Source organism: Andrographis paniculata, unplaced genomic scaffold (assembly GCF_009805555.1).
Source record: "Andrographis paniculata isolate CXL003 unplaced genomic scaffold, ASM980555v1 Contig33END, whole genome shotgun sequence".
Taxonomy (NCBI): domain Eukaryota; kingdom Viridiplantae; phylum Streptophyta; class Magnoliopsida; order Lamiales; family Acanthaceae; genus Andrographis; species Andrographis paniculata.
The window spans coordinates 951477-1094885 of NW_026137566.1; the positions used below are offsets into that span (position 1 = coordinate 951477).

At 28.6% G+C, this 143409-nt stretch overlaps 18 protein-coding genes and 1 pseudogene across 41 annotated transcripts; 10 read left to right on the plus strand and 9 right to left on the minus strand.

Annotated features, from left to right (window-relative positions):
• The first annotated feature begins 328 nt into the window (after positions 1 to 328).
• LOC127248227 (probable trehalose-phosphate phosphatase 4) lies at positions 329 to 4564 on the plus strand. 2 transcript variants are annotated; one of them, XM_051270463.1, is made up of 10 exons: positions 329 to 770; positions 1157 to 1297; positions 2102 to 2173; positions 2740 to 2829; positions 2929 to 2985; positions 3109 to 3210; positions 3321 to 3468; positions 3816 to 3886; positions 4044 to 4136; positions 4273 to 4564. In XM_051270463.1, exons 1-10 carry the CDS (start codon positions 525 to 527, stop codon positions 4321 to 4323), a joined length of 1071 nt encoding a protein of 356 aa, XP_051126420.1. In that variant the 5' UTR covers positions 329 to 524; the 3' UTR covers positions 4324 to 4564. The 2 variants fall into 2 exon arrangements, with proteins under 2 accessions (XP_051126420.1, XP_051126419.1); XM_051270462.1 differs by having other exon boundaries at positions 2740 to 2985.
• Positions 4565 to 9168: 4604 nt separating this feature from the next.
• On the plus strand, positions 9169 to 12860 carry LOC127248224 (RNA pseudouridine synthase 3, mitochondrial). Of its 6 annotated transcripts, none has more exons than XM_051270452.1 (8): positions 9169 to 9720; positions 9827 to 9898; positions 10902 to 11060; positions 11590 to 11637; positions 11716 to 11796; positions 11878 to 11994; positions 12071 to 12331; positions 12396 to 12860. In XM_051270452.1, exons 1-8 carry the CDS (start codon positions 9424 to 9426, stop codon positions 12786 to 12788), a joined length of 1428 nt encoding a protein of 475 aa, XP_051126409.1. In that variant the 5' UTR covers positions 9169 to 9423; the 3' UTR covers positions 12789 to 12860. The 6 variants fall into 6 exon arrangements, with proteins under 6 accessions (XP_051126409.1, XP_051126410.1, XP_051126411.1 ...); XM_051270453.1 differs by having other exon boundaries at positions 9833 to 9898; XM_051270454.1 differs by having other exon boundaries at positions 9582 to 9720; positions 10882 to 11060.
• LOC127248226 (transcription termination factor MTERF15, mitochondrial-like) lies at positions 11654 to 14814 on the minus strand. 3 transcript variants are annotated; one of them, XM_051270461.1, is made up of 3 exons: positions 13366 to 14814; positions 13009 to 13176; positions 11654 to 12792 (listed from the first exon to the last, which is right to left on the minus strand). In XM_051270461.1, the coding sequence occupies exon 1, from the start codon at positions 14687 to 14689 to the stop codon at positions 13508 to 13510; it is 1182 nt and encodes a 393-aa protein (XP_051126418.1). In that variant the 5' UTR covers positions 14690 to 14814; the 3' UTR covers positions 11654 to 12792; positions 13009 to 13176; positions 13366 to 13507. The 3 variants fall into 3 exon arrangements, with proteins under 3 accessions (XP_051126418.1, XP_051126417.1, XP_051126416.1); XM_051270460.1 differs by having other exon boundaries at positions 13009 to 13198; XM_051270459.1 differs by having other exon boundaries at positions 13009 to 14814.
• Positions 14815 to 17790: 2976 nt separating this feature from the next.
• LOC127248228 (uncharacterized) lies at positions 17791 to 19406 on the plus strand. Its single transcript, XM_051270464.1, has one exon. It carries the CDS (start codon positions 18465 to 18467, stop codon positions 19404 to 19406), a length of 942 nt encoding a protein of 313 aa, XP_051126421.1. The 5' UTR covers positions 17791 to 18464.
• Positions 19407 to 19576: 170 nt separating this feature from the next.
• LOC127248223 (TPR repeat-containing thioredoxin TTL4-like) lies at positions 19577 to 22217 on the minus strand. Its single transcript, XM_051270451.1, has 4 exons — positions 21432 to 22217; positions 20469 to 20664; positions 19869 to 20375; positions 19577 to 19771 (listed from the first exon to the last, which is right to left on the minus strand). Exons 1-4 carry the CDS (start codon positions 22139 to 22141, stop codon positions 19628 to 19630), a joined length of 1557 nt encoding a protein of 518 aa, XP_051126408.1. The 5' UTR covers positions 22142 to 22217; the 3' UTR covers positions 19577 to 19627.
• A 7795-nt stretch (positions 22218 to 30012) lies between these two features.
• LOC127248377 (uncharacterized) lies at positions 30013 to 31769 on the plus strand. Its single transcript, XM_051270689.1, has 2 exons — positions 30013 to 30377; positions 30524 to 31769. The coding sequence occupies exon 2, from the start codon at positions 30534 to 30536 to the stop codon at positions 31641 to 31643; it is 1110 nt and encodes a 369-aa protein (XP_051126646.1). The 5' UTR covers positions 30013 to 30377; positions 30524 to 30533; the 3' UTR covers positions 31644 to 31769.
• A 3617-nt stretch (positions 31770 to 35386) lies between these two features.
• Positions 35387 to 42643, minus strand: LOC127248235 (uncharacterized methyltransferase At1g78140, chloroplastic-like). 12 transcript variants are annotated; one of them, XM_051270480.1, is made up of 13 exons: positions 42471 to 42643; positions 42266 to 42392; positions 42011 to 42156; positions 41863 to 41897; positions 41617 to 41654; positions 39032 to 39239; positions 38407 to 38513; positions 38163 to 38303; positions 37379 to 37463; positions 36920 to 37113; positions 36693 to 36804; positions 35947 to 36054; positions 35387 to 35692 (listed from the first exon to the last, which is right to left on the minus strand). In XM_051270480.1, exons 6-13 carry the CDS (start codon positions 39203 to 39205, stop codon positions 35546 to 35548), a joined length of 1068 nt encoding a protein of 355 aa, XP_051126437.1. In that variant the 5' UTR covers positions 39206 to 39239; positions 41617 to 41654; positions 41863 to 41897; positions 42011 to 42156; positions 42266 to 42392; positions 42471 to 42643; the 3' UTR covers positions 35387 to 35545. The 12 variants fall into 12 exon arrangements, with proteins under 12 accessions (XP_051126437.1, XP_051126432.1, XP_051126438.1 ...); XM_051270475.1 differs by having other exon boundaries at positions 41617 to 41784; XM_051270481.1 differs by lacking the exon at positions 41617 to 41654.
• A 57-nt stretch (positions 42644 to 42700) lies between these two features.
• LOC127248237 (serine/arginine-rich splicing factor SC35-like) lies at positions 42701 to 45374 on the minus strand. The gene is made up of 8 exons (XM_051270484.1): positions 45208 to 45374; positions 45025 to 45103; positions 44569 to 44648; positions 44415 to 44481; positions 44029 to 44100; positions 43330 to 43539; positions 43048 to 43228; positions 42701 to 42946 (listed from the first exon to the last, which is right to left on the minus strand). The coding sequence occupies exons 1-8, from the start codon at positions 45281 to 45283 to the stop codon at positions 42941 to 42943; spliced, it is 771 nt and encodes a 256-aa protein (XP_051126441.1). The 5' UTR covers positions 45284 to 45374; the 3' UTR covers positions 42701 to 42940.
• A 1028-nt stretch (positions 45375 to 46402) lies between these two features.
• LOC127248281 (uncharacterized) lies at positions 46403 to 49117 on the plus strand. Of its 3 annotated transcripts, none has more exons than XM_051270558.1 (6): positions 46403 to 46675; positions 47219 to 47364; positions 47456 to 47604; positions 47693 to 47741; positions 48139 to 48281; positions 48789 to 49117. In XM_051270558.1, the coding sequence occupies exons 2-6, from the start codon at positions 47316 to 47318 to the stop codon at positions 48867 to 48869; spliced, it is 471 nt and encodes a 156-aa protein (XP_051126515.1). In that variant the 5' UTR covers positions 46403 to 46675; positions 47219 to 47315; the 3' UTR covers positions 48870 to 49117. The 3 variants fall into 3 exon arrangements, with proteins under 3 accessions (XP_051126515.1, XP_051126514.1, XP_051126516.1); XM_051270557.1 differs by having other exon boundaries at positions 46404 to 46675; positions 47260 to 47364; XM_051270559.1 differs by lacking the exon at positions 46403 to 46675 and having other exon boundaries at positions 47442 to 47604.
• Positions 49118 to 50820: 1703 nt separating this feature from the next.
• LOC127248283 (signal peptidase complex-like protein DTM1) lies at positions 50821 to 51469 on the plus strand. The gene is made up of 2 exons (XM_051270561.1): positions 50821 to 51035; positions 51114 to 51469. The coding sequence occupies exons 1-2, from the start codon at positions 50821 to 50823 to the stop codon at positions 51199 to 51201; spliced, it is 303 nt and encodes a 100-aa protein (XP_051126518.1). The 3' UTR covers positions 51202 to 51469.
• A 576-nt stretch (positions 51470 to 52045) lies between these two features.
• Positions 52046 to 52829, minus strand: LOC127248282 (uncharacterized). The gene is made up of 2 exons (XM_051270560.1): positions 52516 to 52829; positions 52046 to 52414 (listed from the first exon to the last, which is right to left on the minus strand). Exons 1-2 carry the CDS (start codon positions 52672 to 52674, stop codon positions 52121 to 52123), a joined length of 453 nt encoding a protein of 150 aa, XP_051126517.1. The 5' UTR covers positions 52675 to 52829; the 3' UTR covers positions 52046 to 52120.
• Positions 52830 to 57754: 4925 nt separating this feature from the next.
• LOC127248257 (probable pectin methyltransferase QUA2) lies at positions 57755 to 68598 on the minus strand (annotated as a pseudogene).
• Positions 68599 to 77820: 9222 nt separating this feature from the next.
• Positions 77821 to 82805, minus strand: LOC127248208 (uncharacterized). 2 transcript variants are annotated; one of them, XM_051270420.1, is made up of 6 exons: positions 82321 to 82805; positions 81826 to 81949; positions 81571 to 81700; positions 80282 to 80318; positions 79808 to 80135; positions 77821 to 78118 (listed from the first exon to the last, which is right to left on the minus strand). In XM_051270420.1, the coding sequence occupies exons 1-6, from the start codon at positions 82501 to 82503 to the stop codon at positions 78021 to 78023; spliced, it is 900 nt and encodes a 299-aa protein (XP_051126377.1). In that variant the 5' UTR covers positions 82504 to 82805; the 3' UTR covers positions 77821 to 78020. The 2 variants fall into 2 exon arrangements, with proteins under 2 accessions (XP_051126377.1, XP_051126378.1); XM_051270421.1 differs by having other exon boundaries at positions 77823 to 78103.
• Positions 82806 to 95201: 12396 nt separating this feature from the next.
• On the plus strand, positions 95202 to 97479 carry LOC127248316 (14-3-3-like protein B). Its single transcript, XM_051270596.1, has 4 exons — positions 95202 to 95865; positions 96219 to 96341; positions 96994 to 97110; positions 97188 to 97479. Exons 1-4 carry the CDS (start codon positions 95386 to 95388, stop codon positions 97278 to 97280), a joined length of 813 nt encoding a protein of 270 aa, XP_051126553.1. The 5' UTR covers positions 95202 to 95385; the 3' UTR covers positions 97281 to 97479.
• A 12912-nt stretch (positions 97480 to 110391) lies between these two features.
• On the plus strand, positions 110392 to 114640 carry LOC127248314 (alcohol dehydrogenase-like 2). Of its 2 annotated transcripts, none has more exons than XM_051270593.1 (10): positions 110392 to 110503; positions 110605 to 110744; positions 110828 to 110874; positions 111137 to 111462; positions 112040 to 112122; positions 112298 to 112373; positions 112447 to 112511; positions 112874 to 112969; positions 113707 to 113868; positions 114357 to 114640. In XM_051270593.1, the coding sequence occupies exons 1-10, from the start codon at positions 110449 to 110451 to the stop codon at positions 114471 to 114473; spliced, it is 1167 nt and encodes a 388-aa protein (XP_051126550.1). In that variant the 5' UTR covers positions 110392 to 110448; the 3' UTR covers positions 114474 to 114640. The 2 variants fall into 2 exon arrangements, with proteins under 2 accessions (XP_051126550.1, XP_051126551.1); XM_051270594.1 differs by having other exon boundaries at positions 112052 to 112122.
• A 1787-nt stretch (positions 114641 to 116427) lies between these two features.
• LOC127248320 (cytochrome c oxidase subunit 6b-1-like) lies at positions 116428 to 120301 on the plus strand. The gene is made up of 5 exons (XM_051270599.1): positions 116428 to 116582; positions 118752 to 119039; positions 119130 to 119212; positions 119326 to 119407; positions 119910 to 120301. Exons 1-5 carry the CDS (start codon positions 116541 to 116543, stop codon positions 119961 to 119963), a joined length of 549 nt encoding a protein of 182 aa, XP_051126556.1. The 5' UTR covers positions 116428 to 116540; the 3' UTR covers positions 119964 to 120301.
• Positions 120302 to 123982: 3681 nt separating this feature from the next.
• On the plus strand, positions 123983 to 124687 carry LOC127248319 (vegetative cell wall protein gp1-like). Its single transcript, XM_051270598.1, has one exon. It carries the CDS (start codon positions 124025 to 124027, stop codon positions 124601 to 124603), a length of 579 nt encoding a protein of 192 aa, XP_051126555.1. The 5' UTR covers positions 123983 to 124024; the 3' UTR covers positions 124604 to 124687.
• A 1885-nt stretch (positions 124688 to 126572) lies between these two features.
• LOC127248317 (blue copper protein-like) lies at positions 126573 to 128670 on the minus strand. Its single transcript, XM_051270597.1, has 2 exons — positions 128399 to 128670; positions 126573 to 127184 (listed from the first exon to the last, which is right to left on the minus strand). Exons 1-2 carry the CDS (start codon positions 128574 to 128576, stop codon positions 126700 to 126702), a joined length of 663 nt encoding a protein of 220 aa, XP_051126554.1. The 5' UTR covers positions 128577 to 128670; the 3' UTR covers positions 126573 to 126699.
• A 9113-nt stretch (positions 128671 to 137783) lies between these two features.
• Positions 137784 to 138955, minus strand: LOC127248315 (AT-hook motif nuclear-localized protein 17-like). Its single transcript, XM_051270595.1, has one exon. The coding sequence runs from the start codon at positions 138825 to 138827 to the stop codon at positions 137970 to 137972; it is 858 nt and encodes a 285-aa protein (XP_051126552.1). The 5' UTR covers positions 138828 to 138955; the 3' UTR covers positions 137784 to 137969.
• Between the last annotated feature and the right edge of the window lie 4454 nt (positions 138956 to 143409).

Genomic DNA, 143409 nt, shown 5'->3' on the forward strand with positions numbered 1-143409 from the left:
AAATTAATATACAAATATAGAAAAGAAAAAATTATACCATTAATTAAAAGCACCCAGAAAATTGTACTTTCAAAATATGCATTTTCTACAGTTCAGAAAAAATAAATAAATAAAATAACAAAGGTTCTGCCCTTTTGTGATTCTACACTCGGGATCCGAACTCCCGGACAAGCTCCCACGATGCCGCCGCGTGGGTCCACGTGTTCAGGATCTAAAAGCCCAGGACCTCCCAAGAACCATCCGGGCTTTCCTGTCATCATGTGGTGAAATTACTTATAAATTGACTGCAAAGGCTTTCCTTATTGAATCATCATTTGTTTTCCAAATTTCCCCTTCATTACCACCAAATTTTCCGTGTAATTTTCCGACTATTATTTTAAAATTTTTAATTCCATAATATATATATATATTTATATATATATAGTTACAGTTCAATGCAATTTTAATTCAATCGAGTTGGATCTCCGGTGAGTTGCAGAAACATTTCAGTCTTTAATTCCGATTAATAATTAATTTCTCCGGCGATGATTTCCGACGGAAACTCCGGCCGGACCATGGCGGCGTTGGCCGTCGTCATTTCGGAGCCGGCCGCCCTGTTCTCGCCGAAACCACAAATCCCCCATTTTCCGGTCGCCGGAATGAAGCTGCTCCGGCGGCTGGAAAGACACGGCAATAAAGCACGAATCAATCCCTTGCTTGACTCAATGCGGTCCTCATCGCCGTCGCGCCGCCCGCCGGACGCCGCCGCCGGCGATCACACCTCGTGGATGGTAAGCAATTTATCGATCGTAAATATATATGTATGTGTGTATTTATTTATTTTTTATTTTTTAATGATGATTAATTTTGTTAAATATATTTAAAAATAATTACGTAAATTTTTTAATATTAATATTATATTGTTTTATAGTTGAAAAGATAAAAATACTCATGTTAGATTGTGCGATAAAAAAATAATAACAATTGCATAATATAATGAAAATAATAAAGATATTAATTATGCTAAGTAGTAGTACAAATAATATTCGGACAAAAAAAAAATGGTATCCTTCTTATAAAATGAAAGGAATATTATATTTATAGTAGTTGTTTTATTTAAAAAATTTGTAGGATTTTTACCTTATTTAAACTATTTGGGTTGGTGGAATCATGGCAGCTTAATCATCCGTCGGCGTTGAGCATGTTTGGCGAGATCGCTGCCGCGGCCGCCGGGAAGCAGATGGTGGTCTTCCTCGACTATGACGGCACTTTGTCGCCCATCGTCAAGGACCCTGATTGCGCATTCATGCCCGATGAGGTACCTCTCAACTTTATTATCATTTTTTATATATTGAGATGGATATAGATTATCTGCTGATCCGGTTAAATCAATATAATACTGATTTGATTGTATAATACATGCTATAGTGCTGACAGATATATATTACAATTTTATCAATATTAAAAAAATTTATAAATTTTAAAATTTTAAATATGATTAAAGTGCATAATTATATTTTCATAAAAAAAATTGACAAATTATGTATGACTGTCGAAAATAGAAAATAGAAACAAATTATGTGGGACGGAGAGAGTATAATATATCATATTATATTATATTATAATTAATACTCCTTCAGTTCAGTCCGTTTTTAAGCTGTCATGTTTACATTTTGCGTCATTGCATTTAATATTAAAAATATTCTTATATTTGTATGATTTTTTTATACGAATATTCTTCTATTAATATGAGATATCTATAAATATTTATGTTGGTCACTTTTATAACATATATTTATATATATATATACATTTTACTGTGTTTTTTATTAATTTTTTATATATATATAAATAATACAAAACAATATACATCCTATATAGCTTTATAATATATATATATATATATATATTTGTATTAAATTGAATACATTGTTTTTTTAATCTAATTTTTACTATTAACAAAACTCTTCAAATAGTATCTAAAGACACTCTTACCCTTCAGTTTAGTTCCTTTTTTTTGTTAAATAAATAATTAATTCAAATTACAAAATTAAAAAACATACCCCTCTATGTGGTCATTATACAATACTAATTATCTTACCGTCTCCGATGATCTTATCAGACCAGAAAAGCTGTCCGAGATGTTGCCAAGTATTTCCCGACTGCCATTGTCACCGGCCGATGCCGAGCTAAGGTATATATACATATATATATATTATACTCTCTCAGTCATTCAAAAATATAGTCAAACTTTGAAAATGAGTTTTTTAAATGTGAAAATATATTTTTTATGATTTAAAAAAAAAAACCGTGACAAACAAAAAAGAAAATAAATATATTTATGTGATAAAAAATACTTTTATTTTGTTCCAAATCAAATGGTTTATTTGAAATTTAGTAGTAGATTAAAAAATAATAGTATTTTATTACTAAGTAAAAGTATATAAGAATTTTTGATATTTTTATCTTTTCACTTTATATATAAAATATCTATGTAAATGATATACTTGTAATTTTTTTAAAATAAAAAATATTTTGAAATGAGAGAGACAAAAATAATAAAAATATTACTTTAAATTGTAATAAAAATATCAAATTGATGATATGTATATATTTGACACATCAAAATATAGACAACACATATTTTTATTTCAAACAACACATATCGTGTATACTTAAAAAATCAATTATTACATATATATTGTATGAGATTATATCAAATACTATTAATTCATTAATTGTATTTTTATTGCATCGTAGGTATATGAATTTGTGAGGCTGCCCGAACTATACTACGCGGGCAGCCACGGAATGGACATAAAGGGACCATCAAAAGGCCACCAAAGAAAGGTCACTACTCACACTTCACACACACACCCACATGTGTGTCTGTGTGTGTCTTTTTGGGCTCAATTTCCTCACATTTGTTGTTTGTTTATAACTATTCAGGCAAACCAAACTGTCCTCTGCCAGCCTGCCAAAGAATTTCTCCCAATAATTGACGAGGTTACCCTCACTTTTCAAATTTTCTCTTTTTTTTTTTAAAATAATATTTGACTTAATAGGAAAATATTATTATAATAATAATAATTATTATTATTATTATTATAATATTAATTAATTTTGCAGGTATACAAAATTCTGATGGAGAAGATGAAACGAATACCAGGGGCTAAAGTTGAGAACAACAAATTTTGCCTGTCCGTACACTACCGTTGCGTCGAGGAAAAGGTCTGGAAGCTTCTAGAAGATTCTAGAAGTTGTAGTAGTGTTTGGTTTTTAGAGTTTGAGAATATGGGTTAAATTATGGGGCAATTAATTAATTAATTAATTAATTGCAGAGATGGGGAGAAGTTGCGGAAGAAGTAAAAGATGTGATCAAAGAATATCAACGGCTGAGATTAAATCAGGGCAGGAAAGTGTTGGAGATTCGTCCCACCATTAAATGGGACAAAGGAAATGCAATCGAGTTCTTGCTCCACTCATTAGGTACTTAAATTTATTAATTAATCCCACATTTTATTTAATTATTATATATATATATATACTATCTCTGTTCGGCTATAAAGGTTTCCGTGTAATTCTTAAATATTAATTATTATATTAAAATATAGTACAAATTAAAATAAAAAAATAATTTTATTAGTATCTTGTAATACTAATAAAAGAATATTTGTACAAAAAATTTTACAAATAGAAAGATATTTTTAATGTTAAGTACAATAACGTAAAACGTAAATATAACCCTTAGAGGCGCGGACAGATGAAATATATTTTATTAAGAAAAATAAAATCGAAGATTTATTTTATTTTTTGATGTGTATATGAATGTTTAGGTTACGCGAATTCGAAAGAAGTGGTGCCGATCTACGTCGGGGACGATCGGACGGACGAGGATGCATTCAAAGTACGGCATATTTTTTTAGAAGATATATTTTGATTAAATTTAATTAATCAATTTTATGCTTTCTTTGTCATTTAAAATTATTTTTATTTTTATTATCATTTGAATTTATTGTTTTTTTTTTTAGTAACAAAATATTATATTAATTTTTATAATTCAGGTATTAAAAGAAAGAGGACAAGGATTGGGAATACTTGTGTCCAAATGTCCAAAAGAGACCAATGCATCCTACACTCTCAAGGACCCATCTGAGGCAAGTCTGACTCATCAATATATATATATATATATATATATATATTTTTTTTTTTTATAAAATTTATTTAATTTTGTCTTAATATGTTTGATTGAGTTATAATTAATTATATTTTTTTGTATTTTTATGCAAACAGGTTATGCAATTTCTGAATCATTTGGTGGATTGGAAGAGAAGAAAGAATTAATTTATGGTAATTACTTGGGATTAAGAGCTTAATAATTACGATTATATATATTGAATTAATCGAATATATATAGTTATATGTGCGCAAAAATAAATTTATTCGACGAAATTTGTAATTAAATCCCCTAAATGGGAAAGGGATAAACATTTTTTGATGTATTTATTTACAAATGATCTTCGAATGGATTAAGCAATATTTGAGATTATTGAAAAAAAAAATGATGTAATTGCTGAAAGAATATTCCCTCATTGTATTTATTTTTATTATAATGAGGAGTTATTATTATTATTATTATTAATATGCATAATTTTTTACTATTTATTTTTATTTGAAATGTCAATAAACTTCTGTATTTTTTTTTTTCCACACAATTTTTGACGATTTTTACTAGTTGTATAAATATATATTTTTAATTTATACACATTCTAAATATAAGTCCATGAAAGGAAACAGATTAAAATAAATTCAAATGTACAAAATACCTATAATAACCAAAATGAGTACAATGTTTTCAGTTGGTCATTTTTGTTATTTGAACAAAAAAAAAAAAAAAAATTGATTTAATATTTTATAAGAAAAAAAATAAATAAATTTTCACATGACTAAAAATAATTATTTATGATCTAATTATTAACTTTTACAGTAATTACTGTTGACGCTTAAAAATTATTCAATATTAACAATTCGGTCAATCTTATATATGAAAAAGCTAAGAGATCAGTAAATTTCACAAGACTAATTTAATATATTCACATATATTTACGGTGTGTTTGTTTAACGAAATTATTTGAAAAAATATTTTTTTTTTACGTGAAAGTATAGAAAATTATGTAAGTAATATAAAAATAATAAATATGTGCAATATATTTATTATTATTTTTTTAAAAAAATAAAAATGTAGTTACGTGGATTGTGAAAAAACAAACCCTTGGTATTTCTAATTACCGACTCAATAATTAAATCAATAAAAGAATTCCGGAGTCGAGGGATTACAATAAGATGATTAATTAGCACATGCATGCATTTACTAATTAAGTTGCCATCTGTATTTAATTAATTATTTTTATGAATATTCTTTTTTTTTTCGCTCTTTATTTTTTTACAGAAAATAAATTTATCAATTATTAATTAGGACAAAAAAATGGTTATTATTATTATTATTATTATTATTATTATTATTATTATTACAAGGCATCTCAACAGTTGTAAAGAGACTTCATGTTTATATATTATTATTTGTTTGTTTGGGGTTTGTATTTCGAATTGAGATTTGAATGATAAAAATTTTGAATTTGAATAGTTGTACGATGTAATATAAATAGGTGCTGATGTGATGTTTTAAATATAAAATTAATTTTTAGTATAATATAAAAAATAAAAAATAGGTGTTTGATTTGATGTTTTTGGGGGAAAAAAATGGGATGAATAGTAATCCCCCAACCAAACACACCTCTTAATTACATTTCAATAATATAATTAGTCACTTAATTTTTCTATATATTAATAAGTCACTTGTTTAAATATGAAATATTATGTACTGAATCCAAGTTTACTTGATTTTTTGTATATATAATTTAATTGTAAATTTTGTTCATCCAATATATATAATATTTATATTATTTCTTTTTAAAAAATTAACAATTCAACACAAAGTATTAATATTTTTTTATATTATTGACATGATTTTTCACATCTCACAAAAAAATAATATCAAACTAAAACACTAAACAAATAAATGTGTAACTTGTGAAACTTTTTATATATAGAGTATTTTGTTCTTATACTTTATTCTGATATAAATAAGTAAAAATTGAAGATATTTATTTCTGTGTTTGTTTGGGGGTTTGGATTTTGAATTGGGATTTGAATAGTAAAAATTTTGAATTTGAATAGTTGTATGATGTGATATAAATAGGGTTTGATGTGATGTTTTGAATGTAAAATTGATTTTTAGTATAATATAAAAAATGAAAAATAGGTGTTTGATTTGATGTTTTTTGGGGGAAAAAATTGGATGAATAGTGGAAATCCTCTAAAATCCTTCAAACAATCACACCCATAATGTATATCTCCATAGATATTCATACTTAATAAAAGATAAAATGAATACTATTTGAGAGATGAGAATAACAAAATAAATACTTCATTCGTCCACTTACAATGTTTATATTTACTTTTGGCGCGATGTTTAAGAAATAATATTATTTTAATTATAGTGAATAGTTAAAAGTAATGCAATGACATTTTTGCCTTTATTTTTTGTGTAAAAGTAATGATGTGATGTAAAGTAAGGGTATTTGTGGAAAAAAATAGTGTATTTAATAAAATATTAACTTTGTAATTGGACGTTCCAAAATAAAAATATATAAATATTGTAAGCGGATTGGGGAGTATTTTCTTAAAATAATCAAATATCCATGAATCTAGCAAAATTATTAGTATATTTTGGGCAATATTAAGAATTAATAATTAGGAAAAGCTTTGGTGTGGTCATAATTAGTGCCACATTAGTCTTAGTAAAAAATTAATAGTGCATTATTGCTCATTTCTTTAAATTTTTGCAGCTTTTATATTAATTGGATTGAATTAATATAGTGTTAATTTGATCTAAATAATATATATAATAAAAATATACCGTATATACTTATACATACTATAATACTTTCTACGTCCCAAAAATATAATTTTATTGTGTTGGACATGAAATTTAAGGAATATTGATTATTAATATTTTAAACACAATATTTTCATTAAAAAGTTATTAAATTGTGAGAAAACAAATGGTTTACCAATAATATAATAAGATATACTCCTTCCGTCCCAATACAATAGTCTCTGTTTATCATTTTTGTCAATCCCAAAACAATAGTCTCATTTTTGTTTACCTATACTTTTTTATTTTTATTACACAATTGTCATTACTTTTTACATTAATAGACTCACAAGGGCAAAAAAGTCTTTTATCCATATATTTTATCAACTACTGATATAATATCAATATTTTTTAAATTATGTGCCAAGCCCAATTAAAATTATATTTATAGGCGGAGGGAGTAGTATTTTTTATTTTTTTTTTATTTTTAAAAAATTCCAGCTGACATGTTTTAACACCTGGCTATTATATATGTATAATATATTAATGTAGTGGTTACAACCAAGACAAAAAGATTCTAGAATATTCACAATTAACATTGTTAATTAATAAACAATTATTACAAGTACAGTTGTTTAAATTCACATAATTATATATTAATTATTTCCATTTAATTTTTAATAATATACTAAAAGTATGTTTATTTTCATGAGAGATTACAATATTAATTGCGCATAATTAGCAATCAAACACATGTGAAACAGCCCGACAATATATATTTTTATTTAATATTTATCCGTTCCTTAACAATCTATTTATTTTTTTGTTTTGGTCCGTCTTATAACAAAATATTCATTTTCTTTTTTTAGTAATTGTACTATCTGCTTAACATTACAAACACCCTTCCAATTTACAATATATTACATAAATGTCATTACCTTTATATCATACAATACTAATAGTACTAATAGAGTTAATTTAGTCATTTTACATTTATTTCTACTTTATCTCAATATAATACTAATACTCCCTCCGTCCAATTGAAAGGTTACCATTTTCAATTTTCGTCCGTCCCAAAACAAGCTTATCATTTCCTAATTTAATAATTGTACTATCTACTTCACATAATAAATACCATTTCAACTTACAATATATTATACAAATGTCATTACTTTTATATTACTCCATATTAATAGGGGTATTTTTGTCTTTTTACTACAATCCAATATAATACTAATATTAAAAAATTTATATGCAAAAAGCAAAACGACACCCTTCCAACAAAACGGATGAAGTATTTCTAAAATTCCGTATAAAAAGCAAATAAATATATAGATATGAAACATATAGAGTATTATATTGAATGTTAAATTTTTTGTAAAATAATAATATATAAAAAATCATATATATATATATATATAAGGCAAACAAACCCTAAATCCAACCCATTATTTAACATAGAAAGAAATTAAATTCCAAAACACACTTAAATAATAATAAAAAAAAGCACTACAAAAGGCCAATCCTAACTCCTAAAACTAAGGGCCCAAATTGTAAGGCCCGTATGCTTGAGAAGTATTGTACGGAATGAATATAAATATATAAAAATATATCAAATTATCACATCAAAATACAAATAGACATTCAATATAAAATATTATTTTTATATTATCTGACAAAATTTCCTACTGAAAGACAAAAATTCAAATAAAGATACTAAACAAACAAACCCATTATTATTATTATAATATCTTTAATTTTTTTTTACTCTGTGTTTCTTTAGCCACTTAACCCAAGATGACTTTGAATTTTCTTGAAAAAACCTTTTTTTTTTTTTTTTCTTTATCGAATATTTTATCATAAATTATTTTAATATTAAATTCAAATCAAAATTAAATAAAAAGCCTTAGTTTGTGTCCAACCAAATTAGTTTTTTTTTTTTTTCTCTCTAATGGTGTGTTTGTGTGAGGGGATTAGATTTAATTTTACTATTCATCCCATTTTTTTTCCCCAAAAATATCAAATCAAATACTTATTTTTCATTTTTTTATATTATACTGAAAAATCAATTTTACATTCAAAACATCACATCGACACCTATTTATATCACATCATACAACTATTTAAATTCAAAATTTTTACTATTCAAATCCCAACTCAAAATTCAAATCTCCAAACAATCACACCCTAAAAAAATCGTAAGGCCCATAAAAGCCCATTACAAAAATTCCAAATCCATTTTTAAACTTCTCCTTCACAGTCGTCTTCTTCACTCCGCTTTCAACTTCCAAAGCGCACAATCGATTTTCAATTCGATAGCTTCCGGCGGCGGTCGAAAGCCGAATCTCTTGCAGCTATGGCTGCCGATCCTGCGAACTCAAACACCGCATTCTCCTCTGACATTCATACGCCAGTTTCTCTTCCGGCGAACAATTCGGCGCGCCTGTAAGGTGTTCGATTAAATTACCAGTAGAAAATTAGGGTTAGCGATTACGTGCAGAATTCCGATGAGGAAGAAGCTGCTAAATCCGGAATCGTTCTCGGCGGTCCGCCGTAATCAGAGGTCAAGGATCCGTCCTCCGCCGCCGGCGGTAATTCGCGTATCGAAACACATAGCTTATTTAGGGCGGCCGAAGGAGGGACCGAAACCACGGCAGCTGCTGTCTCTGCCGCCATTTCCCGGCCATCCTTTGCCGGGAAGGAAATCGAACACGGCGGAGCATGTAACCGCCATTAGCTGGCTGAAATATTACTTCGATGATATCTCACCGTCTGCCATTCAGAAGCACTTCAATAAAGGCCTTGTGAGTGCCCAAACTCTTCCCTGCTTAATTTTAATTCCCCTTTTTTTTTTGATGTTTTTGTTCCATTGAAGATGTTGATTGATTGTTCATATTTGATTAATTGAAGGTGCAGATGGAAGTTAATGATTCGAGAGGCTCGTTGGGATGTTGCAGAGGACGAACAGAGTTCATGAGGAAGGTAATGAAGCTTTTATGAGCAAAATTTGGTGTGTTTGTTTCGAAAAATTTTTGAATTAGAATAATTGTTTTATGTTATATAAATAAGTCAGACTTGGATCATTGAACTCTAGCCCGACTTGTTTATTGTCGTAATAACTCCTATACATATTCGGGTCAAAATTTTTGATCAAGTTATAATAATGTTAAGTTAAAATGTATAGTGAATTAGATTGAATTATTTAAGATTGAACCTACTTTAAAATTAATATATAGGCTATTTATCAAATTAGAAGTATTTTACATATATAATAAATATAATTGATATTAATATATTATAATTTGGTTGTCGTGTCTGGTTCGAGTTGAGGGCCATCTTTAATTCGACCCGTTTATTATTGTTTATTATTATATCAGGTTCGTGCTAGCCCGTATACATAATTGAGTAGAAATCCTTAATCCAAATTCATTTATTTTGTACATGTGTCGTGTCCATTTTTGTCAGCTCTATAAATAAGTATTTGATGCTTTGCAATATTGATATACTAATGTAGTGAATAGTAAAGTTGGGATTGAAAACATAAAACAAACAAAGATAGGTGTCTTATATTTCGAAGAATTTGAGAGTTGTATATATTATTAATAATGAAATTAATGGTATATAACTAGATGCGATACAATCGATATAGACTATCTATAAATACATTTGCGGTTCCATGCTGATTAAGGAGTAATACACAATAGATATTTTGTTATTTAGATTTTTTATTTAGTAAATGTGGACTCCACGGAATGTTGATTTTCACATATCAGCGCGGTAACTATTTCTATTGGATTGTTGGATTATAAGGACCATATGTAATACCCCGGAGTTGGGTCGGAATTTTCATAAATAGTGAGATACCAAAATCAGACGGTAAAGAAATACTCTTCCAATAACTATATATTTGGCTTATAATTTGAGTTTCGAAAGCTTCGATCATTCCAGCCATTTTTTTTTTATAGTTAGGACAGTTAACTTGCAGATTAAACATAGCGACGTTATGGAGGTTGGTGCCAGAGTTCATGTCCCTGTATCTGTTGCCGAAAGCAAGATTTCCAAGAGGTTCGATGTTATACCGAGTGGCACGCTGTATCCAAATGCAGATGAGATCGAGTACTTGCGCAGGCTCGTGAGGTATAAGGTGTGTTGGTTGATTTTGCTCGTCATCCCGTTTATAAATTCAGTTAATGAATTTTCTACTCTTGCTACAAAAAATTGGTTCTTGATTTTCATTTCCGTGATTATTAGACTATAGTTAGGCAATCCAATCTGCTAAAAAATGGGTGATCGATAGATTTAATTACTATGCCTATTTTTATGGTTGTTACTTTCGATGGTTATGTTAATTTTTGCACGATGGGTGGTAAAAGTATTCGTTGAATGTTCAGTCTGGATCGAGTTTGAAGGTTTAAATTTTTTATCTAAACAGTATTTTGATGTTATATTTTGTGAGAATAAGATAAAACGTTTTTGATTTCTATTAAAAGGTGTGCTAAATGTCGTAAATTGTTAAATCGAATGCCGATGCTCGAGCTCATCCTATTTAGCTTGTTACTTTTCGACCCAATCACATGGTATAATCTTTGAAGCCCTAATTGAAAACCTTGCGAGCATCGGTTTTAATGTTCTCTATGTGTTCACAATTGTAATTTTATACATTTCAATTTCAGGACTCGGCTATACTCGTGTTAAATAAGCCTCCCAAGTTGCCGGTTAAGGTTAGCATCGTTGCCATTTCAAAAAACACTATCCTTTTCGCCTATTCCCTTTAACTACCCGACAAAGTTGTGATCTAGGGCAACTTGTCGATCCACAACAGCATGGATGCCTTGGCAGCGGCAGCGTTATCATACAATTACAACGAGGGTCCAAAGTTGGTAAGAAATCTCAACACTTTACTCACCTAATTTATACAATTTCGACATCTATTAGAAATCTCGAGACACCTACTCTTGTAGGTGCACCGGATCGACAGAGAGAGTAGCGGTCTTCTTCTAATGGGAAGAACGAGTGAAAGCATTACTCATCTCCAGTGGCTGTTCAGTGACGGGAAGAAGTCGAAGATCCCATCTACGGTACTTCGAATCGAACTAACAGAATCGACTCTTGCCGTTTCTAATGTTTTCGAACCTTATTCTATAATCGATTAAGGATTGGCGCAACGCTTGCGACGCAATGTATCAGAAGTATTGGGCATTGGTCATCGGCTCACCGAAGCAGAAAGACGGCGTAATTCGCACCCGCCTCACAAAGGTCCTTCTTGATGATGGGAAGACTGAAAGAGTTACTCTAGCTTCTAACTCAGGCTTAGAAGCTTCCCAAGAAGCGGTTACGGAATATCGATTGCTCGGCCCGACGATCAACGGTTGTTCGTGGGTCGAGCTACAACCGCACACCGGTCGAAAACACCAGGTTGGTTCATAATCGATTTATCGATCAACAAATTACGTCTATCTCTGACTTATTCTCTACTCAGCTTCGCGTACATTGTGCCGAAGCTCTTGGAACTCCGATCGTCGGCGACTACAAATACGGGTGGTTCGTCCACCAGAAGTGGAAGCAAATGCCGAGAATCGACGTCGAGCCAACGTCCGGAGAGCCCTACAGGCTGCGGAGACCCGAGGGTTTGGATGTTCAGAAAGGCAGCGTGTTGTCGAAAGTTCCTCTCCTGCATTTGCATTGCCGGGAGATGGTGTTACCCAACGTTGCCAAGTTCATCGACCTCTACAAACGAGAAACGGTTAGCAGCAGCTATCGTTGTTCGGATCCCCATCCCGACTCGAAGAAAGCGGATATCCTCCGTTTTGTGGCGTCGATGCCTTCTCATATGAAAATTAGCTGGAATCTCATGTCCTCTTACTTGGTATGATGATCTAGATAGTCATGTCGAGACGAATTCGAGTAATGAATAGGCTAAAAAATACGTGGAAATTTCTTATAACCCATAAGCTATAAACCTGCTACATGACAAGCTAACTTGACTGGTTCAATCAATTTTGACGGCTCTATTAAAAACAAGCTATAAATATAAATTCAAAATTGGTCACAAAACTAACTTACTGAATTGATGGAAAAGGGGCAAAACATACCTCTCAAAGAACCCTACTCCGACATCTCATTGAGCGTCGATAACCCCGGTCAGAATCGACTCAAATTCTTAGCTTCCGGCTCAAGCAATTGCAAAAGCCGTTTTATCGAAGAACCTCTATTCGAATCCGAGTTATGCAGCAATACGATACGGCATTTCCTAAATGTCGCTGATCCGAAAGCCACACAACGCTTAAAATGAACGAACATCATCAATAGTTTAAAATATCGTCATTAGATTTTCGAAAAATATATACATTTTTTTCTCTCACAAAACATCGAACCAAACTTTATTCAAATCAAAAGCCCAAACCAAAACTAACTAAGCTCTGGAACATCATGAACTAAAAGCTACTTACAGATTTCTTCGTAGCTTCCTGCTTGAAGAAGAGCAAAACGATTCGATCCATGGGGCGTAATACCTTTCTAAAGTTATAGTCAGCTGTAAAACAAACTAAACGTTAAGAACTCTTTTCAAAAAAACAAAAGAAAGCAGAATTTTCAGCTTAATTCGTCGCAAATACTAAGCACAGCATTCATTTTACGGCTAATTTCACATCGATTCCCCCCATAAATTTCTCGAACTTCTTCCGGAAACGGCGCAACATACTTCTCATAGAACCTGAGATTCGACATCCTGTAGAATATCGAAAACGAAGGCCATCCTTGAATCAATTTCTTACCCTCCAACAACTCCAGCACCCGTAGCCGCGGCTTATGCCTCTTCTCTAGGCTATACACAAGCGACACCGGGTGCGCTACAATGCACGACCAATCATACTTCCCATTCCGCAACAGAACCTTCTTCGCCTCCTTTATCCTCTCCTCCGAATAACCGAACACCGACGGAGATTTCTGAAGAGCTCCGGCAATGTCTTCATTGGAAAATCCGATCTCCCGTAGAATCCTCAGCTTGAGCTTCCATGTCTTGTCCGATAATCCGCTGCGAACTCTAACGGCATAAATGAACATTTTCGAACGCCTACTGACCCCTAACTTATCAATCTCGTCCACGAATTTCTTCATATCCTTGTGAGGGCAAGTTAAAAATCTAGGAAATGCATTCATCATTTTAAAGATCTGATCCATAGATACGCCACAAGTTTTCAGGAGATTCACGTTTGGAAGCAATGTGCTGCTCAAATTCAATTTGAAATAACCACGGAATGCTTTGATGATTTTCGCGAGATCGTTAGATCCAAACATACTCTTGAGCGAAAATAAATTAGGTAGGATCCTGTTTTCGACGCTATGTTTGAAAATCAGAGGATCGTTCGAGATTATCTCGGCAATATCGGAAGCGGAAATTCCTAATTCCTGGAAAACTTTGATTTTAGGCTTAATGTACCTGTCGAGATTCGCGGAGAGCACCTGCGGGCGGCGTTTGATGGTTTTCTCTAACTGAGGAGTGGAAAATCCGCTCTCCTTGAGGAAGACCACCACTGAATCGGAATGTTCGACGCTTCTCAGGCGGGCCACGCCGGAGGCGATTTTGGAAGCCGATTCAGGAGAGAAATGGTGCTTGTTCACCAGGAAATCGTAGACTGTGGAGCGAATTGCGGATTGATTTCTCCTTGATGTCGAGAAATGGCGCGCGAGAGAGAGCAGATTGCATCTGCAGAGGGAGGAAAAATGTTTGAGAATTGGTGGAGATACAAAATGGCGGATTGCTGTGGCGATCATAGTTAGGTATAGAATTGAGAGATTTTGATTGAATCGGAAGAGAAGAATGGTGAAATTGAAATAGGGATTTAGGGTTTAGGGTTCTTATTATCATCATCACTGACATCAACTGACTTCAGTCGCCCCGCCCCAATTGCCAATATCGTTATGTGTGCTTTTATATGTGAATTTAAGGGTTTTTTTTTTTTTTTTTTTAGTTTTTTAATTGAGGGTATGTTTGCTTTACATTAAATTTTATTTTTAATGATATCTTTTTGTCAATAAACATTTATTATTAAAATTGAGGTTTCGGTATAAAGTAACACATCCGAAATAATCAAATTTATCTCAAAAATATTAATTAGTTAAATTACTATAGTTATATTTTTATATTGTAATAAGTATAATTACTCGAAAGAATTTATATATTAATTTTAAATGGACCAAAATAATAAAATAAATAGATTGATCCCAAACGTTAAGAATATATATAACTAAATATTTTTTTTTTTGTTGGGCTTTGTAATTAATTTAAAATTAAATATTTATTTAAATAATATTTTAATTTAATTTAATATTTTGTAACACTATTTTAAAAATAAATATTTTTTTTGTGCAAAATTTAAGAAATAATAATATTTTATATGAATAATAAAAGTAGTATAAAATAAATTTGCTATTATTTTTTAGTGTAAAAGTAACTTGTAAAAAAAAATAAAACTTATAATTACTTTAAAAAATGATTATTTTATATTTGAATAATCTAAAATAAAAATATATATACTTTATAAGTGAACATAAAAACGGCATAATTTAAAATTATGTTAAAATTATGTTACTACTTTGTATCCTTTAATCTTATATAATTTATCTATTTTTTCAAAAAAATAATTAAATACTTTAAGTGCATTTTTAATTTTATAATTTGTAATTTTTTAAATTGTAATATATAATTTTTTATATTATACAGTAATTATTTTACAAACTTATGTGTTTTTAAAAATGATTGCATTTACAGTAAATAGACAATCTATATAGAATACATAATAAAAACATAAATAAAATTTCAAAAGAAAGCATATACGGCCCGTCATTACACTTACCAATACTACTCGGCCTAATCCAGGAGCCACCCATTAGACTGGACCGACCCAACATAATTCAGGCCCATTAAATATTATACGAGCCCGGCCCGGCCCGGCCCAATATATACGGATCGGTCCAGTTCTTGCCCAATTAATTATCAAACCACTTTTCCGCTACCTGGCCCAACAGATGATCGGCCCGCCACTGTGGGGCCAATGTAGCTATGTGTTTCTTTGATTTAGTTTAGGAAAATTTAATTTAAATTTAGTATTAAAATAATGATTGCTGCGTTGATCCGACCGATCAGCATACACAAACATTTCTCAGCCTATGTTGTGTAATAGGATAGCAGAGAGTTATAATATAATATATTTTGAATTATAATATGTTAAAACACGGTATAAATATTTGATGGCACCCTATATCGTATGCTAATCTGGTCAAATTAGTATCATATTTACTGGATCAAATGCTAATTCACGCCCTAAAATAATAGTTGATGTGATGTTTTGTGAAACAAAAAAATATTCTCTATCACATATATATATATATATATCCTACAATATATATGCTACATTTGTCCGGCACTACAAGTCTTATTTATTTTTTTCATGCATTTTTGAATATTAATTATTATTATATAAACGTAGTATTAAGTTAAGGAAATATGGCAAAAAATTATCCTATCACATTGGATCTCCAACATACAATCAATATTTACAAAAGAGGTGTCCCGTAATGGATGGCCTGGTGGTTTGACGTGAGATCATGGGTTCAAACTTTCGAGCACTATAATATCAATATTTTTTAAAATAAGAGAGAGAGAGAGAGAGCGCCTTTTACCAGCCTACCCACAATCATTTTGGACCCAACAATCCATTCAAAGCTAATAATGAAGCTACTGTACAGATTGAGATTTCATTTCTTGATTTGGAGTAAAAAAGACTAATTAAAGATCTCAAACCATGAAAAATATACGGGGGAAAACTCAAAATTCATTGGAGATCGTACATTGAAAAACTCAATTTCAATTTCAAGAGAATTCAAATGATACTCACCTCTTCAGATTTGAATTCATGGTGTGGACCACAAACAAGCAAGAGGCTACACTAGGGTTAAAAAATTAATAATGGGAGAATGCTAAAGAGTTAGTACTATTTTGCAACAAGAACCAAGTTTAATGTGAGGGCCATTTAGAAAAGATCAAAAAAAGGGGTGAATTGTATTTGGCATAAGACTCCAAAACCAGTGGCCATTCACATAATTCCATCTTCTTTAGCTTCTTCCCACATTAGCAAATGATTGATATTTTTGTGTATCTAAAATAAGTGCTGCAATTAAGTGTGATACTGATGAGCAGCCTAATATATATATAATATATAATTCATTGTGTAACAAAATGAAGACAAATTATATTATATGGAGCAATTATACAGAATTCCACCATCCATACAAATACACACACATATATATATATATATAGTTTAGCTAAAGTAATACTTCATGCACTGCCGCCAGGGCCCCAATATTATATGTATATATATATGTAATGTTATTATAGAGATTATTTGTAATTTTAAAAGAAAAAGTACTAATATAAAACTTTTATATTAATTTTTTATTACAAATATATATATAAATATAATAACAAAGGCACTTATTTTCACTTTGCTCTGACCCATAGAAATCAAGAGCAACCAACTGCATGCCATAAAATAGTACATGAAAACCAAAACCTAACAACTATAATAAGTTAAAGGTTCAAAAAAATGAAGGAAAGTTCCTAAAATGTTTCCCGCTACATAATTGCAATACCAAGTGTCCAGAAACAATAAAGACATTGCATCTTAATCTTAAAGCAAGATCATACAAATATATATATATATATATATATATATGGAGGGGTCATTGTGGGCTTTGCTCTCAAGTGCCATTAACCCAACCCTCCTTCATCTTCATCATGTCATACACAAACTCCTAATTTCTTTTTCTTCTGCAACACTTTTCATGTGTTTCTTTTTCCTCAGTTAACTAAACACATGTACCCTAATTCAAGCCCTCAATTAAGCTTTCCCCAACCAACCAAACACATTTCATCATCTATCTATCTTTCATGGATCACTCAAAATATCAAATTTCAGAGATTAATGTTTTTATGAAAATGATCAAGAAACAAGCCTAGTGGACACCCACTTTTCCTTCTTCGGTCTACCCTGATCTATCAAGAAACACATTCCCTGATCTATCTATCTATCTGTCATGGATCAATCAATATATCAAATTTTACAGGTAATGTTTTCATGAATATGTGAAAGGATCAATAAACAGGCTAGTGGACACCCACTTTTCCTTCTCCTGTCTACCCTTTTTCCCTATCTCAGATTTGCTATTGCTGTAAGTAAATTAAAGCCACTAAAAGAAGGGAACATCCTTCCCACACCCACCCACAGGGGCCCCATTTGATCAAAAAGTTTCTGCCACAAAAACTAACCCCTACAGATGATAAAGTTGTTTCACAATTCACAATTGTCTATCATAAAAAAGCTAACCAGCAAGGCTGTCCCTCCTTTTTCTTTTAAATTCAACAATCCATGCTACTAAAGTAGATCAAATTTCATGTTGCTGTTCTTGTTATTGTTGTTGTTGTTGTTCAATTTTGAAGCTCAAGTAGGGGCAGATTGATTTTTGCAAGAACTGTAATTAGAGCACTATGAGTATGAGAGGTAGGGAAAGCAAAGTACCTCCTGCTGCTGATTTAATGGTTTGTTTTCCTCCTAGAGCACATTTAAGCTTGCTGCCAAAGCCAATCTGCAGTCCGGCTAGGACGTCGGATCAGCAATCCACGCGCCACCATCACCACCGCGGCCATTACCGGAGGAAATCCATCAATAGAAGCCACGCTAGTCCTCTACTTTGGGCGAAACCTAAGCCTCAAAATTCGGATGTGTCGGAGCCGACTTCCCCAAAGGTTACCTGCGCAGGGCAAATCAAAGTCCGGCCGAAGCCGAACGCGTGTAAAAACTGGCAATCGGTGATGGAGGAAATCGAGAGGATACACAATAATAGGAAAAAGAAGAAGAGATCTGCGTGGATCGAAACATTAGGGTTTAAAAAAGACGTCACGCAATTTCTGACGTGCTTGCGTAACATCCGCTTCGATTTCCGATGCTTCGGTGCTTTCCCCACAGCCGGTATCACCTCCGACGATGAAGACGACGAGGACGACGAAGAAGAAGACGAAAATTACAGAAAATCCGGATCGAAAGAGGCGAGCGTCGAAGAAACCGATCGCAATTCCGGAGACGTGTTCTCCAAGTGGTTCATGATTTTGCAGGAAAATCAGGGCAAGGAATATTTCATCAACGACCTAAAAAGGGAGAAAACAGTAATTCCGTGCATCGCCGCCGATGATGAAGACGACGACGGAGATGCTCCGACTAGACCGCCGCCGAACGCCCTGCTGCTAATGCGGTGCCGCTCCGCGCCGGCAAAAGGACTAACGGAGGGAAACGCTGCAGCAGGAAACCAGAGCATGGTATTGATGAACTACGGAGCCGAATTCTCTGAAATCTCCGGCGACATTGCCAAGGAAACATGGATCGAAGGAGGAATCAGAGATCTGCTGTCCCGAAGTCGCAGCTGGAGAAGATGATCACGTCAAGGTCCTCTGCTTTTTATATGCTTTTGAAATTTCTGTCGCTTTTTTGAAAATAAACGTAATGTTGGGACTGGTTTGCAAATTCGAATTACAATTTCTGTACAGCAAACAATCTTTCGGGTTTTCCCATTTCCTCCCCCTTAATTTGTGCAACAATTCATATACCGTATTACAAGTCTCTCTTCCTTTAGTGAAACATTCTGCTAGCATTAACCTCAAACACGGCCAACAACACGCCCGTGTTGGATGCTTTTCAAACGCGCCTTCGCTTCGGACATCGCCGCCGTTATCGTTTCGTCGGCCGGAATCTCTCGAATCAGCACCGCGTAATCTCCGACCGCCGCCTCCCATTTCTCCAACTACACATCGACATGCACGAAAGATTCAATTAGTTATAAACTAGATCGACATACATGCATGTAATAATTGTACGATATTCAGACAAATTTATCGCACCTTAGTGTAACAATTGGCTCTACGAAGCCTCGCCTTTGTGTACGACGGCCGGATGGCGAGAGCCGCCGTGCAATCTTCCACGGCATTCTCGAATTGTCCTAATTTTGCGCGGCAAGCGCTTCGATTATAGAGCAAAATCGAGTTGCGCGGATCTTTCTCTAGCCCCTTATTGTACGCCGTCAAGGCTTCTGAGAATCTCGACCCCTCGAACATCCGGTTGCCGTTTAACCGAGCGGACGCTACAGCTCTTACCCTCTCCGCAGTTAACTTCACACCGTCGTCGCTCGATTCAAACCGCAAAGCTCGTCGAACGTCGCTCACCGCATCCTCGAACCTTCCGTTTGCCGCGTATACGAGCGCGCGGACTTGCAGCACGTTGGCTGTAGCGGAGGAGCCGAACAGTTCGGCGTAGGCGTCGATGTTAAAGAACGGTGAATCTTGCATGACGGCGTAGGCCTCGTCGTGACGGCCGAGGTTCAATAGCGCCTCGGCCTTCATCGAGAATATCTGCGGATAAACATCGAAGATTTCATGGTTTAAAATAGTGAAGAAATTGAAGCGACGATGACTGTAAGATTTTATTGTTTCGATTGTTCGAACCTGCAGAGCGGAATCTGCGCCTAATGCCGAAGCGCTTTGTCCCTCGCTCATTACGGTTTCCCAATCTTCGCGGTCCTGAGCTTCCACACAACAGTCGATGCGATCCTTGACACCTTGCGCCCGAGCAATGTCGTCGTCCCGTGCTTTGTGTCCCGAGCACTTGTAGTGGTACATGGCTTTCTCGCCCGCTCCGAATCTAGACAATCAAAATATAACTGTATCAAATCTAGAGGTATTATTCGAGTCGAGTCAAGCCGAACTTAATTACTGAATGAGTTCAAGCTCGAGTTTTATCTATCTACTAAACTCGATAGATTTTCAAGTACTATTTTGAGTTCAAAGTCGATTGATTATTATGATTAACGAGTCAGTTGAGTCGAGTTTTAACCTTAAATGAGCTGAGCTGAGCTAAACTTAATTATTAAATCAGTTTCAAACTCGAGTTTTATCTATCTACTCAACTCGATAGGTTTAAAATAATATTTTCAATTCAAAGTCGATTAATTACTATGATTAACGAGTCAAGCTTAGTCGAGTTTTAACCTTAAATGAGCTGAGTTGAGCTAAACTAAACTTAATTACTAAACCAGTTTTAAACTCGAGTTTTATCTATCTACTCAACTCGATAGGTTTCAAGTACTATTTTAAGTTCAAAGTCGACTTATTACTATGATTAACGAGTCGAGTTGAGTCTTAACGAGTTTTAGCCTTAACGAGTAGAGCTGAGTTGAGTTTTAGTCTTAAAGAGCTGAGCTGAGCTAAACCTAATTACTAAATGAGTTTAAAGTCGGGCTTTATCTATCTATTGAACTCCATAGAGTTTCAAGTACTATATCAAGTTCAAATTCGACTTATTACTACGATTAACGAGTCAAATTGAGTTGAACTCTTCTAACTTTAACAAGCCAAGCTTTGAATAATTCAACTCTCTAAAACGAACATTGTTTTTCTCTTAGAACGTACCTTAAATACAACGTAGCGAGTCTGTAATGAGCATTATAATACAACGAATCAAGCCGGACCGCCTCTCTACACGGGACGGCCGCCTCGAGAAGGCGGCCTAATCCAATCAACGCCGCACTCTTGTTGGCGTAATAACAAGCGTTGCTTGGATCGACGGCGATCGCCTGGTCATACAATGCCAACGCCTCCTCGTACTTCCCTTGCCGGTACTTCTCATTCCCTAACCACTTGAACCCGTCGGCCGGACTTAACCCGTCCGTCGGCGGGCTATGGTACCGATACACGTTCCCCAATCGATACCCCGTCGACTTCTCAACTTTCTTCTTAACAACTTTTCCCTCGCCCGCCGCGCCGTTCCCGCGGCCTAAAACCATCGCATTCCCGGTCAAAGCACGGCGGAGGCTCCCGTCGTTCGATTTTTGCAGATCGGAAATCGATGCGGAGGTCGGTTCGCGGCGGCGTCGGCGGAGGATGTTCGACGGCGAATTCACCAGTTGGGAATCCAATTCGGTACCCCGATGACGACGATTGCTGTCGTTTGACGGCGACGATCTTTTCCGGCGAGGCGAGCCGGAGGCGGCGAGGTGACGTTTAGGACATCGGCTTTCGGGAAACAGGGCGGCGGGTCTTGGCCGGAATTGTCTCCGGCGAAAAATGGCGGCGAGGAAGCCGCAGCCGATGTGATCTTCCATGGCTGATGCTGCTGCCATTGAAGACAGTGATGAAGATCTTCCTTTAATGGAGTGTCAATTTCAGACAGTGGAAGAAGGACATCGTTGGAACACAGAAAGGATTCCTTGTATGTAATAGGCCTACTCCATTGGAGGTGAAATTTATACAGCATGATTGAAGGCCATGACTGCATCTTCTTGGGAGCTCCGGGATCAGTGCTCCCAACGCAAAATGAGTTTTTATGGGTTTGTTTGATACTATTAAAAAATTCAATATATATACATGTATTAATAATATAATTCATTCATTATATATATAATTAATTTATATATAAAATAAATTAAAAATTAAAAAGGGATAAAAATCAAAATTATTTTACACATTTTTATTGACCAATAAAATATTAATACTATCTCCATCCAATAAGAAGAGTATTATAAATTTTTTCGTTAGATATTTGAAATATAAATTAAAAGAAAATGGCAAAAATACCTCTATTAATCTCTTATAGTATAAATACAATAAGATTTGTGAAATAAATTATACAAATATAAAAATATTTTTAATATTTCTATGCGACGGGGGTAGTAGTACTTTTTAATATACTTTCTCATATTAACCTAAAAAATAAATTTATCCAAAAACATATATATATATATATGTATATGTATATATAAGTCTGTATATATACATAGATTATATATATATTATATATACATATAATGTATCCTATGTTTGTTTGGTTTTAGAAAAATTAAAATTTGTAAAAATATTCAATCAAAGTTCAATGAATTATTGCAATTAAACTATAGTCCGGATCTTTGTTTTTCTTTTTTTCCTGATTTAAATATTATAATGGGCCCTATGTCAATATTTTATTCAAGTCTTTTTATTTATTTATTTATTTTATGACAAATAAAAAAATAATAAAAATAAAATATTGTAAAGACATTTCATCGCTTATTGCTTTCTACACTTGTCCTTTAACTCTACAAAAAGCCTTCATCTATGCCACGCCCACTCCATAATCACTGCTGAGAATGAAATAAAAAATCTAAGGTAAATTGGATATTATTCATTTTGTGTTTTTATTAATAAATGTATAAAATATTATTTATTTTATTTATTATATAAAATTCTTTTCTATTATATTATATAAATAATATAATATAAATTTATATTAGATATATGAAATTATATAAATAATATAAAAATAATGAATATGCATAATATATTAATTTTTTGGAAAAATATATTGTGTTATTTTATTTAAGTTTTATATTATAGTACTAGATTCTATATAGTATTTAAATAAAAATTGCATTAAATACATAATTTTCAAAGTCGATCTTTTTCTTTTTTTGGCAATATATTATACCTCAAAAGATTATGTTTTTATTTAATCATTAGTTTCATTTTTTACAATCTACAAAAGTGTATTTCTTTTGAGTTTTTGTCCTATTTTTCTTATTCGTATTTCAAAGTACTATTTGAAATATATATATATATATTTACAAAAATCAAATTAAAATTATTTTGATAAAAACTTAAAATATTCAAATTTATCTTAAAAAAAAGAAAAAGAAAACGACCGACAATTTTATCTCATGGTCCAGAATCGAGGAAACGACGTCGTCCAGTTGATATGCATACAGCGCATGCATGCGTACATTTGTTTGTATTATAGTAGAAGGAAGCCAAGCCAAGCCAAGCCGGCGTTTCATTAAAAGGCGGTGCCGGCTTCCCCATGGCATGCAAATCGCGGGTCGCCAGCTGCCAGCCACCAAGCCAGCCAGCTAGCCAGCCGACCGACCAGCTAGCCAGCCATTAATTGGTCACATTTTGATTTGGTCCAGTGTTACTATTTAAATTTGTTCTTAAACTTCTTATAATAATATCTATATGTATGTAACATCAGTCTTAAACAAAAAATAAAAAAAAATTAAAAATTTTGTGTTTATTTTAATTTAACAAAAAAAAAATTATACAATAAATAAAACACCGAATAGTTTATACATTTTTAATAAAAATACAAAGAACATTATATAATCTATCATAATATAAAATACTATTTCCTTCGTCCGCTTCTAAAGGTCACATTTACCTTTTGCATCATTGTACTTAACATTAAAAATTTATTCATATTTATACGATTTTTTGTATAAATGTCCTTCTATTAGTATTATAAAACACCAATAGAAGTATTTTTGCAATTTTTTCTTAATTTGTACTACGTTTTGATATAATAATTAATATTCAAAGATCAATATACAAAAAATAAATAAAGCCCTTAAAACCGGGCAAAGATAATATTATTTTTTATATTACTAATATAATTCTTCATACTTTACATAAAAAAAAAAAAAAAACATCAAATTAAAATATTAAACAAACAAACCCTGCGATAATTATTCTTTCGATGTTATTATAATCTTTACATTCTTACATACTATTTATCATATTATAAGATATTAACATTTCTTAATTTACATATAAAAAGTAAAATAACATATATATATATATATATCTGGGTGTGTTTGTTTGAAAGATTTGAAAAAATTTATATTATTGACACAAATTTTTCTCTTCAAAAATATCAAATCAAATATTTATTTTTTATTTTCTGTATTATATTAAAAATTATTTTTATATTCAAAATATCATATCAATAATTATTTATATCACATCGTACTATTATTCAAATTCAAATTTTTTACTATTCAAATCCTGAATCCAAAATCTAAAGTCCCAAACAAACACACCGATAATCAATTTTGAAAATTTAAAAATTATTTCATTATTTTTTTTAAAAAAAATACATCAAATATATATATATTTTTTAAACTATTAAATCAAATATTTGAAATATACATGCCGACAAAAGTGCAATTGTAGCAACACTTTTTATTTTTTATTTTTTAAACACTTCAAATCACTTTAGAGTGAGAATGTGAGATGGACCAAAATGCACGAAGAGGGTGTTTGGTTGTTATTTTAAAAAATTATATAAATATTCCTCCCTCCGTCATTCAGATCTATGTTAATTTTCTTTTTTGGGTTATCATGAAAAAATATTTTTATTTCTTTTTTAAGTAAAAAATTATTATATTTTTGTATTTTTTTTATAGTAAAAAAAAGTAACTATTATTACTCATTTTTATTAAAATTCGTGACCGGTCAAATGAATACACATTTGCATGATGGAGGAAGTAATAGTTTTTATTATTTTAAAATAATATTAAATATATATTTTTATAATACATTGTTTTTTTATTTATTTTTGTATATTTTAAATATTATATTAATATTTAATTTTATCGAATTAAATAATTATTTAAATTTAAATCTTTACTATTAAAAACACAAAACACACCGGTAAAGTTGTTGGCTATATATATATATATATATGTATTTCAATAATAAAGCAGTCAATGATCTAAATCTTAAGTATCATTATTACTAATCTAAATATAATTATAATTACACCTTTTACTTTCTTGTCTTACCAATATCAAATTATAATATTGGTTGAAATTAGTGATACATATTGTACTCTTAATTTTCCCATTTCAAACATTTTCAAAAAAAATTAATAATAATTTATTTTTTGGCTTAATTAGGTTGTAGATTTAAATTAAATTATTACTCCATTTGTCACGTAACAAAATATCTATTTTTTTATTTTGGTCTGTTTTATAACAAGTATTCATTTTTTTTTAGTAAATTTACTATCTACCTAATATTACAAATACCCTTACAACTTCCAATATATTACACAAATGTCATTACCTTTATATCACACGTACTAATAAGGTTATTTTGGTCATTTCTACTTTATTCATACTATATCTCAATATAATACTAATATTTCTAAAACTACGTGAAAAAAGCAAATGGATACTTATTTCTGGGACGGAGGGAGTATTACCATGTCTACGTTGCCGTTTCTGTCCGTCCCACATTCTATGTCACTTTCTTTTTTTGAAAAATAATTATACACTTTAATCTCATTTTAAACTTTTTAATTTATTTATTTATTTTTTTAATTTTAATTAAACTAATTAGTTATCTTAATCTTAATCTTAATTTATAATTATTTATATTATAATATAATTATTTTCACTAATACATTATTAATTATCTACTAATTATATCCCTCCCAAAATACATCCCTCTCAAAATACTGTATCTACGGTGTAGCAGACACGGTATATGGGACGGAGGGAGTAATATACTGTCAATTTATATTTTAAAATTATGTTGTCTTTAAATATTTATACAATAAAATCAATTATAGTATGTATGGTATAGATTATTGTATACACATTTAATTTATTTATTGTATTTATATTATATTATATTATATTATATTAATATAAATACGATGTAATGTCTATTTATAATAATTATATCCATTTAAAATTATTTATTTTCAGTATAATTAATTTACTATTAACTTTAGAACTATGGATGTGTATTCTTTAAATAAAAAACAATTCAAATAAGTATTGTTCCTTAAGCCCATACAATTGGGTCCAATTGGCCCATAAATTTTAGCACACTTATTATTATTATTATTATTATAACTTGTTTAGAGTCTCTTTGGTTAGTGATTGTATTTGTAATTAGAAGATTGGTTTGAATGGATTTATTTAATTGATATTTATTTATAATATAATATATGATTAAAATAAATTTTAATGTGTACTTAAATGTTTTAAAAGTTATATTTTAATAGAATATATTCATTTTGTATATTAATTGTAGAAAATAAAATTGTATATGCATATTTATATATAATTAACAAAAAACAAATTTATAAAAAACTAAAAAATTTGAATATAAAAAAATATATTTATTTATTGAAAAAATAATTATAAATGAGTTACAATCGATGGATGAAGTATTTGTAAGAATAAAAAAAAATACTCCATTCGTCCACAAATTAATGTCCTACTTTCTTATTTGGAATGTCCAATAGCTATTGTCCTATTTCCTTTTTTAAACACAAATTTTACATTTTTACCCTTCATTCATTTATTACTTTTAATCTCTACCATACAATTAAGGACAAATTTGTCAATTTATAACAAAAAGACAATTACTAAAAAACCGTGCAAATATACTTTAAGACAATAAAAATTGGACGGAGAGAGTAATAAACAATAAGAGCATGATAGGAGAGTATTTGGAAAGTAAACTGAATACACCCTTAAATATTTATATATTTTATTTACCTATTTATAATAATTTGTGAAATTAATTATGTCCAAGCCCTACCAAATTTCGACCTCCCTAAGGAACTAACAAATTGTAATAAAAATAATTGCAACATAGTGCTAATTAATTTTTCGATTATTTATTTATTTATTTGTCGTTGCAGCTAACTGAGAAGTTGTTGAACCAATTAATCAACCTTCAATTAATTTAGTAATTAATTATTTAATCCCCATCAGGACCATATACCTCAATTTGACTTGGTCAACATTCGGATCTTTGATTTGATGTCCAAATATTTACAAATATTTTATTTTCCTGTCTTTTGATATAATTTTAATAAAAATATACTCCCTCCTTCCCACGTATCATGTCCATATTGCTGTTTCTATCCGTCTCATATTTCATGTCATTTTCATTTTTTAAAATGATTACACACTTTAATTTCATTTTAAAATTTATAATTTTTTTTTAATTTTAATTAAACTAATTAGTTATCTTAATTTTAATTTATAATTATTTATATTATATAATAATTATTTTTACTAATATATTTTTAATTATTTACTAATTACACCCCTCCACAGCAGACACAATAGATGAGACTGAAGAAATAATATTTTATTTAAATCACATTTCATTTTAAATAAATTTTTAAAGCACAGTTAAAATAAATTTATAAAACATCACATTTATCTTTTAAAAAAATAAACATTTTCTTTTTTGAAGTAAAGAGAGTTTATTTTAAATTATTTTCAAAATTTTTAAAGTATTTATCTAAAGGTAGTCTCTAGATTTGGACAAAGATATTCGGTTTATGTAATAATAATAATAATAATAAAAGTAATAATAAATAAATAAATCTAGTACGGTACGTGTAATTACGTGTCTCTATTTCTTGTCATATATACTTTATTTTAATTTTTAATTTCTGATGTTGAATGATCATTTTGACTTTATTTTAAAATTCTTCGATAAATAAATGCATAATATATATTGTAACGAATATATATATATATTTTTTTAAGATGAAATATAGAAAATTGTATAGATAATATATGTATAAAAATATTACTCTTAACTGTCACTTAAATTTGTAGTTAAGTTTTTTATATAAATTTTTGTTAAAAACCTTAAATTGAACAATAAAAATTTTAGTTTGGAGTTCAAAATAATAAAAAAAAAACTTTCATGTACATTTGTCATTTTGTTGTGAAATATACAAAATGGTAAAACTATTACTTCCTCCACCCTATAACAAAGTATCCATTTTTTCATTTTAGTTCGTCCCATGACAAAGTATCCGTTTCATTTTTTTAGTAACTGTACTTTCTACATAACGTTACAAATACCCTTACAACTTACAGTATATTACATAAATATCATTACCTTTATATCACACATACTAATAAAGTTATTTTAGTCATTTATATTTTATTCCTACTATATCTCAATATAATACTAATATACCTAAAACTACGCATAAAAAGTAATTGGATACTTATTAATGGGACGAAAGGAGTATAAAAAATAGAAGTATAATGTAGATTTTTGCTAACTTTAATCAAAATTATGTTATTATTTTTAATTGTTTATTAAACTTACATATAATTCATATATAATAAATAATTTTATTTATTTATAATTTTATTATTTTTATTTTAACAAATAATAATCAATTCACATTAATGCACTTTTTCTACTTATTGTATTATTTTTCTATTAATTTTTAATAAATTTTCTATTTTAATCTTACCTATTCTATTTCATTTTAACATTAAAATATTATTTCATTTGTATAAATTTTTTATTTGATTTTTGCATACGGATTAAAATATATTAGGATTTTATAGATATATATTGTAATAAAGTAATATAATATTCATTTTATTCTTATAAAATAATATAAAAATATAAAATATAAATACTTTAATATTTAGTTGAGACTTTTTTTTTATTAAAAAAATAAGAAATTTTAATTTAAAATAAAAGGAGTATTTTTTTTTTAATTTTCATAACCAACCAAACCTACATATCTTTATAAAAGTTGAATCAAATTAACACAATATAAACACAAAGTGAACAATCTTAGGGTTTGGTTATTTAGTATTTTGATTAAAAAGAACCTTTTTTTTAATATAAAATATGATACTATATCCGTTTGGCTTTAAGGATTTTATTTACTTTTTACGCGTTGATATTTGAATATTAATTATTATATCAAAATACAGTACAAATTTAAAAAATTATAAAAATATTTTCATTAACATTTGAACAAAAGATTATATAAATGTAAAAATATTTTTAATATTAAGTATAATAACCACAAAAATGTAAATGTGACCTGAACAAACAAATTACTATTTTATATTATTAATTTTTGTTTGTAAAATAAAACATATCATGTCACAAAAATTTTATAGGAGAAACAAATTCTTAAAACTTTCTACAAAATAATAATACTATAATAATAAGAAAAATATAATGCTAGTTGCGGCCGCACTGGCCGGCCACGTGGCAGCATGAAAATGACCGGAGAGACTTTCCGGCGAGTTATTGGTGACCGTCACCGTCACCGTCACCGTCACACTACAACAACACGGCCGTGTTTATTAATCTAACCACCCCCACTCCCCCTATGTTCTACATGTACAATCATTATTCTCCTCCACTTCTAACACACACATATATACATACATACGTATATATATACGGTACGGTGTTAGTTTCTTGCTTCCACACTCTAACTCAGAAAACTGGCCAACCATTTCCGTCGCAATCACTCCCTCTGTGTGTTCGAGTTTGACCCGTCGCCACCTACCGGCAGCTTCCCATGGCGGCCCAGCGGCCCCACCGCCACCTCCTCCGCCACCACACGTTCTTCCCCCCTTTTCCTTAATCATCAAATCTCACTTTCTCATCACCTATAGCTAATTCCACTTATTATTATACGTGCCTTTTTCCTCCCTACTTTTCCCCCTTTTTCGATTCGTGAAACCCTAATTTCGAGGACGGGTTGAAGATGTGAAAGGATTTGGTTCATCGATTCGATTCAAGGTGTGCTTCGTGTTTTTTATTGTGCTTTTTGGATTAATTTCTGCGGTTTTTGCTTCGATTCTGAGGTTTTTTCGATTTGTTGATTGAGATTGGGATTTGGATTGGGATTGGAATTGGAATTTGTTTAATTTTGGTTGCGTGAGCAGTAAGCAAAGTATGGATTCTGGAAATAGTGCGAGTGTTCAATCGTCGAGCGGCGGAGATGAAGATTTTGATTCGTCGAGAGGCGGCGAATCGGCGGCGATCTCGTCGTTTTTCAATCCGCCGCCGAGTTTCGGTTCGATTTCCGGTCAGAATCCGCAGTTTCTTCTTCGACAAAACCCCAATTTCTTCGACGATCCGATTTGGTCTTCTACAAGGCCGCCTCCGTACAGTTTCCCAAATTTTGGAACTGTAAATCCTCCGCCACCGCCGCCTCCGTCGTCGTCGCAGTTTCCTTTACAATCTCCGGCGGCGGCGGCGCCGCGCGCGGATGCGAAAGCTGCCGTACCGGAGCAGCACAGCCTCTCCGCCGCCGTGAAAAACCCCAAAAAACGCACCCGAGCGTCGCGGAGAGCTCCGACGACGGTTCTGACGACGGACACCACCAATTTCCGGCAAATGGTGCAGGAGTTCACCGGAATTCCGTCGTCGCCGTTCACCGGTACGTCTCCTTATTCTCGCCGCCTCGACCTTTTCTCCCCCGCCGCCGCCGCCCTCCGCTTAGGCGGCGGTGGCGGAGGAGGCGGAGGCGGTCCTTTAGACACTCTAGGTCCTCTATACTCTCTCCGACCAAACTTCTCCCCTCCCCGTCCGTCGCCGGCGATGCTAAATTCCGCCATGATCGACTCCATTATACCTTCGACAAACATTCTGAACCCTAATCTTTCCTCCTCCGCCGGCGCTTCCGCTTCCGACCATCTCCTAACCCTCCCCGACCTCCAGCTCGGCGGAAATCCGTTGATGAATTCTTCTACAGTCGCCATTAATGATGAGGATGAGATGAGGAGATGGAAAAGTGGAGTAACAGTAGGGAATCATGATCATGATGGTGGCGTTGAAGAAAACGTGGCGACAACTGATGCTTTTGATCATGGCGCCATTGACAGAAGCAGTCATCATCATCATCATCATCGAAATCAAATCAGTGGCCACAATCATCAACATCAAAATCAAAATCAGAATCTGAATCGAATTGTTGCAGGTGCAGGAGCAACAGCAGCTACAGGTTCTTCGTCCACTGGGACTCCTCAAGGTACTGTTCCGCCATGGACGTTTCCTCAATGATTTGATACTTTTTTTTTTTTTCTTATTATTATATGTGAATTTTATGTTAGTATAAATTTTTATTTATATATGTTTGTGTAAAATTGGAAATTATTTATTAATTCAGATTATATTTTTTCAGTTTAATGATGGGATCGATGTTAATCAATTAAAATGATAATTAATTACTACCTTCTCCACTTTGATTAATTCGTATTTATTTTTTACAGTCGAGATTAAAAAATAATACTAATATTTAAATAGTAGTTCGTGATATTTTTGTATGTGGTTTTTTATATGATACTATAACAATATTAATGTAAATAAATGTACATTCGAAAGTGAAAGTATTTATAATATATATGGTTGTTAAACTTATTTTTTACCTCATTGTATTTAACATTAAAAATATTATAATTTTTTTGTACAAATATTTTTTTATTAGTATTATAACACACTAATAGAAGTATATTTGCAATTTTTTTTATATTTATGTGTGTATATAAGTTTTAATACTAGATAATTTGTTTGTATATTTTTATACTCCATTCATCCCAATTATTTATATCACAATGATTAAACAAAAATTAAGAAATAATTATATTTTAATATAAAAATAAGATAGAAGATAAATGTGCGTTATTATAGAAAATTTATTAAAAAATAAGCAAAAAAAAATAGAAAAAATAGATTATTATCTGTCAAAATAAATATAATGAAATATTGATTGATAAAGTGTTTACTATGAATAAATTATTGACATAATTATATTATCCTATGTTTTATTGTGTTATTTTCTTAAAATGAAAATTCATTATTAGAATTGAGATGCAATGATAAAAGTTATGGTGGATTGTAGTACACTGTGTATTTATATAAGAAAATAAGTAAATAAAATATAAATAAGGTTGTTAATAATTGGCATATGAATATTATTGGCTAGTTATAATAATTTGAGACTTATAAAAATTGACAGTATGATTAAGATAATGTTGAATTCTTTGTGTAGTAGGTAACATAATGTTGATTTTTTTGTTATTATTATTATTATTAGGGAAAAAATCATTTTTGTCTCGATATAATCAAAATTCATCATTTTTTGTTCTAACATGACCAAAATTCATTATTTTTTATCATAATATAAAGTTTTTATCAATTTTAGTCTAAATATAATCAAAACTCGTTATTTTTTGTTCTAATATGACCAAAATTCATTATTTTTGGTCATAATATAAAGTTTTTATCAATTTTAATCCAAATATAATCAAAATTTATTATTTTTTGTCTCAATATAATCAAACTTTATCTTTCTTTTGTCCAACTGTCAACAAACCGACGAAAAATGCTGCAAGATTGTGCAATTTCTTCAAATATAAATATAAGGTTTGATTTATTTTCACGTCAGTATTTTCCGTCGGGTTGTTGACGGTGTAAGACAAAAAAAGATAAGGTTTGATTATATTTGGACCAAAAAAAGATAATATTTAATTATATTAGGACCAAAAAAAGATAAGACTTGTTTATATTGAGACCAAAAAAGATAAGATTTGATTATATTGAAACAAAAAATGACGAGTTTTGGTTATATTATAACTACAATTGATAAAAATTTTACATTGGAACAAAAAATAATAAGTTTGGGTTATATTAGGATAATAATAATTTTTTCCCTTATTATTATTATTATTATTATTCAAAAGCCGTGGCAGTGTGAAGGAAGGAGTTTGGAATATATTGATATTGAAGAATATGAAACTCGTGTTGATATAAATAAATCATCAATTTTGTTTTGAGTTCTTTGAATATCAAATTTAATGTTTCTAATTGTCAATTTGTCATTTTCAATCTCTAAATTGGTCTTCGCCCCTCTTTTCTCTCTCTAGAAATGCTTACTTCATGCTGTGTTTGTTTAAATTTTTTTTAACATGAATTATAGAAAAATATGTATGTTATTTTGTCAAAAAGAACATGCCTCAGAAATTTTCATTTTTTATTATTTCAATTTTATATATTTTGGATTTGTTCGATTTATGCTTTAAAACTAAGTTTTTTAATAAAATATTTTATTAATTTTATATTTAGGGTTTGTTTGTTTGTTTAGTCAAACTGTTTGAAAATATATTTCATGTAAAGTCTAGGGGATTAATTTGATAAATAATATGAAAATAATAAGTATATGTAATTTATTAATTTGTTTTTTGGAGAAATGTATTTTACGGAATTGCAAATTTCACTATAAGAACGTTCCAATATTTTTTATTTAAATTTTTTTTTTTTAAAAAAAAATGCAAAGTATTTGTCTGACGTATGCTAACCTCACCATTTAACATATTCATATATTACCATAAGCATAATACACAATATTCCCTCACGTATTTTTATTTAAACACAAACAAGGAGAGCAGAGAATAATAAAATTGTAATCTAAAAAATAAAATAAAATATTACGTAAAAAAAAAATTATTAGAAAAAATAATAAAGAGTAGTAAAATCCTGTTTGGGTAGGATATCATTTATATTAATATAATATAATATAATATTAATAATATTGTTTCACGCGTAACAATTGATTTTAATACATGATATACTTTTATACAATACACATTATAATTATAAATAAACAACAAATATTTTTATTATAAACAACACATATTTATGAACTCTTAGTTCATGTGTTTTAATTATATTATATTAATATAAATGATATACTGACAAGAGTGAATATTTACTACTCTTTATTATTTTACGTGTGCTGATTTGCACGGTATTGTTCCCAAGCTGCGGATTTACTTGCCAATCATCGACACATCTTCCGAACGCTGTTGTCGGGATAATTAGAGGTATGATCACGAGAGATGCACGTGATCTTCCGAGTTTTCGTTTTTCATGAGGTGCGTTCGGCCTACCTTGAGAGTTGGAATTTTAACTTTTGTCTCTACATATTGTATAAGTAGTTTTGTTGGTCTTTTTGTACATAGTTTTTTTTTTTTAACTTTTCTCTGATTATATACAGACTGGGTTAGATTTTAATTTTGTTTCTTAAAAAAAAAGTAGTAGAATAATAATAAAAAAAAAACATAATAATAAAGTAATTATTACTTGCTAAAATAAAAATAATAAAATTATTTATTATAAATGACTTATGTATTGTGGATAATAAAAAAATATTTATATAAATTTAACAACGGGAGAGTATTAAGGATTTTTCTTTTGTATCAAATTTTATATTTTTATTATTTAAACTTTGTATTTTTTGAAAAAATATATATATATATTTTTATTTTACAAAATATATTTATCATACATTATTTTAATATGAAATTAAAATTAAAATTTTTCCAAATTTATGAAACATACCCTAAATAACATCACATAATGCCTACTTGCCTTTAGGTTATACTTCTATAGAATCCAAAAAGTGTGAGTGAAAAAATAAAATAAATAAAAAATTATAATAATACATTGTGTTTTAATTCCAATTTTATTTCGTGTATAATATAGTGTACTAATTAGCCTGACAAGTCTCTGGAGATTAAGCAGTGAAATATCCCTAATATATATATATATATATAAATAAAAAATAGCCCTAATCGCAACTATTCATTCTTCAATAAGTATATATATATATATATATGTAATATATAAACATTCGACAGATTTTCATAATAATACTTTATTCCAACGACTTTACACTATCATAAAACAAATTGACACCACAATTCAATAAAAATGCTAAAAACTTTATATGATTCAACATACATATATGTTGGAATTGATTCATTTCAAGCTCTTTTTAAATTATAAGTATCTCATCAAACAAGACCATATTTAACAGTGAAGAAGAATCACAAGTACATACATATATATATATATATATAAACGAGAAAGAAAAGAAAGAAAGAAAGAAAACGATATTTAAGAAATTAGCCACTCAAAGGTTTCATGGCTGAGATCATAACAAACCTCCTGTTTCTCGTGCTTGAAAAGTTCACAAGCCCGCAAGACGTGCATAGATCCTCCAGCTCTTTCTCCGACCAAAATATATGGCTACCCGACACCTGTGTAATACTCTTCGCAAAAAATAAAAATCAATGATCTTCGCAAAGAATAGATACATATACTATTTGATCGAAGAATAAAAGTATTTAATACTCAGTAGATGCAGTACAAGTATATAAAGACTAAAATACACTTGAGTCGTAAGGACATACATCCAATAAAAAAATAAAAAAAATATAGCTGAGAGAGACATATTTTTTTAATTAGACGTATGAATTTCGCTTAAAATAATAAAATTGCTTCTACACTACCAAAAAACGTATACCTGGCGAAGAGGACCGGCGAGAGGAATATATGTAAAAGGGGAATTGAGAATGTACGTTGAAGCGACGAATGTCCCTCCGGGTTTCAAAACACGGCTAATCTCCGCAACCTACAGTGAAATAAGAGTTAGTGAAATGTATTTGTGTGTGTGTGTATATATATATGTATCTATCAATCATACATGGAGATGTTATGTAGGTTGAGTCACCCGAAGGCTCGGCTCATTAATCACAATAATAAGTCGAGCTCGATTTCAGAAAAATGCTTTGAGAAATACACACTTTTTTATTTTTATATATTCCATATCTCATTTCATTTTTCTTTTTAGAAAAAAAATTACATATTTTAATCGTATTTTAAAATTTTAAATTCCTGAAGTAGTGACACGAAGCATGGGACATAAAGAGTAGAAAAACATTAGGCTCATTATATGTACACGATTTTGGAAGTTCTAACACTATCTATTAATAGTAACTTTAAAAAATTGTCATCCGATACATATTTAATTTGACGAAATATGTGATATCAAATATCAAACTTTTTACAATTTCTAAATTTTCAAAATTCCAAAATGTTCTATCTAAACAGAGTAAAGATTTTGGACAAAGGGAGTTATATAATAGATAATATTCGAATTCAAAGTCATTATATAATTAAGCGAACTTGACCCCGACTCAGTAAAAGCTCTAAAAATTTATGTACTTGACTCGAATAACAGCTACAATAGTAAATAATAAGTCAACGTACCGCAGCAGATGGTGAGGGCCAACAATGCATAGCAGCGCCAGCATGGACAGCATCCACCGTGCTTGAAGCAAACGGAAGCCGGGAGATATCAGCTCTAACAAGGATTAAGTTCCTAGGAAAAAAAGAAAAATCATTAGAACTGTAATTGGATTGAGTAACAACGCATAAAGACTACAAAAAACGATGCAATAAAATTTAACAAAAGATGTGTTTCAAAAGGAATGTACTCTTCCGGGAAGTTATCCTCCTGCTTAACAAACTCGAAGCATTGCTGCAACATAGATTCGGAGAAGTCCAATGCCACAACTGCAGAAAACAAACCACTTTTGGCGAAAAGTCTCGAAAACATGCCGCTTCCGCAGCTGGCATCGATTATGTTTCCACCCGAGACCGGTTTGATGTAGTCTTTGATCAATTCAAACTGCCGAGAAGAAGTCCGTTAAGCGAACCAGAGAGGAACACGCGTTTAAAATGGTATCTACGATTTATAATACTAAGTTTTCTTTGCAGTTCTTCGTGTTTGCAAGCTGTGACTTTGAATTTGAGTAACTGAAGGAAAGACTTGATCCCCGATTTTTATTTTGCATATAATTTTGAGGAGGTAAGTAGAAAATCGCTAAAACGATGCAACAAACTAGCAATGTGTTTGGACAAATTTATTGCGATTTCATCGACTAGAATGTTACCTCCTTCTCCGGTCCGGGAAACCCTCCAAGCACTGAAAAACTTTGTCGCCAACCTCTCTCGTAGAGATATGATATCAACGGAAACCTGCTCGGCGACAAACAAATATATATTATATGACTAATGAAATTCAGCACAGTAATGACAAAACATTGTTTACTAATAGAGAACATATGATATTCTGTTAACATAATACAAATACAATACATGACGCACAACACATGTTATAATTGATTTCAGCACAACATATGATATTCATTCAACACACGTATATAAATACCGACCGGACATCACATGCTTTTATTTAACACTAGTTTTAGATATTATCATGCATTATTTATCTGACAAATTTATATGTGTTAATTGAGGCAAATCGACATCAATCAACATTGTAACCGTCCTGTGTATGTATATATATATTAAGAAGTGTATTAGTAAAAATAATTATTATTTAGTAAAAATAATTATAGATTAAGATTAAGATAAGTAAGTAGTTTAATTAAAATTAAGAAAATTATAAAATTTAAATTGCGATTAAAGCGCATAATTATATTTCCAAAAATAGAAAGGACAAGTTACGTGGGACGGACAAAAATAGAAAATATTGACAAATTATGTGGGATGGAGGGAGTATATGTTATTCGTTCATAAAATGTTTAACAATTCAATACAAAATATTACTATTTTTGTATTACCGACAAAATTCCCCGTACCTAATACATAAGACACATTCATTCCAAAAATACAAAGCGAACAAACTCAGGTTTCTACCAAAGCATTTTCTACCTGAAAAACTCAGTCGAAGCTGCCATAGACTCCCCGGAGACATTTCCACCTCCGGCTATTGTCATGTCGAGATACGAGTCCTTACCTGAGTACGACTTCTGGCAAGTGTGGCACTGTAAAGTGGATCGACCTACAGATTCCCTGCAAATACATATCTAAAATAAGGCGACAGAGGGAAGGGGAACGAAAAAAACATCTAATTTATAACCAAAAAATCTCAATGACCACGTACGAAACCACTCACAAAGATGAACCGGGATCAACATTCCAGGTTAGGCGCTTGTAGCAAATCGGACACGCTAAAATATTCTTGCGAGCATTCGATTTTGCATCATCAACGACGACAGGATCCTAACATCAGCCACAGATTCGACATAGAGCAGAGTAAATTTAAGAATGGATTGTTTCACTCATATATGTCCTAAGAATATCGCTGTCAGTTATATGGACACTTTTGAAGCTGTTATGGCTATTCATAGACAAGTCTTTTAAAATACATCACATCAAATATATATATATATATTTTTTCCTATCGCAACTATTTCCAAAATTTTCAAAAACTCTGGTTTAAACGAAAGAATGATTCGAATTTCATTAATACAGACAAGAAAAATTCCAAAATCAAACAATTTTGAATAAAAACGGAGAAATGTAAATTTCTAAAATGGCAAAATTATCATAAAAACAACCAATGGCAGATTCAGGAATTCGCAAGCTCAAATTCGCTTTAACAATCTTGATTCAATCTCTCAACTATGCATTTACTATTCAGTATCGTATTCATTAAAATAAATAAATAAATCATATAAGGCTCAATAATACCAAAGCGCAGGGATTAATACCAAAGAAACTTAATCGGGGAGAATTACCGGCAAGGTTCCGGCGGCGGAAGCCGAAGAAGCTGCAACTGTAAGTGTCTTATACCTTCGAGGACGAGGAGCCAACGCAAAGCGCTTCAAATCGCCGAAACGGCGTCGTTCCGGATTCAATCGAGCTCCACTTACCGATGATACTACGAACGATACGCCGCCGATTGCCGCCATTGACTCCGCCAGAGGAGCTTCAGTAATTCCTACCCTATTTTTGGCAAAAAAAAATTTTTTCCTCAATTACAAAAAAGGATTCGGAACTTTCCGCTTTCCGCACGCAATGGAATCAAATAAATGCAAGATCAAGCAATAGTTGGCGCATCACCTCACCAGAGCTTGGATCGCAGATTCAGCGCCGCCAGGCGCGTAATAAGAGGCTAATTGATAATTAGCAAATGATTAAAATAAACGATGTTGTTTGAAAAGCTGTCCGATAGGTGTTTTATATATAATGACTTACTTACTATTTTGCGTATCCAAGTATGAGTAATTATTGACTTAGTACTATTTTGCGTATCCAAGTATGAGTAATTATTGACTTAGTATATATTTTTTATTATTACTTACTTTTTAAATATTACGTCATCTAAATAAATAATTATAAATTAAAATTAAATTTTATTGAAGATTTGATCCATGATGTCACGATCATTGGTACAATCACATACCACCACCAGGCGATGGATCTCAATTTATTTGAAGGATTTTTAAAAATTTGTATTATTCACACAAATTTTTAATTAATCATCCATTTTCTATTTTTTTAATATTCTGAAAATAAATTTTACATTATAAATACCATATCAATATTATTTATATCAATTCATACCATTGTCCAATTCAAATTTTTTACCATTTAAATCTTACTTCAAAATACAAACCTTAAACAAACAGAATCGAAAATATCTCATTTCAAATGCCTCATTTAACAAAATTTAAAGTAATACTAAAATTTAATTAATTAACTAATAATAGTAAATTATGATTTTTTTTAATTAAAATTTTTATATAAATAATATTATTATTAATTTTAAAATAAAAATTAATGTATATAATTAAAATATATTTAAATATTTTTAATATAATATCTTAATAAATTATATAAATGTAAATATTATTTTATAAAAAATATATCTTAAATAATAAAAATAAATATAAAATGTATTTAAATTTTTTTAATATAATTTCTTAATAAATTATATATAATGTCAATATTATTTTATAAAAATAGATCTTAAATAAATATATATATTCATTTATTAATAATATATATTAATTTTATAAAAAATAATTTTAAATATAAATATAAATATTTAGTTATTAAAAAAATTAAAAAATGAATAAATTCTACCAATTATTTATAAAAAATAAATCTTAAATAATATAAATATTTATTTATTAAATAAATAAAATAAATTCTACCTGACACATAATATCATATATTATAAAATTAATTAAATTAATTTATATTTATTAAATATATATTATTAAAAAATGTACCCATTAGGATAAAACAAAATAAATGAAATAGTAACAAAATATTACTATTTTAAAAAAATTTTCAAAAATATCAAATCAAATACTTTACTTTTTAATTAAATAAAATAATTTCAAAAGTATATTTTTTATAGAAAATAAAATAATAAGTATATATAATATATTGATATTTTTTAAAAACATATTTTCCCCAAAAAAAAAAGCCCACCGTTAATATTTCATTCAAATGATCATTTATAATATTCCATGAAGCCCACAAATAAATACACGCTTGAATTTCATTACTTCCAAATTTTAAAAACCCTAGAGTTTGTTAATTATAATTTAAAATTAATTTGAAACAATATTTTTAATTAAATAAATTTTAATTATACATTTAAATATTTTACAGAATATCTCAATAAATATAGATAATATAAATACTGTTATATAAAATTTTATATAATACAAATGCATATTTAAATCAAAAATAAAATTATTAAAATATGAATAAAATGTGTGAAGAAAAAAATAAATTAAAAAATGAATTTAATTAAATGAGTTTATACTTAACAAAAATGTATTTAAAATTAATAAATTTATTATTAAAAAAAAATGTTATCTATTATGAAACAACTTCGACTAGAAAACATGTTAACTAGTATGGGGAGGGAGAAAGTACAAAACAAAACAAACACAACAAATTACACATCATATGTTAATTTAACACCATCTAAGAAAAAAAATGCATCCCTATTGACATCCCCAACCATTTCTTTCTTGTTTTCAAATACATTTCACACATTAATCTACAATAAAATATTTTTATTATAAAACACCACATTTTACTTTGTATTTTATATATATATATATATAATAAAAAATAAAAAATAAAAAAATTCAACTTCAATACATCCCCACACACTATACTTTCATGCTCCCAAACAACAATCTATTTTCCATCACCAAAGACAACAAGAAACAAGACATATCCATATAGCCATTTTTCGAATCGAATCTTAAGAGGCCCTAAACAAGCAAATATGCATTCTGTACCCAAATTTCCGAAACCAGCATGCAATAAAATTAAATGAAATTAGTCATCTAACCGGAAAGACTTATGCGCCGGTGAGATATCATTCCACAACTTGACGTTCAGCAGCAAAAATACACCAAAACAGCACCACCAAGAACACACAGGGAAATCAACAGAGTCAAAATTCTTACCCAGAAGCATCGAGCACATCTCAGAACTCAGGTTCGCATTTAGAAGGATTCTTAGTCAGAATTTGCACAAAAGATTGCAAAAATCAAAACCACTGCGCCTAAAAGAGATGTCGCAATAAGAACAGTACCTGAGCACTGGCTGCAGATCAGCAGTGAACCACGGCTATAGAAAACGTTCGCCAAATCAGCAACACCATCAATTTTATTAAAATCTTCGATCTCATGTAGCTGACAGTAAATGTTAGCGACACGTTGCAACATTTAAAACAGTCTTACCAATCAAGGTCTGCAGCAATTTATTACAACAGCACAAACAAACGCAGCATGGACAGCCACGGCAGCAGTTGCCACATCAGCTACGAAGACTGCTGCTACAGCAATATCAGCTATCACCCAGTCGTAGCAGCCACAAATCTAATACGCTGTGACATTGCGCAACTCGATATATTCATGAACAAGAAAACAACCTTTCGAACTAATGACGAAAAAAAGAAGGAAATCCACAAATGCCAAACTGTGTTAGCATCTTACCACTCGTGAGCTCACAGCAAATGTAGCATCGGCATATCAATATTCCATTTATCAAAACACGCCAGGCAACGTTCAACAACGGCAGCCTCGACAAATATATAACAGATTTATATACTTCCAGATGTCACTGTAGGAGACAATACGACTTTCACAGGGCATTGAGAGCTTAACGAGATTCATTAAGAAGTTCAATCTATTTTCTTACCAGTTACGCCGTCGTCAAATTTTGTAAAGCACCTTATTCGTGATCTACAAGACACTATAACAAGCAACAGCAAAATAAAAGCAGCACCACAGCTACTGCATCATCAAAAAACAGCATCAATAGCTACTGCTGCATCATCTTGTCAGTCCGCAACTACTCCTCACGGACACAAACTAGAGAAGGCAACCAAAGGGCTCGTATGAGAAAGTTATCAAATGATAAAAAGTAACTATCAGATCAAGAACTATTTAATTAAAGTTAAAACTGTCCGACGCAACACCAAAATACCAGGAGTACAGAAACCATAGGTAAATAAAGCATAATAAAGTTTCCAGTTCAACTGAAAGGAGTTCGACCTTAGTAATAATAACCGACAGCAACCACTACATAGATGATCTCGATACAGATCAGATAACTTGAGAAGGCAAATGCAGAGCCTGCAGCACATTCATAGAGCCTCCCTTGCTTCTCTATTCCTACAAAATGAACATGTATAAGTGTAAGTATATGAACAGTTTTACCATTTAAAGAGTAATCATCAAACAAGTCTATAAGATAAGAAGAATCGACTACTCACATCAGTTTCAGATCGAGGAGAAGGGCTTCGAGAAGCCATGTGACCACGAGGAGAGACACTCCTAGGAGAAGCTGACCGTTCCCGGTGATTATGGACATCAGGACTTCTGACCTTGGAAGGGGGGGATTGATTTGGAGATGGACTCCTTTGGGGATTAGGACTTCTTCGGACAGGGGAAGCACTTCCATTGCAATGACAAGAAAAATCAGAAATACAATCAGAAGATAAACATTGTTGTGCAATTCAGAAATGTTAACGAAGAAGTTATACTTATGGCTATACCTTTCATAAGACCGACTTCTTCTACGCCTGTCATCATCATATTTGTCTCTTCCACGCTCCCTGCGATAATCAGGGCTCGCGCTTCGGCTGCGGCTGCGGCTTGGCGACCTGCTCCTGCTTCGGTGATGATAATCCCTGTCCCTGTCCCTACCACGATAACGATCACTTCGACCTCTACTTCTGCTGCGGCTTCTCCTCCTGTCCCTGTCTCTGGAAAGTTCCCAAGATTTATTACATGATTAAGGAGCGCAACGCAAATGGCATAATAGTAATTTCTTCATAACAGAGCTTTTTTGTCATATGCTTCAATGATGTCATTACAATACGACAATAGGCTTCAATAAAGCGCATTTATGGTTGACGAAACATCCGTCTTTCATTGTGTCACGTGGCACAATATCATTGGACAGAAACTCTTTGTATTTCACCAATATAAACAAGTTACAAAAACCAGTTGTCTTCAGCCAATGCTATTTACGTTTTCCATTTTTGAAAAGCTTTCTTTATTTTCTATAACAATTTCTATTGTTGCACTAATCTTCCTGCACTAATTCAATCTAGTTGAATTCTTCCAAAAGCAATTAAAATTGAATCTTTAGTGCTGACATAAATATCAATTTCCAAACCTGTGGCATATAAAAAATTAATATACAACATTTAAGCATCCACTCATACAAAAAACAGTGTAGAGTGCCCAACCTTGGTCGAGGACTCCGGCTTCTGGACCTTCTTTTAGACCGATAGACAGGTTCTTCAATTCTCCCTTTATGACTGGCCAAAAGAAAGACCTTTAGTGGCTAAAAACTGCATTTTCTTTAAAGGAAAATGTAGAATTTCAAAATAAGCAAGCCACGGAGTGAGGCTAACCAGATGTTTGGTTTGTTGGCATTGAATAGTACAATATACGGTCACACAATCAATTATATAAAGTAGAACACACAGAAGCCACATAATACTAGAAACGAACAAGCTGGTTTGTTGCATGCAATGAAAATTACAGCATACGATCACACAACTAATTAAGGTAATTGTGTACCACCCCAATAACCCCCAACAATACAAGCTTGGATATCGAATGAGCTTACATCCGTTCGGCATTGGGACCATACTTAGCAAACTGAACCATTATTTCCCGACCATCAACAACTCTGCCTGCATTCAAAAACATGTCAGATCATATAAGAAGAATTAACTTAAGACCACCTTCTTAACCATCTTCAATTCTTCCTCCCAACTCACCATCCAGCTTCTCAACAGCCTTCTGAGCCTCATCCTGGTACTTATAACGCACAAATGCAAAGCCCCTAGAGTCTCCAGTCCTAAGGAATTTTTGGAAGAAAATACCTTTAAAAATAATTTAAAAAGCACCTTGTATATACAAAGAACGGTATGCATACAATTATATATAATCTACAGCGAACCCTAATCTCAATATAATGACAGTAATATGCATCCAGTAGAGTCCTAGAAATGGCCCGTAAAAAGTAAACCCTACCACATACACAGGCAGACCTACTCAAACAACGACGAAGGCGGTTGCGACATAAACAAAGAACCATAAATACACTAAAAACCAATACATCAAAATTGAATTCAATCACATCCCATCAGCAACAATATACACCCCTAACATCGCCTGATGCACACTCTCGAATCATTTTAGTCACAGCCGTACCAAATTACACAATCACGTACCTCCGGTCTCTGGGGATGAACACGTCCACCACTTTCCCGTACTTATCGAAGAGGGGAAACAAATCGTCCGCAGTAGTACCTGAAAAGTACGGTCGAAAATTCAAGAAATGAGCATCTCAAAATGCACAACAACGATTAACAAGCGACCAAAAAGAAAAACAAGGCAATCAAAGGAGCACGCACGAAATGTGATGTTGAGGACGAGGAGAGAGAAGGTGTCTCTGATATCCGGCGGGCCAGATCTTCCGAAGTGCGACATCTTCGTTGAGCTTCGGTCGGCGGGGCGGGGCGAGGCGGTGCGGATTCTCTGGTTTCTAGGGTTCTCTGCAATGGTGACGCTTCGTTTCCCTTATAACGATGCACCATTCGCTGGATAGATCATTCTGGAGTTCCTGTGATATGACGATTTTGCCCTTGTGTGGAGCTTTAAAATAAACATGTGTGGAATTAACGGTGTGTATTTGGATTTTGAAATGTAGAATTTCGAAGAAATACCGGATATATTCACTCTATTAATAACAAGTCCAAAATTTTAAGTTTTCTATTATGTTTTTGAAAATAAATACATTTTTTTTTCACACAAATATTTTATTATATATTATTTAATAATAAATTCAAATAATATTTCCAAAGTAATTAAAAGAAACACACCCTAAGTTTTTCATCTAAATATTTTTGTAGGGTATCTATTACTTTCTAATTTTAAAGCCAACGATCCAATCCACAAAAAAGTCCAATTAGACCTGCCGATCCAAGATGTGTTTGACATATCTAAAGTTGGTTGAGGAAGTTGAGGCAGTGGATTAACAAATCGGTGAATAGAAGAGTTGAGACAAACTTGAAAAATAAAAAAAAATAATACTGTATATGAAATTGGGATATAAAATTAAGAAGAATAAAACACAATAGAAGATAGTGGAATTCGAACTCGAGATTTAACTTAGACTCCGATATCATATTAAATACAGAATAATTATTTCACATAAAAGTTTGAATCGTTAGGAAAATGCAATTATTAATTATTTATCTGCAAACAGAATTCCAACATATTTAAAAACAGTATGTAAAAGTAACACACAGTTATATTTAGTTGACGCAGCTTTGCTGGCTATTATAACATAAACGGAGTATATGGTACATGACCATATTTAGTTTATGTCATTAGCCACGTGAATTCGCTTCAGTCATTTTTGTTATAGTATAATTGAAATTGATAATATTTGGACTAAAATTAATTATTTTTAATTATATTTAGATAAAATTAATTTTTTTCACTTTAAATAATATTAATACCAGTTTTGACGCCTCAGCCGCCTGCACCAGGCCTTCTTTTTCCCCCATTACGGTTCGAATCGGCGGTGTCGTCGGCCGTTCCGGGGCAATATTCGGTTCGGATCCGAATAAAGTTGGATATGAAAATTCCGAATCCGATTTAAATACCCGATACTGACAAGTATTCGGGTCGGATCCTATTGTTATTTTGTCACCCTTCTCCTTCGGCTTCCAATTCGAATCCACCCGGCTGCTTCGACCCCTCTCTCGTTGGCTCGTTCGTCGTTTCTCGTGATTTCTAAATTCGAATTTCATTTCCTTCGTCGTCTTCTTCGGTGCCAAAGTCTTCCTCTTCCTCTTCCGTTTCGTCGGAGTGCTCGTAAGTTCAATTTTCACCGTGTTTTTTTAATTATTTGGTGTTATTAAATTTTCGATGATGTATGCTATTGTATCTAGGGTTTGGATTGTTTGAAGTGTGTTGATTTTAGGTTAATTCGTAGAGTCGAAGTTTATTTATATAGTTTTTGGCTCTGTGCATTCTTTTGTGAATCAGTAGGTTTTGTGTTTCTTTTGGTGGAATTGGTTTCATTGCTTACTGGATTAGTTCTCCGTTTTGTGTGATTGAAGCTATTTTGTGACTTAAGTCATATTAGTTGCTGATTGAAGAAGGAATACGTATGCATATATATATATATATAACACACAATAGCATCTAATTAATTGAATCAGAGTATAATTATCGACATGGAAGACGAACTAGAAAGTTATAAAGCTATTCAAATAACAAAAAGATGATTAAATTCACTTTCTGCCTTGGTGTTTTATCTAAATATTTTGAGTTGTAATTTGAGGGAAATTTGGTAGCCTTTGTAATTTTGTATGTTCACCATGGCGATCAACATCAAAATATGATGAGCCACAGGTTTGAAGCGGTTATATATTTTCCTTGTTGGCGTTTGTCAGTACCTGCGAGCTCGGGAGCTTTTCAAAACACTAAATAGGATTGAGATAACCCAAAAATGGCTGAGAAGTTGGCGCCAGAGAAAAGGCATAGTTTCACTCACAATGGTATTTTGTCTAAGTCTCGAGGATACGGATATTACGTTAATCATATTCAGGAGATAATGAATTGATTACTTGTGAAGTGTTTTGATCTCAGGTCAGAAGGTGTTTGAGTGGGATCAAACTTTGGAAGAGGTGAACATGTACATAACCCTACCACCAAATGTTCCGAAGAAGCTATTTTACTGTAAAATTGATTCAAAGCATGTAGAAGTTGGGATCAAAGGCAACCCTCCCTATCTTAATGTCAGTTTTCACTTCGCTTTTGAATTCGTGCAGAATTTCGTATATGTTTTCCCTAGTGTATTAAATTTCATGTTTCGATAAATTGCAGCATGACCTGGCCTCTCCGGTGAAGACAGACTCTTCATTTTGGACTCTTGGTATTTCTCGTGCTTCAAGTTGTTTATTATTAGAGAACGCATATTCACAAATTTTATCCATAATATCGCACAATAAGCTTAAATTTAGGAAACGATTTCTTCTCCATTATATTGTAAATGAACCTACAAAAAGCTTTGAATTAGTAGATCTCATGCTTCTGGCATTTCTTGTGCTTTTAGTTGTTTGTAATTGAGAGAATGCACATTCACGAACTTATCCATACTATCGCACGATAAGCTCAAATTACGGAATGATATCTTCTCCACTATATTGTAAATTAACCTACAGCTGCTCTAATATTAGTAAGTCTTGTGTTGGAATTACCTGTATATAGTGAGGTAGTATTCGGAGCACGGGTTCTGTATTTTGCTGACCTTTTGTTTTTCGTCTCTACAGAAGATGATATAATGCACATAACCTTGCAGAAGAGGGACAAAGGTCAGACATGGTCCTCGCCCATAATGGGTCAAGGCCAATTGGATCCTTATACGTCGGATCTTGAGCAAAAGCGCCTCATGCTTCAACGGTTTCAGGAGGAGGTACTTTTTGCATGGTTATATAATTTTGATAGTTTTTTCTTTTTTTAATATCATTTTACCTTACTTTTTATTTGAAATGATTTTTAAATTATCTTCCGAAAGGTGAAAAAACTGTGGTAAAAAGAAAGAAAAGTTACAAAAGATTTGAATTATCACGGATTATTTCATCTTTATGTTCGTATTACTACAGGCATCCGAATCATTGCTTTTCAATATCACCGGGTAGTGTGAAAATGTGGTCGAAAACACAAGTGAATGCACAACATTTAAATGATTTTACATAATCCACTCCAGGATTCATTTCGTTTTGTAATAATATTTCAAATGCCTCGACTTTATTATATGTTCCCGTTGTTATTCACTTGATCCTACATTTTATCTGCAATTATTAAACTTATTAGGGTAGGAAATTGGCGAGAGATTTCCCATTACTTGAACTTGCAGTAGGACAAGGGCGTTCTCATTTCTCAGTATCTTTGAATTTGTTTTGTTATTCTGTCCCTGCAGAACCCGGGGTTCGACTTCTCCCAAGCTCAATTCTCCGGCAACTGTCCTGACCCGAGGAGCTTCATGGGAGGAATCCATTAGTCGCCGTGTTTCTTCTGCAGTCTAAAAAGAGATTTGCACCGAAGAACGGTATGTATGTCATCTAATATTACCTATATCCTCCTACCATGAATTTCTGTGTTCAGTTTCTTTGCTCGATTCTTGCCTGAATAATGTGTAGATTCTCTTGTGTTTTGGATTTGAATTTGATGTTTGGAAATAGTTCAAAATTTGCAGGTCTAGTTTTTGGAATCTTAAATTATTGAATTTGAATGGTAAAATTGTAGTAAGTGTTTGATTTGATATATTTTTCATATAAATTTTGATGAATAATAATAATTATTATAATAAAATTCTCTAAAATTCCCCAAATATACATGGCCGGGAGAATTGGTTCTTTTTGTATTCTCTCTGGCAAAATTACGTAGACATGTTTGTTTTAGTTTCAGTTTGGGATTTTTTGTTTCGTTTTATTATTATTATTATTTTTTCTAAATTGCACAAAACCCACCCGTGGTTTCATGAAATTGTACCAAATTCAGCGTCAAACTTCCTCTTGGTTTCATAAACTTTTAAAACTTTCCCAAACGTCCTTATTTATTTTTACTATTTTTTTAGGCTAAATATATAAAATAAATAAATATATTTGTATTTTTTTAGGGGTTTAGAAATTGAAATTTTAAAATTTATTCATTTAGGCCAAATACCCTTAAACAAGGACTGCCGAGAGTTAGACAGACGCAAAGTTTATGAAACCACCAGTGCATTTTGTGCAATTTAGTTTTTTTTTTTTTTTTTTTTTTTTGAGAAAATAATACTTCTTTATTGATTAGTATTATTTTTTTATTTTTGTTGTAAATAAGTAATGTTTTTTTTTTTTTTGCTAACGGTTTTTTGGAGTGTAAAATATTAAAAAGGTATTATTATTTTTTTAAAGAAAAATAATAGATATTTATTTAAAATCCGATTTCAATTATTTGGATTTAAAATGATAACAAAAGATATCCTTATTAGTATTTTTCTTTTTTCTCAACTTTTTCCTCCAACTTCAATTAGTATTATAAACTTCAGCCCAAGAAATTCATTTATAAAATCAACATTCATTAAATTATTTATTTACTTAAAAAATTGATAGACACAAGTCCTAAACCCAAAAAAAAAAGAAAAAAAAAACGTGAGCGGAAATGTCTGGCTTTGGAATAAAGCTGAAGGTTTAATCTGAAGTACATTTAAGAGGATGGGGGCAGAGGCAATCAATCATAACAGGGACACGTGGAGGGTGGAGATTTTACCAAGATGGGCTACATTTTACTGCACACCACGTACTTGCCCTGCAATGCAAGATCAACACTAACATTAATAATTTTTTTAAAAAAATGAAAAAAAATCAAATTGTTCAAATTGTTTGAACCGATTTCGGTTTATTAAAAAATCAAATTAAAATCAAAATTTTCAAATTAAAGTTTTGATTTTGTTTTGATAGTTTTGATTACAATTTTGAAACCGACGATTTGGATTTGGACAGGCAATTTATTTATTTTTATTTTCTATTTTTTATAAAATTAATTTTGTTAAAAACAATTAATTTAAACTTAAATTTATTTAGATACATTGTTTATTATATAAATAATAAAAATTAATTAGATTATTATGATATAAAAAATAATTAAAATAATAAATCTAATAAATAACTAAATTTGATCAAATAATAAAAATTTATAAAATTTAAAACATGAATCATTAATAAATATTCACTTTTAATAACATTAATAGTTATTTTCCTTCTTCTTTCACCCGTCCCGATTCCAACCATGCTTCTACCGTCCCCACCAAGTTTGTATGTATACATAGAAAAATACAAAACCGCCGGTTTGAACCTGGACCCGGTTGAAACCGGCGAACCGCCGATTCGAAACCGATAGAGCTCTCCAACTGCGCGCATTTATAGCCGTTACCGGACTTCCCCTCCTTCCTAATCTCCATCCATTCCTCCATGGGGAACGACGCCGTTTTGAAGACCTGCCTCGTCGGATTAGCGGCGGCGACCTTCTTAACAGCACTCTGCACTCACTCCTTGAGGAAAGCCGCCGCCACTTACTGGATCGGAATGCTCGCTATCTGCGGCCTCCTTTTGCCTGACTGGACGTTCTTCGACCGTCCTGTTTCTCACTGGCGCACTGTCGTCGCCGATCCTCCGCCTCCGAGGAGGTAATTTAAGCTAATTGCTCATTCCGATTAATTGAATTGCAGTTTTCCCCAATTTCCGATTTGATTATTTCGGAGCAGGTTGAGATTATACCCAGTCCGAGTGTTGATATATGCCGCTGTGTACGGATTTGGCTTGCACAAGTGGTGGAGCTTCGTTTCCAGCTAAGTATAAATCAATCAATGTTGTTCGAGCTGCTCCTAGCTTCTTCAAGCCTGAAGCAACCTAGCTACGCAATACCTGCAGATACTTACGCATATATACATATTTAGAGAGAGAGAGGTGTTTGTGTTTGTGTGTCTCTTGTAACAGAAAAGAGTTTCCATAGTCATCATCTCTACTTCGTTCCAAAATTGTGTTCATCTCTGTATATGTAACATAAAATAAATAACAGTGTAGATCTCAAATTTCGCATTGGGATTTATGATGTAAGACATTCAAATTCTTTCAAGATATATGAATACTTGTATAGTTTCCTGACATTGTTAATTGCTAATTAAGAATCAGGCCGAGGAGGAGCGCAGATGATTCAAATTCGAGTAGAGTCGAGCGAGCAATTGATAAGTAAGAACTTATTGTGTGTTGTTTGTTCATCTTTGATCATCAATGTGTTCTAAATATCACTGTTTATATGCTCTCTGTTTCTTGTTTAACATTTTGATTCTTCCATATTGATGATTTCTTTCTTGTTTAGACCACTAATACCACATATTTTCTGATTTCTGTTTAGAGATCACTAAAATGATATTTGGTTTGGATCATCAAGAACATAATTCTTGTTCATCATTATAGATTTTGATTCTTCCATATTGGTGATTGTTCTTGTTTAGATCACTAGAGCTACATATTTTCTTTTTAAAGATCAATAAAATGATAATTGGGTTAGATCATCAAGAACATGTGTTTCTTTTTGGATTGAATTTGAAGGTTTAAGTTTTTTATTAAAATAATATTTCTATGCGATATCTTGTAATAGAAATAAATACTATACCTTTTAGGAACGTGAAGTCCAAACTGTAGAAAATTGAAGTTTATTACTATAAATATATATATATATATCATAGTGTTGTTACATCTAACTCAGGTCCTAACCTCCGGTCAGGGAAGTTCGGACAGGTCCCGATTCCGATTGCACAAATTTGCAGTTTGGACAGGCGGGGCGAGCCTTGGACATCATCACCAACATGTGACACCTCCTAAACGCCGCCGCCACCATCTCCTGGTGCTCTGCATCGAATGTCAGCCACGACGGCGATCTAACCACGGCAGTTGCCTGTAAGTTCAGCCGGAGCTCCAAGCTCATGGCGGCGGGAGGTACGTCGAGATTTTGCGCATCGACCCTCTGGTTAGTCCTCGTGTTTTGGAAGTATAATTTTCCCGACTGCATGCCCGAATATCACATATATATATCGATAAACTTGCATTTATATAACAAATTATTTGTGCATGTGTGTATATATATATATATATTTATTTGATGACCTTGATGTCGAGGCATCGTTGCAACTCTAATGGGAGTCGGGATTGGTAGTGATCGAGGAGTGGCGGCAGCTTTGCGGCAGCGGCGCCGCCGGAGTTTTTGGAGATGGTTTGATCATCCCATTTCCTCTTCTTGGATAGAGACTCACAAGGTAAGATCATTTCTTTTGTTCTTTCTTTGTTGTTGATGGTTATGAAGAAATGAGTAGGTCTAGGCAATTTAAGGATCTTAGAGAATAGATGTAGTTAGCCGATGGTGGTAAGAATTCCTTGAAAATCTTTGTTGGGTGTGGGGAGATATATATATAGACACGATATATATGCATAAATAAAAAAGGGATTTTAAGTTTTATAAAAATTTAAAATAGTAAAAAATGGAATATTTTATACTCTTCAAATGTTTTGGTACTTTTTTTTCTTTAAATAAAAGTGAATATTATTTATTCCTCTCTAGTTGTGAATATTAATTATTCCTCCCTAGTTTTTCATTAGATTGGTATTATATAGTATATATATACTTATATAGTGTCTATTTTATCCTCGATAATGTGAAAAAGTAAAAACTATGAGTATTTTTTAGTTTATAATTACTTTTATCAAAAATAGTAAAATAGAAAATTTACTCGAGTATTATTTTATCTTATATAGTAAAAAAATAAAAATAAAATATATTTTTTACGAGAACTTAAAAAAAAGTTTAAATAAATTTGGCACTTTTTGTATGTTTCAATTTTGGAGGTTTGGATTTTGAGTTGGGATTTGAATATTAAAAATTTTGAATTTGAATAGTTGTATGATGTGATATAAATAGGTGTTGATGTGATGTTTTGAATGTAAAATTGATTTTTAGTATAATATAAAAAATGAAAAATAGGTATTTAATTTGATATTTTTTTTTTGAAAAAAATGGGATGAAAATCCAATCCCCCAAACAAACACACCCTTAATGCATTTGTAAGTTTTGGTTAAGATTCTATTTATATAATTAATTTTTGTAATATTTTTTCTTATCAAAACTTTCCACATATTTTTAGACAGATTTATGACAATTATGCACAATCGCATTTGCCAATGTCTATGTACTAATAATAATAAGTTAGTTAAACTATATATAAATAAATTATTATTATTATTACGTTGAAGGGAAGGAGATGTCTATAAGAAAAGGTGGATAAATTGTTCTTTTTTATTTTCTCTCATTTTTAATACAATTTTTTTTTTTTATCAATATATATATATATATATATTCACAAAATATTTCAAAAATACCTAACCATAAAAATCTCCTAACACTAAGCAAGAACAAGGTAGTAGTATTAATGAATAGATGCACGTGATCTTGATTGATTGAACTAAACATAAACCTCGTTATTAATGCCATGTGGGTGTGCCCTTATTAAATTAAACTTGATTACTTCCTCCGTCCCAGATACCATGTCCACGTTGCCGTTTTTGTCTGTTCTACGTACTATGTCACTCTCCTTTTTTTTAAAATGATTACACACTTTAATCTCATTTTAAAATTTAAAATTTTATTTTTTTAATTTAAATTAAACTAATTAGTTATCTTAATCTTAATTTATAATTATTTATATTATAGGATAATTATTTTTACTAATACTTAATTATCTACTAATTATACCCATTCTAAAATACTGTGTCTACAGTGTAGCAAATAAGGTATATTATTAAATATATATATATATATAGGAAAAATAGTTTATTTGGAATTTCATTTATTTATTAATTTATTATTGGTAAACCGGACAATATTAATTACATGGTTGAATCTATCTATCGCCATTAAATATCATTATTAATTATTATAAATGCTCACAACTGCCCTTAGCCACTATTTATTAATTAACAACCACATTTAATTATCACCTATAAATATTATTTATTTATTTATTTATTGCATTCATTATCAATTTATAGAATTTGTACCACAAAATATATCAATTTTATTTTTATTTTTTGCATCCATTATCGATTAAATAAATTTGTACTCACAAAAAATATCAATTAAAAATTTTCGAAGTTCAAATAATTAAGATTAATAAAGAGCAATACAAGTAGTAATAATAATAGCATAAACCAGGTTATTAAAGTTACATGTATTGTAATTAAATAAATATACACCATTTGTGTATATCATAATACTTATTCCGTAACTATATATTCATTTGCGTTTTACACAGAATTTTAAAAATATTAGTATTATATTGGGATATAGTAGGAATAAAATAGAAATGACTAAAATAACCTTATTAGTATTATGTGATATAAATGTAACGACATTTGTATAATATATTGTAAGTTTAATGTTAAGTAGATAGTATAATTACTAAAAGAAATAAATACTTTGTTACGGGATTGACTAAAATAAAAAAATGAATACTTTGTTACTAAACGGAGAGAGTATAATTCTTTTCATCTTAATAATATTTAAATAAATCATTCAAAAATAATATAGACGTATTTTATGAAAAAAAATAATTAAATAAAAGTATTAAATGAAAATATATTTATTAATTAGTAGCACTAGTATATATTCACTGTCTCTCAAACATTCTACAATATATACTTTTTTACCAAATATATTGAAATATTTTTAAATAAAAAATAATTTAATATACTTAATTCCTATATTATACTTTATTTGAAATAAAAAATATATATATTTTTTTCTTTCATTATATTATTTAATTTCTAAATTATTTTATTTACCACTATCAATTTAAACTTTTATGCTGATAACAAATATTGCATTATATTTATAATATTTAAAATAAAAAGCGTAGTAATTAATTAGAGTATTAACAAGTTTAAGATGTAATGTTGGTATCTTTGAATTCCATATATTCCTTCGGCCATTAAATATATATCCGTAATAAAAATAAAGTAAGAATGATTAAAATAATTTTATTAATATTTTATGATATAATATTAATGATATTTGTATAATATATTATAAATTATAAAAATATTCGTAATATTAAGTAGATAATATAATTACTTTTTAAAAAAATACTTTCTTATATAATAGGCTAAAATGAAAAAAAAAAAAAAATTACTGATGGAGTAAATAAAATTGCAGTTTGCTTTTTTTTTTAAAAAAAAAAAAAAAAACAAATGAGAGTATTAACAAGTTGAGTGGAGCATAAGTTATCAGAATGCTTTATGATCGTGAAATTATGGATTCAAATTTTGGACGTTGACTTGCCTATTGAGTCTAGTTTGATTAGTCGAAGTTTAGCCAATGCGCTTTTGTTCTAATAATATTATATATTATATATTCTCTCCCTATATAAAAAATACACTCAAAAACTTTTGAATACAGAGATTAAAACAACAATATTTTAAGGGTGTGTTTGTTTGGGGGATTTAATAAGATTTCTACTATTCATCCAATTTTTTCCCCCCAAAAACATCAAATCAAACACCTATTTTTCATTTTTTATATTATACTAAAAATCAATTTTACATTCAAAACATCACATCAACACCTATTTATATCACATCGTACAACTATTCAAATTCAAAATTTTTACTATTCAAATCCCAACTCAAAATTCAAACCCCCAAACAAACACACCCTAATGTTATTTTTGTATTTTGTTGACAAAAAAAATAAAAATATAATTGAAAGATAAACAATAAAAATACCATTTTCTTATTTAGTAACTGTACTATATACTTAACATAATTAATACATTTACAAATTTCAATATATAACACAAATGTCATTACTAAATCAATATAATACTAATATTAAAAAATATACATGCAAAAAGTAAATATTACCCTTATTTCGGGACGGAGGTAGTAATATATTTCACTAAAAATGATATGAGAGATAAGTGGTACTCCCTCCATCTCATTTATTGTGTCCACTCTATACCACTCCGTCCGTCCCAACAGAGTTGTTTTGTTTTTCTATTTTCGTTCGTCCTTATTTACTAATCGTGATCCCCACTTTATAACAAAATTATTCAATACATTTTCAAACTACTCTTAATTATTACTCTAACGTACTTTTTAAAATCATTCAAAAAAGAGTATTTTAGTTTTTTAACTTCTACTTTATACCCACTTTAAATAAAATACTATTATTTTTTAATTTCCGTGCTCACTCCCAATAAGACATCTTTTTTTGAGCTGAGGGAGTAATATATTTTAATTTTATTTTAAATTTTTTATTTCATAATTTAAATTATAGTAATTAATTATTTTAATTATAAAAAATAATTATTTTTATTAATATATTTAAATTACTTATTGATTATATCCTTTCTAAAATTCTATATCTACAATAAAAGAAGCATCATAGCCAAATAGGAGAGAGTAGTATATTTTACTAAAAATGACATGAACTTACTTCTCGCGAAGGAATACAACGTAAGATAAATATATTTATGAAACAATATTCTATAACATACATATACCTTAAAATTATTTGGCTATGTAAAATTACATTAATACCCTTTATCTAATAATCTATTTTCTTTCTTACCTTTTTCCAAAAAACTATATTAATATAATTATTTATTTTGTTATAAATATTTCATTCAACATTAAGTTTTTTATTGACTATTATTGAAATAATACAAAATAAAAGTAATTAATACATATGAACATTCACTCTTGTTTATTTATTTTACTCCTTTGTGACTGTATTATTGAAATAATAATCAATTAGTATAGTAAAAGAATAAAATACTTTACTATTTGTGTAAAGAATACTACTAATATATCTTAAAATACAATTGCTAATAATGATATAAGTTCTGTATTTTCTGAAAATAATTCATACTCCATTCATCCTATTTATCATACATACCTTTTTCGTTCCACTTATTTTGTTATTTAAAAAAAAAAATTATACACTTTAATCTTATTTTAAATATTTTATTTTTTTTTTAATTTTAATTAAACTAATTAATTATTTAATCTTAATTTATAATTATTTATATTATACAATAATTATTTTTAGTAATACATTCTTAATTATTTACTAATCATAGCCCTCGTAAATTCTTGTGTTTATATATATATATATATAGTAGGCAAGCAACTAGTGTGTATATATATATATATATATAGTATACCTTTATTTGACCAAATCTCTGCTCTAAAAATATACCATGCTTGTTTTCTTCTTTTTATTTGTCCATAAAAAAAAAATATTTTATTCATTAAAATTAAATCTCCACCTCAAACAAATAAACAAATACTGATAGAACAACAATAAATACACACAGATTTCATACATAACACAACACAACATATACTCACAATCATTATTTCTTCACATAATTTTCATATGACTCTGGCAATAATTTTTCTATTCCTAAATCACATTAAATTAAACCTCCTAAAAACTAACTACTAAACATTAATCATTATTATTATTATTGCACCAAAGAATAGTATAAAAAAGAATCAACATTCTTCACAATCATACCCTTAGAAAAAACATCAAAAAAAATAAAAAGGAAGTTACCTGGCTCCGACAACGTCGACGGTGTTACGGGATCTTAATCGATCTTAATCGCCTCTGCCCGCCTCGTCGATCATGAGGTCATTTCTCCATAATCAAGTCTACGAATGGCACGTGGCGTCCCGGCTTGAGCTCGCGTCTCCAAACGAGACAGTCGCAAGAGACTTCGACGCCCAATCCCGGGCGTTCTTGGCACCTCCCTGTAAATGGTGTTTCCTCCGCGGTGAATTGAGGAACTGCACGGCGTGGTTGAGGTACGCTAGAGCACTGAGATTCATGCTCGTCGCGCACCTCCGCCACGCCGACTGGGTGCATCGTCGGAGCGTCGGGAACGTTAGATGGAGCAGTCGAAGAATGACGAATATTGTCGCCAGTGTTAGATATGTTTCCTGCTGGAACAGATTCTCCGGAGATTTCGCCCACGGGAACGGGCAGGCCTCCGGGGAACTGCTTTTTTGCTTTCCGTCGTCGTCTCCCGAACATTCGATCTTGTCGAGCGACACTTTGATCGAAGATCTCTTTATGCCTGGAAACGGAAATTAGCTAGACAAGATGGATGAAATTATGGATGTTAAAGACATATAATTGCAGTTAAAATAGCGTTCTTAGGCCATCTTCAACCCATCAACTCCATTTATTCAGTTGCTACAGTAATTTTACTCCAGCCATAACTCTATTTTTCCCTATTATTCTTCAAATATTCAATTTTTCTTATTATTTTAAACAACTTTTTATTTTTATAATTTTAAATAAATTTTTTTAAAATTTTAAAAAATAAAAATTAAATTTAAAAATCAAATTTATAATTTTAAAAATTAAAAAAAATTAAAAATAAAATAAAATACACCATAAATGGCATTTGCCATGGTGTTGCACTGTAGCAAACACCAAAAATGGTGTTGCAAATGGCGTTGGGTTGGAGCTTGGTGGCGGCAAAAATGGAGTTGAGACGGCATAAATGGGGTGTGGTTGGAGATGGCCTTATAAGTCATATGTTATTATTATTAAGAAATACTACCTCTGTCCAGCTTTAAAAGTCTCATTTACTTTTTGTGTATTGATCTTTGAATATTAATTATTACATCAACACGTAGTACAAATTTAAAAAAAAAAAATTCAAAAATCCTTCAATTAGTATTATAATTTGTACAAAAAATTAAAAATATTTTTCATGTTAAGTACAATGACGCAAAGGATAAATGTGACCTTAGAGGCGGATACAGAGAGTAGTTTAAATGAAATGTAGCGGAAACTAAAGCACCAACAAGTAACAAAAGCATAGACAATCGAAAAATAGACAGGGCCATAGGGCGAAAGATTAGCACCAAAAACCCGAGATTTTATTATTGTGAGAAGGCATAATTGGAAAACTTGGTGATTGTTCATTTTGCAGCATATGTCATTCTCTTGACTGTACAATCTCTAAAATTTCTTCGAAAACATAGCATCATATATCAATTTTTCATACAAAATATCACATCTGACAATTAATTCAAAACACCAAAACAACACACATAAACCCCAAGTGTACGAGTGTTTTTTTTCTGTTTTTTCTTATATTGGGGTTGTTTGTCCAACAAAATTTTCACCTAACATGATTCTCAATATATATAGTAGTATATATTTTATTTTCTCACAAAATATCAGCATTCTATACAAAATATTATTTTTTATATTATTTAAAAACTCAAACTAAAATATTTAACAAACACACCCATTGTTTCGGCATTGTACAATCTATGTTAAAATTACTTTTTTTCACCAAATCCAAAATCTTTTTTTATTCAGAATATTACATTCAATATCATATTTTCTATTTTAAACATCACATCAAAAACATACTTTCCCAGTTTCTATGCAAATTTTCAAATTCAAAACACCCCAAACACACCATAAATTATTGTGCTAAAATAAGCAAAACTACAGCACAAATCATCATAGACTTGAGCGAGGCAAGATTATGCAGAAAATATATCAAAAAACTAATAACAACACTGGGTTTGTTCACTTTGTGTTTTTGAATAGATGCGTTTTCTATGTTAAGACACAGCGAGTTATATTGGTTGAATTTTTAGTGAATAAAATATATATTACTATATATCTATTGGGTTAACGGGTGTAGATTATATTTTCTTTAATAATATTTATAGAGACTTGTACAACCCAAAAACAGTATGTGAACAAACCCACAACTATTTTTTTCACACAATAGAATCTAATGGTATTTTTTCTTAAAAGAAGTGTAATTAGGAATCCGTACCGGTAAATTCATCGTAGAAGGAGATGAGAGAATCCACGGTGCGAGAGCCCTGATACTTTACGCGCATCGTGGAGTTCATGAGAAACAAAGAAGGAAATCCATGAACTCCGTACTTAGACAAAATGCTGCAACATCAACAAAATCAGCTATGTCAATCCAATCAAGAATACGACAACATCAATACATCATTAAAAAAAATAAATACATAAAGGAGGCAATGAATGTCCAACCTCGGCCTTACGGACGATTCTTCAATCGAAAAATGAGGAATCGAAGGGAAAACATAGGACAACATAGCAAAGCTTGGCCTAAATGCTCCGGAGAACGAACACCACGACGAATAGAAGAGAATCGCAACATAATCAATTTCGTTTTTGTGTACGACATTTAGCGCCTTTTGCAACGTCGCTTCATCCCCCTACAAAATGGAAAGTTATCAAACCACAATTGTGTTTGTTTAGAGGAGTTTTGGAGGTTATGTTCTTTTGTGGATTTTACCACATATTTATTTTTACTATTCAGATTCTTCTCCCTCCAAAAATATCAAATCAATCGGTTACTTTTCTTTTTTTATATTATATTATAAATCTGTTTTACATTCAAAACATCACATCAACATCTATTTATATCACATCAAACAATTATACAATTTCAACATTTTTCTATTAAAAAATTCAAACAAAAAACGCCAAACCCACAAACAAACACACCCGAAGATTTTTACTATTCACCATAATCTTTAACCACCAAAACATCAAAATTCAAATCAAACAAGTATAATTTTGTTTTTTATATTACACTAAAATCAATTTTACATTCAAAACATCACAGTTGTTTATATCACCATCATATAAGTATTCAAACTCAAAGTTCTTACCATTCATAATCCAAACCCCAAACAAACACAAAATGTTCGATTGTTTATTTGTGTTTTCGACCTTATTTCGATTTCATCAATGATCAATTCTACCATAACAATATAGCATATGGTTTTTCTCCAAATAAACAACATTACCGATTCTTCATTCTAAAATTTTCACATAAAAAATTCCCAAAACCTATCCATGTTGATTATCTGCATCTCCAAATTCCCTAATTCTCTTGCAAACTAATCATCAACAAAGAATCTCTCAAGAAATATTACTAACTTGAACTGAATCGTAGAACATCAAATCATATATATATATATATATATACATGAAGAGAAAAGGAAGTCTTTTTCAGAAGCTATTAATCGAAATCTACTTAGTCAAAGAAATTCTACTGAACTCATATGATACAAAAACAACTCATGCTTCCACAAATCGTATCGATTCACACACAGAATAAAAAATAAGGAAACGAGTAGAAAACCTAAAAGAAAAATCGAGCAAATCAGAAGTTTTAAACAAAAATACATACCTCAATCACACCCGTAGAATAAGAAAACTCGGAGGCGGTCAAAGAACACGAATCGTCTTGAGGAGAGAGGATGAAGTCTTTGACGGATTTGAGCGGACAGAGAGGCGGATGCAGCAAAACCCTAACGGAATCGGCGGAAGCCAATCCGAAGAAAAGGAGAAACAGCAGCAACAATCCAGTAAGGCGGACGACTGCCATTCTCCTGGCGGCGGCGGCGGAAGAGCAGATCGGAATCAAGGATGGAAGTAGACGGTGGTGGGGGGTAAGATGCGCACCCGGCTCATTTTAGCACCCGCCCCTTCCTTCACCCTTTTTCTTTCCCGTCGGATGCTTCCTTCCACTCTTTTTCCACTTTATTTTTATTATTTATTATTTATATATTTATATAAGATTCAGGGTTAAGGCTACGTGTGGGTTTTTGGGTTTTAAAGGCAGCAGTTCGTACATAACTATCCCATATATAATTAATCTCCAAATCAATTTAAATTCACTTATTTTTTTCATTATTTTAACACTAAAAATTCGCATAGAAGAAATTATGTCATCATATGTTAAAAAATAAATAAATAAATAGTTACATAGCTGAAATGATACCTGATAGTATATTATATAAATGTTTATAACACCATATATTATTTGCTTCTTAGACTACGATTATTGGACGAATGCATTATTTTTAAGTTTAAAAAATACTTATAGTTACAAACACGTGGCTAGTTAAGTATTTTTCGTATAAAAATATATTAAAAAAAATCAAAAAATAATATCCAATAATACGAGCGGAAATCTGAATAGATGACGGAAATGGGTGTTTGTGGATCGAGTCGGCTAGCGTGTGGTCAACAGCGGGAGTGAAACTACGGACACGGCCCAGCTGGAAATTATGATGGGTGTTTGTGAGGGAAATCGGATTTAAAATTTGGATAAAATGGAAATTGTGTGGAGAAAATAAATTTAATTTAATCAATAAATTTTATATATGCTAATAATTTATAATTTGTTTGAACATAATAAATAATATATATATATATTGTATATCATTTATATATAATTTGTTAATTATGAAAAAAAAAATATTAGATTAGTTTCTATTCAGAAATAAACAAATATTTATATAAGGAGTATGTTACAAATAAATAGATCATTAAAATAAGAGACCATTCCATTGTTTTTTTTTTTTTTTTTAATACATCAATTAAAATTAATCATTAAATTAACAATAAAATTAGAGTTGGAACCAAAATGAATAATAAATAGTTTCTATACAAGAACGATTACTGTGTTGAAATGATAAACATATAAAATATAATTTAACAGTATATATGCTAATAATTTTTATAATATATATTTGTTAATATATAGTGCATGTTCTACCTTTTGTGCCTTGTCTTAATATATTTTTCTGAAGTTAATAATAATATTTATGGTATAAACTATTATCATATCATATAGTATTAATGTAACTATTATATATTACATTAATTTATTTTTTTAATAAAATATATAAAATTTAAAATGTATATCGACTTTAGATCCGAGTCAGAATCCAATTTTATGTTGAATTCTTAAGACATATAAAGATATTCCAAACCTATCTAATTTTATCGGGTATACTTTGGTCGGATCCAAATATAACCGAATCCAAATATATCAAGACCGATTCAAATTTAGAATCTAACTATGTATTTGGATCGGGTCTACCCGACCCATAAAAAACTCATTGCCATCTTAGTTAAGCCGCCCTACACATGCAAGTGTCAAGTCAAAAATAAATAAAATAAATAAACCAAAAGCGTGACATTTTATATGGCGTCAATAATAATAATAAAAATAATAATTACAAGGCCCCCTATGTCTTCCTTACGGCAACATAGGATCATAACAATAATAATAATAATAATAGTGTGAGATTGTTTTCTTTTCTTTTCTTCCCTGTGTTCGTTTAATCTGTGTTGTTGTCGTTGTTGTTCTCTTCTTAGTTCATTTTAAAACTATCACTCTACTGAGAGAGAGAGGAAACCTTACTTGCAATATTATCTCAACCCAGAAAAGAATGTGAATAATATAGAGCGACGGCGGCGACGACGAACAACGAGAGGCTCATCATCGACCCGACTGTCGTTTTATAAACGGCTTCTGGCAGATGAGGAGCCTCTCGTCGCTATTACTCTGGATTTCGACGACGCGGCTGTCCCATTTCAAATGGGTCGTAAGAGACCGCGCGAACTCGATCAGTCGGGTGCTGTCTTTCAGAATCACCCACCCCTGCGACGACGATCGAACCCGATTAGACGATCGATTCGATCATCGCCAAAGATAGATGGCGAACCCAACGAAATTACGATAAAATACGTGAAAAATGTGGTTAAACTTGTATACCTCCGGGCGAAGTAAACGATCGATCTCGACGAACAAATCGAGCATCTGGCATCTCGGATACTCCGTGAATTTGAGACTGAGAAGGCCTTCGGCGTGAACGAGATCGTACGTTCTCGGATACGTAGGAAACGGCTCGCACCTGCGCGTAATGACGGACAATGTTAGAAGAAAAACAGACTGAAACCGATGAGTCGAGGTATGAGCTATAAAATTTTACCAGTCGTGTAGCACGCCGACGAATCCCCTGTCAAAAATTAATGGTAGAGTGTTGGGTCCGGTAGTCGGGACGACGTTCATGACCCAAACCGATTTCGCGGCTTCTAACAGGGCAGCATTGAACCCGCCGAAGCGCGCATTCATGTCCAAGACGTTTCGGAGCATGTTGTAAGGTGGAGACGGATCCTCGTCGCCAGGTCGTTTAGGATGGTCCGAAAATATTAGCGGCGAGAGAAGAGACCAGTAGTTTTGGACCACTGAGTTCCAGTTTATCGCATCCTCGGAAAACTCGTCGGAATGCAAACCTGGGAGAAGATCATCCATGAGACAACAATGTTTTCAGTTTCGGAATAGATCAGGAGGTAATAATAAAGTCGTACCGTGAACTCGAAGTTCCGACGAATTCAATTTAGCCTGCGAAGGCCATTTCTTTCGTTCTTCGATAGGGACCCATCGACGACTCTGAGTTCCTGCTATGCACGACTGGAGCGGTCGATAATGCGGCGATTCGATATCGTGGCCTTTGCTGCAGAGTGAGAGGGAGCTAGTTTTTCTGCAGACAACACGACGACTCGTTAGGACAGTGTTCATCCGATGATAAGGTTGTCGATATATGTAATTTTTGGACAGTATTACCTTCCCGAATAGCAATCTAGTTTGCTCGTTTTCTTCCACACGACGGTTTCGTCTTGCTGAGGCAAAATATCCCAGCAGAGGCTTTCTGCCAGCAATTGGACTCGATTCCATTTCTCGACATTAGCTTTGTTCCGAAGCGAGCGATGAGAATTTATCAACGGGTGAGTCCACACAAAGTATCCACCTGGTCTCAATAAACGATCGACTTCAACCAAGAATATGCCGTCTGCAGCACAATAAATACCGACCACAAATTAGTAGATTTTCTCAGACGAGTCAAGTTTTTCATATTAATCTTCTTTCGTCGCCATTCATCCAAAGTTGCAATCAATATGGATAATCATATAGTAGAATAGTCCCGTATGGCCGTATACACAATATAACCATTTACACAAGTCCTTGCATATTAATTTCGACGCCATGAACGGGGATAATCTAGTAATTTTACATCTGTCCTATTGCGATCACATGAATCATCAAATATGAGAAGTAATCGTACTTGAAAGCGACTAAAAAGAAACTAAAGCAAAGGGAATCGGTAACTAGGAGTCGGAAGGAGATTTTATGAGCAAGATAGTAAATCAAATGGGCCTTTTGGAATTTTATAGTAGATTAAAAATTAATAGTATTTCGTTAGTCAGTGAAAATGTAAGAGTTTTTGACATTTTTTTCATTTGACTTTATGTATATAATAATTATACGTACAATGGTATGTTTTTAATTTAAGTAAAAGTTATGGTTATTTTGGTATTAGTGTATGATTATTATTATTATTTTTTTAAATAGCAAATGAATACTTTGAAGTGGGACAAACAAAAATAGTAAAAAAAGTTATTTTGAATTGGGATGAAGTGAGTATATAGTATGGAAAACAGAAATGCCGAAGCCATTCTTAGTCCCGGGAACTAAAAGCTTAGATGGCATCTAGTATACCTTTTGTTCATAACATAACATGCTAACAAATAATTTTGCATAGCTGAGAAATTATAACAAATCAACTCTCTAAAACCAGCAATATCCATAAATAGAAGAGTAGTTTATAATAAGTTCCCATAGTTTTTGAGCAAATGTTCCGGAAGGAGGCAAACATTTTCAAAGCATTTTAACACTAAAGTTCCCGGAAATAGGTCAAGTAAAAAGAATTTGCCAAATAGATTGCATCGAGAGGTGAAAACATAATTCGTAAAAATGACGGCAGAAAGAACAGTACCTTTTTCATCCCACTCCACATTGCATCTTGCACAATGTACCATGTCGAATGACACAGTTGGATACGGCAACTGCTTTGAAGTAAATGAGCCGATCATTGCAGGAAGACCTCTTTCCAGTGTTAGTTGAACTTGACTCCCTGATGTCTCGTAACTTGCTAGACACATGGTCAATAGTTGGTGCGAAGATAGATGTGCACCGAAACTACCGTAACCACATGCAATATCCAGGATTGTTCGAATCTGAATTAGATCATAAAATAATAAGCAATTCAGTCATAAGGTCAAAAATAATAGCAGAAACTTGAAGGTAATCGACTGAAAATAGCATATAAAGCTCGTTCACATGAATATGCCAAATAGCTAATTAGTAGATAACAGTAAGATCACACTCTACAAGGTTCTTTATTTAATCCTTTTTTTAATGTTTGGGATTGTTAAAATTATATTCAGTATCTTAAAACTGTTCTACCCTTTTAAATGAACGGCGTCGAGAATATTAGCAAGCAGCAAGAACTACTAAGATATATGATACATGCATTTTCAGAACTTGTACGGTGCCGGAGATAATCAGAGTATGAAGGCCAACTCTATATGACCAATCGAGTAATTACAACATGTACTGAAAATATCTTGCCGGTATATAATTGAAAGAAAATAAGGTTAACTCCCACTTACTCCTGCATTTGTAAAGTAGGATACATTTCTGAGCCCAATAATCTCGGCAATTTGATGAGAGTAGTCTTCAACATCAAATGTAGAAGAAACCGAACGAAATGAAATCTGCTCTTCATCCAACATCATCATTCTGCAATTGCAAGACTTGTCACTATAAAATTCTGATCCTAGAGTCCGCCTCCGTGGAAAAATCCAGGGCATAAGAAAATGTAGAAAACAACAAAAACATAAGATTGCTTTTACCTCTTTGTTAAACTTCCCGAAGATAGAACCTCCTGTGCCGTAATATTAACATTTGCAAACCAGATGATATCTCGTCCAGTAGGCCACCGAAGAGGAATTTTATAATTGACAGGCGGAAGAACCAAGCAATCCTGCTTTAAACCGTGCAGGCAATGGCGGTCATACTCTTCACCACCGGAAAATCCAAGTGCACGATTCTCTGAAACATTGAAGCAAGGAACGTAGTTTTCCAAGTACTGGGAACAATAATCCAATTCACTCAGCCTTGAAGAACCAAGAGAGAGCTCCCCTATATCATACAGATCCGAAACCAACTGTTCTTGAAGGCGCCTATATCTGTGAAATATTTGTCCTCTAGTCGTAGATGTAATGGACATCGTCCACCAGAAAGAACCCGTAACAGCAACAATGACTATCACCACTAAACTGAATTGGAGCAAAGAGAGTGTCACTCTATGTGGACTCCTCAAGGGACCGGTGCTAAAGGGATCGGACATGAATCCATTCTCATTCAAGCTGTGTTTAGAAGATAAATTATCTGCAAAAAAATATCTAAAAGGGAATTTGGTAGAGAAATGCATATGATCAGCTCCATTCGATCGACTTTGAGCCATGTCTTCCTTGTCTCTCTTTTCTTTCATTTGGGCATCCTCCCATAAATCATATTTGTTACCCGAAAACCGGCCACCACCACCATATACACCTCTATGAAGTGGCCTTGACATTTCGAAACCTAAAAGAATAGCCATATAAAAAAAATGTGAACCAAATTGTACAATATCCTTCCTTCATAGAACTGAACAATATATAATTAGCAATGAACAGCTAAGATTTGATTTTAAAAAATTGCTAATTCACTCTCCCTTCCATAGATCTGTTCAAAATCATACAGTAGATCTCCCTAACCAAAAAAGGCAGATTCACATACCATAATTTCACAAAAACAAATGTATCCAACAAAATTAAAGAGCATTGACAGTGTGCATGCCACTTAAAGTAAAAAGCAGAAATGGAAAACCGATCATCGGCAGCAAACTAAACAGACAAATTTCTAAGGAAACTAAATCAATTTCCAGCACACGATGAGCTGTTCGCCTTCACCACGAAGTACCTACAGATAAGCTAGGGGAAATCACACTGAAAAAAAACACAAAAATCACTTCAAATTCACCACAATCGCAGAGAATAAGCAAAAATTTCAGATCAACAACGTGATAAAAACGAATCGCTGGAGCAATGAATCAGAAAACAAAATCGAAACAAGCAACAACGAAACAGGCGTTCATTTTCGACGATTACCTCAAAAGATCCCCTCGATTTCAGCCTAATCTTCTGCCGATTCTCGTGAATTCCACACGAGCACAAACTTATCCGTCGTCTCCACCATTCCGCAATCCCCAATCTCCTTCGCCCCCCTCCTTCACACACCAAACGCAATCCTCCTCAGCTGCAATTTCGTACGCGGATTCCGTCCCTTCTCCAGAGAATGCGAGGCGGAAGAGACAGCAACTGTATGGAGACAAAGAGAGGATATAGGTGTGCCTCACAGTGTGTGTATACATACATACATATATATATATATAGATACACACAAGTGTGTATGTATCTATCTCTACTGTGGATCCAATCTTACCTGCAGAGGTAGCTCGTGAATGTGAAGGAAGACACTGTAATTTCATACACAACAAATTAATAAATTACTAATTTTTAATATATATATTAAGAATATTATAATGAGAAATATTAACCGCAAAAGGGGGGCATTAATTATACAGCTTTTTTTTATTATTATATAATTATCAAATAAGTAAATCATTTATATTTTAAAAATAATAAAAATTGAGGAATTAAGTTGTAGCGTGGCTAAACCCTCGACTCCGAGTTTGTTGTTTTAGGCCATGTTTCTTTTCTAAAATTTTTCAAATTTTATTATTTCAATTCTGTATTTTTTTTAAAAAATACTCACTTTCAGAACTATAGTTTGGATTGTATTTGTCACAAAATTTAAAAAATATTAATATTATATTGGTAGTTGGTAGTGTGTAAAAAATGCTGATAAAAATTTTTTTGTCCTTTTGACTGTATTAGTGTAAAAAATAGTGATAATTGTGTAATAATAATGATATTTTATAGTGATATGATTATTTATGGAAATGAGACTATTGTTTTTGTACAAACAAAAATAGTAAACAGTACTATTGTATTGGAACGGATAGAGTATTTTTTTCTTATAAAATATTTCATTAAATATTATTTTCATATCAAACTCAAATCAAATTTTTTCCAAACTCATAAAAAAAAAACACACCCTAAAGTATTATAAATCAAAATTAATACTCTCTCAATCCCATTCAAATTGTAAATTTTAAGTATGATGTAATTAACAAATGTACAGTAAAAATAAATATTATTTAATAAAAATAATTATAAATTAATACTAAGAAGATTAAATAATTTAATTAAAATAAAATATTATAAATTATAAATTTTAAAATATGATTGAATAGTATATAATTATAGTTAAAAAATGAGACAAATTATATGGAACAAACCAAGTTCTACTATTATTTATCTAGTATAGTTCATAATAAAAACAAATTATTTTTTTATAAAATATTATTTAAATAAAAAAATAAATTAACATTTTATTTTAAAAATTATTTTAAATTACGATAAACGTATTTGTTTAAATAATTAATATATATTATTAAAAAAAAGTAAAAAAAATGTTTAAATATTTCATCATTACATGTCAATAAAATATATTTCCTCCATTCAAGAGTGCGCTTTTCATTTACCTTTTTTTTATATTATTTTTAAATATTAATTATTATATTAAAAATATACAAATTAAAAAGAAATAAAAATTTTAATTTTATTAGTATACTAATATAATAATATTTCTACAAAAAAAAATATATAAATATAAAAATATTTTTAATATTATAACAATTACGCCGAATATAAATAGAAAGTTTGCAACGAACAAAAATATGTAAATACATTAAAGGTGTGTTTGTTTGGGGGTTTGGATTTTGGATTGGGATTTGAATAGTAAAAATTTTGAATTTGAATAGTTGTATGATGTGATATAAATAGGGTTTGATGTGATGTTTTGAATGTAAAATTGATTTTTAGTATAATATAAAAAATGAAAAATAGGTGTTTGATTTGATGTTTTTTGGGGAAAAAAATTGGATGAATAGTGGAAATCCTCCAAAATCCTTCAAACAAACACACCCTAATTTGAAAAAATAATAAATAAATAAATTTTCTACATATCTGGCAAGTGATGTAGATAACGTTTACTTGGCAAATATATATATTTTTCGGTGTGTTATACAGGTGCACGCAGGCATCACCCGTACTCAAAGAACTAAAAAGTGTAATTTTTTTTTACTATTTCAAAACAATATTCAATTACGACAGATAAAGAGATCTTGGATTGAAAAGAAGTATTTATCCTATGTTAAAATGAATTGTATACAAAACCGTTTTAATTTAATGTGAAATTATTACACTGATGTCCGTTAACTCGATATTTTTCAATGGAATAATTTTTATAAATATTATTAAAAAATATATAAATATGCATACATATTAATATAATATACTCCCTCCGTCCAGCTAGAAAATATACATATTTTTATTTTAGGACGTCCATCCAATTATAAAGTAACCATTTCATTAAATACTCCATTTTTTCCACAAATACCCCTACTTTACATCACATCATTACTTTTATACCAAAAAAGTAAGGACAAAAATATTATTTTACTATTTTTACCTACACACTATAATTAAAATACTATTATTCTTTAATCTCCGCGCCAAAAGTAAATGTATACTTTTAGCTTGGACGGAGGGAGTATTTATTATCCACTCATAAAAAATCAATTGTTCAACACAAAATATTAATATTTTTTATATTATCAACACAGTTTTTCGTATCGTAAAAAAAAAATCAACTAATCTAAAAAAACGTTGAGTAAACTAACATCATTTTAAAATAAAATGATTTTTTTATATATGATATAGATAATTGTGTAAAATATATAAAATATACTCCCTCCGTCAGTATACATTTACTTTTGGCGCAGTATTTAAGAAATAATAGTATTTAGTTAGAGTGGGTAGTTAAAAGTAGTGTAATGACATTTTTGCCCTTGCTTTTTGGTGTTAAAGTAATGATGTGATGTAAAGTAAGGTTATTTGTAGAAAAAAGTGAGGTATTTAATGAAATGTTTACTTTGCAATTTGACGTCCCAAAATAGAAACATGTATACTTTCTAACTAGACGAAGAGAGTATTATTTTAGGTGAAATATTTGACTTTTTTGTAATGATTTTTTGACTTTTATAACGAATATTTGAAGATTTTTTTTTTTTTTTAACTTTTATATAAAATATTTTGTACTCCTTCCGTCCACTTATCTTGTCTAAATTTTTATTTTCATCTGTCTCACTTATTCTGTCATTTTTTTAAAAAAAAAAATACTATACACTTTAATCTTATTTTAAAATTTTAATTATACTAGTTGTTTTAATTTTATTTTAAAATTATTTTTACTAATATATTTTTTTATTATTTATTAATTATATTTTTTTCTAAATTTTTGTGTCTATAATAAAATGGACACTTTATTTAACTGAACGATTTGAATACAATATTACTACAATATAATGTAACAGTATACAAGATAAAAAATAAAATAAAAAAGACAAATAAGATAGATGTGCTTAGTTTATTATTTAAATAAATAAAAAAATTAAATTCGAATAAAACAAAAAGAAACCGAAAAATGGAAATGAGAATTGAAAGGTAAGAAGGAATAAAATTCCCAACTTGTGGCGGAATTGCCGCTGGCCAATGTATGGAAGCCATTGAATTCCATTTTGGGTCCCTTTCGATTTTTTTTTATAAATATATTTATAAAATTATATAGATTTTGATTAGGCACTATTAAAATAAAATAAAATAAAATAATAATATTTTAATATTAAAAATATAATAATTAAAAAATAAATTGAAAGCATTATAGTATTTTATTAAAGAAAATCATAAAAAAAATTAAGAATAAACACAGAAAATAATAATAAATTAATTATTATTTATTAAAATAAAAATAATATATTTGTAGGTAAATAAAATTATTTACTATAAATATATTGTTATACATAAATTAAAAAAATAATATATATTGTCATAATTTTGACAGATTGAAGGAATATATATAGTTAATTTTTTTATAATTATTTTTATAAAATAAAAAGTTCTGTAGGTAGATTTGCATAAAATGGATCTGTGTAAAATATCACTGAATTTTGTAGGATAAACAAAGGTAAAAGTAATACTCATTTATTATCCAAATTTATTTGTTTATTTTTTATTTTTTTCATATATATTTATTTATGTTTTCTTTTTAATAAAAAATACTTTTATTATAAAAAAAAATCTTCACCCTAAAAAATAAAGAAAAAATTATATTTTTACCTATTTCTTTAAAAATTCGTATCCGATTAAATGAATACACAATTAAATAAAGTATAAAGTATTAAATAGTAATAAACTATTTCAATAAGACAATCCAAAAAAAAAAAGTGAGACAATATAAATGAAGGGTGTATTTGTGTGAGGGTTTGGATTTTGAGTTGAGATTTGAATAGTAAAAATTTTGAATTTGAATAGTTGTATGATGTGATATAAATAGGTGTTGATGTGATGTTTTGAATGTAAAATTGATTTTTAGTATAATATAAAAAATAAAAAATAAGTGTTTGATTTGACATTTTTTTGGAGAAAAATATAATAAATAGTTGAAATTCAAACAAATCCCTCTAACAAACACAAATATACATAATTTTATTATTTATAAAAAAAATAATACAATTTATAATAATAATATAATTAAATAAAGATGAGACAACATTGAAGAGGACTCAATCAGATCAAAATATTTTATTTATTTATTGCAATAAAAGAAGGAATAATAATTACAATAACGTTAACAATGAGACAGGTGGAATAATACGATGAGTGGTAATTATAATGTAAGAACTTCAGAAAGCATGAACACTTCCTAGCCCTTGGATGAAGCGGAGCGGTTGATCCAACGGTTCAAGATCAAAGTATATTTATTCTATTAATGACTTCACTCATTTATACCCTAACATAAATATTCTTCTTTTTTTATTAACTTTCAAATCATATCTATATATATATATATATAATATACTTTTTAAATTTAATGTATATATATAAATGTCAAACTCTTAGGTTAGGTTGTATACTTTCGTGGGTTTTACCGCATAATTTTATTATTTAATGTTTTTTTCTCTTAAAAAAATCACATTAAATATATTTTTTTTATATTATACTACAAATTTATTTTATATTCAAAATATCACATCAATGTCTATTTATATCAAGGTCAAACAATTATTCAAATCAACTTTTTACTGTTAAAAATCCAAAATCTCAAACCCACAAACAAACACACTTTTGTTTTTTTGTTTTGTTTTTTTTTTTTTTTTTATCATATATACATATATTGAAATATCAAATTAAATATGTATTTTTTATATTAAATTAAAAATTAAATTTACATTCAAAATATCATACCTCCGTCCCATTGAAATGTTATCATTTTCCATTTTCGTCCGTCTCAAAACAAGGTTATTTTCTAATTTAAGTAGTTGCACTACCTGCCTAATATAATAAATACTTTTCCACTTTACGCTATTACAGAAATGTCATTATTTTAATATTATACAATACTAATAAAGGTATTTTCGTCTTTTTTCACTAGAATCCATTATAATACTAATATTAAAAAATATATGTGAAAAAAATAAACGATAATCTTGCACCAGGACAAATGAGTATTAATATTTACTATGATCACGTCAAGCAATTATTACAATTCAAAATATTATTCAAACCAAAATCTAACACTCCAACTCTATAAGCAAACAAAGGTTAAAAATTGTTTCTTTGTATTTTTATCTGATTTTAATTATTTATTTTTACAATTTTCATGTAAAATATACTGAATATTCTCTTAAACTTTGACTTTAATTTTTGATGTTATATATTTTTTATTTTTTTTTAAAAAAACACTAATCAGTTTTATGGAAAATTATAAAAATAAATAATAAAAACTAATAAAATTCCAAAAAACACATCTAAGACTTCTTACATGTATTCATTATTCATTAAAAATATATATATATATCTATCAAATTAATTGTTTATTTTTTATACTCCATCCGTCCCGCTGCAAGGTTGTCATTGGCTTTTTAAATATTGATATTTGAATATTAATTATTATATCAAAACGTAGTATAAATCGAGAAAAAATACAAGAATATATTTATTAATCTATTATATTAGCAATACAATGATATTTTTAGAGTAAATCATTCAAATATAATGATATTTTTAATGCCAAGTACAATGACGTAAAAATCAAATGACAATCTTGCGGTGGAACGGAGGGAGTATTTAATACTTATTTATAACACAAAAATAATTATTTCAATTTATAATTTAAAAAATTCAAACTACAGAAACATATTCAATAACTAATTTGATATTAATAAAAAAATCACACCCCAAATTATTCTTTTAAATAAAATAATCGAGTCCACCACATGTTCTCGTGAAAGCACTAATTAAAGAGTTAAGACCCTCTAATAGTCAATCAATCACGTGCAGGGGCACGTGTCCGGGCCCACATTGTGTCGGTGACCACGTGTCAATCTTTGGTAGGACGTAATGTTTGGACTTCTGCATTTGACCGCACCGGAATATTTCTCACGTACGGCTAGAAACAGCGGTGCCTCTTTGTGCGTGCTTTTGGATGATGCCACGTGGCACGCGGATACAGCTCAGTGGGATTAGGTCTGTAACCTCAGCTAATTATTAATTAATTAAACAGAAATATTAAAAGTATTTAATATTAATCATTAATTAGCGTTTGACTAAGGTTATTAAAAAAATAATTTCTCATGCAATTAATTAATTAATTAATTGATTGATTGATCATCAACGCCAAGTTTTATTATGTCCATTTGCTATTATTTAATTTCCACTTGAACATAATAGGGCTTATTTTGTCCATGTTTGTATTTTAATTTTAGTTTTAATTTAAATACTATTTAAATACGATATTTTATTAAATAAAATAATTTTTTTTGTCCGAACTAATTAGCTATTTTGTTTTGACATAGAGACTAAAATATAATAATATTTTAATATAAAAATAAAATAAGTAAAAATAATTTGGGGGTATTATAGTAAATTTATATATCTAAAAAATGATAAAAAAAAACATGATAAGTTAAAAAATAGTGTTAATTAGTCATTATTTGTTCGAATACGTTTATTAAAATTATAGATAAATAAAATGATTTATTATAAATAAATTGTATATAAATTTAACGTAAAATAAAATGAGATAATTATAACGAATGAAAATAATATAATTTTATTTAAAACAACTATGATTGAACAGTAAAAAGGTGATCTTGAAATAAAAACTAAACATAAAAAAGTGTATTCTCTTGTGATTTGTTTGTTTGATTTTTTTATTTTTATTTTTTCTATTTTTACACTGTTAAATCTATAAAAAAAATTTAAAAAAAAATGATTTCTAACGATGATTGAACTTCAAAAAATAAAATAAAATAAAATCTTGAATTAAAAAAAAAAAACCCTTTGTCAAATTCATTAATTTTGATTTAGAATATGATTTGATTAGATTTTAATTTTGATTGAACTGGTCTTCCAATCAAATTAATTAAATTTGTATTGAATTTCCATGATCATTCTTGTTGGGCTTTTCTGGCGGGTCACAATATATGGGCCCGGCCCATTAAGGTTCGGGCCGAACATAGTAACAATTATAAATAAAGAAGAAACATTTTCACCATGCTTTTTGTATAACAATGAAACGTAGGTCAAGGTAATACATATATATATTTCTAATTAATAATAAACTAAAGAAAATAAGTTAATTTTAATGTAGCCCAAAATTTTGTAATTAAAGCTACAATAAATCTTATGTATGCATATATATGGATGAGAATATGATGTACTTTATCCAATTATTTATGTATAAATTTATTTAATTTTCTTTTCAATGATTTATTTCTACATCACAAACCTACATAAAATTGTTTGTTATTTTGTGATTTCAAACTGAAATCTATATAAGTATTAATGTAATATTTTGAATGTAAATTAATTTTTAGTAAAAAAAAAAATGTTCGATTATATATATATTTTTTTTTTTAAAAAAAAAAACTTAATAATATTAAAATTATGTGAAAATTCTTCAAACAAACCTAGTATATATAAGTTATTTTTATTTGCACTATAAGGATAAAAATACTATAGTGTAAAGAAAAAAATAAAAAATAAATCTGAGTACAATAAACATAATGCATCTATATTTTTATTTAATTTGTGTACTATATAATATATAATAGTATATATATATATACTCATATAAAACGATATAAAGAACTTATTCTATGAAATTTAAATCTAAAACAATTACAAAAAAAACTTCCCAAAAAAATAAAAATTGACAGGACATTTTCCAAAAGACAGAAGGCTTTTTCGTTCCCTTTTAAGTTATTTTTGATTTTCTATTTACTATTCAGTTTTATCGTACCAACAAAATAATAGTCCCTTCAGTTTCAAATAAGATGAACGCATTACTAAGTAATTAAAAAGTGTATTAATAAAATAATTATAAATTAAGATTGAGATAACTAAATAATTTAATTAAAATTTAAAAAAAAATTAGATTTTTAAAATTTAAAATATAATTAAAGTGTATAATCAATCTTTTTTTTAAAAAAAATAACAAATTATGAGGGAACGATAAAAATTGAAAATATGAACAAATTATGTGGGACGGAGAAAATATATTTTTTCATATAAAATACATTCAATCATAATTTTACCTAAAATAAAAAATAAAAAATTACTTAATACAAATAGAAAACACCCAAAAGCATTATCAATCACAACATAGTCCTCCATAGTTCTACCAAGACCCGAAAAAGAAAAGAAATTTTAAAAGAATAACAATACACAAAATATGTAAAAATATGAATACATATATATATATATATATAGTATTCACGTGATATGGCTCTACTATATTACTTACATATATATCTGCACTTTATCAAGAACAGTTTTTTTTTTTAAAATCAATGTTATATCAATACATATTTTATCATCTCATAAAATTTATACTCTCTCGGTCCCAAACACTCTACAACATTTTCTTTTTGGTATGTCCCAAACACCCTGCAATATATCTAAAATAGAAAATAATTAATTATACTTAATCTCTATCCCACACTTTATCCTCTCACATCGTCCAAATAAAAAAATAAAATATATATTTCTCTCTCCATCACATCACCTAATTTCTAAATTATTCTACTTAATACTACCCACCTAAAAACCCGTGCCAAAAGTAAATATTGCACCTTGTTTGAGACGGAGGGAGTAGTATTTTTTAACATTCCTAAAAAATTTCAAAAAATAAAAATAAAATAAAATATCTTGTTTAGACTGGAACCTAAAATTTTGGGCAAAAACATAAAATAATTTATCCCCTGCCTAGTAGAGTGGATACACAGAACTTTAACGGCTAAGAATCTTCAACTGTTATCAAGAATAATTATTCCTTAATATATATATAAAAGTGATATGGTAAATAATAATAATAATAATAATAATAATAATAATAATAATAATAATAATAATAATAATAGTTAAAGAAACGCAAGAGTGGCTGGTTACATGAGCAGGAATTTGGTAAGGAGAAGGAACAATTGATTAATCAATTTTTCCAAAGATTAATAATAATAATTGTTACATAAAATAAAAATAATAGTAAATATATATATATATATATTAAATAAATAAGCACCTTGATGTTTTTTGCAAATTTATTTCTTCATGCAGTGGAGGATGTTGAAGTTGTGGGTCCAGCTTCTGTTTCTGTTGATGTTTGAGGAGGATTAATATTACTCGAATCACCTGCATGCATCCAACCTACCATTAATTAGTTATCAATTTCTATTAGAACCCGCAAAAATTAATCAAAGTAACCAACATGACAATCCGATTATATATTACTTAGTTAATTTATTATATATGTAAAGTATTTTTTAATTTAATAATTAGAACACATTGTAATTTAAATTAAATTTAATCTTAAATAATTCAACTTAATTCATTATACGCATTATAATAGAATTGATAAAAGCGAACATAATATGACAACCTAACACGACTCGATACAAAATAATTGGGTCAGAATAAAATTTTTTGACTCAATTATGTATACAGATCAATACAAGTCCCATATAATAATAAAACAGATTAAATTAAAATTGAATAATTTCACCAGTATAAAATATTCAACCTGAAATCCGAATCTATCTAAGCAAAAATACAAACAAACAAACAAATAAATAAAATGCACAAATAAAGGTGTAAGCAACAACAAAATACATATTGTATGTTGTCAGGTCAAATACTCATTTTTTATTTAAACTATAATATAAATATATATTTATTATATAAATATCGTATTCAACACAAATTTATGTCTAATTTCTTTTACTATTCCCAAAGTTATCAAATTAATACTAGTTATATTATATTACAAATTAATTTTATATTGAAAATATTTCACAACCTTACAAACAACTTGTATGTATGTTTGGTTTTAATTATTTCCACAATCCCGAATACTACATTTATACATATTTTTCAATAAAAATTATTGTATGATATCATTGTATCGAACAACAATTATGCCTAAAAAGCAATAAAAACCTAACCACACAAACCACAAACCAAACACTTTATACATATCTAAACACAACCTAAAACTTTGTTCACTTATATTTTCAAATTGGTATTTGCAGCATATATACATTGCACTTAATAATTATTATTTTATTTAAAATATTATATATATATATATATGAAAAAACCTATTCCATATTCACGACTTACTACCCTCAAGGCTCAAACCAACCCAATACTTCAAAAACACTTTCATTATGATTATGATCATGTATATGAAATGCAAAATACTATATCTACATGGATCAACCGCTGACCCATTCCAATCAACATAGTGCTGATTGGCCGGATCTATACGAGTGATCAACGTATATTTGTATATATTTTAACATATTTATAATACAAACGTATATTTATACGTATCTTAGCATATGTTATCTTATAACACAACATATGCTAAAATATATCCATTTTATAACGCCTATACTAACCCAGTCAAATCAACATCATGTTTACTTAGTCAGATCAGCAATCAGGATCTACAGCCATACTATATATATATATATTATTTATATATATCATGAAAATTTCCGAAAAATGGAGACAAGCACCAATCCAATGTTGGCTAGATTTGTCTGAAACGCACATGGTGGCACCATAAGTTTACTGCCATGCCTCTCTGGCATAAATTCCCATTTGACCCATTTGATGGGTATCTGTACAGCTCACCTCACGTGCTAACACTTTCACCCCCACCCCCCACCCCACCCCCACTTAAATTATATATCTACATATTGTTTATATGATATCACCCCAGCTAATGCCACATTTCAGATCCATATGAATAAAGCAGAATTTGAACAAATAAAAGATGTGATCATCAATGGAATTATATATATGTAAGTACTTTTAATTAATTGCATTTACCTGTGGAGGCTGGAAATGGAAGCCTTGGCAGTTGCAATATAGGAGGAGGTGGCGGCGGCGGCGGCAGCGGAGGGTAGGTAGAGGAGGGTGGCGGCGAGACCTGCGGTGGATAGTAAAGATAAGAGGGTCCTTGGAAGCGTTGGGGTTGGGCGGTGGCGGTGGCGCCGGGGGATAATGAAAAGGATCCCCTAGGTGCTTGTAATGAATATGATCCATAGTAAAATGGAGGAGCTACCATGGCTCCGGAGGACGACGACGGCGTCGGCGGCGAACCGCCGTACACCGGATTGTAATACTGTGCTTGCTGGAATTGTGAGCTGTACATTGCCTGTCCAAACAATTTTAGCCACAATGTTATGTATGTACGACCTAACTATATGTTGTTAGTTCTTGATTGATCTTGTAACATATTTGAAATTAATTTGAAATAAAATAATTATAGGAATGGTAGGGCAGTGGAGGATGTTGTTTAACCTGGTGGTAACCATAATCTGGTGGATAGGCTGCATACCTGACAAAAATGTGACAATAAAAATACATATGTTAAGCAAAAATACATATTTTAATATATTTATAATACAATATATATATTATATTATATTATATTATAAAACAATATATATGTCATCTTATAATACAACATACATTTGGCCGGAGCTACAGCCAGAAATTATATATATATATATGAATGTATATTTACATATATTCTTACACTATTTATCATTTTCAAAATATAGTACTTATATCAAATATTTGATTTTCCATTTAAAATAGAATATTAAAAACATATACTCTATAGAAGATATTGTATCCATCATCTATTTACATTATATTAAATACTTAATAAATTTATTCAATTTTCTACTAATTTTAAAAGTTCTCAAAAACACTTAACAAAAGATTGTGTTTGGAGAGTATTTATAGATATATGATTCTAATAAAAAAAAACTATTAGAAAATACAATATATAATATAAATTCACTTCAAACTATAAAAACTAAACCTGCAATCTTTTAGTTACTATTACATTCCAAAGACATCTTCTAGTCTTAGCACATCATTCTACAGTACTAATTACTATGCATACTTTGACAACTAAAATGATGTATATGAGTGAGAAGTGAAGTATATTTTTGAAAAATAAAAAAATTACCAGAGTTAAGAAGAGAATAAAAATATGGTAACTATATTTTACAGTTTAGTAGGGAAGAAAGTTAGATATCTGTAATTAATATAAAGTTAAATGCGTGCTTGATTACAGCTATTAATGACACCCAGATGATGCCACAAAAAAGGAAATCAATATCAATATACATAATATAAAAATAAAATAAAATAAAATGCAAGAAATTAAATTTTAGACGTGTAGAAATTAATCATTACCGTTACATAGTTTTAAATTTCACATTGAATTTTTAGTAATGGTGGAGATCAATAAAAGACTCCTCACTTTCCACTGACCATGACAACTATAGTCAATATATATATTTACATTGTTCATCTGTCAATAACCACTGCATTCAATAGAATTCAGCCATTATTTCACTTTCTATTTTATATATATATATATATAATATATAATATACATTTTAATTTTAATTTTTTTTAAAAAAAAAATGAAATATGGGACAACATCTATTCATAAGTACTGATACCCCACCCTCTGCCTGCCATATAATATTTTGTATAATGTTCCATGGCCCATATTTCACAGAAACAATATGGACATAACCATAAACTGCTGCAAAGGGAAACATACATACCCGTAAGGTGGATAAATGACCGGCGGAGGCGGCGGCAGAGGCGGTGGCAATATGGATGGATGCGACGGCGACGGCGATCCACCTAGCGCCGTTACACCGCTTTGATATAAAGTAGACGGTTGATTTCTTCCTATAATTTCAGCAAACCAATAATCGCATATATGTATAATGAATAGGTGTTATAATGAACGAAATGAATACCAAATTTATGAGCTATTATTAGGCACTGTTTTTGTTTTGAATCGAGAAAATTACCTCTAGGAGGAGATGGACGAGGCCTTCCCAGCGATGCGATGTTGCAATTAGCTCTTCTTCCGTCAATAACAGGATTAGGATCGGCGCAAGCTCTCCTCGCGGATTCAGGATCTCGAAATGTGACCTAAATTGTGCGAAATGAGATGAATCGAAGCTTCAAAACGATGAATGCGTGTTAAACAACTGCATTTGTGTTGAGCAGTGAGAAGATTTTGAAAACGTGTATGGAGAATCAACTAACTGACATATATGTAAATCACGTATTGCAGAGATGGATTATATTGACTTATTGTATGTTAACAATATAGAGAAAAAGCTTGAAAGCGATGGAAACCGAATTCAAAACCGTAATTCCGACGAACTGTGAGTCTGAAAAAAAATAAATCCACAATCTCTTAAAAATCGTGCATCAACAAACATCAGTAACGTTGTGCACATACAAACAGAAGAAGAATCAATGGAAAATTCAAATAATCAATTGAATAGCGTGCTTACGAATCCATATCCCTTCGATTTGCCAGTGTTCTTATCGTTGATAATAACCGCCTCGAGAATTTCCCCAAACTGCTGGAAATAGGTGCGCATCACATCGGTCGGTGTTTCCCAGGCGAGACCTCCGACGAAGACCTTAGTGTACGTGGTGTCCCCAAACGGCGATCGGTAATGCTGGTGAGCCATGGCATATCTCCTTGTAACTAACTGTTAATCAATCAAATCAAAAAAATCAAAACAACACAAGCGATCTTCTTCTTTTTCACTTCTTCTTCTTCGTTCCTCCTCCTCCTCCGCCGGCGAGTGGGAGATGGAGAAAACACGGCGGAGAGAAGAGAGAGAGAGAGGAATTTGACAGTTGGAAACACGGAGGGGGAAGAAGGGGGCAGCGATTTGTGGCTTGGTGTGCTCCAATTGACAGCTGCGTCGCTAAAGAGCACTTCAAACTGTCCAACCTGTCCCCCCTTCTCTCTCTCTCTCTACCCCTATTCCACCATATGCATATATATATATATATATATATAATACACAAATATATGTATGTATCTACACTATATATATTGGATAGGGTTTGTGAAAGATAATTCTTCGATTAAAAAATATTTACCCAAACACGTATACTTTCTCGGTATAATAGGAAAATTGATACAGTAATTAAAGAATAACAGTACTTCCTCCATGTCGTAAGTAAATATCTATTTACTTTTTGTACATAATTTTAAAGATATTAGTATTATATTATGATATAGTAGAGAACGAGGGAGTATTATATTAGTAGTAATTGTAAAAATATTTTTAAAAGATAAAAATATTTACGTAATTATTGTAAAAAATAGAAATAATTTTGTAACAAAACAAAGACTTTGTTACAAAAAATCAAATTGAAACTATTATTTTAAAACGAACAAAAATAACAAAATAAAATTATTGTTCTAAAACATAGAAAAGTATAATATTTAAAAAAATCAATTAAATAAAATGTATTTTATAGTACTTACATAATTTACTCGATACCTAAAAAAGGAAAAAAAGAACACCACGGACTAAAAACCCTTTATTGGTGTTTTTTGTTGTTATATAGTTTAAAAAAATATTTTTTTTATGTACAAATTTAGAAAATATAAAAATAATAAATACGTATAATATAATTTTTTGAAATATAAGTTAATAAAGCGGATGAAAAAATATAAATATTTTAATATTAAATAGAGTAGATAAAAAAAATAAAATGATGGTATAATAAAAATTTTATTAAAAAAAACAATAATAATAAATGTAATTGAATAAAAAAATAAAAATAATAGTAAATTGATTATTACTCCATTTGTCTGGAATTTTTATACCATTATATGACTGTAGACTTTGATATGATCAGGCAAACTTAGCATATCTATTGATTTGATCTTATTAACAAATGTTATAGGGGTAATTAACATATGATTAGCATATATTGCCTGATAAAATAGTATATGATGGATTATAATATAATATATAATGTATTATAAATATATGTTAATCATCTTATAGTTTATGTTAATCCAATCAAATCAGCACAATGCCGACATGATGGGATCAACCGTTGATCCATGGCCCCATTATATATACCTGGATACGAAAACTAAAAAATTAATATAAAAATAAGTTACGTAGAAAATAAAAAATTTATCCTAAATAAATTGCGTATAAATTTAGTGGATATCCAAAAAGTACGGTGACATGATTTTATCAGATTGATGAAGTACTTTCATTGTTGGCTAAAATTACAAAGCTTTTGGTTGTGTTTACACAAATACTTTTGAGGTTTTCAGTACTTCCTCAATTCGACTCTAAGGTCTCATTTACTTTTTGCGTTATTATACTTAACATTAAAAATATTTTTATATTTGTATAAAAGGTAAATAAGACCTTTAAGAGCAAACAAAATAAATATTATATGAAGGGAGTACATTTACTTTAAAAAAATAATAATAAAAAAAAAATTGATACATTTGTGATGGACAGATTAAAATCGCAAAATGAGTAAATTGGTGATGGATGGAGGGAGTATATTGTTTTATCTTACAAAACATTATATAAAAATACTATTTAAATAAAAATTTCAATTAATATCACATTTCAAATCAATTTCAAAATACAACCAAACAAACCCTACAATTTTGAAAATTCTTGAACTCCAACATACCTTATTTATTAGATGTGGATTTTACAATTTAAATGTATTTTAATCTTTACATAATTATACTTTAACGATCAAATATATATTGCTAATTATTAATCAGGATAGTATATGTATATATTTGATACATTTTTCTTTTAATAAAAATATTTTATTATAAATTACATAATATTTTTTAAAAAAAAAAAAACAAAAATTCACACAAAACTATCAACCCACCTTAATTAATTAAATTTATAATTATTATTTCAATGTTGTTGAGGTTTGATAAACACAATAAATACAATTTAAATGATTAATTAATTCATCTACATATATATATATATATATAAATGTGCATATTTAATAAAAATATTATATGAATTCAAGAGATATTATATGTTAGTATAATAAAAATATACAAAACCCAACTTCGATTAATGTAATATAACACAATATATATATTTTCATAACGCGTGACAATAATCCAGACGGTACATATTACCAATAATTTTACCATATACTTTCTCTAGAATGTTCTAGATAATTTGAATATATTACCGTGGATACAATAATTTAAATAAAGTATAATTATTAAGTAATTAAAATATATATTAATAAAAATAATTATTATATAATAAAATTAATTATAAATTAAGATTAAGATAAATAAATAGTATAATTAAAATTAAAAAAATTATAAATATAAAAATTAAAAAATAATTAATTACATGGAAATAATAAAATAATATCATAACTTACTATTATTAACTAATTAAATATTATTATCTTAAATACTGTATCACTAATGAAAGAGGTCAACTGAGCCGGGTACGGAGAGAGTAATATCTTATAATTTATGTAAAAATTAAAAATATTTTAATATCAACGTGTAATTGCTTCTATTATAATAAGAAATAAATACTTTATTTATCCCGGTTTAATCAAATCAGTTTTATTACTGATACGAGATATTTAAGGTAACGATGTTTAATTAATATTAATAGTAAGTTAGAATGTTGTTTTATTATTATTTATATAATTAATAATATTGATAGTTTTAAAATAAATTTAATATATATTATTAAAAAATTAGAATATTATTTTAAATATTTAAAAAAAATACTCGCAATAAAAAAAATATATTTATCATTATGTAGAAAATATATATTTTTTTATAGTATAAGTATATAAAAATTATATGTTTATCAATTTATTATAATTAATACAAAGTAATTTTATAAAAGTTGTAAAATTTTAAATATAGGTAAAATTATATGTTTTTTTAGGAGAGATAAAAATAAAAGAGTTTTTAATAGTTTCCTATAATTTATGATGGTTTAAATTACTTGAATTATATTTGTTAATTATATTTTAATTTAGTAAGTTTACCAAAAAAAATATCAATTATTATTATATAACAGATAAAAATAATAAAAAAAATGTGTAAATAAAAATGAAACGAATGAAAGTATTTTTAGGATGTGTTTGTCTGGGAGATTGGATTTTAAATATATTATTTATCTAATTTTTTTCCTCAAAAAATATCAAATCACAACACCTATTTTTTATTTTTTATATTATATTAAAAATCAATTTTATATTCAAAATATCACATTAGCACCTATTTATATCACATCATACAACTATTCGAATTTAAAATTTTTACTATTCAAATATAACTTAAAATCCAAACCCTTAAACAAACACACCCTTAAATAAATCAGATTAAAAAAATAATTAAATAAATAAAAATTGTCTAAACATAACACAATAGTGTGTATATATATGTTGAGAGATAGATAAAGAGAGTAATGTGGACAGAGAGGTAACAGGCTGCGAAAGAATCAGTACAACCACATGATCTCACGTTCCTAACATTCCAATCATTACCTTACATCCTTAGCTAACTGTCCTAATTTCTATTTTTAATTTTATTTAATTTTATTAATTGCCCAATCATTAAAGGATGAACACTGTTTCCGTTATTTGCCAATATAACAAATTATATTAATACTAGTTACTCCATCTTACAAGAAGAGTAACTTTTGCTTTTCGCACGTAAATTTTTTAATATTAATATTATATTGGATTATAGTAAAAAAATATTAAAAATATTTTTATTAGTATTGTGTAATATAAAGATGGTGACATTTGTATAATATATTGTGAATTGAAAGAGTATTTATTATATTAGGGGTGTGTTTGTCTGGGGGATTTGATTGGATTTACACTATTCATCTCATTTTTTTCCCCAAAAATATTAAATCAAATACTTATTTTTCATTTTTTATATTATACTAAAAAATAATTTTACATTCAAAATATCACATCAACACCTATTTATATCATGACATCATACAACTATTCAAATCCCAACTCAAAATCCAAACCCCCAAACAAACACACCTAGGTAGGTTGTACAGAAAATGATACCCTTATTTTGGGATTGACGAAAATGGAAAATGGAACTCTTCTTAGGGTGTGTTTGTTTGGAGGTTTGGATTTTGAGTTGAGATTTGAATAATAAAAATTTTGAATTTGAAAATAGTTGTATGATGTGATATTTTGAATGTAAAATTAATTTTTAGTATAATATAAAAAATAAAAAATAGGTTTTGATTTGATATTTTTTGGAAAAAAAATATGATGAATAATGGAACTAATCCAATCCTCCAAACAAACACACCCTAAGGGAGTAGTATTTTTTTGTAAGTGTTATTCATTTGATTTTTTTATATATATAATAGATTAAAAAAATAATATTAGTATTTTATTAATTAGATAAAATGTCTAAGGTATTTTTTAAAAAAATATATTTTTTAATAAAAGTAATCATATACTAATATCAGTAAACTTTTAACTTTTATTTCAATTACAAATATATAATTACACGTACATTTACTTTTTACATAAAATTAAATAGCAAAATTATCAAAATTTCTTATTCATTTTACGCATTTTCACTGATCGATAAAATATTATTATGTTTTAATCTATTACATCCTAAATGGCCCCTTTCAAAAGAGACGGAAGGAATATTAAAAATTAAAATCAAAATTGAATCGAATAAATATCAAATTGGACACCAGTTACAATACTGAATGAAAGAAATCAAAACCATACTGACAACACATATCAAAAGTGGTATAAATGCAAACAACACATAAAGTTTTGAATAAAAGCACAATATAAACATATTATTTTTGCTAAATTGTGTTGTTTGTTTTATATTAAATAAATACTCCATTCCTCTAATTGAAATGTTGTCATTTTTTATTCTCGTCCGTCTCAAAACAAAGTTATCATTTCCTAATTTAGTAATTATACTATCTACTAACATAATATATACCCTTCCAACTTACACTATATTACACAAATGTAATTACTTTTATATTACACAATACTAATAAGGGTATTTTTATTTTTTTTTTTCATTACAATTTATTATAATACTAATATTAAAAAATCTACGTGCAAAAAGTAAACGGTAACCTTGCACCGAAATAGAGGGAGTATAACAATTGAATTATCAACACATATCATATTCAAATACATTACGATTTATAGTTGAATTCATATAGCTATGTGTTTTTATTTAACACAATATATGTTGTGTTAAATACAAAATTTATGTTGTTTCTATAATTAAAATGTACGAAATTGAAAAATAGTAACACATAAGTTTATGCTCTTAATATACTTCAAATATATTGAATATATAGTGATGATTTCTCTTATTTATGGGTGGGTATGATTCGGTGGTGATCCGGTCACATCTCACGTATCATAAAGGTACGTAATATTTTTTCCGTCCGTCTTTAAATGTTACATTTATTTTTTGCATCATTGTACTTAACAACAAAAATATTCTTATATTTATATATTTTTTTTTTGTACAAATATCATTATATTAGTATTATAAGACACTAATATAAGTAGTTTTGTCATTTTTTCTTAATTTGTACTTTGTTTTGATATAATAATTAATATTTAAAGATCAACACGTAAAAAATAAATATGACTCTTACAGCCGGACGAAAATAGTACAACATATATTGTTTTATAAGATATCGTATATTGAATTATACAACATAGTATATGTTGTATTATAAATATACACTGTAATATACTACCACCGTCCGACTCTAAGGGTCTCTTTTATTTTTTGCGTGTTGATATTTGAATATTAATTATTATATAAAAACGTAATACAAATTAAGAGAAAATGTCAAAAAATACTTCTATTGATGTCTTATAATACTATTATAATGATATTTATGAAAAAAATTATACAAATATAAGAATATTTTAAATGTTAAATATAATGACACAAAAAGTAAATGAGATCCTTAGAGCCGGACTGAGAGAGTATATAAAAATGTTGTTCATCTTTACGATACATGTTGATCCGGTCAAATCATATTACGTGCGTACCCGTTATTTATGTTCCTATAGAATTCTTCTCAAATAATGAAAAATTAAATTAAATTAAATTAAATTCATAATTTAGTAGTTCGATTCAAATATTTTGTCCAACCCTACCTGTCAATTATATGTACATATATTAATACACACGCTTTTTAGTACGTATCTATCTGTAAAGAACAAACCCACCCACTGTAGATCCTGGTCAGATAAAATATTATTCAACGGCTGAGATTTAATGTGCGTATTCCCCATCCCAGCTTGCTTGGGCAGATATTTACCCTGCTTACGTACCCTTTTTAAAGTTTTGGGCTTTAAGCTTTTTGAAAATTTTAAAAATTTAATACTCCCTTCGTCTTAAACACCCTGCAATATTTTCTTTTCTATATCTCAAACATACTATAATATTTTTAAAATAAAAAATAATTAATTATATTTAATCTCTACCCCATACTTTATCCTGTCACATCATCCAAATAAAAAAATAAAATATATATTTCTTTCTTCATCATATCACTTAATTTCTAAATTATCATACTTAATACTACCCACCTAAAAACTCGTGCCAAAAGTAAATGTTGCATCTTGTTTGGGATGGACGGAGTATTTAATACTACATCCGTCCGACTCTAAGGATTTCATTTATTTTTTGCGTGTTAATATTTAAATATTAATTATTACATTAAAATGTAATATAAATTAAGAAAAAATTTTAAAAATACTTTTCATTAATGTCTTATAATACTAATAGAAGATTATTTGTATAAAAAATTATACAAAATATAATGATATTTTTAATATTAACTACAATGACAAAAAAGTAAATGTGACCCTTAGAGACGGACGGAGGATGTATAATATTATTCTCTCCGTCTATTAAAATTAATTTACTTGCGTCCAATATAAAAATTGAAAAAAATAACAAATTAATAGTATTTGTTGTAAATAACCCTTGATTGAAAAATAATAATTAAATATTAATTTATTTAATTTATCAAAATTAATAATAGAATAAATTTTAAAAATAATAATAATAAATATGGTGGATTGAAAGTTCCGTAAAAGTTGGAGAGAAATAGTTATTTTTATAAGAATTATATGGTAAAGAAATTTAAATCTAATTTCAAATACATATTACCCTTATTTCTCCTGCACACATTTCTAAAATATTACTCCATCTGTTCTAAAAGTATAATTTGAGTTGTGATTGGAATGAGATTTAAAAAATATTAATATTATATTAGTAGTGGATAAAAAATAATAGTATAAATTTTTTTTTGCCTTTGCGAGTGTATTAGTGTAAAAAGTAGTGACAATTGTGTAATAATAATAAAAAAGTAAAAGTAATTTTACAGTGATATGGTAATTTATGGAAATGAGACTATTGTTTTGGGACGAACAAAAATAGTGAACAAGACTATTGTATTGGGACGGAGGGAGTATTAAAAAATTAAAGTGAATACTAATTTCAAATCAAGTTCAAATAATAACATAATAAATTATACTTTTGAAAATTTAGACACTACTTAATTAATATTAATATTATTTTTCAAAAAAATCAAATTAAATAAATATTTTTTATTTTATAAAAATTTTAAAAGCAAACAATTTTAGGCAGTGTTTGTTTAGGTCTTCTTAAAAAAATATTAAATCAAGTGTTCATTTTTTTAATATTTTATTCAAAATTAATTTTATGTTTAAAATATTATATGAATATAATACTTATATAAATAAAATAATTATTTTAAAAAATATACTCGTATTAAAATCCAAAACCCATTTAGTTATTTTAAAATTTGTGTTGAAAAAGTTAAGGTTGTTCCAGTCAAACTGACATGCATGGCGGTTGTTCTTTTTTCTAATATAATAATAATAATAATAATAATAATAAAATATATGTAATAATGATAATTAAAGTATTAATTAAATCAATTTATGGTAAGACAGTTTTGATTATATTCAAAGTTGTGCTGTCCACTTTCTAAGATTCGTGCGCTAATTAAAAATTATCATGCCGTTTACTAATTTAATCGTTTTTAGATTTTTTAATGTCTCTGTTTATTTCATTTTTTAAATAAATCCTGATTTACTTTACTGTATAAAATTTAAATAACTTTTTTTTTTAATTAAAAATACAAATTTAGGATTTTATTTATATTTTTACAATTTCAAATCAAAATTAACAAAAATTTAAATATAGACAAAAATATATACTTTCCCCGTCCCTTAACAATCTATCAATTTTTTCATTTTGGTCCGTCCCACAACAAAGTATCTATTTCATTTTTTATTTTTTTTAGTAATTGCACAATCTAGCTAACATAACAAATATCCTTCCAATTTACAATATATTATACAAATATCATTACATTTATATCATACAATACTAATAAGGTTAATTTAGTCATTTTACTTTTATTTATACTTTATCCCAATATAATACTAATATTTCTAAAACTCCATGAAAAAAACAAATAAATATATATAGACATGGAACAGAGGGAGTAATTGATAAACTATTTAAAAATATATTAGTAAAAATAATTATTATCTAATACAATTAATTATATATTAAAATTAAAATAACTAATTAATTAAATAAAATTTAAAATGATAAATTATGAAATTTAAGATATTTTTAAAAAATATAATTATTTTCAAAAAAATATTATACAAATAATAATAATAATAATAATAATAATAATAATAATACAAAAATTCGAATGCAGTTGGCAAAGATTCGAAACATGCATATATTAATAATATTATAATTACAGCTAAGGTAAAGCAGGCTTATTAATTCCATATCTAATATAATAATGATATATACTCCGTAAGTCGATTCAGGCGTAGGGGGTTTTAACCTCTGCACGCCATTTTTTTTACTGTATAATACTTTCTTCGTCTTATATCTATATATTCATTTGCTTTTTGCATAAAATTTAGAAATATTAGTATTTTATTAAAATAAAATAAAAATAAATATAAAAAGACTAAATTAATCATATTAGTATCGTATCATATAAAGGTAATGACATCTGTATAATATATTGTAAATTGAAAGAGTATTTGTAATGTTATGTTGATTATATAATTACTAAAAAAAAAAATAGATATTTTATTATGGGATAGACTAAAAAAAAAAAAAAATTGTTGAGGGACAAAAGGAGTATTATTATATTTTTTTTTTGTATAAATAATATTATTAATATTTTTCAATAAAATAATTATATATAAATATTATTTTATAAATAATAAATATTGATATAAAACAAATAAATAAATATTAATTTAGAATTAAAATACAAAAATTTTAATATAATAAAAATATTTATTTATTAAGGAGAAATATAAGGTTTATTTGTCTTGTGTTTTCGATTGAAGGATATATAAATATATATATATTTTTTATGTGAAGTATATATAAAATTGTGAATGCAATATAAAAATAATAAGTATGTTTTAATATATTCTCTCCGTCGTATTTTAAAATATATATTTTTATTATTTCTGTCCATCTCATTTCAAAATATCATTTTTTTTAGTATAAATAATTATACACTAATAGCAAAATACTTTTAACTTTTATTTAAATTACAAACATATTATTAGACATACATTTATATTTATATAAAGTCAATTGACAAAAATATCAAATTTTTTTATACTCTTCTACTAACTAATAAAATATAATTATTTATTAATTTATTACAAAACTTCAAATGAAATCTTTCAAAAATGGACGGAAAGAATATTATTTTTTTTGAAAGAGGACATGTGTTTGAAATTTTTTACAAAGCAAACCAACCAATATAAATAAAGGGACTTTCAATGGATATGTGATGTGTAATACTTCTTATGTTCCGTAAAATTTGTCTACTTCACTGCAACTAATTAAGAAATTTATTAGTAAAAAATAATTATTATATGCTAAAAATAATTATAAATTAAAATTAAAATAATTAAATAATTTAATTAAGATTAAAAAATTTAAAAATTTAAAATGTAATTAAAATATATAATTATATTTTCAAAAAATAAAAGGACAAACCATATGGAACGGACGAAAATGAAAAATATGAAGGGACGAAAGGAGTATTATATAATATAAGTATAACTACAGTAAAATTATATTTATATAAAATATAGATATGTATTAATAAAAATGAAATATAATAAAAAATATATATATCAATTTATTTGAAACAGACGATGTATTAGTTTCGGCCATAATTTGTGTATGGATTTATTTTTGTTATGTAAATTAAAAATACTACTCCCTCGTAATATGAGTGTATTAATGTAGATACAAGAATTTAGGTAAATTATTATTAACAAGTAATCAAGAAGTGTATTAATAAAAAATAATTATTATATAATAAAAATAATTATATATTAAGATTAAAATAACTAAATAGTTTAATTAAAATTTAAAAAGTTATACAATTTAAAATTTAAAATACGATTAAAATGTATAATTAATTTTTCAAAAAATAAAAAAATAAATTATGTGGGACGAACGAATTACTTTTATTATTATTATTATTATTATTATTATTTACATAAAATTTATTTGTTACTTCCACCGTTCTATATATAATGTTATACTTTCTACTTTCGTCGTTTTATATATTATGTCACTTTCATTTTTTAAAAAGTATTTTACATTTTAATCGTATTTTAACTTTTATAATTTATAATTTTTTTAACTTTTAGTAAATTAAATCGTTATTTTAATCTTAATATAATTATTTTTATTATATCGTAATTATTTTTACTAATATATTTTTAATTATTTACTAATTATATTCCAACTAAATTTCTTCATTTACAATGACCCTGAGATAATAATTTGGATGAAAAGAGTAATATATTTTAAAAATTATATTTAAATAAAAAATTGGGCCGGGCCAAACGCAACCCGGTTCATACTCATGATGAGCCAAACACGACCCGAACTTTTTTGGGCATCTTTTTTCTAGGTCCAAGCACAAATTTTTTAGTTTTCATACATATTTTGGATAGACTTTTTAGATCGGACTTATTTTTGTCAATTTTATGATTAATTTATTTGTAGAAGATGATCTGATAGTGTGGGAAAAAATTAGTGACGATGTTACGAATTTAAACCTCTAACGCATTTAAATTTTGGCAGCCACATCTAGGTTGTGTTTATTTGGGGTTTGGATTTTGAGTTGAGATTTGAATAGTTGTATGATGTGATATAAATAGGTGTTGATGTGATATTTAAAATGTAAAATTGATTTTTATTATAATATAAAAAATAAAAAATAGGTGTTTAATTTGATGTTTTTGGGGAAAAAAAATTAGATGAACAGTGATCGAAAATCCAATCCCTCAAACAAACCCACCCGTAATGTATTGTGATTTGCTTAGTTGCGTCTTTCAACATATTTTTTTTATTTATTTTATTATTTTTTATTGACTTATTAATAAAAATTTCATAATATTTCATTTTCTCTATTATTTGTATGCGACCAATTAAAACTTCATAATTATCTCGAGTAGATAGATATGTTTGTTTTGTATTTATTTTGAACTATTCTTTAGTGAAATACGAGGAAACAATTAATAGTATAAAAGTAATATTTTATATTAAATTATTATTTTTTTGTGAATATATAAAATATAGTATATTATATGAATATGTATATATTTATTTATTTATAATATTACACGCCCAAATATTTATTTTTATTAATAGTTATCCTTTTTTTAAAAAAATTGAGAATAAAATAAAGATAAATTATGTACTTTTATAATTTTTTATTTTAATAAAAATGCATAAAATATTTAATATTTTATTTATTGCATAAATTTTTTTATTAAATTAAAATATACTAAAATATGATTTTGATAAAAATTTGATATTTGATTGTAAATACTCATTTAATTATACAAGTTTTATACGGAAGAAGTGAAATAAAATACTTTAAATAATTTTATTTGAATAAAATAAATAACTAAATAATTTACCAACTATTTATTTAATAGTTTTTTTAATGAATTGTTACTAATTTTTATATAAAAAGAAAACTATAAAATAAAAAATTAACTAATTATTTATAAAATATTTTATTTTTTATTTGTATAAAACATATTTTTACACAATAAAATTTTATATAATAAATAAAATACAAATTATTTTGTATATTTACCCGTGAAAAAATTTAATAAAAATGGTTGTGGCGCTGGACAGGCGGGAGCTCCCCAGTATCAACAGAGACGCGCATACAAACAGATATATATACATATAAATATATAGAGAGAGAGAGAGTTTTTGGAAGGGAGAGAATGGCGGTTGAACAAAGCAGCATCGATGGGCGAAGCGCAACAATCTCCTCAATGCGCTCTCATCCTCTCGTTCTCCTCCTCCGTTCCAATTTTTATAGCTTTTTTCCTGTAAAATTCACTTCCACAATTCGGTGGTGCAGTGGATACCGATCGGATTTTGATTTTCATCAATGGCGGCGTCGCGTGAGGACAACGTCTACATGGCGAAATTAGCCGAGCAGGCGGAGCGCTACGAGGAGATGGTGGAATTCATGGAGAAGGTCTCGGCCTCCCTGCCGGAGACCGAGGAGCTGACCGTCGAGGAGCGGAATCTCCTCTCCGTCGCCTATAAAAACGTCGTCGGCGCGCGGCGAGCCTCCTGGCGGATTATCTCCTCCATAGAGCAGAAGGAGGAGTCGCGAGGGAACGAGGAACACGTCGCCACTATCAAGGCGTACAGATCGAAGATCGAATCGGAGCTCGCCGGAATCTGCGACGGTATTATCAAGTTGCTCGACAAACGCCACATCTCTTCCGCTTCCGCCGTCGATTCCAAGGTCTTCTACCTCAAAATGAAGGGCGATTACCACAGATACCTCGCGGAATTCAAAACCGGCGCCGAGAGGAAGGAGGCCGCCGAGAGCACCCTCACCGCCTACAAATCCGCTCTGGTTCCCCTCATTTCCCCTAATTTCTTTTCAATTTCACAATTTACTTTACATTCAGCAGCTTAATTGCACATTTTATGCCCCTAGGGTTTCAGATTCTGTTCACCTGCAGTTCTATGATCACCAAAAACATCTGAAACCGTCATGAATCGATGAACAATTTCAATTCACGTTTAGAACACTCAAATCTTAATTAGCTACGTAACTCTTAGATTGGAAAGCATCAGATATATGAATCAACCTCTGTTTTGTATGATCAAATGAATCGCATACACACAGTTTATGCACATTCCTCTTGCATTTATCTTCAATAATCTCCTTGGATTCATTTACATATCAGATCGAATCAAATGCAGGACATTGCTAACTCTGATCTCGCCCCAACGCACCCACTCCGCCTCGGATTGGCTCTGAACTTCTCTGTTTTCTACTACGAGATTTTGAACTCGCCGGATCGCGCATGTAATCTCGCTAAACAGGTAAACATTTTCAATCCATTGTAGGTAAAAAACACATATTCTCACATGGACGAACATATGGTATAGGAATAAAACACACAATATAAAAACATACAACATATGAATTATGTTAATATAATACAAATATATCACATGAACCGACAATATATGATATAAAGAAATACAAAGAAAAACAATGCATGTTATATTAACATAATACAATTGTAGCGAATAAACCAACAACACATAACATAGTCTCACACACAAAAAAAAACACATGAATTATGTTAATATAATACAAATGCAACACATGACATAGGGGTTCAGAATCACCATCCGTTATGTGTATTAATTTTTTTGTTTTAAAAATACACATGGCGGATGGTGATTGGTAGGTATAGGAGAAACACAATACATTGGGATAGGGTATCTGAACCCATGCTATAGTCTCACACAATATATACATACTACAATTGATTTAAGCACAAAAGAAGTATATATTCATCCAACACAATGTTTTAAATAAAAGCGTATGTTAGTTTGTTTCATACGTTCTGATTCTGACCCGATCAGCACCATAACCATCTCTATCATACGTTTTATCTGAATCACGATCAAATTTGGCTACCAACATTTGTTGATTAAACTATCTATTTTTCGGCATTTGGCATAGGCATTCGATGACGCAATTGCAGAATTGGATACGCTAGGCGAAGAGTCATACAAGGACAGCACTCTGATCATGCAACTCCTCCGCGACAACCTCACACTATGGACCTCCGACATGCAGGTCGGATTCGTTCCTCATGCTTCCAAAACAATATGCACCTAAATATGATATTTTTTTTTCCGGATTCTTCGATGCAGGACGAGGCGGCGGACGACGGCAAAGAAGCCACAAAAGCTGAGGGAGATAAGAAAGAAACTCCCAAAACAGAGGAAGAAAAGCCTAAAGAGTAGATTCAAAGGTCACCATTTCCATACTACTCCTCCTCCATTAATGGCATATGCTTTTTCTTTTTGCTATTTTATTTAATTGTCTTTTCGAGAGTTAGTTAAGTTATAGGCTTTCATATTGTCAAATTGCCTATAGATAGATGTTTTTTTGAGCAATTTCAAGACTTCTAATTCCAATATTAACCTTTCCATATTGGAAAGAAATAATACATTTCTTTTTTTTTTTTTTTTTTACTCCATTCAGAGTAACTCGGTATTTGTTACGTTTTTTTTTTTTGGATCTTGATTTTCTGTTGGAGAGAATCGGTGGATTTCCGAGTAACTCGATGTGAACCTCTGGTGATATACGATAACGGTGCCAATTGAGTTGCAATCAATAGAAAATTGAATTACAATAAAATTAAAGATAAATTTGATTCATTCAATTTCATGGGTGTGTTTACTTGTAATATTTTGGTTTTGGGTTTTGATTTTGAATAGTAAAATTTTAAATTGAAATAATTGTTTAATTTGATATAAATATTTATTGATGTAAAATTTTGAATGTAAAATTATTTTAATGTAATAAAATAAATAAAAATTTGATGTTTGATTTGATGTTTTTTTAAAGGAAAATAAAATTAAAATAGTTTTTTCAAGTACCTTAACAACATTATTTTGGTAATGTTTCTAACACTTCATTGTCAAATTTTGGCCTTGAAATTTTGGGGTTATTCTTGTTGGTGGATCAATTTTCATGTTAGCTAATAAAATCATGTTCAATTGGCCTGAATTGATGAATATTTTGGAGTAGGCCTGCTTTCGTAGATATATATATATATATATTTATGGTAACAAGTTCCAAATTTTATACTGTATCCGTTTTATCTGAAAGTATATTTTTAATATTATTTTTATCAAATTTAATAATATCATTTTTATTATAATAAAAGTAATTATATTAATATCAAAATATTTTTAAATTTTTATCTTAAATTACAAATATATCATTATATATACAATTAATTTATTAATAAAGAACAAAGGTAAAAATGTGAAAATTATTGTATACATTTTTACTCATTAATAAAATATTATTTTTTTGTCATCGAAACTTATATTCATTTTTTTTAGTCGTCATCTAAAAATATTCTTGTCTTTTTTAGAAATATATATTACTTTTTTAATTTTTTTTTTCACTATAAAAAAAAAAATTATTTTTATTCATTTTTGTTAACATACGTACACAGTTAAATGAACATAAATTTAGATGATGGAAGTAGTAATATTTTTTAATTTACTACAAAAACCAAATAAATATATTGAAGTGAGACAAATACAGCTATTTAAATAAATAAATATTCTGGCTTGTTTTATAGTATTTATTTTCTATTTTAGAAAAAATAATTATATATTAATATTAAATATTCTTTAATTTTTATTTTATTTACAAATATATTATTACATATACAATAACTTTATATATAAAATCAATGACAAAAATATTGAAAATTCTTATACATTTTCACTAACCAATAAAATACTATTCCCTCCGTCTCAGAACTATAGTCTTAATTGGGTTGGACACGATATTTAATGAATATTGATATTATATTAGTAGTTGATAAAAAATATTGATAAAAACCTTTTTGCCTTTGTTAGTGTATTAGTGTAAAAAGTAGTAGCAATTGTGTAATAAAAATAAAAAAACAGGGATAATTTTATAGTGATATGGTTATTTTGAAAATAAGACTATTGTTTTAGGACGGACAAAAATAGTAAACGAAGTATTACAATAAAAAATTTTAAAACAATACTTTTTAGTTTGTTTAATTGCAATTTGAAATTGATTTGAAATAAAATAATAATTTTTATTTTTATTTAAATAATATCTTAATTCAATATTTTATCAAAAAAAATATTTTATTTTTATTAAAAACTACTCATTTAAAGTGAATAATAATCTCTTGAAATCACAAAATAAAAAAAAACCCTTTAATTTGAAAAAAAAAATATATTTAATTTAAAATTTTATTAAAAAATTAATATTAATAAATAATATTAAATTTTTTCAGAAAATATTATGTAAATAAAGGTATTGTTTTTTATTTTGTGAAAAAAAAAAAATGTTACTAGTTATTAGAGTTTGTGAAAGTGTTTATTTTAGAAAATTATATTACTATATTATTTGAGTGAAGTAGTTTTTATTTTATAAGAAAAACATACATTTTTTTCTAAACTGTGGATAAAGTATTTTTTTTTAGCATAATGTAAAATATATATAAAAAAAATTTCAAACATAAATAACACCATAAAGTCTAGTATGTATAGATTTTAAATAAAAATAAATACATAATTTCAATTCCAAAAATATAGAATCAAATATTATTTAAATTAAAATTCAAATAAAAATTTATTTTAAATTAAAACCAAATATATCCAAAGCATTTTTAATATAACCATATATGAGCTTTGATTATTTATATTTTTTCAGCTTATAATTATTTAGTCCAATTAAGATCTAAAAAATATAAACAATAAAATTTAATATAATCGACTAACATATAATATTTTTCAGAAAAAAAATAAAATAAAAATGACATTATGTCATTCTCCGGAATTGATAGAGATAAGTTAGGGAGAATTTGATACCTCTGTCAAGGAATACAGATTAAATGTATTGTATAAATTATTCATATCAATAATCTGTATATTCTTTTTCAAAAACTCTAATGAAATTGAAAATTTAAATTATTTAACTAAAACTAATACATAGGTTTGTTTGCCAATATTTATTTTTGACACAATTTTCAATATATATATTTGATCATCTCACAAAAATTAACATTTAATTTAAAATATTCGCAATACTCATTATAAAAAGGTAAAAAATCATTAAAAAAAATGTTAACAAATCAAATATTCAACCTAAAATAATGTATTTTATATTTTTGACACAATTTCTTATGCCACAAAAAAATATATATATAATATAAAAAAAAACACTGCATGAACGAAACCATTATTTTTTATATTAATAACATAACTCCATGTATACCTCACATTAAAAAATTCATTAAATCAAAATAGTAAACAAACAAATAAGTATATATATTCCAATTTCTTCATTTTTATTTTTCTTGTACGAAACACACCCCTATAAAATATAGGTACACACTCATAGACTTAGGTTGTGTTCGTTTGATGGATTTTGACAAAATCCTATTGCTCATCCAAAAAATTATTCCCAAAAACATCAAATCAAATACATATTTTTTATTTTTTATATTATACTAAAAATCAATTTTACATTCAAAATATCACATCATCACCTATTTATATCACATCATACAATTATTCAAATTCAAAACTTTTGCTATTCAAATCCCAACTCAAAATCCAAACTCCCAAACAAATAATGGATATATTTGCCTAAATAATTTTACTTTTTATAAATTAATTTACATTAATGATTCATAAATAAAGTGGCCGATCTACATGTAGCTAAAATTATTTTTTATATATATATATACTTCAAATAAAAGATTTATATAATTTTTAATAAAAACATAATATTCTTTTGTTACAAAATATTATTTTCTGTTTTATGCTACATAAATATATATTTATTGTATTCTATAAAAATTTATATGTTCATTTAACAATTTTTTTAACACGTTTTTATCTATGATCTTATTTAAATGGAGTAATATTTATTTAATGTATTATATAAAATTTATGTGTTCATTTAACAACAATTCTTCACACAATTTTCTATAGTATTATTAAGGATTTATATACACACTTACTCAATATACAATATGCAGTATATATATTTCATAAATTAATAAAAATATTAATAATTTAATATAAAATATTATTTTTTATATTAATGATACATTTCTCATATTTAACAAATAAAATATGTAAAATTAAAATACAAAACAAACACATTCTTTATTTTCTACACAATAATATTTATATTATATTTTTTTTGTCCCAATTCAAAATAATTTCATTTATTCTACTAAAAAATATCAATTTTTATTTTAGTAAGAGTAGACATATATTAAAATTAAAATACCTTAAATTTTTTTTTCTTTTATCGAAATTACAAATATATTATTACATTTTATACATAAAATCAAAAGACAAAAATATTAAAACCTCTCGTACACATCTGTTAATCACTAAAATACTATTATTTTCTGATATACTCTCAAATTCAAAATAATATTTTTAAATGAGACAAAATAAATATATAGTTGTACTTCCTCCGTCCCAATCCAATAGTCTTGTTTACCATTTTTGTCCGTCCCAAAACAATAGTTTTATTTTCATAAATAATCATACCACTATAAAATTATCCTTACTTTTTTCATTTTTATTACACAATTGCCACTAATTTTTACACTAATACACTTACAAGGGCAAAAAAAATTTTATTCCATAATTTTTACCCACTATCAATATAATATCAATATTTCTTAAATATCGTGCCCAATCCAATTAAGACTATATTTATGGAATAAAGAGAGCAGTATTTAGTATGTTTGTAATATATTATTATTATTATTATCATTTTTATAAAAAATAAAAATCAAATTCAAACTCTACCCGCAGCAACAAACGCACGGCATCGGGTACCTAGCACATTCTCCTTGTCCTTCCTGTACTTGCCATTAAATGATGCAATATCTATATTTTATTTTTATTAATATTTTATTACAAAGAAAGTGAACATAAATTGATGAACCAAAAAATACTATAAATTAAAATTTCAATAAAAAATGAAATATAAAATATATTCATAACATCGAAGGGAATTTTTGTGTCTCAGACCTAAATATTGGTCGAATAATGCCGAGAAGCGGCATGTAATATGCCAAAACGAGAAGAATAGCAGAAATTTCCCGAGACACCGTGGAATCTCCCAAAATATTCTGGAAAATTTTAAAACTACTGAGATCGCCCCTTGACCGAGTTGGTTTATCCGTATCTCTTTGTATAATTTATCTTTTATCCCTATCTTATACAAATAGAGTTCATTCGAATATGGATATATTTTAACCTGTGTTAGACCCAGTCCGTTATAGTGTCTATATGTAAAATAAAACCCCTATTTTTTACTCATTTCATTTTTAGACACTCTACTTTGTCATCTTATGTTGTTCTTACTTTTTAGCTTACTTTTGACTTATGTACAGACTGTACTAACAAGTTTCTCATGAACTCCAAGAAGTTGTTAGGTCGGCAGAAAAGTGTCGAGGATGAACTATTCAATCCATTACAATTGGCCCCCCTCCGGCCCATCTCCCGTTGTCTATTTTAATATTCTCTCTATTCTAAAACAATAGTCTCATTTCAGTATTTGGTAACTAACTCTCTACAATTTTTATAAAATTATCCTTATTTTTTAACAATAATTACATAAAATATGGACCTTTTTTATATTCTAAAAACACTTTTACACCCACTATCAATATAATACTATTATTCATTCATTCTCGTGTTCATCCCAAATGTTTATATTATTTTGGGACATAAGAAGTACAACAGTATACTATTTCTTTCATTCTAATTCAAAGTATCATTTTTACCATATTTGTCTATTTCATTTTAAAGTATTTATTTCATATATTTTTTTTTTATAAAATAATCATATAGTAAACCTTAATATCTCTAATTTTTACTTAAATTACAAACATACTACTTATATATATAATTACTTTATTCATAATGTCATATGACAAAAATGTCAAAAATTTTACACAATTCTACTAATTAATAAAATACTACTTTCTCTGTGATTAAAACTTATTCTCACTTTCATTTTTTTTTTTGTTATTTAAATTTATTCTCGTTTTTATTTTTAATATAAAAATACTATTTTTCTATTTTTTTGTTACCATAAATTAAAAAATTCTATTTTTATCCATTTTTTTAAAAGCCGGTGTTCGATTAGATGGGTATAAATTTACATAATGAAGAAATTTTTTTTTTTTTTTTTAATTTACTATAAAATTTCAAATACCATTATCATCTGGCCGGACGGAGGAAGACCTGATGTTCAAACACACCAAAATAAATAGACTCCCTCCCGTCCAAGTTACTTATTTCAACTTCTCTATTCCCTTATTCCAGTAGAGATTGTGACATGTATGCTAAGATGGAAGAGAAACCAAAAATTAAGATATATGGTTTGAATACTTTTGTTTAGTTGTATTTTTATTATTTAATTAATGTTTTTCTTTTAAATAAAATAAAATTATATCCAAATTGAATTTCAATTTTTTTTTTTTAATGTTACTTCACAATATATATATTTTTTTTATAAAGTATCACTTTCAAAAATTTAAAAATACAATTAAATCTTTATTTTTATAGAAATAATTAATTTAAAATAGTTTGTAATATTTCAAGAATTTTTTTGAATTGTTTTTTATGATAGTATTTCTTTAAGTGATATTTTTACCCACATATATATATGAATTTAATTTTTATTTAAGAATATTGATATGTTATGCTTCAATTTTTTCATTGTGTTCTTGTGTTCATTATTTTAACAAAGAATTTTTAAAAATAATAGTATTTTGATTTAGTGAGTAATTAAAATAGTGTAAAGATATTTTTACTTTTATTTTTTAATATAAAAATAATAATATAATACTATAATAAAAATATTTGTAAAAAAAAATAAAATCCACAGTTACTAAAAAATGTATATATACACGTTAACGCCATTACACTAGACAAAAAAAGTATTATATATATATAAGTAATTTAAGTACTTATATAATATTTCGGCCATTAACGGGATTTTTTAATAATTGTTGGTGTGTTCCAGCGTCGACCCACACCCAAACCCAGATCCGACCCGACCTGGTCCAACCCAGATCCGACCCGACCCGATTCAACCCAGATCCAACCCGGTTTGTTTTTTATCTCCCTAAATCAAACCGATCTCTCCCATTCTGTTCGATCTTTTGAATCGGTCTTTCACCCCGTTCTGTCATTCACGGTGCTATCCCTATTTCTTCGGAAATTGATCGAGTCCACCATGGGTGTTGATAAGGTAAGGTTGTTCCCTACTTTTTTGGGTTCTATCCATCCGCCTCTCCTCTATATATTGGGTTTGGGATTTTTGGTAAAGCCTGGGATCGAGTTCGCTATTCTTCTCTGTTATGTGAGCGACGAACTACTGCCTAGCCTATCGACTTCTCTCGTTATTGTTCTGTCCTGATACTGCATGTGCGATGAGCACTCTAGGGTTCTTAGGTCACTTCGTGTTAGGAACCACCGCAATCGACACCTTTGTGGGTCACCTCGTTGGACGACTTGGAGTTGGCGAAGGAGTGGCTGCGACCTGAGCCTACTCTACCGATTGACCTATTTCTTTTTCAATTCTTAATATATATTTCTGTTTTTACATTCTTAACTATCGTTTTATCCGCACTAATTATTTGGTTGAGAATCTGTGCAGATCACCCAACGTTTCAGAAAGATCGATAATCCCAACATTGGTATCAGAGCAAGGTTAAAGGCTGAACGCGGGCTGAATTTGCTATCCTATTTGCAAAGAGAAATTGGTAAAATTTGCCCAATCGGTAACGGATGGCTAACCCTTGAACTTCTATGTGTTAGATAATACTTGGGGATTTGTGATTGTTGATATATGAATTGTGTGACTGTGTGAATTATTCGTTAATATGTCGTCTGTGTCATCTTTCAATATTGCACCATTCGATGGAAAAATTGATTTTTCGATTTGGCAACAAAAAATGAAAGGACTTTTAGTAACTCAAAAGGTTTCCAAAGCAATTGATGGTGATTATAATGCATTATTGACAGATGAGAGAAAGGCTGAAATAGATGAATGTGCTTATTCTCTGGTTATCTTGAACTTATCTGATTCTGTGATTAGAAAGGTAGGAAAACTTGATTCTACGAAAGAGTTATGGGAAAGATTAGAAGAGCTTTATATGGAAAAATCTTTGCCAAACAAACTGTTCTTACTTGAAAAGTTTTTTCGTTTTAAACTTGATTTGAATCGTAACATTGATGAAAATTTAGATGTTTTTACAAAGTTAGTTCAAGATATAAAACAAACAGGCGATAAGAACATTGATGAATATACCCCTATTGTTCTTTTGAATGCAATTCCTGACTCTTATTCAGATGTTAAGTCTGCTATCAAATATGGTAGAGATAGTATAAATCTTGAAACTGTCATGAATGGATTAAAAAGCAAAGAACTTGACTTGCATGCAAATAAAAGTCATAAACATGCTAGTGATGAAGTGATGTTTGCTAGGGGTAGGTCACAAGTTAGAAAATACACAGAAAACCAAAAGAATAGGGGAAAGAGCAATGAGAGATCTAGGTCTAAGTCTAGGCCTAAGAACAGAAAGTGTTACAATTGTGGGGAACCCAATCATTATGCTAAGCAATGTCCACATCCTAAGAACTTTAGAAACCAACAAAATGAGCATGCTAATGTGACTATAGGAAATGAATATATAGGAGATGTTTTTATGGTTAAAGAAAGTTGTGCTGCTGTTAATACTATATGTGCTAACGAATGGTTGCTTGATTCTGCGTGTACCTTTCACATGTCTCCTTTGAAAAACTTGTTTTCAAACTATAGGTCTATCTCGCATGCTAGTGTTTCAATGGCAAATGAAAAACTTTGTAAAGTTGTTGGTATAGGTGATATTTGTCTAAAGTTCGACTCTGGCTATGTGTTAACCTTAAGGAATGTTAGACATGTTCCTGATTTGTGCAATAACTTGATTTCATGTGCTGCACTAGATGAAAGTGGATTAATAGGAAAATGGGGAAATGGCGTTATGAAAGCCTTAAAGGGTTCATTTGTTGCATTTAAGGCAGTTAGACAAAACAATTTGTACGTTGCTTATGCTGAATCAAATTGCATGCCAAATGTGAATTCTGTTGTTAATGATAAAACTGAATTATGGCATAGACGATTAGGTCACCTTAGTGATAAAGGTCTTGAAATCTTAAAGAAAAATGGTCTTCTTGAAAATGATAAGATTACTGTTGTGCCTTTTTTGTGACTCGTGCGTTTATGGTAAGCAGCATAGGGTAAAATTTGATTTGTCCCATGATCCTAAAGTGCCTAAATGTAAGGATGTACTTGAATATTTGCATGCTGATGTGTGGGGTCCAGCTCCTGTTCCTACTCAAGGTGGGAGTCGTTATTTTCTGTCGGTAATTGATGAATTTTCACGAAAAGTTTGGATTTTTCTATTAGAACAAAAATCAGATGTTTTTGAAATTTTTCAAGCATGGAAAAAGTTAATAGAAAATCAAACAGGTAAGCGCATTAAATTTTTGAGAACAGATAATGGTCTTGAGTTTTGCAATAAGTTACTTGATTCATTATGTGCTAAATCAGGTATAACTAGACATAAGACAGTTCCCTATACACCTCAGCAAAATGGGATAGCGGAACGAATGAATCGAACTCTTATTGAAAGGGTGAGGAGCATGTTAAACTCCTCGGGCCTTCCAAAGAGTTTTTGGGGGGAAGCTGTGACTACGGCTGCATATTTGATTAATAGGTCTCCCTCTGTGCCCCTTAGGGGCAAGTGTCCTGAATCTGTATGGTCGGGTAAGAAACTTGATCTTTCAAATTTGAAAGTATTTGGGTGTACAGCATATGCTTTATATAAAGGTGATAAACTTGAACCTAGAGCGGTGAAATGTGTTTTCTTAGGTTATCCTTTAGGAGTAAAAGGATATAGGCTATGGTTAAAAGATGAACCAGGTTTCAAAGTACTAATTAGTAGAGACGTCACCTTTAATGAAAACGAGATGCCTTGTCTGAATATGCTAAATACTGAAATAGATTTGACTTCCAATGAGGTAGAGCCAAATAAGGTAGAGCCAAATAAATTGGAAATTTCTGAAAAGTTGCATGACAAATCTGATTCTCATGATAAGTTGCTTGAAAATGACCTACCAAATGCTGAAAATTCTGAAGTAGAATATGAGGACATAGAAAACTACCAACTTACGAGAGATAGGACTAAGAGAACCACTAAGCAACCGTCTAGATTTGATGAATACGACTTGACTTCTTATGCTTTTAGTGTGTTCGAGACATTAGATGGAAATGAACCTAAGTCCTATGAAGAAGCTTTTAAATCTAAACATGCTGAAAAATGGTTAAATGCAATGCATGATGAAATGAATTCCTTGCATGTTAACAATACATGGATTCTTGTTCCTAGGCCAACAAATTGTTCTATTGTTGACTGCAAATGGATTTTCAAAGTAAAAAATGAAAATGATAATGTTAGATTTAAAGCTAGGTTGGTAGCAAAAGGATTCACTCAAAAGGAAGGGATTGATTACACTGAAATTTTCTCACCTGTGGTTAAATATACTACTGTTAGGATTATGCTTGCCTTAGTTGCTCACTTCAATTGGGAACTAAAACAAATGGATGTTAAAACTGCTTTCCTACATGGTGATCTAAGTGAGAAAATCTACATGAAACAACCTGATGGTTTTGTAGATAAAGCTAAGCCTGAACATGTTTGTCTTCTGAAGAAATCTTTGTATGGTTTGAAACAATCACCTAGACAGTGGAACATTAAATTCGATGAGTGCATGAGATCTTTAAAATTCACAAGAAGTAATTTTGATCATTGCTTGTATTTTATGAAATCAAATGATGTTCCTGTTTTCTTACTTATTTATGTGGATGACATGTTATTGATTAGTCCTTGTGTGAATACTATCAAGCATGTTAATGACTGTTTGAGCAATAAGTTTGACATGAAATATTTGGGTGATGCAAAGAATATTCTTGGTATGAACATTATCAGAGATAGGGCTGCTTTTACACTTGTGTTAAATCAATCTGCATATACTGAAAAAGTCTTGAAACGATTCTGTATGTCTAATGCAAAGTCAACTAATGTGCCTCTAGCTTCTCATTTTGTGTTAAGCAAAGATCAATGTCCTAAGTCTGAATCTGATATGAATTACATGAAAGATGTGCCATATTCGAATGCTATAGGCTCTGTGATGTACTTGATGATTTGCACTAGACCTGATATTGCATATTTTGTGAGTTGTTTGAGTCGCTTCATGTCTAATCCTGGAACTGATCATTGGAATGCAGTCAAGTGGTTACTTAGATATTTGTGTGGTTCTAGTAACCTAGGGCTAAAATTTGGAAAAGATATTGAAGGAGTAAAATTGAAAGGTTATGTGGATTCAAATTATGCGAACGATAGAGACAATAGAAAATCTACAACATCCTATGTGTTTACTTTGTGTGGCTCATGTATAAGTTGGAAATCACAACTCCAACATATTGTTGCTCTATCTACTACTGAATCAGAATATATTGCAATAACTGATGCTCTAAAGGAAGCGCTGTGGCTAAAAGGTTTGCTTTCTGAAATTGATATACTGCGTGACAATGTGACAGTCTATTCTGATAGTCAGTCTGGAATCCAATTATGCAAGAATCCTGTTTTTCATGATAGAACCAAACACATAGATGTTAGGTTTCATTTTATACGGGACATAGTTGCAAAAGGGTCAGTTAAGCTTGAAAAGATACCTTCTCAATTTAACCCTGCTGATATGGGAACCAAATGCTTGTCTGTTTCTAAGTTTCAGTCATGTTTAAATATATTAAATTTTGATACATTGGATTAGACCGTGTCTGCTCTTCATTGATAGCATGTATTATTTCTCTGTGATTAGTATATGCCTTACAGAATTGACTCCGTGTTGAGATTGCAGGAATAATGGCGATGATGATAGCATGTTCCCACTCTCGATTGCCCTCCAATGTAACCACGAGGGTCGACTAGAAACAAGGTAGAGATTGTTGGTGTGTTCCAGCGTCGACCCACACCTAAACCCAGATCCGACCCGACCCGGTCCAACCCAGATCCGACCCGACCCGATCCAACCCAGATCCGACCCGGTTTGTTTTTTATCTCCCTAAATCAAACCGATCTCTCCCATTCTGTTCGATCTTTTGAATCGGTCTTTCACCCCGTTCCGTCATTCACGGTGCTATCCCTATTTCTTCGGAAATTGATCGAGTCCACCATGGGTGTTGATAAGGTAAGGTTGTTCCCTACTTTTTTGGGTTCTATCCATCCGCCTCTCCTCTATATATTGGGTTTGGGATTTTTGGTAAAGCCTGGGATCGAGTTCGCTATTCTTCTCTGTTATGTGAGCGACGAACTACTGCCTAGCCTATCGACTTCTCTCGTTATTGTTCTGTCCTGATACTGCATGTGCGAGGAGCACTCTAGGGTTCTTAGGTCACTTCGTGTTAAGAACCACCGCAATCGACACCTTTGTGGGTCACCTCGTTGGACGACTTGGAGTTGGCGAAGGAGTGGCTGCGACCTGAGCCTACTCTACCGATTGACCTATTTCTTTTTCAATTCTTAATATATATTTCTGTTTTTACATTCTTAACTATCGTTTTATCCGCACTAATTATTTGGTTGAGAATCTGTGCAGATCACCCAACGTTTCAGAAAGATCGATAATCCCAACAATAATTTAACGTGTTTTTCGTTTTTGTCGGGTTATAAAAATTTAGAAAATAAATAACAGAAGATACTATAATTTTACATTTTTATTTATTTTAAAAAAGTAGAATAAAATTGATAGATAAGACAATTTCTAACTCATTAATTTTATTTATCTAGTTTTATTATAACAATTTTATTTAAATCATAACTCTATTTTTCACTATTATTTTTTAAATTATTCAATTTTTCTTATTATTTTAAATAATTTTTTTATTTTTATAATTTAAAATATAATTTTTTAAAAATTTAAAAAATAAAAAATAAATTAAAAATTAAAAATTAAAAAAAATTAAATAGAAAGCAAAGTCATATTTTGGTATTGCAACAGTGCAACGCCAACTGTAGCAACGCAAAAAAATAACGTATAATTTGACGTGGATTGGAAACAACCGACGCCAAATTTACTAACCTAGCGCCATTAATGGAGTTTGGTTGGAGATTGCCAAAGTAATACAAAGAAATCTGTATTCGTCATATTCTTCCTTTTCCACGTGTCATTATTTCATTTGTGGGTAGAATTTGATGCCTATAAATAGACACTAAATATTCCACACGAAAAAGCTAAGGACGACTTAGTGGAAAGAGGACCAAAAATGGAGTCAAGATGCTCGACGGAGAAGACAGTCGGTAAATCCATAAGATGCAGAGGTTAGTTCAATTCAACTCGTTTTCATGATTCGATTTCATGTTTAACCTAAATTTCTCCATCAATCGAACTTCAAACAAGCAAATTTGGAACGATTCTACAGCGGCAGTCGCCAGGAAAGCAGGGGAGCCACTAATCATAGAAGAAATCGACGTGTTACCGCCGATGGCTTGGGAAGTCAGAATTAGGATTCTCTGTACTTCGCTTTGCCATTCCGACGTTACGATGTGGAAAATCCCCTCTGTAAGTCAATATATATATATATAGATTATGTGTATGTATGACAGTATGAGAGGAAGGTTGATTTGAATCCGATCCTATGGTAGGGACCGGCGACGTTCTTCCCGAGGATTTTCGGCCACGAAGCCGCCGGGTGAGTTTTTGTTCTTCGTATTTGAAGGATTTGAAGAACAAATTAGCTTTCGTGGAATTAATCGCTATAGCTAATCATGCTAGGCAGTGATTTTCATAAATGATTTCGTAACAAACACAGAGTAGCGGAAAGCGTTGGGGATTATGAGTTTTTGTTCGTTGTGTTTTAAGGATTTGGAGAACAAATTAGGGTTTCGTGGAGCTAAAACCCCCAAATTAGAACTAATATTTTAATTTCCTGAATGATTTTGAAACGAACACAGAGTAGTGGAAAGCGTAGGGGACTATGTGGAGGAATTCGTACCTGGAGATTTGGTGTTGCCGGTGTTCGAGAGGAACTGCGGCGACTGCCGAGACTGCCGGTCGCCGAAGGGAAACGCCTGCTCGAAGTTCGCCGCCGAATTCTATGGCGGAATGCCGCGCGACGGATCGACGAGGTTTCTGGACGCCGGCGGGAATCCGATTCACCATTTTCTCTCCGTCTCGAGCTTCTCCGAATTCACGGTGGTCGACGTCGCTCACGTCGTGAAGATGAACCCTAATTTGCCGCCGGAGAAAGCCTGCCTGTTGAGCTGCGGCGTCACTACAGGTCAGTCCGCCTTTATACACGTGGTTGATGATATAGGGAGATCTGAGCCGTTTATCTTTTTCGGAGCCAAAATAAGTGGACGGTGTGGATCGTCCCTCCCTGTTGAATAAATTCGATTTAGTTAAATTTATAATATAATGAATTGATAACAATGTATTTTACGTATGTTTTTTTTCTAGAAAAAACTCCATCATTTCCGATAACAAACATTCTGCAATATTTTTTTTTTATTTATTCCAAATTCATTGCAATATTTTTAAATTTAAAAATAATTAATAATATTTATATACATATATTAATATACACTTTACTTTATCTAATCACATCACTCGAATAAAAAAAATAAATAATCATTTATCTCTCCAATCACATCACTTAATATTCAAATTATCTCAAATTACCATACTTAATATTTCCACCTAAATTTTCATGTCAAACACAAATGTTGCACAGTATTTGAGACGGAGAGAGTATTATTTAACCATCATAAATTTAAATTTTCGAATTAAATATATATTTTTTCATATGAAATAAATCATTTATCAATAATAATTCAGAATTAATATGTATACGGTAGGTCTGGGTGCAGTTTGGAAAACTGCTGACGTGGAAGAGGGCTCCACCGTGGCAATATTCGGACTCGGAACTGTTGGACTTGCAGTAATTATTTCTTTTCTTTTAATCCTATTTTAATTTTATTTTTTTCCATAAAAAAATAAAATTATGGCTACATTAAATTATGAAATATGCCCGAGTTTATATACTTATTTAAGGATTTTCTTTTTTTATTTTTTTTAATTAGCATTTTATTTAAAATTATATATATTATTTGTAGGTTGCTGAAGGGGCAAGATTGCGAGGAGCCTCGAAAATAATTGGTGTGGACATTAATCCTAATAAATTTGAAATAGGTATGCATATTTACTTATTTGTTTATTTATTTATATTATAATGTATGCTTATTTTAATTAAAAATATTCATAGGTAAGAAATTTGGAGTCACCCATTTCATCAATCCAACTTCATGCACAGAGAAGACTGTTTGCCAGGTTGGATAATGTTTTTCATATTTATTAATTTTTTTTTAAAAAAATCATATTGATATTTTACGTACCTACTCTCTGTTATGTAGATGTATATTTTATATACATGTTCCTTAAGGGATGGCTGATGGTGTAAGATTGGACTTGTGATCGTGAAGTCATAGGTTCAAATCCTCGACGTTTCAAATCATCTGCCACACATAGTGATCTTTTAAACATATCATATATAAAAATAATTAAATAAAATATAATAATATTTATATATATATATAATGTGGGAATCTACGGCTGGATTGCCTTTAGATTTAATTTAATAGTAATAATAATAATAAAGAAAAAGAACTGATGTGACAATAATGCATACACAGATGATAAAAGAATTAACAGGTGAAGGTGCAGATTACTGCTTTGAGTGCATTGGCTTGGCTCCATTGATGAATGAAGCATTCGTCAGTTCTAGGAAGGTAACACTTTATTTACTTTTATTGGAATTTAATTTATTTTTTAATCTGTTTATAGTTTTTATTTTTATTTTTTTTAAAAAAATAAAATCTATGAAAATATATTACTTTATAGTAAGTACAAATTATTATTGAAAATAAATTAAGAAACAAAACAAAACTTCAAATAACACACCATTTTGTGTAGATGTTGAATTTGATATATCTTGGAATAAAAGTATTTTTATTATAGAATATACAGTGCTATGAAAATGAGTGAGAGCACATAAATATATTTTTTTACTTAATATTTTTTATTAAAAAATAAATATTTGATTTAATATTGTTAGTAAGAGTGTGTTTTTTTTATATATAGTATTTTAAATACAATTCATATCAAATGTAGATTTTTTTTTTCAATTTTTTTTTAACATATTTTTCAAATTTTTTATTTTTATTATTTACCTAATCCTCTATACTTCACATCAAAAAAAGTTTCTCATAATAAAACACAAAACAATCACATCAGTATATTTTATAGGTTTTGATGATATTATTTTTAGAAACCCATATATTATTATCATTATTGTTTAATCATTTTAGAACAAAATATTGGGCAATATTATTTATTATATATAAATTTTAATAAATATATAATTTTTTTTATAAAATTTCATAGTTAAATACAAATTTAAATCAACATTCAATTTCAAATGAATTATGATTACAATTTTATTATTGGTAATTTTGTCTTGATTTAGGGCTGCGGAAAGACAATAATAATAGGTGTGGAAATGACGGGAACACCCCTGAGCATAAACACGTACGTGCTCTTGGAGGGTAGGGGCATTTCCGGGTGTCGACTTGGAGGATATAAGCCCAAATCAGATATTCCTATGCTCGCCAATAAATACATTCAAAAGGTATTATTATTATTAATCAATTTTTTTTAAAAAAATTATAAATTATAAAATTTAAAATATATTATTGACAACTTAGATAGACTAAAATGGGAATACCAACAAAAAAAATTTTGAAATGAAAAAATATTATATACACAATTACATTACTACACTATTTGACATTATTAATTCACTTTTTTTTAAAAAATAAAATAGAAAATATAATATTTTTTTAAAACTTGTTTATTTATTTGAAGTTTAAATATAACATAATGATATTTGAAATTAAAAAAATATATATATTTAATTTAATATTTTAAATAAACTTTAAAATTTTGAATAATAAAAAGACGTTAAATAAAAAAGGTATTTTAGCATTATTTTAAAAAATATATTATTAAATATTTATTTAATCTCACCAAATATTATATTGTACCGGATACTTAATCTTTTTATTATTTTTAAAAATTATATCTAAATGAGTTATATATATATATATATTAATGCAGGAGATAAATTTGGACAAATATATTTCACATGAGATAAATTTCGAGGAAATTAACAAAGCCTTCGAAATGCTTAAAGAGGGAACCTCCCTTAGGTGCATCGTATGGATGGACCGTTAATTGCGCGCATATTAGGTGCTGATACAATATTTATAATATATCTGATAGCACATGATTTAAATTAATACAATGTGTTTTATTAATATATATTTTGTGCTGAGATCAACTGTATTATGTATTATGCAAATTATTATCATATGTGCTACCAATTTATATTTTATGTGTTACCGATCTATATTTTATGTGCACAATCTTATTAGTGTATTGTATTGCATTATATTTTTCTTCATCTTAACTTAAAGTAACTTTTTTACCATTTGTTTGTCACACTCAAAAGTATCTCTTTTTTATTTTAGAAAAGTAATCATACGCTAATACCAAAATATCATTTAATTTTTACTTACATTACAAACATATCATTACACGTACAATTATTTTATACATAGAGTTAAAAGGGTAAAAATGTCAAAGCTCTTACATATTTATACCTACCAATAAGATATTATTATTTTTTAATCTGTTAGAACACTTCATATCCATCTTTCAATTGAGACAAGGAAATATGTTAATTTGAGATATAAGACATTATTTTGGTGGTCATACAAATATATGGTATTATGTCCGAATTTACAAACTACAATTTTCTTTTGGGTGTGTTTGTTTGAAAGTTTGAATTTTGAGTTGAGATTTGAATAATAAAAAATTTGAATTGGAATAATTGTATGACGTGATATACATAGATACTGATGCAATATTTTGAATGTAAAATTGATTTTTAGTATAATACTCCCTCAATCCAATTTTTATTGTCCTAAAGTATATTTGCACGATTTTTTAGGTGATTGTCTTTTTGTTATGAATTGACAAATTTACCCTTAATTGTATGGTAGAGATTAAAAGTAATAAATGAATGAATGGTAAAAATGTAAATAAAATTTGTGTTTAAAAAAAGGAAATAGGACAATAGTTGTTGGACGTCCCAAATAGGAAAATAGGACATTAGTTTGTGGACGGATGAAGTATAAAAAATGAAAAATAAATGTTTGATTTGATATTTTTGAAGAAAATTTTTTGTGCCAATAGTGGAAGTCTTCCGAAATGCTCCAAACATACATATATATATATATATTACTTATTGTATATAATTATAGAAGATACTATAAATATATATGGAAACAAAATCAAAATTAATCTTATTGATACTAAAATTAATTAATTTTGGTTTGATTGTAAGAAATTCATTAATTTCAATTTAAAAACAATATTAATCACTTTTGGTCTGTCATTACAGAAACTAATTGTATGACTACGGCTATATTGATTCGGATCACATGTCAATCTGTTATGACTACGTCAACTAGTTTGGTTAGTGTCATAAAAAATTGAAACAAAAAATAATTAAAATAATTTGTACTGAGATCAAAATTAATATTTTTCTAAAAAAAAATAAATTCAATCAAAAGTGATTGATATGTGCTATGTAGATTGATTTTATTTAAATAATAATATAATAATATGCTATTTTGTAAATATATATATATATCAAATATATTGAATTAGTAAAAATTATATAGAGACAAAAGAAAAAAAAAAAAGGTTTTAGGATGTGTTTGTCTGTCAAATTTTGATTTTGATTTTTACTATTCTATTTCATTTTTTTTCTTAAAAAAAGTGAAGGATTTGTTTGTTTAAGGTATATATATATTATGTGAGATATTACATTAAGCAAATGAAAGAGCTTAGATTCTGATATAATATTATATGCAAAATAATTGTTTCACTTAAAAATTTAAATTTATCTAAAAATATAGCAGTTAATTATTTATCAGCAAATTGAGTCCCAACTATGATTTTATTTAAGTGAAATAAATTGTGAAATAGTATATGTATTTTTATCATGTTTTTATTAAAAATAATAATGCATACAAAAATCTACTGCTAGCATTAGTAAAGAACTGTAATAATGAATAAATAAATAATATAAAATAATAAACCCTGACCCAATTGGATTTGTTTAGGGCATTCATTTAATCGGAGGTGCCGTTCGTTCGCATCTCAACTTTAGCTCCCTTCTTCGCTCTTCCATTTCGCTCCGATTCCTCTGCCGTCGCCCGGATTCCTCCTGCCATGGCGGATGTCGACTCCTCCAACAACCAGTCCTTAGCTAAGGTGCCGCTATTGATCGCTTTCTAGGCTCGGGTTTCATTTTTTGTTGACTCTTTTTACTCAATTTTCATTCTAAATCGATTTCGATTCTGTTCGTGCCGGATCCTGTAGGAATGAATCTGTGAGTATGTAGATGCTGTAGATTTCATCTTGGACGGACGGGATTGTGGCTGTTCTTAATTTTTTGGTCGAATTGGTTGGCTAGAGTTGAGTTAGGGTATTTGATCTGATTTTAGGGAAAATGATTGGGTAATTGTTATTGTGTCATGAGGAATTTCGATTTTAGGAACAAAATGTTGAATTGAATGGCGGAATCGAACTTTTATTTACCCAATTATATCGAGGTTTAAGATTGGGCAGACCTAATTAGGTTTTAAGTAAGACTTTGCAACAATCAAGAAAGGGAAATTACCGATTCCTTGATAATTTTGATAGCATAACCTGCCTCTGTATGACCAAAGAGTAGGCCGAGTTTTAACTAATTTTTTGGTTGGCTAATTTGTCACATTTTATTCATGAAATGGCTTCTATTGGTATTAGCCTGAGTATTCAAACTTGTGATGGAATATACACATTTGGTTTTTTAATAGAAAATTGAGAGATATTTCTTTATCTCTTTTTGTTGTTTTGAGCAGCTTAGGGTTCTCGCTCGGTGGTATCTGAGCAATTCTTCCAATAAAAATGATACTGTGATTCACATTTCGAACAGGAATTACATGTTCTTATTGAATCTAGCTGTTCTTATTTTGATATTGGGGAATGACTTTTAATATCTCTTTTAGTAAAAAACCTTGGTTGTGTCTGCTGGTGAGCTTCTGTGGCCGAACAACTCTGACTAATGTTACGTCGCATGTGCCACATGTGCGATTAGTTTTTCAAATTTGACTATGTAACCTAGAATGCTAATCAACAAGATCTCTTATTCATGTAACAAAAACCTGTTGTTTGGGTTCTTCCTAGGAGATACAGTGATAAAAAAAATATATATATTTAAAATTCACTGAGAAACAATCTTCATTTGAGTTTTTATGTTTGGCCATGGAGGGTCTAAACTAGTGATTTTATGGAGCTATAGTCCCAAATGGGGGTGAAGTTTTAATTTTTTGTTTTGGGCCTTGGCATGTTCACTTTGTTGGATAACAGTGATTATACTCCAAAGTTGTTATCTTGGGTGGGAAATTTATAATTTATTTCAATAGCCGGACTTAGTTATTTGTTACATCATGTATCGTTGTACTGGACAGGACTCTTTGTTGTAATTTCCCCAATTGTTGCATAATACATGTTACATCAGTGAAATTCCCAAATTGCTTTATTTGAGAATTGTGATAAAGTCGTCTTCCGAACAATCTATATGTTAAGATAGAAAGAGTATTTGATTGGATAGATATATTAGGTTTGTTTGGTTGTCTTTTTTTTTTTTTTTTCTTCCCACATGTTTGCACTATTCATCTATAATTATTTAATTTATTTTGCACTCAAGAATCACATCATACATTTAATGTTCATTTTATACAAAAAGAAAATTATCTAAAACATCGCATCAAATATATATGTATATCACATCAAACAATTATTACGATTTAAAATTTTTACTATTTCAAAATACACCAAAGCACAACAAACAATATGTAGATTAGTTTTTGTAAACATGTATTAATCCCTCATAGTAAACATGGCCTTTGTATCGTTCCTATGTGAGCTAAACCATTGTCGGATGTATTAGTCATTGCTTACACTCACCATTTGCTAGATCCAAGAATGGAAAATAGATTGTGGATATGTTTTACATGAAAAATAGGTGCTGGATATATTATTTTTGTGGGGAAAAATATTTATTGTTGATTACATAGTGTAAAAACAATTTACACTAACAATATGTTGGTTTTGTAATATGCTAAGGTTCGGTAACTATCTATTTCTCAATGCTTCTCTATTCACTATTCTGGTATTTTGAATGTTTTAATAGTGTTTGAAAATGTGAAGATTTGGGATATTAGAATTGTATTTTGGCTGACTCTCACAAAGAAGCTGGAGTATGTACAGTATATCATAATTTTCATCTTGTTCCATACTTCTATAAATTTTTAACGAGTGATTCGACTGATAGAATTTGGTATTTGCTACTTAGTCTTTTTTATTTCATACTCGATCGAATTTGTCGCTGCGCAGGACTATTTGCTGGAAGAGAAATTGCAGCAAGTTCAAGAAGTTGCAAAATCTGTGGAAGAATCAGTCGTCAAACCTGCAGCAGAAACCGCCGGCGAAATCGTGCAAAAAGCAGAGGAAGCCATCGGTGTTGCTGATAGCAAAGATGCTTCTGATTCTGTCGAAAAGGCTGCTGATTCCACCGATTCCGACGCTGGAGAAAACAAGGATATTGCTCCTGATGAATCCAGTGAACCCGAAAACACCGTTGGTGAAGAAGCCGAGGAAGCCGAGGAGGCTCCTCAGATCAAGGTTTAGCTAGATCAATCCTCCCCGAATAATGTTTTTTTACTTACCCGCTATTTCCCCGATTCATTTCAGATATTTTATTTTGTCTTGTAGCTCGAGACTGCGCCGGCGGACGTCCGCTTCCCCACCACTAACCAGACTAGGCACTGCTTCACCAGATATATTGAATATCACCGGTCTGTGATCTAATGATTGTCACAACATTACAGCAATATTATTCATGCTTTCAATCGAACTTCTATTTTTTTCAATTATATTTTTATTTATATATATATAAAAATTTTTGTAGGTGCGTTGCTGCGAAGGGTGAAGGTGCCCCCGAGTGCGACAAATTTGCTAAATACTATCGCTCCCTCTGCCCCGGCGAATGGGTATGTAATAACTTCACATCTGCAAGAATGTTGCTTTATTGTTTTTCGACATTATGGTGTAATATTCGAGCGACTTTGTTTGGTGTTTATAATTTTAAGCATTTTTGTTGTAAAAAATGAATTGTGGAAGTATTATGGAGATGATGTATCTTTTGAGTAATATATTTTGGAAGGGTAAATTGATTATTTAGTCCTTTAGCCGGACCTTTTTATCATTTTAGTTCAGTAATTGTAGTCGGTCGCAAACTAGTTCTGTAAATGGAAAATTTTCGCAATTTTAATCCTTTAGATGACACGTGTCTGCTAGGTCAGCGACACCCGGCGTTGGAGGACTAAAAGTGCGAAATTTTTTTACTTACAGGGCTAGTTTGCGATAGGCTCTAGTAGCGGGACTAAAATGATAACGGAGTTTAATTATGGGACAAAAAAAATCAGTTTACCATATTTGGAATCGTATATATGATAAACACTAAACAAACACACTCTTTGTTTGCATTCGTAGGTTGAGAGATGGAACGAGCAAAGAGAGAACGGTACCTTTCCGGGGCCTCTGTAAACCGAAATCTGCAGCTAACATTTCGCTCGCCGTCATGAAATAGGGAGTTTCTTCGTCTTCTTCCGAACTCCCCGAGATAATAAATATGTGTTTGGGTTTTGCTTAAAAAATTTTAAAAGCCCACGAAAACTTCAACGAGGCGGGTTTCTCGAACCGCATTTAATTCCTTTATTCTCGTAGAAATTTTGTTCGTCGTGCTTCGCTCTCGTGTCGGTCTCGGGACAGAACGGGACTGGACAGGATACCTTCTTGTCCCGGGATGTCCCTCTTACCCACCTACCCCACCCCCGAATAATGCATTTCGTTCTATCGTATAAAAAGTTATGAATCTTGATTTAGTCCCAATTGTCTAATAGTTGATGCAAGAATTGGACTTGTATGTCGAATGGAATCACGGGCGTGTTGCCATATAGGCCGATTGTGATCTTTTTCGACATACCCGTGTTGTGCGTCAAAATGAACTAGTTTGTTATAAAATATTTTGATTGTTATCATTACTCCCTCCTTACCATAAGAAGGGTTCTACTGAGCATTTTCGTCCGTCTCAAAATAAGAGTATTATTTTTTAATATAGTAATTATATTATTTATTTAATTTAATAAATATCATTTCAATTTACAATATATTACACAAATGTCATTGTATTTATATTATATAATATTAATAAGGGAATTTTTTGTCTTTTTTTTTACTATAATCAATATAATAATAATATTAAAAAATCGTGAAAAAAACAAATGTTAAGGAGTATTATTATTGGGTGTTAAAATTGAAAAAATTTGAATTTGATGTGATATTGATATGATTAAAAAAAATTCATTTTTATGATTTTTGTAAAGATCATATAACAGTGTTTAAAAAAATTATAAAATAAACGAATAATTATTTATTTATTTAAAAAAGAGTTTTAGATATTTTAGTCTTTGATTTGTATATAATTAGGTTAGTATTTACATCTAAATAAGAAAATATTTTGTTCAAAATTTAATTTAATCGCAATAGATTTAACGCAATAAATAAAGTATTTTATATATTTTTATTAAAAACAAGAGAGTTATATTAACATAATTTATACTTTTATTTTTTATTTCAAATTAAAAAAGAATATTACTTCTTCGGTTCTAATTAAATATTTTTATTTTTTTTCGTTATTCTCTCTCTAAATTATCTATTTTTAATTACAACAAAGTAATTATATATAAATAACAAATATTCTCAATTTTTATAAAAATGTATATAAAAGTGTCAAAATATTATACTATTTTAATAATCAATAAAACGGAGGGAGTAGTATTCAACCTTTTTAATATATGATTTTAATAAAGATATTTTTCTCCTATCCATTTAGTAAATATATATTATATTACTTTTTATTTTTCAAATACAAAATATCCATCTTTTTTTTTTAAAGTATGGATGCACTTCAAAATTTACTACAAATATTTTTATAATTATACTTATTTACACCAATACTCTTATATTAATTTATATATTATAAAGGTAAATAGTCTTATACACTAAAATACTTATAAAATATTTATAAGTGGACAAATAGAATATTATTTTTTTTAATAAAATATTACGTCAAAATACTATTTAAACAAAATTTTAAATAATTTTATCTCAAATCAATTTTAATCCACAATCAAACAAAATTAACAAAATTTTAATAGTTAATGGAAGAATTTTGACTATGCTTATTTATATTTTCAAATTTATATTATGTGATTTATTTACAAATCATTTTGAAATATTACTATTCATTATTTAATTTTTAAAAATATTATATTAAATATTTATTTATTTTTAAATATAAAAGCCATATACTTACCCGTGGTCTATTTTGGCAGAGGAAAATAAGAATATAAATGAAATCCTGATTTTTCTAGTTTATTTGAATGAATATTGAAATTTAAGATCATTCTTTCGTCAGTTCAAATCTATTTTTATTTTATTTTATTTTTTTTTCATTCAAATTTATTTTTATTTTCTTTTTTAGTAAAAAAAAATATTTTTTTTACCAAAAAAAGTATAAATTTATATTATTGTATATTTTTCTTAAAATCCGTGTCCGATTAAACGATCACACAATTGAACGACGGAGGGAGTACAATTTATTTCTCATTCTTTAATTTTATTCCGTGTTCATATTAATTCTTTTTTTTTTTTTTTTTTTTTCTGTTTCGTAATTTAATTTTTATATTGTTAAAATACATTATTTCAATCTCATAAAATTATTTTCTCCTAATCAATTAATTATTTTTCCCCACTCACAATACATCGTCCTCTCTGAATCTATTATATTTTTATATTTCTTAATTATTTTTTATTTTATTTTCCTCGACTAAATTATTCGCTTTACTAACTAGACAAATTAATTCTAATTGTATGTTGAATTCAATTTTTTTACAATTATATTTTCTATTATCATTTATCTACAATTTCATTCTACGTATCAAATGCACTTTAGCTTATTGATTTTTATTTATTTATTTATTTTTTTTTTTTTATGAGTATGTCTGGTTTGTATTTTTAATTTGACATATTTTTATGTTATTTCTGTCACAATTGAAAATACATTTTTTTATATTCTTTTCGTCTTGTAACAAAGTATCAATTTTTTTATTTTATTCCATTTCATAACAAAGTATCAATTTTTTTTTTTTTTTACTAATTGTACTATCTACTTAACATTACAAATATCCTTAGAACTTACAATATATTACACAAATGTCATTACCTTTATATCACACAATACTAATAAGGTTCTTTTAGTCATTTCTACTTTATTCCTACTACGTTCCAATATAATACTAATATTTCTAAAACTCTGTGCAAAAAACAAAGGAATACATAGTCATGGGACGGAGGGAGTATAGTTTTTGCCTCCATTCAAAAATATTTATTTTCTATTATAGTAAAATTATTTTTAATTTTTGCATAAATTACAAATATATCATTACACATATAATTAATTTATACATAAAGTATAAAAAACCAAAAATGTCAAATTTATATTACAGATTTACACTAACTAATAAAATACTATTATTCTTAATATATTAAAAAAAAAACGATTGGAGTGGAACAAAGATAATTTTAAATGTAGAGAAACATATTGATAATAGAAAAATTAAAATTTTATATTTAATTATTATATGTTTTTCGTAAGTCTAGAATATATAATATATATTTTTTATAATATTAAACGCTCAAAAATATCAATTTTTTTAGTGAAACACTTTTTATTTTTAGCTAATTTTAAAATACAAATAAGTATAATAAACTTAAAGTGAGTTATGGAGATAATTTTCCTCCAAATAAAACTTCAAAAAATAAAATGTGACACTTTTCTTTTTTTTTTTTTTCTTTTTTCTTATTATGACTTTTTTTTTAAAAAAAAAAATATTTCATCTATTTTTTATAATAAGCAAAAAGGTAAGTGAAGCAATGACAACTAACTAATATAATAGCTTCCAAAATAATAATACTAGTAATAATTAATAGAATAAATTACTTACTGAATTTTTATATTCAACTTTCCATATTGTCATATTTAAATTTCAATATCAATAATAAGGCCATTATAATAATACCACCTTCCTAAATAAGTGTAATAATAATTACAATATATTGAAAAAATATATATCTTAATCTAAAATTTTATTTACATTGATTTTGTACACAATTTAGCAGTATTTTTATATTGTAGTAATATTGAAAATTATACAATAAAATTTGGGAAATAAAAATAAAAAATAAAAATCCAAGAGTTGATATAAATTACTATACAGAGTTTTTTAAAAATATAAAAAATCTACATATAAAATTATAATTATATTTTTCCATACATTGAAATAATATCATACTTAATGTTACATGGATACTTAAATATATATGTTGGTAATTGTATTAATTGCCAATTAACCCATAATTAATTCTTATTCAATTATTTATTAGCATATATATATATATTTATGTATATATTCACACTAATTCTCAAATTTCAAAGAAAAATTAAAATAATTAAAAACAAAAAAAGCTTTGATTAATATTTACCAATGGCGAATTCTCCGACAGTGATGCTTCTTCTCGTCTTAACATTGGCGGCTAAATTAACGGCGGAACACACGCCGTCACCCGCGCCGAAGCTGACTCCATATCCGTCGGCGCTTCCTCCGAATCCGTCGTCATTAACGCCGTCACCGTCACCGTCACCGTTACCGTCACACCCGAACGCTCCGATTCCACCGCCGTCAATGACGCCGTCACCGTCACCGTCACACTCGAAGCCTCCGACTCCACCGCCGTCACACTCGAAGCCTCCGACTCCACCGCCGTCACACTCGAAGCCTCCGACTACACCGCCGTCAGTGACGCCGTCACCGTCACCGTCACACTCGACGCCTCCGGTTCCGTCGTCGCCGGTTTCGCCGCCGCCGACGTCCGCGGAGGCGCCGAAGTCTTCTCCGCCTGCTCCTCCGGCCTCTTCTCCCGTTTCTCCGTCGTTAACTCCGTCCGACGTCGAGGCGCCGTCGGTGACTCCGCCGCCGCGGAGCGCGGGGGCGGAGTTGAACGCCGTCGCCGCCGTTGGGTTCGCCGCTGCGGTTGCGATCGTCTCCGGCGCGGTGTTGGTGTAGTAGCAGATCTACGGCCTGGATTTACTCTAGCGTAGTAGATCGACGGTATGGATTTTCTGTTGTGATCATTTCTGGGCCATTGGATTCGATTACTTGCTTATGTTATGGATTCTTTTATATTTTATTTTTGAAAATATTATTATTAAGAATTATGAGTAATTATTCTTTTAGAGTTTATGTGTGTTATTATTGCCAAGGATAACACCTTTTTTTTTTTTTTTTTTTTTTTTTTCTCTTTTTCTCTTTTGATATAAAGATTACTATTTCTTTTTATTGATTTATTATATTTTTTTTTTCTTTAACAATTTATTTATTTTTTTATTTGAGTCTGTTACATAATAAAATATTTATTTCATTTTTAGTAACTGTCATTTTTTTTATCTTTATTTTTACTTACATCTCAATATAATATTAATTTTTTTAAAATTTTATAAAAAATTAATGAATAGATAAACATGGAACAGAGAGAGTATTATGTTATTATAATGTTGATTGGCATTAATTAGCACTGTGTTAATTAATTTTAGTTCGAATATTGTAATAATATACACAAATATATAATTATTATTGTTGAAATATATGTCGTATATATCACTAAAATTATTGGAACATGCTATTAGTAAATATATCACATTATACTTCTTATATTAATATAAGAAAAAATTATGTGCTATTTCATAAGATTTATGATTAGATAAATTATGTCTTGTATTTATGTGTTATATATTGAAATTGATATGATATGACATTTGTTGTCTGGACTATTGTCAATAAATATATGACATGTATACTAGTGTGTTTGTTTGGGGGTGTGGATTTTGGATTGAGATTTGAATAGTAAAAATTTTGAATTTGAATAGTTGTATGATGTGATATAAATAGGTGTTGATGTGATGTTTTGAATGTAAAATTGATTTTTAGTATAATATAAAAAATAAAAAATAGGTGTTTGATTTGATATTTTTGGGGGAAAAAAATAGAATAAATAGTGGAAATCCAAACAAATCCCTCAAACAAACACACCTCTAATACAGTGGAATGATGACAAACAATAGCATATATATTTTGTTCATTTTCTAATGTGCTATTTGATATTTACACGTATTTTTAGGTAATTAGGATTTTTGTTATAAAATGACAAATTTGTCTTTAATCTTGTATATGAAAAAGGAAATGGTGAATAAAGTAAGGATAAAAAAGTAAATTTTGTGTATAAAAATAGAAAGAGGACAATAATTATTGGACATTTCAAATAGGAAAGTAAGACGTTAATTTGTGGACAGAGGGAGTAATATTTTAATTATAGTTGGTAACTAAAAGTAGTGTGATGATATTTTTGTTCTTGTTTTTTTTGGTGTGATGCAAAATTAATGATGCAATGTAAAGTAAAGATATTTGTGAAAATAAAATAAAATTTTTACTTTGTAATTGGGTGTTTCAAAATAGAAATATGTATATTTTCTAACTGTACGGAGAAAATACTAAATATCCAAAAATGTGTTCGAAATATAGCGATTGCGGATTCCTATATTATCAAATTAAAAAAAAAGTAGCGGCGGCAGATTCTCATATTATATATATAAAATAAAAAGTTAACAATAATTTATACTATAAAAAAATTGACGAAAATTTTCAAAACATGATGTAAATTTTATATTCCTCGTCCGTCTATTAAAAAAATTAGGTATTTTTTATTTGGCACAGTAATTAAAAAAAATAAATATTTTATTGAAAAATAAATATTAAATAAAAATATTAACTAAATATTAAATTTGTTGATGTGGTCAAAATTAGGAATACCATCAATTTAACTGACAAACCAAAAAAATAAAAAAATAAAAAAATAAATATAGCGGACGAAGTATTAAGTAAATACTGTTTTATCTAAAACAATAGAAATGCATAATTTAAAAATAATTTACACCATAGTAAAAACTACTAAAAACAACATATAAAAAACAAAACACCATATCGGAAATCAAATTAAACAAGGTAATGATACAACAACGAGGCAATAATAACATCATAAATGGAAATTAAAATATTTAAAATTAAATAAAAAAGCCGTTGTGCACTGCCTCTTTCCTCTCCACCAATTAAACCGCCAGCCACTTAAAACCCGCCACGTAGGCAACCGCAATAACCGCCGCTACGTAAGGCGGCGCCGCCACCGCCGCCGCAGACTCCGCCGACGTTTTGGTGCTGTCCGTACGGCCGGAAGGGACTGCGCGGCCGACGGCGGGGGTCTCGGTGGCGGTGGGGGTGTCGGACGGCGGCGAAGTCGCTGCGGTGGTGTCGGTGCCTGTGGTGTCGGACGGCGGAGCCTCTCCGCCGGCCGTCGGAGGGGCGGCGGCGGCGCCGGCGCCGGTGGAGGAGGATGCTGCCTTTACGTTGACGGCGAGCTTCATACCGCCGGAGCAGTGGCCGGGAATGCCGCAGATGAAGTAGTGGGCGCCGGCGGTCTTGAGGGTGAGGGTGGTGGCGCCGCTGCTGTCGGAGGAGATGGAGTTTCCGGTGGCGCAATTTTTGTAGTCGTCGGCGCTCACTTCGTCCACCGTGTGCCCCGATGGATACTTGAATACTTCAAATATATACATACATATATATATATATATTAGAAATTAATACTATGTTTTTTACACAAATTTGTTCAAAATTTATTATTTGGAGTATGTGTTATTTGGAAAAAAAAATACATTTTTTTTTTTCTGTCAAAAAAATATTTCAATCAAATATTATTTTAATACTAAACATAAATCAAAATTTTTCAAACTCAAGTAAATAAATCACACTCTAAGGTTGTTAGCATGATATTTTGCTAAAAAATATATTCCATCACTTAAAAATGTGTTAAAATATTTTAGCACAAATTTTAATATAAATATATATTTTTTTATTACTTTTTATAGTTAAAAAATGTGCAATAATATAATTTTTTATTAAAAATTATGGCCAAAAAAGTAAATCGAATTTATATCGGTTGTTAAGATATTTATTTGGTCAAAACAATACCATGTTAGTTTGATCAAATCAGCAAATTATTGTATTGTATAAAACAAATTATCAATTTAGCACATTAACTTAAAATAATTAGCAAATTATATAATGTGATATACTATTATACTATTAATATTTGTTATTCTTTTTTATCAATATTTACTATAAAAAAATATTATTTTTGTAATAAAATTTTTTTTGTTTGTTTTCTTTAAATTCATTTTTTCCGTTATTAATGACATTAGGGATAAAATTTCGTTACAAATATATTATAATTTGTTGCAGTAATTTGCCAATTGGATCAATCTACTATTGTGTTGAAATCATAATATAATTTGCTGAAATTATATAACGTGCTATTCAAATATGTATTATATATTATATAAATATTGGTTATTATTTTATATATATATATAGATATTTAATAATTTGATCAAATTATTATAATGTTAATTTGACATAATCAATACATTAATAGGAACACAAATTTATATAGCTATATATATACTCCCTCCGTCCCAATATAATAGTATTGTTTATCAGTTTTGTCTGTCCAAAAATAATAATCTTATTTTCATAAATAATTATATCACCATAAAATTATTTTTACTTTTTTATTTTTATTACACAATTGTTGTTACTTTTTACACTAATACACTCACAAGAAGGAAAAAAAATCTTTTATCTATACTTTTTACCAACTATCAATAAAATATCAATACTTTTTAAATCTCGTACTCAACCAATTAAGACTATAGTTATGGGAGCGATGGAGTATATTATATGAGAGAGTCTTACCAAGGGAATCTCCGACGTTGAAGGTCTTGTCGGAAGCCCAGGTGGAGTAATCAGTAGCCATTCCCCACCCCGACGAGTCTCCCACTGTATAAACTTCTGCCAAAGCTCCTCTTCTACCAATCATCATCGCCATTGCCACTGCCAACCACATCATCATCTTCATCTTCATCATCCCCATTACTGTAAAACCCTAATTATCTTAATTAATTTTCTAGCTGTAGATATATATGTATTTGCAAATGCAAATGGAAATGAGGTTTTCTTCATCTTCTGATTCTACTTATATATATATATAGTGGAAATTAAAGTGGTGGTGTGAGTTGTTTTTTTTTTTTTTTTTTAATTTATTTAATTTAATTTAATTTAATTTTATATTAATTATTTGTTAATTAAATAATTAAAAATAGATATAAAGTTGGGTTGTTGTATATGTATATGGAGTTGAGAAGCAGGTAGAGGAGGAAAGGAGTTGAAGCTAACATGGGAGTCAGTGAGTTTGCAAAGTGGTTGAAGAACTTCCAACCAGATACTCTTTTCACTTGCTAATTTTAGATTATTATTATTATTATTATTATTATTATTATTATTATTATTAATTAATAATAATAATAATAATAATAAGTAATACCAAATGAATAATGTAAAGAAGATAAGGTGTGATGATTATTGGTAATGATGATACAAATTAAAAGCTCAAACCACTCAAAAACCAACCCACTTTTTATACAACTTTACAACCAATATTAGTATTAATATTCTATCCAATATATTGTTGTCTAGAATTATATTTACATAGTCCATCCGTCCCAAAAAAAGTATTCATTTGCTTTTTATACGTAGTTTTAAAAATATTAATATTATATTAGAATATAGTAGGAATAAAATAGAAATGACTAAAATAACCTTGTTAGTATGTATGGTACAAAGGTAATGACATTTGTGTAATATATTGTAAGTTGTAAGGATATTTGTAATGTTAGGTAAATAGTACAGTTATTAAAAAAGAAAATGGATACTTTGTTATAGAACGGACTAAAATGAAAAAATAGATACTTTGTTATAGGATGGAGGGAGTATAATATATTGAATTAAAAGTATGTATTAAATATTATATTTGTTCGTTAGAAAGGTATTTATTCTTTTATTTTGGGTCATTCAAATATAAAGTATTTCATCCTATATATAATTGTATGTTCGTGAATTTTAATAAAATATGTAATAGTTGCTATTTTTTTATAGTAAAAAATTTATAAAAATATAATAATTTTTTACTTAAAAACAAAATCAGAATATTTTTTTATTTTTAATTCAAAACAAAATTAACATAAATTTGAATAATGAAATGAGTACTTTATTTTATTTTTTTTTAGTATGTATAAATCTCACTAAATATTATATATATCTTCAAATATATAATTATTTACATTAATACAATTTTATTAAGTTACACATCAAGGGCAATATAGTTTGTATATAATAAAAAAATAACATCAATTATTATTAAAATATATTCTCTGTAAAATTAGAACACTTGAGTCTAAAATGAGGATTAAAAAATTGAATATTTTATTGTAAAAGTAATAAAAAAAAATAGGTAAGAGTATTTTTAAAAAATTAGTTAGTACTTAAAGAAAATAAAAGAGGAAGAATATAATAAAAGTAATAAAATTTGTTGTAAATAAGTGCGAAATTGAGAATAATAGGTAATTTTTGATTTGTTGATTTTGTTAAAATTAATAATAAAATAAATTTAATAAACATACTCAAAATAAAAGTAATGCTCCATCCGTTCCGAAACTATAGTCTGGGTTGTGTTTGACACAAAATTTAAGAAATATTGATATTATATTAGTAGTGGGTAAAAAATACGGGTAAAAGATTTTTTTGCCCTTGTAAGTGTATTAGTGTAAAAAGTAGTGTCAATTGTGTAATAATAATGAAAAAGTAAATGTAGTTTTATAGTAATACGGTTATTTATGAAAATGAGACTATTGTTTTGGGACGGACAAAAATGGTAAACAAGACTATTGTTTTGGGACGGACAAAAATGGTAAACAAGACTATTGTTTTGGAACGGACAAAAATGGTAACAAGACTATTGTATTGGGACGGAGGGAGTAATTAATTTGATTGACAGAATAAGTATTATTTATAAAGTTTCTTGTCAAAATTAAACACATTTCGAACGGCCGGAGAAGAAGTATAATACTCCCTCCGTCCCAAAATTATACTCTGGGTTGTGTTTGGCACGAGATTTAAAGAATATTGATATTATATTGATAGTGAATAAAAAGTACGGGTAAAAGATTTTTTTGCCTTTGTGAGTGTATTAGTGTAAAAAGTAGTGACAATTGTGTAATAATAATAAAAAAGTAAGGGTAGTTTTATAGTGATATAGTTATTTATGGAAATGAGACTATTGTTTTGAGACGGACAAAAATGGTAAATAAGACTATTGTATTGGGACGGAGCGAGAAGTATTCTTTTTTTAAAGAAACTATTTTTATGAGAATAAATAAATAAATAAATAAATAAAATCATAATGTAATCCAGTATATTTATATTTCCACTGATACACAATCCCTGGGAAAAAAAAATAAAAAAAATGAGTATTTTATATAATAATTTAATTAGAGAGTATATTTTATGTAATATTTTAAATAAATGATAAATATTTACTAATAATTTTTTTGTAGAAAAAAAAATTAATTAATGGATATTAAAAGAATATAATTGAAAATAAAAGGAAACAAAATTTTGGTATGCATCATTGTTGTTTGTTGAGAGAAGTTGATGAGTAGTTTTCAAATCAATGTTTCAAGTATGCATAAATAATTATAATTGTCCCTATTTATTTATTTATGTATGTATGATGATTATTATTACCTCCGTCCCACATACCATGTCCACGTTGCCGTTTCTGTCCGTCTCATATATCATGTCACTTTCTTTTTTTGAAAAATAATTACGCACTTTAATCTTATTTTAAAATTTTTAATTTTTTTTAATTTTAATTAAACTAATTAGTTATCTTAATCTTAATTTATAATTATTTATATTATAGGATAATTATTTTCATTAATATATTATTAATTATCTACTAATTATATATCTTCTAAAATATCGTGTCTACAGTGTAGCAGACACGATATTTGGGACGAATGAAGTATTATTTATTATTTATTTCTCACCTAAAATAAAATAAAAAACAATAAAGAGAGCCCAAAGCATTAGGACACCAAATCCTAACAAAATGACACCTACCCAAAAAGGGATGTTGGAGTGGAGGCTTTTTATATACACTCTTTTTTTTAAGTATTTAAAAAAAAAAGGTAATAACATAAAATATTCAAGTCTACCCCTTTGTCAAAAGAAAATCTTTTATTTATTTTGACTTTATATTTATATTTTATATTTAAATAATTTTTATGTAATTTTTACATTTCTTTATATAAAATAAAAAAATAAAAAATAAAAAACCAATGCTATGCTCTCTTTGGATTTTTTTTTTTCTCAAGTTTTTTTATATACTCACCAAAATTCTCTATATAAAAAAATATTATTCTTTTTTATTAATATACACCAAATAAAATATTTAAATATAAATACAAACTAAACCTACCATAAATAAAGGACACCGCTAATTTGGCAATTATGTTGCCTATGTCTGGGCCGGGCCGGGCCGGGCTCGACCAATATAAATTACTCTTTCCGTCTTACATATTTTGGATTTATTGCGGTAGATACGAGAATTTAGGTAAAATATAATTAATAAATAATTAAGAATTGTATTAGTAAAAATAATTATTATTTAGTAAAAATAGTTATAAATTAAGATTAAGATAAGTAAATAGTTTAATTAAAATTAAGAAAATTTTAAATGTGATTAAAGTGTATAATTATATTTTCAAAAATACAAAGAACAAATTATATGGGACGGACGAAAATAAAAAATATTAACAAATTATGTGATGGAGGAAGTAAATTTTAGTCCAGCCCATGAGTTGTTACAGTAGCCAACCGGGCTCCGGCCCGAGCCCTCAATAAACATTTTAAATAATTACTCCCTTCGTCCCACATAATTTGTCCTTATTTTCTATTTTTGTCCGTCCCACACTTAACTTGTCCTTTTTATTTTAGGAAATATAATTATGCACTTTAATCATATTTTAAATTTTAAATTTTATAATTTTCTCAATTTTAATTAAATTATTTGTTTATATTAGTCTTAATATATAATTATTTTTACTAATATGTTTCTTAATTACCTACTAATTATATTTTACCTAAGTATCTACGTTAAAATACCCAAAATATCTGGGACAGATGAACTATTTGTCAACATATACACAAAATTTATATCATTCCATCATCTAAAAACTATAATTTTATTTTAATTTTGTGAAAAAAAAAAAATAATAATAATTTGTTTTGTACTTTTTAATATAAAAATAATAATAACAATTATTACATATTTTTATTAAAGTCAGTGTCTAAATATTAAATTTAAATGAAAATAGAGTATTATATATATATTTAAAAATATTTACTAAAAGAAAGTAGTGCAATAAATCTCGGGCCAGACCGATTTTTTCTGTGGGCCGACACAGCCCAATTATGATACTAGGCCGGGCTAAACACAACCCGATTTTTACAAATATGATCCAAAATTCTTTTTTTACTCTAATTTTAAGTTAAAATTCAGGTTTTTTTTTTTTGAAAAAAAAAATAAAAAAATAGTACTGAAATCTAGTGTCTGTTTTTTTTTTATTTATTTAAAAAAACAAAAAACACGTATTAATTGACTTTATAAAAAATAATAATAAAAAAAGAAAACCATCAGTACTTTGTTAGTTGGAGCACAAAAAAGGTTTAGGCCCATGTTACTGTTGCAGGCCCACATAAATTAGACTTTGTATGATATAATTTACATTTTAAAAATATATAAATTTTTTAGTAAAATACTTTTTTTTATTCTTTTTAAATTAGAAATATTCTAATAATCCCAAAAATCTGATTTGGTGGTATATATGTTTTACATTCAATTAATCTTTTTTATTCAAAATTTTGAATTCCATGGTACAATAAATATATATGTCATATACTACTCCATCCATTATAGTAATTTTGTTATAATTATTGAGTTTATTCACTTGTGTTTTTAATTGTAAGTATTTTTTATTTTAGGTATGAGAATTTATATAATTTTATTTATATTTTTATTATATATAAAATATCGATATTATTTATTAATAATATTTTTATATAAGAAATATAATATTTATTTTTTAAAAAATTACTTCGTCTAGAAAGTATAAATATTTTTATTTTGGATAGTCCAATCACAAAGTAACTATTTAATTAAATACATTACTTTTTTTTTTTTCACAAATACCCTTATTTTACATCACATCATCGTTACTTTTACACACACAAAAATAATGACAAAAATATCATTACACTATTTTTAACTATCCACTATAATTAAAACTATTATTTTTTAAACATCGCACCAAAAATAAATGTTTACTTGTGGACGAGTATTATACTAAATACTTGTTCTTTTAATTTTCAATGATGTGTTTACTTGTAAGATTTTACCTCTGTTATACTATTACAATTTTATTTTTCTTCCAAAAATATCAAATCAAACATTCAATCTTTATTTATTTTATTATACTAAAATCTAATTTTTACATTCAAAATATCACATCAATACATATTTATATCACATCAAACAATTATTTCAATTTAAAAATTTACTATTTAAAATAAAAAATCAAAATCAAAACCTCACGAATAAATACACCACAAACTTTTCTACTCCTTCTGTCCCTTAACAATCTATTCATTTTTTTTATTTTTTTTCCTTTCATAACAACAAAGCATTCAATTTTTTTTTTTTTTTTTAGTAATTGTACTATCTACCTAACATTACAAATACCCTTTCAATTTACAATATAGTATTACACAAATGTCATTACATTTATATCATGTAATACTAATAGAGCTAATTTAGTATTTTTACTTTTATTTTAATATAATATTAATATTTTTAAAATTTAGTGTAAAAAGCAAATTAATATATAGATAAAGAACGAAAAGAATATAATTTTAAATTAAAAAGTCTTTGTGTGGGGACAAAAGTAAACAAACACATTAAAATAATATTTCTATTTGTGGCTGCTAATTGTGTGCGTCACTGTCTTTACTTTCCCTAAAAGGAAACAGTACTGCTGCTGTTACCACTATATGGCACATCTTAACTTCATTGAGTTAAATAATCAGAGTTGTTAACTTTGTGTTTTTTTATTCTAAATGTGAAAATTGGTATCGTTAATAGGAGTATAAAAATAATATTTAGTATTCATTTTTGTCCCAATTTAAAATATTATTTTATTATTTTTACATATCTAACTTAAAAGTTTTTTTTTTTTAATTTATAAAAAATAATCATACACTAATACTAAAATATTATACTCCCTTTGTCCCATAACAAAGTGTCTATTTTTTCATTTTAGTCCGTTCCATAACAAAATATCTATTTTCTTTTTTCAGTAACTGTACTATCTACCTAACATTACAAATACCCTTACAACTTACAATATATTACACAAATGTCATTACCTTTATATCACACATACTAATAAGGTTATTTTAGTCATTTCTACTTTATTTATACTATATCCCAATATAATACTAATATTTCTAAAACTACGTGCAAAAAACAAATGGATACTTATTTCTGGGACGGAGGGAGTAATTTTATTTAAATTATAAACACTGTACTACAAAATCTCAAATGGCTCATTTGATTTGGGACAGAAAAAGTATTAGATTTTTAAATTTTTTTTATGAATGTATAAAATACATATTATGTTAATATATATATTGTATATTTTAATGCTCCCTCTTTCCATCGAAAAGGATCATTTGAAATTTTGTAATATCTAATAAAATAATAACATTTTATTGATTATTAGAAGTGTATAAAAAAAATTGACATTTTTTACTTTTTGATTTTTTGTATAAAATAATTGTATGTATATAATAATGATCTATTTGCAATTTAAGTAAATATCAAATAATATTTGATATTAATATGTAATTACTTTTTATAAACTAGAAAAAAAAAAAAAAAAACTTTTGAATGAAACAAATCAAAATAATAAAAATAATACTTTGAATATAAACGAAATTAATATTATTGATGAAAAAGGTTTCATTAATAAATAATAACATCATAATGGATCATATGATGATTAAATTTAAAGCTATATATATTAAAGATTTAACGTTATTGATTAAAAATAATTTTTCCAATAAATATATATGTTAAAATTTTTTATATAAATATATTAATTTTTTTATTTTATATTTTTTCAAATTTCTGAAAAAATTTATCTAAAAGGAGCTTACTATATTTTATAAATTTAGTCAATATTATATTATTTCTGTCCAAATTAATTTGTTAAAACTTTGAAAACATTTATTTAAAAATATTTAGCTGAGACACGAAATTTAAATTTTATGTAATTAATAAATAATTAAAAAGTATATTAGCAAAATAATTATGATATAATAAAATAATTATAAATTATGAATTAAGATTAAGATGATTAAATGATTTAATTAAAATAAAAAAATTATAAATTATGAATTTTAAAATATGATTAAAGTGTATAATTACGTGAGACGGATAAAATGATGAAAAATAATCATACTTGTCTACGTGTTTTTTTTTTTTGTTTTTTTTTTTTTAATGTTTTTCTCTTAAAAAAATGAAATATTAATAAAAATAAAAAGGGAATGATAAGATATATATTGAATGTAGAATCTGTCTGAGTACACTGCATTCATTATATTATTATTATTACTATTATTATTATTCATTGTCTTTATTACCCCTCAAACAAACAACTCAATTTATTTTATATTGATATTATTTGTCATTTTCTTTTGTCTAGAAGATATTTTATAGTATTATGTGTAATTTCAATAAATTCGATTCTCCATATATAATATTATAATAGTTATTTGTTTTGAGGGCATAAAGGTCATTTCATGAATCTGGTTGGTGTGGGAAAAGTAGCGTAGCCGTAAAGACAAAGCAAATGGGAGTTCAAGGCACGGGACTTCGAAACGTATCGGAGTCCAGACTCTAGTGCACATCTTAGTCGCTCTGGATATTTTATGTTTTTAGTAAGAATAATTATTACATAATAAAAATAATTATAAATTCAAATTCAAATAATTTAGTAGTATAATTAAAATTAAAAAAATTTATAAATTATTTTTTTAAAATAAAATTAAAATTTATAAATTTTTTTTTTAAAAGTGATTATATAAATAGAACGGACGAAAATAAAAAAAATAAAAAAAGAAATGATTATTAAGGTGTGTTTCTCAACATATAAAATATCTGATATTTTATTAAAAAAAATCAAATTTAAAATTGTCAATAAAAAGAAGAAAAATCACATATATTTTCTTACGAATTATGTGTGGCATATATTGATTAGATATTAATTTGAATTTATTGTCTCACTGTTATGAATCTATCTTCACATTAATAAGTTATTATTTACAGGACTAAATGCATTATTAATTAATTTTATAAATAAAAAATCCGAAATTACTATTTTTAGAATATATTTTGAATAAATATTCAATCAAATATAATATTTTAGATAAAACAAATCACTCTAAAAAAAATTATACTCCCTCTCATTTACTGTTGGCGCGATATTTAATAAATAATAGTATTTTAATTATAATGAATAATTAAAAATAATGTAATGATATTTTTGTATTTATTTTTTTTTCTTTTTTATAAAAATAATGATGTGAAATAAAGTAAAAGTATTTATGAAAAAAATAGAATATTTAATGAAATGTTAACGGAGGTAGTATGACATATGAGACTTTGTTCAGGCATTTTATTTTTGAAAAACTGGTATTATCTTTGTTAAAAAATATATTAAATCAAATACATCTTCTCAAATAAAATATCATATTAAATCCCAATATTTTTATTATTTTAAAATTTCAAAACAACTAGAAGTTCATTTTTTTCTAGGGCTTGTAAATATATTTTTATCTAAAAGTACCTAAAATAAATACTAATTTTAATTTAAAATACAAACTAAATATACTTTAAAATAATACAATAATATTTTAATATAACATAAAGTAAGTAAAAAATAACAATAAAGATAACATGAAATAGTTGATACTCATAATTTATAAAGTAAGAGAATAAATTTTAAAAATAATAACAAAATAATTATGATTATGCATAGAAAGAAAAATAATAAAATCATAAAAATAATTAACATTCATATATTTAAAAGACAAATAAAAAATAATTAAAAAAAACACAGTTTCACGGATGAGTACTATAAAACTCTTATAATATAAGGAATTTAAAATACAAAAATATCTGGGAAGAGGCGTTAGCTATTAAAAATTAAAATAAAAATCCAAATATGGACAGCTAAAATCATAAATGAAATATAATAATAACAATAATAATAATAATTAAATACTTAATAAATCTGCAGAAAATACATCAGTACGGCGGCGGCTGGCGAGCCGTCGGCGCCCAAATAACATCCGACGGCTGATAGCTGTAAATCGGAGCGCCGCCGCTGTCGCCGCCGCGCGGAGATTCCCGGTGGTGGTCGCGCGCCGCCTCCGGCTCCTCCTCCTGCTCCGCCGGCTGCAGCCGTACAAACAACGGACTGTCGAACGTGGCGGCGATTAGGTAAATGGTCCCGGCGGATATCAGCGGGCCGACCACCAGGCCGCCGACGACCTGCCCCTGCGGCCCCGCCAGGAACAGTGTGAACGCGCCGTTGCCGGCCGGCAAGCCGCCGGCCGGAACGACGGTGGCGGAGATCGAGAGGATGTCGAACCGGCCGTGGAAGGCGACGGTGGCGCCGGGCGTCGCCGAAGGCTGCTTCAGGGCGACGTTCGCGACGGCGCCGTGGCCGCTGAGAACGCAGAGGCCGACGTTCCGCCGCCGGCAGAATTTCGCGGTGGATTCGACGACGTCGACGCCGGCGGGGAGCTCGAGGATGTATGGACCCATGGATGGCTCCGGCTCGCGCGCGGCCGTCGCCGGCGACGGTGACGGCGGCTTCGGCTTGTTTTTTGAGCCCGGCGGGCGGCCGCGGGGGCGGCGCACCACCTCGATGGTGGCGCCGTCGTTGGTGGTTAGAAGCGGTGGCGGAGGGAAGGAACCCTCGCTAGGGTTCCGGCGGGTGGAGTCGTGGCTGTCGGTCTCGTCGGAGGTGGAGGAGCGGCGGAGGTGCGGCGGCGGAGAGTGGAGGGGGAATTGGTTGGAGAAGATCCCTCCGCCACCGGCCCCGCCGTTGGAGTGGTGGTGGTGGAGGTGGTGGTGATCTTCCGGCCGCTCCCTTTTCATTCTTGAATTTTATTTTTTTTTAAAAAAAAAATTTGGGGCTTTGAATTGTGTGAATATAATTTAGGGCTTTTAGGAGAGATAGAGAGAGTATAGATATATAATATAATAATATATATAGATATTTTTAATAATATAAATATAAAATAAAAAAGTGGTCAAATATTACCCAAGTTGAAGTTTGTAGCCAATCAATATTGTGTTGACCATAGTGGAAGACTTTTATTTTAATTGTTATTTTAGGAAATATTTTTAAAATATATTTTTAATATTTAAGATTATATATACACATAATATTATTCCTTTATAATATCAAATATTGTGTGTAAAATTTTATTTATTCTTTTTTTTTTTATAAGATTATAAAAATAGAAGTATAAGTATAAATAAATGAGTATTCATTCTTTAAATAAGATGAAATGTTACAATTACAGATATAATTTGCATATTTGTAATGTTTGAAAATTGAATTTGGAGAAAAAGAAAATAATAATGAATTTAAAAAATTGTTTAATATAATATTAATATATATTAGTATAATACTTTTAAATGTAGAATTACTTTATAATGTAATATATAGACATTTAAAAAACTCGTGGTAGTTTTAATTAATAAAATATTAGCATATAGTAATAAATAATGTAATATCATATTAATATGTATTATTTTAAAATTGTGAAAATTTTATTTTATTTAATTTAATAATCAGGATATGCACCACTCTTCATTTTCCAACGAACATACCAAAAGTGAATAGTGTATACATATGTTTTAGTTTGAATGATTTTTTTGTACATGATTAAGTGTGTTGGTAATTTAAAAATAATACTATGTTTTTGTCATGCAAACTACTGTTTACTTGATCGAGTATAAATTTTAATAAAAATAAGTAATAATTGTTATTTTTTTATAATAAAAAAGTGTAAAAGTGTAAAAGTGTAATGATTTTTTACTTAAAAAAAAAACGATAATATTTTTCGATGACAATCTAAAAAAAAGTGAATATAAATTTGAATGACGACGGGGAGAGAGTAATATTTATATTGAATTTAAAAATAATGAAAATATGTATATATATATATTATTTAGAATATTAATTAAGAATATATTAATTTTTTTAGGGTGTATTTGTTTGCGGGATTGGATTGGATTTACACTATACATCCAATTTTTTTCCCCAAAAACATCAAATCAAACACCTATTTTTTATTTTTTATATTATACTAAAAATCAATTTTACATTTCAAAACGTCAAATCAACACCTATTTATATCACATCATACAACTATTCAAATTCAAAATTTTTACTATTCTAATCCCAATTCAAAATCCAAACCCCCAAACAAACACACCCTTAATGAGATAACACACTCTTAGGGTGTGTTTGTTTGGGGATTTGGATTTTGAGTTGGGATTTGAATAGTAAAAATTTTGAATTTGAATAGTTGTATGATGTGATATAAATAGGTTATGATGTGATGTTTTGAATGTAAAATTAATTTTTAGTATAATATAAAAAATAAAAAATAAGTGTTTGATTTGATATTTTTTGAGGGAAAAAATTGGATGAATAGTGTAAATCCAATCCAATCCTCCGAATAAACACACCCTTAGTGTAATGTTTGATTGTGATTTTCTTATTCCATAATTATACAAACTGAATATAAAAATATAATACCTTTTCATATAAAATACTCCCTCCGTCCCAAAAATACAGTCTTGTTGTTGGACACGAGATTTAAAAAATATTGATATTATATTGATAGTTGGTAAAAAGTAAAGATAAATGACTTTTTTGCCTTTGTGAGTATATTAGTGTAAAAAATAGTGGCAATTGTGTAATAATAATAAAAAAGTAGATATATTTTTACGGTGATATGATTATTTATGGAAATGAGACTATTGTTTTGGAACGAACAAAAATGATAATACATTGGATTGCGTATATTCCATCCGTCCCACCACTATTGACATTATTTCTATTTTTATCTTTATAAAAATTATTAAATCAAAATATATTTAATAAATATAAATTAACTCAATTGACTACATAACATACAATATTAAATGACGTAAGACCCACTCAAAACCTCTTTATTTTTACTTCTCTCCTCAAAAAAATTAATATTTTTATCTATATTTAAAACTACACATATTTTATAAAATTGATTTATCTTAATTATAAATAAACAAAAATATTTTTTTTATTTACTTGTATTATAGAAAATTTTATTTTCTACCGAATGATATTCATATTGCATATATTTTTTAATTGCTATATAATTTTAAAATATTTAAACATATATATATTAAATTTATTTTAAAAATATAAATACTATTAATTATAAAAAAATAATATAATAATATCATAACTAATTATTATTAATTAATTAAATATCCTCACCTTAAATAAAATACCGTGTCCCTAATCAAATGGTTTAATTCCGATGAGACGGATGGAGTACATATTGGTGTATTATTTAAATATAAAATTATTTTTTAATACAATATAAAAATAAAAATAAATTTTGATAAATTGTAAAATTCGAAGCAGAATTTCTCAACCAAACACACCCGCATCCCAAACTTTTAACGGATCCAAAATTAGCATCCAACATATAGTAATATTTTTAAGATAAGTACACAATTTTTTTAAATATTATACATACAAAAAATACAATATATAATATCTTATATATATTTATATCATATACTCCCTCCAAGAAGGATACTATTAATTTTTGTCTGTTTCAAAATAAATGTTTTTTTTTTTTTAATAATTGTATTATATACCTTACTTAATAAATACATATATAATTTATAATATATTATACAAATATCATTACTTTTATATTACATCCTATTAATAAGAGTTTTACTTTCTTTTTTTATTAGAAATTATATAATACTAATATTAAAAACTCTGCATGCAAAAATCAAATATTACGAGACGGACACAGTATATAATATATTAGATTTTTTTTTACTTTATATTTTTAATGAATGTATTTTTTATATTATGTATTAAATTTTTTTTATTTGGGCTAATTAAAAAAATTAAAAAAGTAAAAATAAAATCTACGTATCCGCTAGGTGTCGCTGATCTAGCGGGACACCTGGCAGACACGTGGCTTCCGGCGAGCTACGCGGCGTATCTGGCGCCGGAGAACTAAAATGTCATTTTTTTGCACAAATACCCCTAATTTACATCATATTATTACTTTTACACCAAAAAATAAGGGCAAAAATGTCATTATATTACTTTTAACTACCTACTATAATTAAAATACTATTATTTTTTAAATATTGCGTCAAAAGTAAATGTATATTTTATGTGTGGACGAAAGGGAAATATAAAATTTAAAATATATAAAAAGTATATAATTATTTTTTAAAAAAAATAAATAATGTGGAACGGATATATATGAAAAAATAAACATTTTATATATATATAAAAGGAATTACTCTCTCTGTTTTACATACTGTGTCTGCTACACTGTTTTAAGGAATGTAATTAGTAAATAATTAAGAATATATTAGTAAAAATAATTATCTTATAATATAAATAATTATAAATTACAATTAAAATAACTAATTAGTTTAATTAAAATTAAAAAAAATAAATTTAAAAAATTAAAATGTGTAATTATTTTTAAAAAAAGAAAAATGACATAGAATACGAGACGACAAAAACGACAACATATTACGTCATAGAATATAGAATATGAGACCACAAAAACGGCAATATATTACGTCAGACGGAGGGAGGGAATATTATTTTTTATTAATATTACTTATCTTTTGTGTGGTTCTAAATTCACTATTGCTTTTGGCAAAAGTCTTGAATTGAATAGATATTTCTTTCTTTCTTTCTCTCTCTCTCTTTATTTGTGTTTCTGTCCTCTACTATCATTTGGGCAGTTGGCCTATCTACCTATCTCTATATATCTACAATTATGTATATATATATATACAGCTATTTATGAATGAATATGAATGAAAGGTCATGTCATGTCAAGTCATGTCATAAATTGAGAAATTCAAAAAATACAGAGAGAGAAAGAGGAGAGAGAGAGAGAGAGAGAGGCCACTTTATTTGACAAAGGAGAAGAGAACAGAAGGGTCACATTTCTCATATTTGTCCCCACCTCATTTTATAACTATCATTTTTCAAATTTTCCACTTCCTCTTTGCTTACACATCACACCAACATTTCTCTCTTTATTTTTATTTATTATAATTATTATTTTCCAATTTCCAATCGTAATTACATATATAAATATTATACTACATTGCAATTTTTTACCTTTTCTTTCACTATAATAGTTAGTTATAGTACTAATATACAAATAAAGTAAAAGTCGAATCATGAATGCGCATACCCTTTAGGGTGTGTTTGTTTTGTTTGGGGGTTTTGATTTTATTTCAAATTTAAATAAATGTGTTTCTTTTGGTTGAATTAGAAAAAAAAAAAATAAAATTAATATTAAAATAATATTTAATTTAAATAATAATATAGTATAATATAATATAAATAAATATTAATGTAATATTTTAAATATAAAATTAATTTTTAGCCTAATAT

Excerpts from the sequence above, each read along its gene's own strand:
- LOC127248227 (XM_051270462.1), top strand. The coding sequence starts at position 525 with ATGATTTCCGACGGAAACTCCGGCCGGACCATGGCGGCGTTGGCCGTC. Across the intron at positions 3,211-3,320 it reads ACCGTTGCGTCGAGGAAAAG|AGATGGGGAGAAGTTGCGGA; the intron begins GTCTGGAAGCTT and ends AATTAATTGCAG. Across the intron at positions 3,887-4,043 it reads CGGACGAGGATGCATTCAAA|GTATTAAAAGAAAGAGGACA; the intron begins GTACGGCATATT and ends TTTATAATTCAG.
- LOC127248224 (XM_051270452.1), top strand. The coding sequence starts at position 9,424 with ATGAGGAAGAAGCTGCTAAATCCGGAATCGTTCTCGGCGGTCCGCCGT. Across the intron at positions 11,995-12,070 it reads AGTCGAAGATCCCATCTACG|GATTGGCGCAACGCTTGCGA; the intron begins GTACTTCGAATC and ends TAATCGATTAAG. Across the intron at positions 12,332-12,395 it reads ACACCGGTCGAAAACACCAG|CTTCGCGTACATTGTGCCGA; the intron begins GTTGGTTCATAA and ends TTCTCTACTCAG.
- LOC127248226 (XM_051270461.1), bottom strand. The coding sequence starts at position 14,689 with ATGATCGCCACAGCAATCCGCCATTTTGTATCTCCACCAATTCTCAAA.
- LOC127248228 (XM_051270464.1), top strand. The coding sequence starts at position 18,465 with ATGAGTATGAGAGGTAGGGAAAGCAAAGTACCTCCTGCTGCTGATTTA.
- LOC127248223 (XM_051270451.1), bottom strand. The coding sequence starts at position 22,141 with ATGGCAGCAGCATCAGCCATGGAAGATCACATCGGCTGCGGCTTCCTC. Across the intron at positions 20,376-20,468 it reads GCGCAGATTCCGCTCTGCAG|ATATTCTCGATGAAGGCCGA; the intron begins GTTCGAACAATC and ends GTTTATCCGCAG. Across the intron at positions 19,772-19,868 it reads GAGCCAATTGTTACACTAAG|TTGGAGAAATGGGAGGCGGC; the intron begins GTGCGATAAATT and ends GTCGATGTGTAG.
- LOC127248377 (XM_051270689.1), top strand. The coding sequence starts at position 30,534 with ATGGATTCTGGAAATAGTGCGAGTGTTCAATCGTCGAGCGGCGGAGAT.
- LOC127248235 (XM_051270474.1), bottom strand. The coding sequence starts at position 41,753 with ATGTGCTCGATGCTTCTGGGTAAGAATTTTGACTCTGTTGATTTCCCT. Across the intron at positions 37,464-38,162 it reads GCTTCGACTGAGTTTTTCAG|GTTTCCGTTGATATCATATC; the intron begins GTAGAAAATGCT and ends GTCGCCGAGCAG. Across the intron at positions 36,055-36,692 it reads GGCCCTCACCATCTGCTGCG|GTTGCGGAGATTAGCCGTGT; the intron begins GTACGTTGACTT and ends ATTTCACTGTAG.
- LOC127248237 (XM_051270484.1), bottom strand. The coding sequence starts at position 45,283 with ATGTCGCACTTCGGAAGATCTGGCCCGCCGGATATCAGAGACACCTTC. Across the intron at positions 44,482-44,568 it reads GGCTGTTGAGAAGCTGGATG|GCAGAGTTGTTGATGGTCGG; the intron begins GTGAGTTGGGAG and ends TTTTGAATGCAG. Across the intron at positions 44,101-44,414 it reads GGTCCCAATGCCGAACGGAT|TCATAAAGGGAGAATTGAAG; the intron begins GTAAGCTCATTC and ends TCTTTTGGCCAG.
- LOC127248281 (XM_051270558.1), top strand. The coding sequence starts at position 47,316 with ATGGCTGAGAAGTTGGCGCCAGAGAAAAGGCATAGTTTCACTCACAAT. Across the intron at positions 47,605-47,692 it reads GCAACCCTCCCTATCTTAAT|CATGACCTGGCCTCTCCGGT; the intron begins GTCAGTTTTCAC and ends GATAAATTGCAG. Across the intron at positions 47,742-48,138 it reads CTCTTCATTTTGGACTCTTG|AAGATGATATAATGCACATA; the intron begins GTATTTCTCGTG and ends TCGTCTCTACAG.
- LOC127248283 (XM_051270561.1), top strand. The coding sequence starts at position 50,821 with ATGGGGAACGACGCCGTTTTGAAGACCTGCCTCGTCGGATTAGCGGCG. Across the intron at positions 51,036-51,113 it reads GATCCTCCGCCTCCGAGGAG|GTTGAGATTATACCCAGTCC; the intron begins GTAATTTAAGCT and ends ATTTCGGAGCAG.
- LOC127248282 (XM_051270560.1), bottom strand. The coding sequence starts at position 52,674 with ATGATCTTACCTTGTGAGTCTCTATCCAAGAAGAGGAAATGGGATGAT. Across the intron at positions 52,415-52,515 it reads AACGATGCCTCGACATCAAG|TCGGGAAAATTATACTTCCA; the intron begins GTCATCAAATAA and ends TCGGGCATGCAG.
- LOC127248208 (XM_051270420.1), bottom strand. The coding sequence starts at position 82,503 with ATGGCTCACCAGCATTACCGATCGCCGTTTGGGGACACCACGTACACT. Across the intron at positions 81,950-82,320 it reads AATCGAAGGGATATGGATTC|GTCACATTTCGAGATCCTGA; the intron begins GTAAGCACGCTA and ends CGCACAATTTAG. Across the intron at positions 80,136-80,281 it reads CAGATTATGGTTACCACCAG|GCAATGTACAGCTCACAATT; the intron begins GTTAAACAACAT and ends TTGTTTGGACAG.
- LOC127248316 (XM_051270596.1), top strand. The coding sequence starts at position 95,386 with ATGGCGGCGTCGCGTGAGGACAACGTCTACATGGCGAAATTAGCCGAG. Across the intron at positions 95,866-96,218 it reads CCGCCTACAAATCCGCTCTG|GACATTGCTAACTCTGATCT; the intron begins GTTCCCCTCATT and ends AATCAAATGCAG. Across the intron at positions 97,111-97,187 it reads TATGGACCTCCGACATGCAG|GACGAGGCGGCGGACGACGG; the intron begins GTCGGATTCGTT and ends TCTTCGATGCAG.
- LOC127248314 (XM_051270593.1), top strand. The coding sequence starts at position 110,449 with ATGGAGTCAAGATGCTCGACGGAGAAGACAGTCGGTAAATCCATAAGA. Across the intron at positions 110,745-110,827 it reads CGATGTGGAAAATCCCCTCT|GGACCGGCGACGTTCTTCCC; the intron begins GTAAGTCAATAT and ends ATCCTATGGTAG. Across the intron at positions 112,123-112,297 it reads TCGGAACTGTTGGACTTGCA|GTTGCTGAAGGGGCAAGATT; the intron begins GTAATTATTTCT and ends TATTATTTGTAG.
- LOC127248320 (XM_051270599.1), top strand. The coding sequence starts at position 116,541 with ATGGCGGATGTCGACTCCTCCAACAACCAGTCCTTAGCTAAG. Across the intron at positions 116,583-118,751 it reads ACAACCAGTCCTTAGCTAAG|GACTATTTGCTGGAAGAGAA; the intron begins GTGCCGCTATTG and ends GTCGCTGCGCAG. Across the intron at positions 119,408-119,909 it reads CCCTCTGCCCCGGCGAATGG|GTTGAGAGATGGAACGAGCA; the intron begins GTATGTAATAAC and ends TTGCATTCGTAG.
- LOC127248319 (XM_051270598.1), top strand. The coding sequence starts at position 124,025 with ATGGCGAATTCTCCGACAGTGATGCTTCTTCTCGTCTTAACATTGGCG.
- LOC127248317 (XM_051270597.1), bottom strand. The coding sequence starts at position 128,576 with ATGGGGATGATGAAGATGAAGATGATGATGTGGTTGGCAGTGGCAATG. Across the intron at positions 127,185-128,398 it reads CAACGTCGGAGATTCCCTTG|TATTCAAGTATCCATCGGGG; the intron begins GTAAGACTCTCT and ends ATATATTTGAAG.
- LOC127248315 (XM_051270595.1), bottom strand. The coding sequence starts at position 138,827 with ATGAAAAGGGAGCGGCCGGAAGATCACCACCACCTCCACCACCACCAC.